The sequence below is a fragment of the Eublepharis macularius genome, chromosome 5, assembly GCF_028583425.1.
Source record: "Eublepharis macularius isolate TG4126 chromosome 5, MPM_Emac_v1.0, whole genome shotgun sequence".
Lineage (NCBI taxonomy): Eukaryota > Metazoa > Chordata > Lepidosauria > Squamata > Eublepharidae > Eublepharis > Eublepharis macularius.
This window is the reverse complement of record NC_072794.1, coordinates 19,045,897-19,190,075: the sequence shown is the minus strand read 5'-3', so window position 1 is coordinate 19,190,075 and position 144,179 is coordinate 19,045,897. Positions and strand designations below refer to the sequence as shown.

The 144,179-nt window shown below is 42.9% G+C and overlaps 5 protein-coding genes and 1 pseudogene across 5 annotated transcripts in view; 1 reads left to right on the top strand and 5 right to left on the bottom strand.

Moving 5' to 3' along the window:
* LOC129330277 (vomeronasal type-2 receptor 26-like) overlaps nt 1-5,371 on the bottom strand; it is a 12,038-nt gene extending 6,667 nt beyond the window's left edge. The window contains exons 1-3 of the mRNA XM_054980315.1: nt 5,199-5,371; nt 3,342-3,633; nt 1,418-2,284 (exon numbers count right to left, since the gene is read on the bottom strand). Coding sequence (XP_054836290.1) covers nt 1,418-2,284; nt 3,342-3,633; nt 5,199-5,371 — 1,332 coding nt within the window. The remainder of the gene's footprint in view (nt 1-1,417; nt 2,285-3,341; nt 3,634-5,198) is intronic.
* Nucleotides 5,372-19,075: 13,704 nt separating this feature from the next.
* Nucleotides 19,076-35,769, bottom strand: LOC129330276 (vomeronasal type-2 receptor 26-like). Its single transcript, XM_054980314.1, has 6 exons — nt 35,561-35,769; nt 33,992-34,283; nt 32,849-33,715; nt 23,215-23,442; nt 21,207-21,333; nt 19,076-19,977 (listed from the first exon to the last, which is right to left on the bottom strand). The coding sequence occupies exons 1-6, from the start codon at nt 35,767-35,769 to the stop codon at nt 19,076-19,078; spliced, it is 2,625 nt and encodes an 874-aa protein (XP_054836289.1).
* A 4,007-nt stretch (nt 35,770-39,776) lies between these two features.
* On the bottom strand, nt 39,777-57,224 carry LOC129330275 (vomeronasal type-2 receptor 26-like). The gene is made up of 7 exons (XM_054980313.1): nt 57,152-57,224; nt 54,849-55,005; nt 53,189-53,480; nt 52,025-52,891; nt 51,331-51,558; nt 48,424-48,547; nt 39,777-40,678 (listed from the first exon to the last, which is right to left on the bottom strand). The coding sequence occupies exons 1-7, from the start codon at nt 57,222-57,224 to the stop codon at nt 39,777-39,779; spliced, it is 2,643 nt and encodes an 880-aa protein (XP_054836288.1).
* A 5,729-nt stretch (nt 57,225-62,953) lies between these two features.
* LOC129330274 (vomeronasal type-2 receptor 26-like) lies at nt 62,954-94,289 on the bottom strand (annotated as a pseudogene).
* Nucleotides 94,290-101,305: 7,016 nt separating this feature from the next.
* On the bottom strand, nt 101,306-111,174 carry LOC129330273 (vomeronasal type-2 receptor 26-like). Its single transcript, XM_054980311.1, has 6 exons — nt 110,894-111,174; nt 108,657-108,948; nt 107,548-108,411; nt 104,466-104,669; nt 103,144-103,270; nt 101,306-102,207 (listed from the first exon to the last, which is right to left on the bottom strand). The coding sequence occupies exons 1-6, from the start codon at nt 111,172-111,174 to the stop codon at nt 101,306-101,308; spliced, it is 2,670 nt and encodes an 889-aa protein (XP_054836286.1).
* Nucleotides 111,175-118,380: 7,206 nt separating this feature from the next.
* Nucleotides 118,381-134,870, top strand: LOC129330272 (vomeronasal type-2 receptor 26-like). The gene is made up of 8 exons (XM_054980310.1): nt 118,381-118,595; nt 119,845-120,136; nt 121,028-121,093; nt 125,082-125,900; nt 128,501-128,728; nt 130,244-130,370; nt 131,328-132,188; nt 134,731-134,870. The coding sequence occupies exons 1-8, from the start codon at nt 118,381-118,383 to the stop codon at nt 134,868-134,870; spliced, it is 2,748 nt and encodes a 915-aa protein (XP_054836285.1).
* The last annotated feature ends 9,309 nt before the right edge of the window (nt 134,871-144,179 follow it).

The following is a 144,179-nucleotide window of genomic DNA, read 5'->3' as shown; positions in this document are numbered from 1 at the left end:
TGTCTGTGTAAATTAGTGCTGGCTTTCACACTTAAGTATTTTAACTAAAAGTCTTCTTTAAACATAAAGCTGTCCCAGTTACAGCAAACTTTTCCTTCTTTCCTCACAGAGAGGTTTATTAGTCTGACCCTCTTTGTCAGATTCTAGACTGCAGTTCCTCTAACAATTCTGTCAGCACCAATCGTTACCTTCTCACTGTCCAATCATGGGGTGGGGGTGGGGGAGCAACCTGCCATTCATTCTCCCTTCATGCAGTTTTATAAATCCTTTGCCTTCCACTCACTGGGTGCTGCACTTAGTAAACCTTTCATTTAAAAGTTCATTCCGTCACATAGTGGTACACACAAAGCTGACATATATGGAATCAGATCACTGTTCCATCAAGGTCAATGTTATCTGCTCAGACTAGTAGCAGCTCTCCCATGTATCAAGCAGAGTTCTTTCACATCATCTACTATGTATGTATATAGCATTAAGTGATGACCCACTTATGGCAATCCCAACAAGGGGCTTTCCTCAAAGCAAGTGAGAATCAGAGGTGGTTTGCCCTTGCCTTTCTCTGCAGAATCTTCCTTGGTTGGCCCCCCCATCCAAGTACCGATTCTGCTTAGCTTCCAAGATCTGATGAGATCTGGCTATATCTGATGACATTTGGCCATACCATCCCTCCTTCCCTCCCACATCACATACTATGTCATCCTTCCAATAAGTGGTGCTGGTGATCTTCTGTGTGCCAAAGAGATGTTGCCAGCAGCACAAATGCAAAAACAGCATGTAAAATATCAGTACTTTTAAAAGAGAGAACTCAAAGAGGTTCAGGGCTTAGTAATCAATCAACTTATCCAAGGAGTTCAGGGTGACATACATGATTGTCCTCTACCCCTCACAAAAATAGGTTAGGTTGACAGTGAGTGACTGTCCCAAGTTCAGGCAGAAAGCTTCATGGCTCAGGCAGAATTTACACCCAGGTCTCCATAGCACTCCCTTAATCTAACACCTAGGTATTCAAACGTGTGTCGAATAGACAGCAGGTCAGTTGCCATGCTGAATGATGCTACTACACAAATGCAAAATTCCTCACAATATTTCAGCCTTTGTATTGCAAGTAAAATTTTGATATAATCAAACAAGACACTTGATTGTTTTAAAGAAATTGGATATTTATTGCAAGCCAAATCTATATTAAAAGAGGATTGCATTTTGTGAAGTTCTCAGCACCGCCCGTTTCTAAGTTAGAAACTGGCTTAGAAAAATGAGCCAAGAAAGGTTTGGATTGGTGATAAGTTGAGACTACAATTTTTTTTCAAAGAATAATGTGTACATAATAACGTGTCCAGAGCTGGAGAAAATTGGAGACACTCTCACTTTGTCCTGACATGTTCATAGCAATACAGCCATTTTATTGAGGACATGTTACCTGCCAAGGATGGAGATCATTAAGGTCATCTCTTTTGCCAACACCCATCATTGATCTGCGGTTGGAGCAGGAGAGGTACATGGCGTGCAGAGCATGTGCTATGGCGTAGACAGCATTGTAGATGCTGTAGCTGTGGCCAGTCATGTGCATTTCAAAAACAGGCCCAGGGAGGCTATCCAACTTTTCCTCTCCAGTACATGTTTCATCAACCTCAAATGTTTCCTGGGAATTTGGAAGTGTGCAGTCAAATGCTAGCTCCCAGAAATTCTTGAGAAATCGATCTCCTTGTGCCCGATAAGGCTTTATGTTTCTAAGAAAAGTCTGGAACCCTAGAAGCTTCTGTGAGCGAGCTGAGAAGAAAATGGCACCCTGGAAGAATTCTAGACCCCAGTACCTTTGAAGGCCTCCTAATACAAAAGCAACCTGGGCCGTCATAACCCACACCCATCTAAATGAAGTATTTCCCAGTAATTCATGATTACCACAATATAGAAATGTAGTCAGTGAAATAATGGTCATAGATTCTCCATAGAGGATAAAAGCATTTGCTTTGCTATCTATTACAGCTGCATAAACATTGGAAAATAAATCTATAGTATTCCCAATGGTATCCCAGCGGGGTTGGTTTATAATCATTTCTTTGAATGCTGTACAAATGCCATGTTGGAAAAGCAATGGTTCCATTTCCTGTATGAAATGTTCTCCACTGTCATTATTCACAGCAAAGAGCCCAATCCATGTCCATCCAAAATGCTGAAGTAACCGGATAATCCCTACATACTGATGGGCTTCATTGGGAACCATCCGGTAAAAGGAAGCGGACTTTGAGTTCTCCCTGTCCACTGGGGAAAATGACCCATAGGTGAGCTAAAAGGAGAGAGAGAGAGAGAGAGAGAGAGAGAGAGAGAGAGAGAGAGAGATGCTTGAAATGTGTTATCATATGCACCAGTGCCTGTTTATGGCAGAATGTTCTGAAATAATTGGAATACTGAGCATTTTCTGAGTTTGTCCACCAGAACCCCATAAGCCACTTTTGAGTAGAGATGGGCACGAACAGAAAAAAACCCGAATATAATGTTTGTTCTTCATTGCCATCCACGAACAGGGACTCACAAACAACCACGAACATGGCCCTGTTCATGAACATGTTCATGGTTGTCTGTTCGTGGGGGCCAGCAGGCTCTCCTCCAGCCATCATCCAAGTCAAGATTCCTACTGCACCACTCCCAGAAACCTGACCTGAGCAGGCAGCAGGAAAGGTACCAATAATAAATAATAGCTTGGCTCAGAGTCTGGCAGCAGCCCTGGAACTTGAAGGGGTAGATCCCTATCCCACCACACACAAAGAGAATTCAAGCTCCAATGCACTCTCTCTATCAAAATGCCAACAGCAACTGTCTCTCTCCCTCTCCACTGTCTGCAAAGTCAGAGCTGGGAGCCCCCCTCCCCCCTGGTCTTCGCTCCCTTGTTGTAACAAATTTGGAGCTCAACTCTTGAAAGGAAGACCTGCCTATCAAGCTAAATTGGGCTTAGATTGGGGTTTCCACAGCAACAGCAGGAGTCCAGACAGAGTTCAGACAATCCCTGCTTAAGTTGCCAAGGTAATTTATTGCAGGTGCCAGACTGTCTGGCTTGATGAACAGCAAGATGAACATCAACGAACGAGGCTTGCAACAACCACCCGTTCATTTAGAATGGGTCTCATGAACAGCTTGTTCGCAAACAGCACATTGGCCTGTTTGTGGGATTTTTTTGTTCGTATTGCTGTTCGTGCCCATCTCTACTTTTGAGCAAGTCTGTATTTTACTTTATTTCTTTGTGCACCAGACAAAATTTCTCTCAGATAAGTCTCTCCCTCCTTCTGAGCCATTCCCAGAAAAGAAGGCTTTCCCAAATTTCTCATTCCTATATGCACAGTATCTACCTGTGGAATCTTGTAGAGACCTAGGAGCTTTGCCATGTGGAAGGAGGTGTCAGAGCCAAGTCCCCCAACGACAGCCATTAGCTTTTTCTGGGTGTCACATTCATAATTGGGATAATATCTATGCAATTTACAGAGCAGATCCAGAGTAGTCCGGTAGGTCATCTTATCATCATTGTAGGTGTCATAGATGTGGAACCCGAGAGTGACGTTAGGCAAAATCTTGGGATTCCTGTTGATCTCGTCTACAGCAAATGCCAACGCCAGGGGGTGCTGGTAAAAATTTGTTGCCATTCTTCAAAAAAGAAATAAATGCATTTTGGCACCAAATCATTTAATGACATTTTAATATATTCTGCTACAAAGTGAGTGGAATGAGGAAGAGAGGAAGACCAAAAACCCACTGGCTGGATACCATCATGAAAGACACTGGACTGAACATGAAGGAATTGAAAGAAGCAGTCAGAGACAGAAAGGCCTGGAGGGATACGATCTACAGAGTAGCCAAGGATCGGACACGATTAAATGGCTAGGATTGGATTGGGCTACAAAGTTAATTATATTATTATAAGTATACACTTTCAGGTTACTGATTTCTCTGAGGTAAAACAAGGAACTTCCCTTTCTTCAACCTGTTTTAGGGATACTACATGTTTTATACTATGGTTAGTACCTGTTTTATACTATTTTCTATAGTAAATTAATGTACCAATTTCCCTCCATTTTTTCTCTTCTGATTCTGGTATTTTCCAACCATCATTTACATGTTATTTGGTGTTATGGTTGTCTTTTTCAGGACTGAGCTCCCTTCCCAAATTCAGATGTTAAATTCTGGCATTTGTAGGAGATATATCTTTATTTTAGCAGACAGTTATATCAATGCAGGCACAAATACACCAAGACACCTTTCAGCCCATTTCAGTTTGGCTTCACTCCTGGCTTTGGTACAGAAAAATCAACTGGTAACTCAGTTGGGTGAAGGAGAAAATAATGTGACTGAAATGTAGATGGGAAAAGCAGAAAAATTTGAAAGGAGGCAGGAGAGAATAAAATGGGCTAGTGCAACTCTGCACTGGGGTATGGAGGAAGTATGTTGAAAGTTGATGGAAAAATACACGTTTAAAAAGGAGATAAAAGGGCACAACAAGAACCACTTTGTGCAACCCAATACCCAAACATATTATGGGAATGCCAAATTGTATTCCTGGCAAGTCATGTTTTTCTTTGCCTGATGTGCAACAAGCACACAAGCTAATATATGTTCCATATCTTTCATTTCCAGCCCTAGGAAATCTGTACAGAACATTTTTAGTACTACATTTGTGATGTTCACAACTTCCCCAACTCTTTGTTCCTCAGTCTTCCTCAGAATCCACAATTATTAATGTTAACTATATTTTTGGATTTTCCATTTAAAAATCCGAGGACATTATTTTGCAATATCATACATGTTAGACTGTTGAAGGATATTTTATCAGTTATCCTGGTTTCCATTTTTATACTCTCATGAGCTAAAATATTATTATTATTAAAGTTCAGTATAAATGATACAAAAGATAAAAGCATTTAAATACATTAAAAAATCAAAGCTGCCAATATACATACATTCCAGATGGCAGCCACCTCCCCTAAAAATTAACTTATCTCACTATATGAAAATCTAGTCAATTAAAAATGCAGACACTCGTGAGAGAAGATAGCTCATATATGTTACAAATAGAAAATATGAATAAGATTCAGAAAGGAATTGAAATGGTGTGTGCTAGAGTGGGTCAATTTTCCCAGTTCTTTGCCATTTCTGTGAACAGTTATTAGGATTTAGGATCATGACAGGCATGCAAAAATATATAATTTCTTTACCCTGTGACTTCAAATAGTTCTTGAGAAATATATTTGTCAAACTTTAGTTTATGTACATGGTAACTGAACTGAGAGGCCATCCCACCAATGATGAGGTCCCCTGTTTGGTACCATTCATGTGGAATAGGAATCTCCTTTATGGTGCACGCCTTCTCATCTATTTTGCATGCCATGCAGGACAGAAGCAGCAGCAACACCCATAGCTCCAACATCTGGCCAGCAGCCCCTGTTTCTGGATCCAAAATCTCCTCTCTCTGTCTATAGTATCAAATTGTCTCAGTCAAGGTCCCTTGGTCAGTGACTCAGTCTTCCCATGTATGTCTCAGGCTTAGTTTCAGATTGTCTGTGGCAGTTCCAACACTCTGATTTCAAGGCTGGGTTTTAACCAAGTATAGCATCAGAGATCCAAATACAGAGACCAGCTTTCAATTGCACATGGGTGTCGTAGCAATTATTATTATACTTGTTTTTTTAAAATTGTTTTCGCACTTTCTGAAACACTACTGCAACTTGGGCCAGATTGATAAATGGTAGTAATCTGGGCAATTCCAGCGGGAAATAATTATGTCTTCTGAGACTGGGCTCTCAGGGGCAAATTTTGTAGCAAACATGTTTTTTCCTCTGCATCTGACTACACAAGTTTCCTCTGCTCCTAAGTGGCTCAAACTTGCCTCTGGCTTTCGGATTTCCACAGTGGGGAAACACCTACAGGACTTGTAGAGCTCAAGAAAAAACCCTTACTTTGATTATCTGATAGACGATGCCCCATTTCTTTTCTGGGGAGTCCATTTCTAAGCATGTTTACTCAGAAGTAAGTCTAGTGGAATTCAGTGGAACTAACTTGTTTGTCAGTGTGCTTAGGACTGGCACTCTTTTTATCCAAATATTTTAATCTCAGTTGCTCAGTGTGACACAAAACATCATTCCTGAGAGAAAGTTCTCTTTTTTGTCCCAATTTTATCAAGGACAGAATTGTTTTTCAGGCTGTTCAAACAACAACAATTCATTGAAAGCTGGAGGACTAATTTACTGATTACCAACTACTTATTCAGTTCCGATGGCTGAGTGGTGAAGGTGTTGGACATGAAAGCCAATGGAGATTCTATGTGTAGGTTTGAATCCTGCTCATAGTGCATTAAGCAGTCTAAGTAACCCAAGTGAACCTGGTCTTGTCAGAGTTCAGAAGCTAAGCACAGCCAGACAGGGTTAGTTAGTGCTTGGATGGGAGGCGAAGATGGGAATTGGTACATGGAGGAAGGCAATGGCAAACCACCTCTGCTTTCAAACCACCTCTGCTTCTCTCTATCCTTATGAGGGAGTCCTGTGAGGGAGTCTCCATAAGTTAGCTGCAACTTGACTGCACTCCTCCCCCTTCTTTCTACCCTATGACCTATCCTAGCAGGCAAAAATGTTAGTGAGTGAGGAACTTAAGACATTTCCTCTCACATAAGCAAATACAATGGCAAAGGGCACTTCATTCTCAAAAAATGAGAATTGGAAGGGGGCGGGATAATCAGTGACAGAAGATCCATCCAATTGTGTGTCCTTATGGATGTCAGTCACTCAATCCAAGTAGATGATGAGAACATGTGACTAGTAATAATGGTCAATGGTCTGCTAAAGCCTCACTTGCAGGAGGGGCTGTGAGAGCCCTTTACCTTGGTTTTGGGCTTATTGGGCAGAGAGCAGAGCTCTTCACCCAAATTCAAAAAGTTGTTCCAGGGCTTTAAAAAAAAATTAGTTCTAAGGCAGCAGAGTATTCTGGAGTGCTTTGCAAATTCAGTGCTTTGAAAATCGGCCAGCTGGAGAAGGATCCATCCCAGGTTGTTCAAATATTGCCCCAGAAGTCACAGTGAGGACCTCCCTAACTTGTTACAAAAGCCTTAGGCTCATTCATTCCTCAAAAACATGATGATATTTTATAATGATTTGGATCACTGATGGTGGAATTGGAACCCAGGCAAAATGGTGGACACAATTAATTCATTCACTGTATTAGCTATTCTGTTTCATTCAACTCAGGCCTCAGTGAGGCAGCACCAGGGAGAAAACATAGAGCACAATATTCCACCACTGGAGACCAAGATAGAAAAGATCTCCACGTCTATGATGTATTTCCCTTAGAAACATGATGATGTTTTCTAATGATCTGGATCACTGGTTCTCCAAGTCAGTGCTAAATTCACTACAGCTGGAAGTAACTCTTCAAGCTCTGAGTGGATTTTGTATCATCCAGCCTTGTAACTGGAGGATCTGAGGTTTCGGCCTGGGGCCTTCTTCATACAATGTAGATGCAATCCTGCTGAGCCATGTCACCTCCCTTAATCCATTTAAATGCATTTATCCCATGTGTCGCTTTCCCCATAGGACAGCTTCCATGTTCTTCCTTCCAGAGAGATGGGGAAGTCTCTGAAGGTAAACCCAAGGACAGTTGATTTTATTTCTCTACTTCATTCACAGTTAAGAACCCAGGTGAAACACAAGGGCTTGGGAAAAGGCCCTGAGCCTCACACCCCACCCACAATGATGGCGGGCTGAAGATATGGCCAGAGAAAATGGAGGCACTGCTGAGTTCATCATTGCTAGACATGCTAGGCCTAGGCCAGCACACAATGTAGCTGAGCACTGCCAACTTGACTTACCAAATGCACTGTTCTTGGGCTGGCAGGGCAAAGCCAGGTGTCACTGTAGCCACGTTCCTTCTCAATGGCCACACTGTGTGGGCAGGGTAGGAGCTCAAGGGAGCAGCCCACCAGGATTTCCCCTGGTAAAGTAAATGGCCAGTATTCCCAGAGAGATAAAGCCATCTGCCTTGACAGTAACCAAAGTGAATGATTATACATCTTAGAGTGCTAATTAATTTCAATGTGTACTTCAAAGATTTGAAAGTGCACTCTGCCTTCCCATGAACAGATGGGTAGTAGTGATTCAGGCCCTTCTCACCCACTTTTAGACCAATCCCTGTGGGATCAGGGCCAAGCTATAAGTGACGAATGACACTTGAACGGCAAGTGGATTGAGTGGAGAGCAAGTGAACAGGGAGGAATACACTTGCCGTTCAAGTGTCATTCGTCACTTGTAGTTTGGCCCTGAGTCAGTTGATAAGGAGGGGCATCTGGAGAACCCCCAGAGGTACCTAATGATGGGACAAGGTTTCCAAACCATCTTTTCATGGCTGGCCAATCTAGAGATGCTGGGCAAAGATCTCCTCCCTCCAGTGCTGCACCCTAAGATGTGCAGCAAAGATAGAGAGGACAATGGGGGCTCTTTTTCCCATGCTTTTTGGTGATCATGCTAGGCAAAGCATAGTGTAGCATCAAGTTTGGTGGGCTGAGCTTTGAAGTGGGATTGGATTGCTCATAAGAAGTACTCCCTTCCAACTGATAGGGTACATGATGAGATCATTTGAGCGCAGAACATTTGTTGGTGAATAAACCCAGTTTAACCCAAATTCAACACTTTAGGGTGATCTGCTTTAATTGGCATAAACATTTCAGCCGGACTGAATCAAATCAACCAGAAGTAAACTGCAGTAATTCAATTTCTGTGTGATCAGATCACAGTGGACTAATCCTGCCAATCTAGGAATGCCAATCAAAGCCCCTTCTTGCCACAGAGGAGATCCAAATCTATAGTGCAATGAAGGGCATAATGGCACCTTCAGGCTGCAATCCTATTCTCAGGAGAATTGAAATCCTAACCACGTCTAGCTGCCACTTCATTACTTAGTTGCCAGTATGATTCACTGAGAGTATCTAATGTTTTTCTTGACTGATTTTCAAATAACCTAATCAAAATGTTCCAAGATCTGACTCTTAATAGAATCTCTGGATTTTTCTTAGTTACAACATAAAATGAATGCAGTTGGCCTACACTTACATCCTTAACCAATTAATAGCAATGGAAAATGAGAGGATTCAAAGAATACTTCCTTTATATAAACAGGTGAGCAAGAGGCGTGAAACCTTCTGTAAAGTAGTCTTGACTACATTCTACAAGATAAAGACAATGGCCATTTCCACACACATTGAATAATGCACTTTCAATGCACTTTAGTTATCCTTTAAGAAGTGGATTTTTTGTTCCACACATGGAAAATCTGTTACAAATGTGCACTAAAGCGTATTGAAAGTGGATTATTTAATGTGTGTGGAAACGGCCAATATGCTTCTGATGAATATATGTGTGATCATTAATTTAATTCTCCATTTGTCATTCACATGCATTTATCATGTATCACATAACGGACCTGTGAGAAGAATGGTATCCCAAGATAACTTTAAGACTCCTAACCCATCCATTCTATGGGCAAAATTCATGCTCTGTTACTACACCATTTTTTAAACACAGAACACAGAAATCTTTTGTAGAATTTGGGGGAAAGATACAGACCAGTAACCCAGCTGACCAATTATCTCAGTGGCTACCATGCATTTCCCTTTGGTGGTCATATAGGTTGGAACAAAAGACTCAATGGGACAAAAGCACTTAGAGGAGAAACTTAAACAGCAGGATGTGGATTACAATTGCCCGATACCCCCTCTGGAGGATGTATGTGGAGCGCATCCGAGCAATGGAGGGGACTCTCCAGATGTGCATGCTATGAGAGGGGAGGTGAACGAACTCAGGAGAGACATGATGAACTTAGTACAAGGGGTGCAGGAGATGATGCAGGGCTTGCCATTGGTAGGAGTCTCATCTGGCATAGCACCCAACGGAGGAGGGAAATCAGTGAAACCGTCAATGTTACAACCTGAGCAAATCCCTCCTCCCCCTCCTCTTCAGAGGGGGAGCCTGTTTCCACCATGGGATAGACAGTCATGGGGGCCCCTTTCCCAGGTTGCCCCCTCAATGTAGCTGCTGCAGGGAATAGTGCTCTGATTACAAATGAAAGAGGGGCAAGTGGACAATCTCCCATACAGTGGGCGCCACTTGGATCTCCTCCTCAAGGGACCACCATGACGGTGTCGCAATCAAGAAGAGAAGGGGGAACAGAGAGCACACCAGCCTGCAAGCACAACCAGGAAGGCTGGCCAGGGCACCAAGTATACCAGCCTGGAGCAGCATTCAAGGAACACCTACAGAAGAACCCATAGAGCAGCCGCCAAGCGTACTCAGGGGATCACCAGTGCTGGCCTACGTAGCAGGCCTGTTACCTTATATGAGTCCCCTGCCCCAGTTAAGAGGGGTGGGTCAACCTCACCAACCTCCCCCTGTGGCCCAATTGCCATGGATATATGGCGCACCATTAGGAGGGCTCCCAGCGATGGGGCCCCACAGGGTTGGCACAAATTAGACACATGGTTTGATGGGAACCCAGAGGAATTGAGATTTTTTACTGCGCAAGCACTACAATTTTTCAGAGAATGGGGGCACATTTTTCTCAATGAACAGAGCCGGGTGAGCCATCTGGGATCACGATTAGGGGGGCCTGCGGCTAAATGGTGTGTGACCCAATATGAAGCAGGAGCCCCCAAGCTATGGACACTAGAGGCATTCGTACGAGCTCTGAAAGCCCAATTTGAGGATCCCCTTGAGGGGGAAAGGGCAAAGTCCAAGCTGAAAATGATGCAGCAAGGGCATTGACCCGTAAGGGAATATGCAGCCGAATTCCAGCAATATGCAGCCGAGGTGCGTGACTGGACTGAAGGAATTAAAAAAAGAGTTCTTTCGAGCCGGGTTGAGTCCTGACCTAGTGGCAAAAGCCTTAGTACAAGATGACCCCAGAACCCTGCTGGGATGAATCCAGCTTGCGTGTGAGGTCGAAAACCGTGACCAAGTGGTGAAACTCCTGAGGATGCAGCATCAGGTGGGAGCCAGGAAACCACACTCAGAAACTGGAGGAAAAGAGAGGAGGATTCCCAAGACCTACTCCCTGGAGACAGAGAATGCCATGCGGTGGAAAACGGGCTACTGTCTACAGCGTGGAGGAGTGGGGCACTTCGCCTCCGAATGTCCTGGAAGGAGGGAACCCACGGAGTGGAGCCATGCCGCGAGGAAAGTTATGGTGCCAGTGAAAGCAGCACCCAAGAAAGCAACTAGAAAGAGGAGCGGGACAAAGTCCGGCCTCAAAGTTGCAGAAGCCCCGGACGAAGAGTATGAGAACTCCTCGGAGGAAGAGGAAGATCAGGCCCCCCAGCCACCGGAAAATGCTGGTGGTCTGCCGTGATGAGGCCCTGACTGCAGGTCCCGAAGGAGTCAGCACCCACTTCACATGCCAGTGACTTTAGTTAACCCCAAGAGGGGAACTTACATGAGAGTGCGTTCTCTAATTGACTCAGGATGCACTCGCAAATTAATAGCCCCAGCTCTAGTCACAGGGTTAAGATTGAATGTAAGCAAATTAGAACACCCCATCATGTTCAAGCAAATGGATAGGTCCCAAATGAAAGGGGAGCCCGCTATTCATCAAACTGAACTGGTCCCAACGGGCATAGGAAATCACTGGGAGTCCAGAACTTTTGTGATTAGTGTAGCTACTAAATTCCCTTTGGTGCTGGGAGTCAGGTGGTATCATGACCCGTATATAAAATGGAAAATGGGAAAACTGTGTTTCACTGGGGGGGATGCCGAGAGCATGTATGGAAACAAGAGGGGCCGGAATGCACCCCCCCTCCTAGAGACTGCTCTGTTAACTTAAGAGGAGTTGGAACAAATCCCCCCTGATTATCATGATCTGAAGCAAGTGTTTGTTGAGAAGGAAGCTGACAAGCTTCCCCCACATAGGGCCACAAACTGTGCGATTGAATTGATCCCAGGGCAGAAGCTGCCAAAAAGAAAATTATATTCCATGAGCCCTGGGGAATGAGAGGAACTGAGAGAGCACATTGATAAACATCTGGTGCGAGGGTTCATCCACCCAGCCAACTCTCCCCATGCTGCACCAGTATTGTTTTGTAAGAAGAAAGATGGGAGGCTAAGACTGTGTACTGATTACAGGGGAATAAATGCTGTTTTGATGTCCAATGCCTATCCCCTCCCTCTCATTAAAGATCTGCAGCACCCAGATGAAAACTGCAAATTTATTGTGCAGGTGGACACCAGTGACATTGCAATGGGGGTGGGGTCCTTTTGCAAGCTGATGATGAGGGGAAATTACACCCCTGTGCATATGTGTCAAAGAAATTCTCAGACATGGAACAGCACTGTTCCGTCTGGAATAAAGAGGCTTCGGCTGTTAAAATGGTGTTATCTACCTGGAGACACTGGTTAGAGGGGGCTGCCATTTGAAATGTGGACTGATCATAAAAATCTAGAGGCACTGCATACCCCCCGCAAATTGGGTGCCAAGCACCTCCGATGGGTGGAGTTCTTTTCTAAGTTTAACTTTACTCTGAAGCACCTCCCAAGACTTATATGCAAGTTTCACAGACTCTACCCTGACTAACCAGGCCCAATGTGAGGGGGGCTGTTCTAGGGGGAGGCAGTATGTCATGTATGTATGCCTGCATACCTGCCATTAATGTGTTTTGCATCTTGTGCGAATTATAAATGATTGCTGAAGTTGATCACTTGAGAGTGTGTGAACTGCTAACATGAAATGTACTGAGCCAAGGGGGGTTGTCTGCCAGTGGGGTTGTTATCTGTTAAAGTATTTACTTTCACTTTTACCGTAAGTGTCCTTAGATGCCAGCTGCGAACTGCGAGTGATGTATCTTTTCTCAGAGACTGAGATGATTTCATTCTGTATTGTGTCTAGTCTAAACTACAGATGGGCACGAACAGCAATATGAACTAAAAAAAGCCAGGAACAGCCCAATCAGTTGTTTGCGAACAAGCTGTTCGGGAGGCTCATTCTAAATGAACTCTAAACGAATAGGTGGTCATTGCAAGCCTCGTTCATTGCTGTTTGGCAAGCCAGACAGTCTGGCACCTGCAATCAATTCCCTTAGCAACTGGAGGCAAGGACTGCCTGAACTCTGTCTGAACTCCTGCTGTTGCAATTTAACTTGATAGGCAGGTCTTCCTTTCAAGTGTGGAGCTCCAAATTTGTTGCAAAGAAGCAAACAGCAGGGGGGAGGGGGTTTCCCAGCTCTGCTTTTGCAGACAGTGCTCCCAGCTCTGCTTTTGCAGACAGTGAGGGACAGACAGTTGCTGTTGTCATTTTGAGAGAGAGACAGGGAGAGTGCATTGGAGCTTGAATTTTCTTTGTGTGTGGTGGGATAGGGATCTACCTCTTCAGGTTCCAGGGCTGCTGCCAGGCTCTGGGGTCAAGCTATTATTTATTATTGGTACATTTCCTGTTGCTTGCTCAGGTAGGGTTTCTGGGAGTGGTGTGGTAGGGATCTTGATGGCTGGAGGAGAGCCTGCTGGCCCCCATGAACAACGAACATGTTTGGGAACAGGTCATGTCCATCAATGTTCATTGTTCGTTGTTCGTGGATGGCAACAAACAATGAACACCATGTTCAGGTTGTTTTTTCTGTTTGTGCCAATGCCTAGTCTAAATTAATCAGTTCCCATGTAACTCTTGGGGGTTTCATGCCAGAATGTAAACGGACCCAAAAGGCAGGAAGTTGACCTATAATAAGCACTGCTTTTTTTTGAATAGCCACTTCTGCCAATGGATTTGTATGGTTAACTTGGACGTATAGATCTCTAATAAAAGTTTCTTCAACCAATGCACCTGAGTGCTTGTTGTGAGGGAAGTGGGAATCTACCTGCCAGGGACTGCCAAAAACTGACAGCCCCACCAGTGGCTAGTGGCTACTTAAATCCAGAAACTGTTGTCATGAACAGAAAAGACAGCTCTGTCTGTAAAACTGAGAAAAGCCAGGTTTGCAGAAAAATCTGAAATCTAAAAAATTCATGGAGGATTTGAAAATGAGTTTTGGGGAGAATTTTATAAAATGGGTGAAATCAGTTTACATTACACAGACTGCTAAAATTATTGTTAATGAACTAAACCAGGTGAGGTTCAAAAAGGACCACGTCAAGGATGACCATTATCACTGCTTCTTTTTATTTTGGTGTTGGAGGTTTGGAACAGAGACAAGACGAAAAGATTAGAGGTGCAAAAATTTTAAAAGACTCATATAAATCAAGAGCCTTCACAGATGATTTCGTTTTAGTTTTGGAGGATCCATTAGAGGGAATGGAAACATTGATGGGGAACTTTAAAGAGTTTGGTACCCTAGGTGGGCAGGTTTGAACAGAAAATAAAAAACAAAAATTATGGATACTAAAAACCAGGAAGAATTGATGAAAATAACAGGTATTATGGTTGAAAAAATGTAAAATGTTTAGGTATCACGTTGTCGGGGATAAATTGTATGCTATCTCAAAATAACTATGTTAAGACATGGAATTTTTTAAAAATATGTTAAGTTGGGATAAAGTTCAATTGTCCTTGTTAGAGAGGATATCAGTTATTAAGATGAATGTTTTACCTAGGATGCTGTTATTGTTCCAGATGATACCTGTTTTAACTTCAGAGGCACTATTTAAACAGTGGCAAAAGGATATTTCAAAATTTATATGACTAGGGGAAAAAACAAGAGTTAAATACAAAATTTTCCAAGATGAAAAGGAAGTGGCTTAGGTTTATTGGACTTGAAATAGTATTTCGTTGTCACATGTCTAATGTGGATGAAGGAATGGCAGCTTCTGAGAAATGACAGGCTCTTGACTTTGGAAGAACGTTACCTGAGATTTGGATGGCATGCTCAAAAGAAAATCCAGTGGAATTCAGTGGAACCAGGCCTTTTTTTTCCCAGGAAAAGAGGTGGTGGAACTCACTGGTACCATATGTATGTGTGCAAAGAGTACGCACTCTCCCGGGACCACATGATTACATCGCTTCTGGGAAGTGAACTCATCACACAGGGTGGAGCCCCCTCTTGAGGATACAGAAACAAAAGATAAGGAGGCCAGGCTTAGCTCTAAAGAATTAGAAGCAAACTGGCTGGGTTTAAATGCCCTTTTCCATGCCGTTAAACAGCAGCACGGAAAGGGGTATTTAAACCCCAGCATCAGCTGCCTGATGGGGATTTCCCTGGCAGGCACCTGAAGCCAGCTGGCAGGGTTTAAATGGTAGCAGAGAGGAAAAAAGACTGAAGGGGCGGAGGGAGGAGACAAGAGGAGGGGCATAATGGGGGAAAGAGACTGAACGGGCTGGGAGCAGGGAGGTAAAGAGATGGAGAATGGACGGGGGGAGGTTAAGGGGGAAGGAGTGAGAGGAGGTGGCGGAGAGGGGAAATGAGTGAAGAGGTTGAGAGAAGAGGGGAAGGGGACAAGGTAGAGTTAATGGGGAAAGGAGACAAAATAGACTGGGAGCAGGGTAAAGAGATGGAGAATGAGTGTGGGGGTTAAGAGGGAAAGAGTGAGAGGAGGTGGCAGAGAGGGGGAAAGAGTGAAGGGGTGGTGGGAAGAGACAATGCTAGGGGATGTAATGGGGGAAAGACTGAATGGGCTGGGAGCAGGCAGATCAAAAATGGAGAATGGGTGGGTGGTTTAAGAGGCGACATATGACAGGAGGTGGAGGAAAGGGAGAAAGAGTGAAAGGGGGAAGGAAAGAGACAAGGGGGAAGGAGACAGAATGGATTGAGGAGAGGAAGAAAAAGAGATGGAGAACGGGTGGGTGGATTAAGAAGGAGGTGGCGGAGAGGGGGAAGAGTGAAGGGGCAGAAAGAAAATGGGAAGGGGACAAGGGAGGCTTAATGGGAGAAAGAGACAGAATGGACTGGGAGCAGGGAGGTAAAGGGATGGCAAATAGGTGCGTGGAATAAGAGAGAGAGAGTGAGAGGAGGTGGCAGAGAGGGGGAGACAAAGGAGGGTTAATGGGGAAAGAGACTGAATGGACTGGGAATAGAGAGGTAAATATATGGAGAATAGGTGTGTGGGTTACAAAGGTAAGAGTGACAGGAGGAGGTGGACAGGGGGAAAGAGTAAAGAGATAAAGGGGTTTAAAGGAATTAAGAGACAATGGGTTCGGGGCAGGGAGGTACAGAGATGGAGAATGAGGGAGGAAAGAGAGGGGGAAAGAGTGGTGAAGTGGAGGAGAAAGATTCCCTCCTCCCAACCCTTTCTGTTTTTTTCCCCTTTAACATCCATTCTCTTTCCTCCACCCCTCCACTCTTTCCCCCTCTCCACCCCTCCTGTCACTCTTTCCTTCTTGATCAATCCACCCACCCTTTCTGATTCCTTACCCGCTCTTTGTCTCCTTGCACTAAATCCATACTGTCTCTTTTCCCCGTTACCCTCTTTCACTCTTCCCCCATTCTCCATCTTTTTACTTCCTTGTTCCCAGTTCATTCTCTCTCATTCCCCCTCCTATCACTCTTCACATTTTTAATCCACACACTCATACTCCATCTTTTTTCCTCCCTCTCCTCAATCCATTCTGTATCCTAATCCCTTGTCTCTTCCCTCCACCCTTTCCATCTTTCTCCCTTTCCTCCACCTCCTTTCACTCTTTCCATGTTAACACACCCACCCATTCTTTTCCTCCCTACTCCCAGCCCATTCAGTCTCTTTCTCCCATTACATCCCCTCGCCTTGTCTTTCCTCTTCACCCCGTCAGTCTTTCACCCTTTTCTTCACCTTCTCTCATTACCTCTTCACCCCCTCACCCATTCTGAACCTCTTTTCCTCCCTCTACTCAATCCATTCTGTCTCCTTACCCCTTGTATCTTTCCTCCACTCCTTCATTCTTTCTCCCTTTCCTCTACCTCTTGTCACACTCGTTCCTTCTTAACCCACTCACCCATTCTCCATCTTTTTTCCTCCCTGATCTCAGCCCATTCAGTCTCCCCCCCCATTATGTCCCCCCCCTTCAATCTTCTACTGGTCAGGCAGCAGAAGAGCTGGCTGGGTTAAAATGCCCCTTTCCGTGCTGATGCTCAGTGGCTTGGAAAGGGGCATTTAAACCCCAAGGTCAGCTGGAGTGTGTGTATTTTAAACTTTAAACTCTAAACTCCCTCCCTTGCTTCAGCTGACTGTCGGTAGTCAGTTGTAGCAAGGCGGGCATTTTGAAGTATAAATCGCACTCAGCACCCGCACCAAGGGCAATCTAAACTCCCTGTCAAGGAGTTCCAGACCCCTGGGGCCCAGCCCAGCTCAGGGGAAGGGACACAGGCTGCCTGGAAGGTCCTGTTGCAAATAGCAAACCAAGTAAGCTGCCACCAGCTCCCCAGTCTATCCCTAGGCTAAGGAGTTAGGGAGCAAAGCTCCAGAACCTATTAGGGAATTTAGCCAAAGCAAAGTCTACCTTGCAAGGATAAACTTACAGGCAGAGTTCACAGCAAAAGAATAGTTGTTTGGTAGGTGGATCTCAAGCACACATAGGGTGAGTTCAACAAAGGTTTTATAGCAGTGAGGCTTCAGAGTCTTAATAACCCACACAAGATAAAAATATAAAGGTTTATTAATTCCAGGTGCAGGGTCATCACACACAAGACAAAAAGTGAGTACAAACAAAAAAAAACCTACAGCAGTAAGCTCTACATACCACAGTAAATTCTTAGGAGGCAAAGCAAGTTGGTTTCTCAGTTGTAGCAAGCAAAAATTCCACAAAACAGCAAGGCAAAAGATGGAGCTTCAGTCCTTCTCAACAAATAGAGCCAGAAACAAAGCAAAAGGGCATAAGCAGAGGTCTAAGGTAGACACTCGACATAAGCTTCTCCATGTTGGTTAACAGCCAGTTTATATTGGTTCAAGCTGGAACCAAAGTCAGGCAGGCCTGACCACACCCACTCCCAGCCTGACCACATCACCTGACAAGTGCGCAAAGGGACGTGTGGAAGGTCTGCAGCTCTTGGCACACGGGCCCCAAACTACAGGTGTGAAGTTAATTACCAATTAGCTAGTAAGAACAGCTTATCTTGACTCAAGGACAGAGCATACATAACTTACTGCTAGCAAAAGTGAAAAGCCTCTCCAAAAGGGGGGAGGGAATTTCTCCAGCCAAGGAAGCCTCCAACCTAGCTCTCAAAAGGGCTTCCTATACTCTTAAACATTTTTTCTTTACACTCCCTCCCTTGTTCCAACTGACTATCAGCAGTCAGATGGATCAAGAGGAGGATTTTAAAGTTTAATGGTCTCATGGCCATTTTCTAGAGGAGCCGAAATGGCATTCTGTTGTGTTCCAGGCCAAAAAAAAGCTCTGAGTGGAAATAACTTGTTCGTCAGTGTGTTTAGGACTGCAGTCATTTTGTGAGTCAAATGTTTTTATTCAGATTCTATTCAGGCCTCCCTTTTAATCAAGCAGAGAAATTTTTTTCAGATTGTCCAGTTACCAGAACAGCATTGAGGGCTGGAATACTAATTTATTGATTACTAATTCTTTATACACTGTGGCTTACCTTGAGTGTGTGTAAAGTGCCTTCAAGTCACTCACAACTGATTTATTGTGACCCTAGCAAGGGGCTTCCAAGGCAACTGAGAAGCAGTGGTGGTTTCTCAGTGCCTTCCTCTGCAGAGTCTTCCTCAGTGGTCTCCCATCCTACCCTGCCTAGCTTCCGAGATCTGATGAGATTGGGCTATACCATGCCACCTTCCCGCCAGTGTGACGTATCTTAACAGGCTAAAAAAAGGTGTGGAATTATATGCCAGACCCATTTCCTCCCATGTAAGCAAATGCAATTGCAAAGGGCACTTTGTTCTCACAAAAAACAAATGTAATTGCAAAAGGCACTTTGTTCTCACATAATGAGAACTGGAAGGAGGGAGGGGTAATCAGTGACAGAGGGTCTGTCCAACTACTGCCCTTATGGAGCTGAGTCATTCTCTCAAAGCAGGAGACCAGAAAGTGAGAATGGAGAGATTCTGCCAAAGCCTCTATGGGTGTCTACTCAAGGGAGGAGGAGGGGAGAAACTACCTTTTCCCCTTTGCTCATTAGGAAGAGAGTCAGTGAGCAAAGGTTAGCTTCATTAATTCATTACTTCATTCTTCGTATCATCTGTTCCCTTTTGTTCAACTCAGGCCTTAAAATAATAAGGTAACACTTGGGGGAAAAGATACAACCCAGTAGCCCAGCACTGGAAGCCAAGATGGAGAAGATCTCCACGGCTACCATGTATTTCCCTTTGGTGCTCAGGTAGGTTGGAACAAAACACAACCAAACACTGCAAAAGATCAACATGCTGAAGGTGATGAACTTGGCTTCGTTGAAACTGTCGGGCAACTTCCTGGCTTGGAAAGCCACAGTCAAGCTGATGAGAGACAGAAGTCCTAAGTAGCCCAAAACACTGTAAAACATGATGGCAGACCCTTCATTACATTCTGCTACCATCTCTCTCTTCTGGGACTGCATGTCTAAATCTGGGAATGGGGGAGAGGCTGCTAACCAAACAGTACAAATGCTTGCTTGAATCAGGGTGCAAAGAAGGATAATGGAGTTGGTCAGTCTTTTCCCCACCCACTTCTTCATGCTGGACCCTGGTTTGGTGGCCATGAAAGCCACAACCACTGTGATAGTTTTGGCAAGGATACAAGAAACAGCCACTGAGAAGACAATGCCAAAAGCAGATTGTCGGAGGAAACAGATCACTGTTGTAGGTTGTCCGAGGAACAACAAAGAAGAAACAAAGCAGAGCAACAGAGAGATTAGTAGGGTGTAGGTGATATCCCTGTTGTTGGCTTTGACTATGGGTGTCTCTCTGTACCTGACAAAAATTCCCAGCACCACCATTGTGATTATGGAAAAAGAAGCTGTAAATGAGACTAAACCAATCCCAAGGTGCTCTTCATGAGACAGAAAACTGATTGTTTTGAGGATACATTCAACTTGGTCCTTGCTTGGATAGTGATCTTCTGGACATTTAATACAATCCTCCATATCTAAAAGGAAAAAGAGAGAAAAGAGCTCTTTCAGTGCTAACACATAGCTGATTTATTTCCAAATGAAGTTGTTCTTGTTGTACAAATCTGTACATGCTATTTATCTGTTGCATTTAAAGTAGAAGTAATTATTTATATTTAATCATTTACACAATGTAAAGTATGTTTACTTGAATTTTTCATTTCCATATGTAATCTGATTAGAATTCGTTCCTCCCCCTTCTGTTCCTTCTCCCTCATACAATTGACTTCCCCTGCTGTTTTTGGGGAGGGGTGGGGCTGGAGCAATGGAAACTGAGATATTTTTGTCAATTCCCTCTGCCTTCATCTCCAAGACCACTTTTGAAGCTGTTGACGTATTTCAGGCACCAACAGAGCAATCCTAAGAAGAATCGCTCCAGTCTAAGCCCACTGATTTCAATGGGCTTAGACTGGAGTAACTCTTTTTAGGATTGCATAGTAAGGCATTTTTATTGATGGTGTTCCCATTCATTTCTTTTTTATGGTTTTCCTGCTATATAATGAAATTTATACTCGCATTTAGGCACTGACTCGATTTGAACTGCAGTTTTGGACATTTTTATGCAACTGACCCCAAACCAATCTGTAGTTTAACCTGTGCTGGTGTGGATCCTTAGTCTTACTTTCTCTGGTGCTTTTGAGGTTGTTGTGGAGGCAGCCCTCATGTTCCTCCTATGCTTGATACTTCCTCTGACACCAGACCAATGTGATTCTATGAGCTCAAAAGCCCTCCCCCTTCAGAGGAATGCACTCACAGCAGAGTAATATCCCTGCCACAAAGTGCAAACTGAAGTAAGGCTTATGATCCCAGCCAACATTTCTATGATTTTTTAAAAAAATACGATCAGCAAAAATGATGACTAGAAGAGCCACCACTCTCCTGGCTTTTCGTGAACGATGCAAAACCGAATTATTCAAAAAAGCTTTTTACTCAAATGGAAGGGCTGTACTGTAGGGATAGGTTCTCAGGTGCTTTGCTAATGAGTTCAGGACCATAGACTTTATCACTATATTGCCTTACATATTATCTGCAGCTTTAAATATGTACTCCTATGTACAACCTGTGCTCCATAGTCTGGAAGAGCAAGATTCAGGTCCAATAGCACCTTAAAGACTAACTAGATTTCCAGGGAATGAACTTTCAAGAGTCAAAGCCCCTTTATTAGAGAATTAACTTCATGTGCTGAAGTGTACATGCCATCACTTACCTTTCTGATTTGAAATCTTTCCTTCTGGGCAAGGAACACAATCGTAGCAGCAAAATTTCTCCCCTTCCTTTTTTTGCCTCTGAGAACCACGCTGACAGTAGTCATTGCACACTGAAACGGGCACCACCTGTCGAAAAACATGAAAGGACTTTAGGATGGAAGACATGAGACTTTTTTTAAAAAACTGATCATCATGGCTAGTGTTGTTAAGAAGAGTGGATTTCTTTTTCCAAAATCCCCTTGGATATAGCCAGTGATTCCTCTTGTTCTCCTTTTCTCTTTAACGAGACAAATTTCTCATTATCTGTTTGATTTCTCTTTCTAGTTTTCTGTTACCACTGGATGCACTGTGTAGTAATTTCAGCCTTTTCAGGGTTTTTTTTAACACACCATAGGGTACTTAGCAGAATATTAGGATGCTTAGGGTAGGAAGGGTAGGGTAGAAACTGCCTGCCTCTGAGCATCTGCAGAATGAAAATCTGAGATTTTGTTGAACCTCCATTCCTGCTCCTCCTCTTTTCAAATTTCTCTTTCAATCAGAGCAGAACTTATTTGAAACATACTCCAAATTTCTAAAAAAGAAAAGAATGAATTGGATTTCATGGAAAAGCAATGCTAATCATGGCAGATGCTCTTTCTGGTGTCTGATCTTTGGAATTGAAATTGACCTTCTTGCCTAGCATCCTATAGAAACAATAAAGTCTATAGATACCTAGGCATATAAATGATGGTCCCCCCCCCCCCAATGATGGCTGGTTAAGAAGAATGGAATTTCCTTTTCCAAGATCTCCTTTTTTAGATATAGACAGTGATTCCTCGTTGGCCTTTTCTCCTTAAGAAAATGAATGTCTCATTATCTATTTAATTTCTCTTTCTAGTTCTCTGTTACTTAGCTATGCACTGTGTAGTAATTTCAGCCTTTCAATCTTTTTTTAAAAATGCACCACAGGATGCTTAGCAGAATGGTTAGAAGGTTGGGGTAGACATCTGAAGAACATTGAGCGTCTGAAGAACGAAAATTTGAGATTTTGTAGAACTTTCCTGCTCCTCCTCTTTTCAAATTTCTCTTTTAATCAGAGCAGAACTGATTGTAACATACTCCAAATTCTTAAAAAGAAAAGAAATGAAGTGACACTGAGAGATCTCTGTCTTTTGGTGCTACACCTCTGAAGATGCCAGCCACAGCTGCTGGTGAAACGTCAGGAACTACAATGCCAAGACCACGGCCGTACAGCCCGGAAAACCCACAACAACCATCGTTCTCCAGCCGTGAAAGCCTTCGACAATACAAAGAAATGAATTGTTGCATTTCAGGGAGAAGCAATGCTAATCCTGGCAGATGCTCTTTCTGGTGTCTGATCTTTGAAAATGAGATTGGCTCTCTCGCCTAGCATCTTATAGAACCAATCAAAGCCTTTCTATACCTAGGCATATAAATGATGCACGCCCCCCCCCCCCCACACACACACCATTGGAAACTCACATATGTTATAGGGAAAAAATAATAAAAGAAAAAAACAAATATATGACACTAAACCAAGGGGGAGGGGGGGGAGATCCAAGAACCATTGAGTAGACAACTTAAAGCCAGAGGCTTGCATCCAAGGACGCTTAAGCTCTTGCCCTTCAGCTAGCAGCAAAAGACTTGCACTTCCAGACATGCAGGCAGCTGTGGACATGAAGGGAAAGAGAAGCTCTGAGTGAATGTTTTACCACTGGGAGAGATATTCTGAAATATATCTGATTCTCTCATAAAACTACTAGTTTTTTGAGAAATATTTGAAATATAACTAAGAACGTGTACAGATATAGAGCTTTTAAATAGTTAGGAGTGGAGATACTTGACAGATTATTGCACTGTTGTTTTTGTAGGTGAAACGTATCCCTGAATTCATCATAATCAAACCTTCCATGATAGGAATCCTGGTACACAGAAAAGGAAACCCCTAACATTGGATAACCCAGTCCAGCAATGGATGAGCCTCTGAGAACATTCCAGAGTACGCACCTGGTTAAAACGACTTGGCCACAGAATTCTTTCATCATCAATGATCAGTTCCTTTCCTTCCAAAGCATCAAGATCCACCTTTCCAATTTTCACTCTACTGTAGGACTTGTTGGGGAATACCATGAAATTCATAACATCAAATCCACTTCCTATTTCCTTATTATCATTAAAAGACACGGTTTCTCCTGCTGAGTTGTTAAATGAAACACGTTGAAGAAATGGGTGGAGCTAGAGAGAACAGATGAAAAAATAACATCATGTTAGAGATTTATCCAGACTTACAAAGCTTTCTTTGCTGATAAAGTTTCATTTAGACCCATCTTGACAAAGCAGAGGCTTTTCTGTTGTAGAAAAAACATACACTACAGACCTGTTTTTAAAACTAGAAACCACTTCCAGCCCATACAAACTCATCTAATTACGTCTACTCTGCTTTGTTTAGACCTCATCTAGAGTATTGTATTCAGTTTTGGGTACCACAATTTAGGAAGGATATAGACAAGTTGGAATGTGTCCAGAGGAGAGCAACAAAGATGATGAGCTGTGAATTTTCCGGGCTGTATAGCCGTGGTCTTGACACGGCTTGCCAAGACCATGGCTATACATCCCGGAAAATCCACAACAACCATTGTTCTCCAGCTGTGAAAGCCTTCGACAATATATCGAAGATGATGAGGTTCTGGAGACCAAGACCTATGAGGAAAGGTTGAAGGGGCTCAGTGTTGCCCTCTGGCCAGGGTGCGCATGCTGGGGGGTCAGCTGGGCAGGTTAGCTCACTGGTGGGCCAGACCAGCAAGGCAGTTGGTTACAGCAGGAGTCAGTGGTCCAGGTCCAGTCCAAAGCAATCAGTCCACATGAGGGTAGGCAGGTGACAGGTCCAATGCAAGCCGAAGTCAAAATCCAGGAGATCAGCCCAAAAGGGGAGCAGGGAGTGGAGTGAGGTGACAGGCTTCCAGACTCAAGTCACAAGAGGTAGCAAACTAAGTTGCTTTTATTGCTCCCTTTTATTGCTGCTCTAATGAGGTGCAGGTGTTGCTTCTTCCTCTGATAGTCTTTCCTCGTTCTCAGAAAGCCTCACCCTGTGCTGTGTCTGCAAGTGAGCACTCTCCCTCTCTCCCACACAGCTGCCTTTGCTTTACTTTTCCTCTTCTCAACTGGCCCGGGCAGCTTAGTTTTCTCTCTGATTCTGTGGGAGTCTTCGTTTCCAACAGCCTCCACAGAGATTCCTGGCTGCTCCTCCTGGGTTTCTTCTGGTGCTACAGCCATCATGGCTGGCTCTAGAGTAGACTATGCTGGCTCTTCCAGCTCCTTGTCCTCTGAGGAGGACTCTGGGGCAAGGTAGCCATTCCAGGCTGATGCACGTGAGGTTGAGGCTGGCTCATGACACCCAGTATGTTTAACCTGGAGAGGACTGTGATATGATAACCATCTTCAAGTACTTGGAGGGCTGTCATATAGAGGACGGCATGGACTTGTTTTCCATTGTCCCAGAAGGTTGGACCAGAACCAGTGGGTTGAAATTAAATCAAAAGAGTTTTCAACTAAACATTAGGAAGAACATCCTGACAGTTAGAGCAGTCCCTCAGAGGAACAAGCTTCCTCGGGCTCTCCTTCTTTGGAGTTGTTTAAGCAGAGGCTAGATGGCCATGTGACAGCAACGCTTATTCTGTGAATCAAGGCAGATCATGAGATGGAGGGCAGGAAGGGTTACTTCAGTGATGAGTTCTCGTGGCCCCTTCTTATATGCCCAGGGTAATGCCGATCACTAATTTGGGGCCAGGTAGCCATTTTCCTTAGGCCAGTTTGGCTAGGGATCCTGACGAGACATGGGCATGAACAGCATTACGAACAGAAAAAACCAATGAACAGCCTAATCTGCTGTTCTTGAACAAGCTGTTCATGAGGACCTATCCTAAATGAACAGGTGGTCATTGCAAGCATTGTTTGTTGCCTTCGACAGCCGTTCAGCAAGCCAGACAGTCTGGCACCTGCTGCAATCAATCCTGTTGGCAACCGGAGGCTGGGAGGGACTGAATTCTGTCTGAACTCCTTCTGGCTTTCCTTCTGGCTCTAACACTTCAAAGTACTTCCAGCAGAGAGTCCTGTTTTGCCCCTGTGAAGAGAAAATGACAGCCAAGGGGGAGACCCGTGGATCATGCCTTTCCTGGGGGGAATCTCTCTGAAACTTGGGAGGTCTTCAGAGGACAGTGAGGACTATGATCCCTGCAAATTTGGTAGATATTGGACATTGGGAAGGTCAGTTTGTGGGATGTTTAAATGGCCCTGCCCCTTACACATGGCAGGAAAGGGCCCTTTAAAATATCAGCTGGCAAGTGGCAGGGGGAAATCCCCCCTGCTGCCTGCCAGCTGATAGTTTAAAGGGCTCTTTAAAGGGCCAGGTAAGTGGGTTTGAGGAGAGGGGGAGCTCAGTGAGGGGTTTGGGGTGGGGGTGGGGGTTCTGGCCCCCACGAACAACAAACATGTCCGGGAACAGTTCATGTTCGTCCATGTTCGTCGTTCGTTGTTTGTGGATGGTACCGAATGATGAACAGGGTGTTTGGGTTTTCCCCCCGTTCGTGCCCATGTCTAATCCTGACATTGTTTTGCATTCTTCTGGGCATGGAGCAGGGGTCGTTATATGTGGGGGGTAGTTGCGAATTTCCTGCAGTGTGCAGGGGGTTGTACTGGATGACCCTGGAAGTCCTTTCCAACCCTATGATTCTATGATCCGCAGGGCATCTTATGCATGAAGTAAAGCAGAGACCATAGCATCATGGCCTGAAACATCTCTCCTCGCCCATGTTTTCTTTTTGTTTGTTCTTTGACATTGAATCAGGAGAGTTCTGGTGAACTGGAATGCTTCTACAGCATTTTGTGACATTTCTTTTACTCTTAATAGAAGGCATTTCATCATGTTTGAATTAAGACTCACTAGCGCTTAGCCAAATGAAGTAAGAATGGAAGTCATTAAGAGTATTCAAATCAAAAGCAAAAGCAAATTTGTTGTTTGACAGAAGGAGATTATAGGCTAGTTCCCACCAATGAATTGGCTTGGCATGAAATAAATTACTGCAGAGAATTTGAACAATCATTCAGTTAGCAAAACACTAGAAAATCACATGAAGCAATTTTAAGCCCTACTTGTACGGTCCTTTTCAAAGGTGACAAACTTTCCCTAAGAATGCTCACTTAACCTATTCATATCAGAGTTTTTCTATCAAGTTCAGCACTTCTGAAATATCAATAAAAAATCAGCATTTTGGTATTCAACAAGCCCAGTATGGGTTCAGTACGTATTAGGACACTATGGCTGTCCTCTTCTTCGAAACAATTTTTGCACCCAAGAGCTTACAATAAAGCCAGGAAACATTTTTACAGCTAGAAATCTAATTTGGTGGTGATTCTATGTTTCTAAAGGGTTTGCAGGTAAGAAAACGGGAGTCAGTTTCCATTCAGGTTGTTAGAAGTTGTATTGTTCATAGAATCATAGAGTTGGAAGGGGCCATACAGACCATCTAGTCCAGCCCCCTGCCCAGTGAAGGATCAGCCTAAAGCATTTCTGACAAGTATTCACCCGGCCTCTTCTTGAAAACTGCCAGTGAGGGGGAGCTCACCACCTCCTTAGGCAGCTGATTCCACTTTTGAGCTACTCTGACCACGACAAAGTTCTTCCTAATATCCAGCCGGTACCTTTGTGCATGTAATTTAAGCCCATTGCTTCGTGTCCTACCCTCTGCTGCCAACTGGAACAGCTCCTTGCCCTCCTCCAAATGACAGCCTTTCAAATATTTAAAGAGAGCAATTATGTCCCCCCTCAACCTCCTCTTCTCCAAACTAAACATTCCCAAGGCCCTCAGCCTTTCCTCATAGGGCTCAGTCTCCAGACCCCTGATCATCCTCATCACTCTCCTCTGCACCCCCTCGATTTTGGTCACATCCTTTTTGAAGTGAGGCCTCCAGAACTGCACACAATACTCCAGGTGTGGCCTGACCAAGGCAGTATAGAGAGGTGCTTTGACCTCCTGTGATTTCGATGCTATGGCCCCTTTGATACAACCCAGGATTGAATTAGCCTTTTTTGCCACCGCATCACACTGACTGCTCATATTTAGTTTACAGTCCACTCTTACCCCAAGATCCCTTTCACATATACTACTGCCCAGAAGTGTATCCCCCATCCAGTATTTGTGCTTCCCATTTTTGTGGCCCAGATGTAATACTGTGCACTTGTCTTTGTTGAATTGCATCCTATTCACAGCTGCCCACTTCTCCAGAGTATTCAGGTCTTGTTGAATTTTAATTCTATCTTCTTGGGTGTTTGCTACCGCTCCCAATATTGTATCATCAGCAAATTTAATGAGCAGCCTTTCCACTCCTTCATCCAGATCATTGATAAAAATATTGAAAAGTACTGGGCCCAAAACCGAGCCCTGTGGCAGCCCACTGGACACCTCCCTCCAATCTGATGAAACACCATTGACCACCACTCTTTGAGTGCGGTCCTCCAACCAGTTTCCTATCCACCGAACTGTCCTATAGTCCACTCCACAGTCTTCCAGTTTGCCCATCAGAATGTCATGGGGGACCTTATCAAAAGCTTTACTGAAATCTAGATAAATCACGTCAACAGAGTTCCACTGATCCAGTAAGCTGGTCACTCGATCAAAGAAGGAAACCAGGTTGGTCTGGCAAGATCTGTTAGGAACAAAACCATGCTGACTTCCCCGGATCACTGAGCGGTCCTTCAGATGCTTACGGATTGATCCCTTTAAAATCTGTTCTAATATCTTCCCAGCAACAGAAGTCAGACTGACTGGCCTGTAGTTTCCCGGGTCATCCTTTTTCCCTTTCGTAAAGATTGGGATAACATTTGCTCTTCTCCAATCTTGTGGCACATCCCCAGTCCTCCAGGAGGCCTTGAAGATGATGGACAAGGGTTCTGCAAGTTCTCTAGAAAGTTCTTTCAGCATTCTTGGGTGCACCCCATCCAGCTCAGGGGATTTGTATTCATCCAATGCAGCCAGATGCCTCTTCACAACCTCTCTGTCAATGTCAATTAGCCACTCAGATGTCCTGCCACATTTTCTGCTATCTCTAGATGTGCCTGAGTTCTTCAGGGAGAAAACAGAGGCAAAAAAATCATTAAGCCTGTCTGCTTTTTCTCTGTCCTGCATCAGAGTTTCTCCATCTACTCCCAACAGCAGTCCAATTGCCTCTTTTACCTTGCGTTTGCTGCTCACATATCTGTAGAAGTTTTTCTTATTGTAGTGATCCCTCCTGGCCAGACCCAGCTCATCTAGTATGGCCGAGCCTCTTGTAGCTTCCTCCACCTTTTGAAAAAGGAAGTTATTGGACAGGCAGGTCAGGAAATTGTGTGATTCATGACACTTTGCTGAGCCTGTCTCCCAGCACACATCGGGGAAGTTGAAGTCACCCATAATTACAAGGTTCTGATGTCTGGATACTCTACCAATCTGTTCAAAGAGGGCAGCATCCGTTTCTTCTCGCTGGTCAGGTGGTCTGTAGCAGACTCCAACAATAATACCCTTTGTCTTTCCTCCCCTTATTTCTACCCATATGCTTTACGCTGGGCTGTCCGCCCCATTCTCCATAACTTCTTGACAATCAAGCCCTCTCCTCACATATAACGCCACTCCACCTCCTCTTCTACCCTTCTGGTTTTTCTTGAACAACTCATACCCATCCACTAGCACATTCCAATCTTGGGAATCATCCCACCAAGTCTCAGTAATTCCTACTATATCGTAGCCCTCTGTTTGTAATAGAAGCTAAAGCTCTTCTTTCTTATTGCCCATACTTTGGGCATTGGTATATAGACACTTGTAGCCTTGTACCTTTGTTTGACCTTTCCTATCCAGGTGGATCCCCACTGTTTTCACTTCGTCATTGAAATCACCATGTCGATTGTCCCCTTCCCCTTGCGGCATCAGTTTAAAGCTCTCCTGATGAAGTTCTCCAGGTTCTTTCCAAACGTTTTCTTCCCTGCCCTTGAGAGGTGAAGCCCATCATGTGCTAGAAGGCCTTCTCTAAGAAAAGCTATCCCATGGTCCCAGAACCCAAAGCACTCCTGCCAGCACCACCAACTCAGCCAACGATTCACCTCAAGTATGGTCTGCTCCCTGCGTGTTCCTCTTCCTGTGACTGGAAGGATAGAAGAGAATACCACCTGAGCCCCCAATGTCTTCAACTGCGTTCCAAGAGCTTCATAATCCTCTTTAATTCTTGCAACAGTATTTGCAGCCGTGTCGTTCATTCCCACATGAATCAGCACAAACGGGTACTTATCAACAGGCTTGATGAGTTTTGGCAGCCGGTCAGTAATATCCTGAATTCTGGCCCCCAGCAAGCAACACATCTCTCAGAATAGGGGATCTGGCCCAGAGACATGGCGTTCCATCCCTTGAGCAAAGAGTCTCCGACGACTACCACCTTCCATTTTTTTCCATTTCCATGCGGCCCCATATCTTCTGCACACCCTCTTCCAGATCTTTGCAGTTCTCCTTCCACTCTCATCTCCATCACCATCTCTAGCACTTCAAAACGATTCTTGAGCTCAAGTGGACCAGAGCATCTTCTTCATTGACGTCTTTGGGTTTGTACCATAGATCTGAGAGGAGGCTCAGAAGGGAGATAGACTCTTTCTTCTCCTCCTTGACTTTCCTCCTCTTGGCTGTGCAGAGCCCCCAGGCTGTTGTCAATAAAATCCTCTCCCTCCTTGATCTCCTGAAAGGTGGTGATCCTCTTCTCCAGGCTCTGAACCTTTTCTTCCAAAAGTCTGACCAGCTTACACTTCTGGCAAGTGAACTCTGTCTTCTCTTCTGGGAGGAAAACAAACATGGCACACTCCATGCAGGTGACTGCGAAGGGGGCGTCAGTAGACATGATTGCCTTCCAGATATATACCTAGAGTACCAGCAGAACCAGTATACCAGCAGAGTTTCAGGTCCCTCAGGCAGATCCCCAGGCTAAGAGCCACAGGCCAAGAGCCCTTTAGCTCTCGCCCTCTGGCAAGGAGGAGCCTTTTGTTTCAAAAGGTCACTTCCTGCTTAGCCCAGCAGGCCCCCAGGACACTAGGGGGCAGGGCTTGTAACCAAGAGCAACAGCAACCAGCAGTAAACAACAGCAATTCACTCAGCCCCCAACAGCCTTACACAGAACTTAACTAGAACTACTCTCTAGCAAGCTACACAGAACCCACTCACCCTCAGCTTCTCACACAGTAGCTAGGAAAGGCAAAGGGCAAAGGCAAATTAATGTTGTAAGAACATACATAGAAGACAAAATTGCTTATGAGTTTTTTACATGCTGTAAAAGCTTTGGTCAATTTTATCTTCAATCAAGTGGAAGAGTACATTGAATTTAAAATAGTATCAGCCAAGGCTTTGTTAACTATGGAGATACAAACCTTAGAGAAATACATTTTTTTTTTAGAAATGTAAAAGAAAAATGCTCCTGGCTGTTGAGCACAACAGGGCAAGAGAAGTGAGGGGAATGTTGACAGTTTTTACAAGAGTCAACTTGGAGTGTATTATGGAAGCGCCACTCTCTCCCCCACTGTGAGGAGAGTTCCCCTCCAAAAGGGTCAAGATTGCTTGCTGGGGCTGGGCAGCCTCTGATAACAGCTCTCTGGGTATAATTTAAGTTCCTTTTGTCCCACACTTTAAAACAAAGATAATTTTGGCTAATATCCCAGCCCAATTACATGGAAGGGTAGAAACAGGAACCCACATCTTCTTAAAATGAAATGGCACTAGAGGCTGAGTAAAGTTCAAAAGGAAGCAGGTTTGTTAAACAGTGAAGGTTGGTATATAGATAGGCAGGGAAAGATCAGCTGAGGTAAATTTTGATTGTAGAACAGAATACTTTGCAAGGATTAGGCACAATAATCTTCTTAAAGCTTAGTTTCAATCATTACAGATCTTAAAAGTGAGAGGGTGGTTGTTTCAAACATTAACCACCTTTTTCTGAAGCATGTTGGGATTTTATGTATAACCAGTAAGCTAAAACTCCTTTGACGTTATTGTAGTTTATTCTATCTTCAATTTTAATTTCTTCTAGCACACTAATATTTTTGATTACTATATTGTATTGTTATTCTTGTAAATTGAATTTTCTATTGTAATTGCCTCAATATGCTCATTTTAAAGAACAACAATAAAGGAATTTTAAAAACTGAAAAACAGGTTACATTAACAAGGTTCTTTCATACAGTTCCCTACACAGCTTAGGTGTTCTGAATTCAATACACCACTCTTCTCTTTACACTAGACCCAAGGTCCTCCTCAGAGCCAAAAACCCCTTTATGGACACTGGCAGGAATTATTCTTCTCCAAAACACATAACCCTGATACTTGGCTAAAGGGGAGTCTCCTTTCACTACCCACTTCCTCTGCCAACAACTCCTTCTTCCCAGTTCTGTCTTGTCTGTGTAAATTACTGCTAGCTTTAACTAAAAGTACTTTAACTAAAAGTCTTCTTTAAGCCTAAAGCTGTTCCAGTTAGGGCAAACTTTTCCTTTTTTACTCACACAGAGAATTATTAGTCTAATATTCTAACTGTCTTGGACAGATTCCAAACTTCAACTCCTCTAACAATTTTGTCAGCACCAGTTGTTACCTTCTCAAGGGCCAATCACAGAGAGGGAAGAACAGCCTGTCAATCATTCTCCCTTCAGGCAGTTTTTTTTAACCCTATCCCATTCTCTGGGTGCTGCACTTAAAGCTTTCATTTAAAAGCCCATTCCATCACATAGTGGTACACACAAAACTGTCATATACGGAATCAGATCACTGTTGCATCAAGGTCAATGTTATCTACCCAGACTGGCAGCAGCTCTCCAGTGTATCAAGCAGAGTTCTTTCACATCAGCTACTATGTATGTACATACCGTCAAGTCACTACTCGCTTATGGCAATCCCAACAAGGGGCTTTCCTCAAGGCAAGTGAGAAACAGAGGTAGTTTGTCATTGCCTTTCTCTACAGAATCTTCTTTGGTTCCCTCCCCCCCCCCCCAATACCAAAACTGATTCTGCTTAGCTTCCAAGATCTGATGAGATCTGGCTATACCGTGCTGCCTACCCTCCCACATCATGATCCTTCCTACATGTAATGCTGGTGATCTGTGTGTCAAAAGATGTCACCAGCAGCACGCACAATATAAGAGCTGCTTTTAAAAAAGAGAACTCAAAGTGGCTCAGGGCTTAGTAGTCAATCAACTTCTCACAATTCTTTTTCAAGGAGTTCAGAGTTATATACATGGTTGTTCCCTCCTGTATCTTACCTTCACCAAAAAACCTTTGAGACATGTAAGGTTCAGAGTGGGTGAAAGTCCCAAGTTCTGGCAGCAAGCTTCATGGCGCAAGCAGAATTTGAACCCTTGTCTCCATAGTACTCTCTTAGTACAACAGCTAGATACTCAAATATGTGTGTTGTATAGAGAGTAGGTCAGTTGCTATGCTGAATGATGTTACTGCACAAATGCAAAATTCCTCACAATACTTCAGGCTTTGGATGGCGAGTGAAATTTTGAGATGCTGCACTTTTTTTTGTAAAGAATAATATGTATATAATAACATGTACATTGTTGGAGGAAATTGGAGACACTCTGTGTTACCTGCCAAGGGTGGAGACCATGAAGTCCATCTCTTTTGCCAACACTCATCTTTGATCTCCGGTTGGATTGGGATAGGTACATGGCATGTAGAGCATGTGCTATGGTGTAGACAGCATTATAGATGCTGTAGCTGTGGCCAGTCATGTGCATTTCAAAAACAGGCCCAGGGAGGCTATCCAGCTTCTCCTCTCCTGTACATATTCCGTCAACTTCAAATGTTTCCTGGGAATTTGAAAGCATGCAATCAAATGCTATCTCCCAGAAATCCTTGAGAAATTCATCTCCCTGTGTCCAATTTGGCTTTATGTTTGTAAGAAAAGTCTGGAACCCTAGAAGATCTTGTGAGTGAACTGAGAAGGAAATGGCACCCTGGAAGAATTCCAGACTCCAGAACCTTTGAATGGCTCCTAATGCAAAATCAACCTGGGCTGTCATAACCCACACCCATCTAAATGAAGTATTTTCTAGTAATTCATGATTACCAAGATATAGAAATGAGGTCAGTGAAATAACGGTCATAGATTCTCCGTAGAGGACAAATGCATTTACTTTGCTATCTATTAAAGCTGCATAAACATTGGAAAGTAAATTTATTAAATTCTCCCGGGTATTCCAGCGCCCTTGGTTTACAATCATTTCTTTGAAGGCCGTGCACATGCCATGTTGGAAAAGCAATGGTTCCATTTCCTGCATGAAATGTTCTCCACTATTGTTATTCTCAGCAAAGAGCCCAATCCATGTCCACCCAAAATGCCGAAGTAACCGGATAATCCCTACATACTGATGGGCTTCATTGGGAACCATCCGGTAAAAGGAAGGGGGCTTTGAGTTGTCCTTGTCCTCTGAGGAAAATGACCCATAGGTGAGCTAAAAGAAAAGAGAGAGAGAGAGAGATGCTTGGAATGTGTTATCATATGCACCAGTGCCTGTTTGTGGCAGAATGTTTTGAAAATTTTGGATTACTGTGTAGTTTCTGAGCATGTCCACCAGAACCCCATCTTCCAGTTTGGAGCAAGTCTCTATTTTATTTCTTTGTGCACTAGATAAATTTCCCTTTTCTCTTAGAAATATCTCTCCCTCCTGAGCCATTCCCAGTAAAGAAGACTTTCCCAAATCTCTCTTTCTTCTATACACAGAACCTACCTGTGGAATCTTGTAGCGACCTAGGAGCTTTGCCATGTGGAAGGAGGTGTCAGAGCCAAGTCCCCCTATGACAGCCATTAAGTTTTTCTTGGTGTCACATTCATAATTGGGATAATATCTATGCAATTTACAGAGCAAATCCAGAGTAGTCCGGTAGGTCATCTTATCATCATTGTAGGTGTCATAGATATGGAACCCAAGAGTGACATTAGGCAAAATCTTGGGATTCCTGTTAATCTCGTCTACAGCAAATGCCAAAGTTAGCGGGTGCTGGTAAAACTTTGCTACCATTCTTCAAAAAAGAAATAAATGTATTTTGGCAACAAATCATTCAATGACATTTTAATATATTCTGCTTCAAAGTAAATTATGTTATTATAAGTATACACTTTCAAGTTACTGATTTCTCCGAGGTAAAACAAGCAACGTCCCTTTCTTCAGCCTGTTTTAAGGATACTATGTGTTTTATACTATGGTTAGTACCTGTGTTATACTACTTCCTATAGTAAATTATAGTAAATTAATGTCCCAAGTTCCCTCCATTTTTTCTCTTCTGATTCTGCTAAGTTACAATCAGCATTTAAATAGATGTATCTGTTCTTGACCTTAGCAGACAGTCATATCAATACATATAAAAAAACACCAAGATACCTCTCAGCTCATTTCAGTTTGGTATCGCTCCTGGCTTTGGTACAGAGAAATCAACTGGTCACTTAGTTGGGTGAAGAAGAAAGCAATGTGACTGAGATGTAGAGAAAGGAAGCAGAAAAAAATTGAAAGGAGGCAGGAGAGAATAAAATGGGCTGGTGCAACTCTGCACTGGGGTATGGAGGAAGTATGTTGAAAGTCAACGGAAAAATACACATTTAACAAGGAGATAAAAGGGCACAACAAGAACCTCTTTGTGCAAATCAAACATATTCTGGGAATGCCAATTTGTATTCCTAGGGTAAGCATATATCCTGGCAAGATATATTTTCTTTGCCCAATATGCAATAAGCATGGGGTCAAGATTTACACTAATATATATTTCCAGATCATTAACTTGCAACCCTAGGAAATCTGTACAGCAGCTTCCTATTGTCCAAGAACACTTTTAGTATTATATTTGTGATGTTCACAACTTCTCCCTACTCTTTGTGCCTCAGCCTTTCTCAGAATTCACAGTTAGTGCAAACTATATTTTGGATTTTCCTTCTAAAAATCTGTAGACATTATTTTGTGATGTCATACACAGTAGAACATTGAAGGATATTTTTCACATCCCCTAATTTCCATTTTTATACTCTCATGAACTAAAACATTTACTTATCTCACTATATGAAAATCTAGTCAATTAAAAACGCACACATTCGTTCTTTCTCATTGCTCCCTGCTCACCAAAATGTAGAAAGGGGAGAAGACAGCTCATATGTGCTACAAATACAAAATAGGAATAAGATTCAGAAAGGAATTGAAATGGTGTGTGCTAGAGTGGATCGATTTTCCCAGCTCTTTGCTATTTCTGTGAACAGTTATTAGGATTTAGGATCATCATGACATGCATGCAAAAATACATAATTTCTTTACCCTGTGAATTCAAACATTTCATGAGAAATATATTTTTCAAACGTTTGTTCATGTACTTGGTAATTGAACTGCGAAGCGATCCCACCAATGATGAGGTCCCCTGGCTGGTACCATTCATGTGGAATAGGAATCTCCTTTATGGTGCACTCCTTATCTATCTTCCGTGCAATGCAGGACAGAAGCAGCAGCAACACCCATAGCTCCAACATCTGGCCAGCAGCCCCTGTTTCTGGATCCAAAATCTCCTCTCTCTGTCTATAGTATCAAATTGTCTCAGTCAAGGTCCCTTGGTCAGTGACTCAGTCTTCCCATGTATGTCTCAGGCTTAGTTTCAGATTGTCTGTGGCAGTTCCAACACTCTGATTTCAAGGCTGGGTTTTAACCAAGTATAGCGTCAGAGATCCAAATACAGAGACCAGCTTTCAATTGCACATGGGTGTCGTAGCAATTATTATTATACTTGTTTTTTTAATTGTTTTCGCACTTTCTGAAACACTACTGCAACTTGGGCCAGATTGATAAATGGTAGTAATCTGGGCAATTCCAGCGGGAAATAATTATGTCTTCTGAGTCTGGGCTCTCAGGGGCAAATTTTGTAGCAAACATGTTTTTTCCTCTGCATCTGACTCCCCAAATTTCCTCTGCTCCTAAGTGGCTCAAACTTGCCTCTGGCTTTCGGATTTCCACAGTGGGGAAACACCTACAGGACTTGTAGAGCTCAAGAAAAAACCCTTACTTTGATTATCTGATAGACGATGCCCCATTTCTTTTCTGGGGAGTCCATTTCTAAGCATGTTTACTCAGAAGTAAGTCTAGTGGAATTCAGTGGAACTAACTTGTTTGTCAGTGTGCTTAGGACTGGCACTCTTTTTATTCAAATATTTTAATCTCAGCTGCTCAGTGTGACACAAAACATCATTCCTGAGAGAAAGTTCTCTTTTTTGTCCCAATTTTATCAAGGACAGAATTGTTTTTCAGGCTGCTCAAACAATAACAATTCATTGAAAGCTGGAGGACTAATTTACTGATTACTAATTACTTCTTCAGCTCTGATGGCTGAGTGGTGAAGGTGTTGGATGTGAAAGCCAATGGAGATTCTATGTGTAGGTTTGAATCCTGCTCATAGTGTATTAAGCAGCCCATGTAGCCCTGGCTAGCCTGGTCTTGTCAGAGTTCAGAAGCTAGGCACAGTCAGACATAGTTAGTGCTTGGATGGAAGGAGAAAATGGGAATTGGTACATGGAGGAAGGCAATGGCAAACCACCTCTTCTATCAAACCACCTCTGCTTCTCTCTATCCTTGTGAGGGAGTCCTGTGAGGGAGTCTCCATAAGTTAGCTGCAACTTGACTGCACTCCTCCCCTTTTCTTTCTCCCCTATGACCTATCTTAGCAGGCAAAAATGTTAGTGAGTGATGAACTGAAGACATTTTCTCTCATAAGCAAATAGAATGGCAAAGGGCACTTCATTCTCACAGAATGAGAACTGGAAGGGGGTGTGGAGATCAGTGACAGAAGGTCCATCCAATTGTGTGTCCTTATGGATGTCAGTCACTCAATCCAAGTAGATGATGAGAACATGTGACTAGCAATAATGGTCAATGGTCTGCTAAAGCCTCACTGGCAGGAGGGGCTGTGACAGCCCTTTACCCTGGTTTGGGCTTATTGGGCAGTAAGCCAGTAAGCAGAGCTCTTCAGCCAAATTCAAAATGTTGTTCCAGGGCTTTTTTTAAATATATATATATATATATATATATATTTAATTCTAAGGTAGCAGAGTATTCGTTGCAAATTCAGTGCTTTGAAAATAGGCACAGATGGAGGAGAGACCGTCCCAGGTTCTTCAAATATTGCCCCAGAAGTCACGAGGGCCTCCCTAATGTATTACAAAACCTAAGGCTCATTCATTCCTCAAAAACATGATGATGTTTTATAATGAATTGGATCACTGGTGGTGGAATTGGAACCGAAGCCTCTTTGGACTGCCAAAGCCTCTTTGGCTGTTCACACTGGCAGGAAGGGCTGTGAGAGCCCTTTACCCTGGTTTGGGCTTATTGGGCAGTGAGCCAGTAAGCAGAGCTCTTCAGCCAAATTCAAAATGTTGTTCCAGGGCTTTTTTTAAAAAAATATTCTAAGGTAGCAGAGTATTTGTTGCAAATTCAGTGCTTTGAAAATAGGCACAGACAGAGAAGGAACCATCCCAGGTTGTTTAAATATTGCCCCAGAAGTCACAAGGAGGGCCTCCTTAACTTGTTACAAAACCTTAGGCTCATTAATTCCTCAAAAACATGATGTTTTATAATGATTTGGGTTACTGATGGTGGAATTGGAACCCAGGCAAAATGGTGGACACAATTCATTCATTCACTGTAGTAACTATTCTCTTTCATTCAACTCAGGCCTCAGTGATGTAGCACTGGGGAGAAAACATCTAGCACAGTAAGCCACCATTAGAGACTAAGATAGAGAAGATCTCCACGTCTATGATGTATTTCCCTTTTATATTGTCAAAGGCTTTCATGGCTGGAGAACGATGGTTGTTTTGGATTTTCCGGGCTGTATACCCATGGTCTTGGCATTGTAGTTGCTGACATTTTGCCAGCAGCGGTGACTGGCATCTTCAGAGGTGTAGCACCAAAAGACAGAGATCTCTCAGTGTCACAGTGTGGAGAAAATATTGGCAGGTAATTTATATCTACTCAGGAAGGTGGGTTTGGGCTGAGTCATCCTGTAAGAGTTTTTATTTTCAGGCCTGAGTTCTCCTCAATTCCTAATTCTCCCTCTTCCTAATTGGTTCAAACATGCCTCTTGCTTTAAGACTTCTGTGGTGAGCAGCAAATAACCCCCACAAAAATCACATGGTAAGAAGAAACCTTAAAGTTGATGACTAGTAGGTACACAGGGTCATATTTTCTTCTTGTGGACTCCATTCATAAGCATATTTACCCAGATGTAAGTCTAGAATTCAGTGGAACTAACTTGTTTGCCAGTGTGCTTAGGACTAAAGCCCTTTTGTGACTTTAAACATTTTTATCCAGATTATCCACAATGGCTCAATAGGATACAAAACATCATTCCTGAGAGAAAGTCCACGGTTCAGGCATCCTTTTTAATCAAGCGGAGACATTATTTTCAGATGGTTCAGAAAGCAGAACAGCATTGAGGGCTGGATTTACTCGTTGCTAATTCTTTCTACCCTGTGGCCTAACTTGTGTGTGCCTTCAAGTAACAAATGACTTATGGTGACCCTAAGCAAGGGGCTTCCAAGGCAACTGAGAGGCAGTGGTGGTTTCTCAGTGCCTTTCTGTCAGGCTCTGCCAGTTAGATCCCCAGTTACTTCACTGAAGACACTTCCAGAATCCAGTTAAAGTTTCTTTATTAGAGATCCATCAGTATCGGTGCACTCAGAATGCAGCACTGGCAGAAGTTATGTAAAGGGGAAAAGCAATGTTAGTTATAGGGCAAGGTTCCCGCCCTGGGATAAGGACTGTTAGAATTTAGGCACGCAGGGCCTAGAAGGATGGATGGGGTAGGGGGGAGGGGAAGAGGAGGATGAGCTCATTCCATGCTTCAAGGAGATATGGCTCCGACTGGCACTTCAAGGACACTTTCCCATGCCAGCCGAGAAAGTGAAAGTAGCCACCTGCAAGATAAGCGATTCACAGCTACACAGTTACTCAGCTACACAAATATTTCTTCATACATTCTTAGAGGCTCAGAGTACAACACAGAGTATAATAGGCATACATAGCAGATAAGTAGGGCACATCTGACACTTTCTCTACAGAGTCTTCCTCAGAGGTCTCCCATCCCGCCCTGCTTAGCTTCCAAGATCTGATGAGAATGGGGTATACCGTGCCATCTTCCCATGAGTGTGACATACGTTAACAGCCCTCTCCTAAGAGTTGTGGAAGTATATACCTGACCCATTTCCCTTCACATAAGTAAATAAGATTGCAAAGGGCACTTTGTTCGCACATAATGATAACTGTAAGGAGAGAGGGGTAAGCAGTGATGGAGTGTCTGTCCAATTGCTGCCCTTATTGTGCTGAGTCATTCGCTCAAAGCAGGAGACCAAAAAGGCAGAGTGACTAGGGGTAAATGGAGAGATTCTGCCAAAGCTGTTATGGATGTCTACTCAAGGGAGGAGGAGGGGAGAAACTGCCCTTTGCTCATTAGGAAGAGAGTCAGTGAGTAAAGGTTAGCTTCATTAATTCATTACTTCATTCTTCGTATCATCTGTTCCCTTTTGTTCAACTGAGGTCTTAAAATAATAAGGTAACACTTGGGGAAAAAGATACAACCCAGTAGTCCAGCACTGGAAGCCAAGATAGAGAAGATCTCCACGGCTACCATGTATTTCCCTTTGGTGCTCAGGTAGGTTGGAACAAAACACAACCAAACACTGCAAAAGATCAGCATGCTGAAGGTGATGAACTTGGCTTCGTTGAAACTGTCGGGCAACTTCCTGGCCAGGAAAGCCACAGTCAAGCTGATGAGGGACAGAAGTCCCAAGTAGCCCAAAACACTGTAAAACATGATGGCAGACCCTTCATTACATTCTGCTACCATCTCTCTCTTCAGGGACTGCATGTCTAAATCTGGGAATGGGGGAGAGGTTGCTAACCACAAGGTACAAATGCCTGCTTGAATCAGGGTGCAAAGAAGGATAATGGTATTGGCCAGTCTTTTCCCCACCCACTTCTTAATGCTGGACCCTGGTTTGGTGGCCATGAAAGCTACAACCACCATTATAGTTTTGGCTAGCACACAAGAAACAGCCACTGAGAAGACTATGCCAAAAGTAGATTGTCGGAGCAAACAGGTCACAGTTATAGGTTGTCTGAGGAACAGCAAAGAAGAGACAAAGCAGAGCAACAGAGAGATTAGTAGGGTGTAGGTGATATCCCTGTTATTGGCTTTGACTATGGGTGTGTCTCTGTACTTAACAAAAATTGCCAGCACCAGCACTGTGATTAGGGAAAAAGAAGTTGTAACTGAGGCTAAACTGACCCCTAGGGGTTCTGCATAAGACAGAAAACTAATTGTCTTGAGAACGCATTCATCTTGGTCCTTGCTTGGATAGTGATCTTCTCGGCATCTGATACAGTCCTCTATATCTAAAAGAAAGGAAGAAATAGAGCTCTTTCATTGCCAATGCATGTCTGATTTATTTCCATATGATGTTGATGTCATAGAATCCTCTCAGACTTTTTGGACCTTGACTTCTTACTCCTGGTTCTAGTGCTGGAAAGCATCATAAAAAAAGGCATTTTGAATTATTGTTGTTATTGTTTCCTTCTTTATATATATATATGCTAGTGTGATGGACTGCACTTAACAGTACTGAAGCAAAATCAGAAAGCTGGGAGGGGAAGGGTTGACTATTCCCCAGAATGGAGAGCTTTGGTGACAAGCTGCTCCCTGTTCTCTGATTGCTCAGCATCAGCTGAAAAAAAACTATATGATCAACCAAATGCAGAATGCCGAGGAGTAGAGTTTATTTCATTACTCTATACCAGAGTTTCTGTTCATTGCAATCAGTCTGAAGGCAGTCAGTTGGTTTCTGACAGAATTTGGAATCAGGGAGTCTGACAAGAAGAGTCAGACAGGTTCACATTTAGAGTGAAGGGAGAAGACTCCTTTGCCTTAAATGTATTACTGTCATAAGGAAGACATCTATCTAAGAATTCCAAGTCTAAGCATTAGCATAAGCTGAAGTATGCTTTACACAAACACCAGAGAACTGGGAGTATGTTTTGGATGAAAGTGACTGGGTAGTGTGCTGAGATGCCCTTGCAAGCCAAAAAGAAAAGGAGTTCTATCTTCTGAGGAGAAGAAGATTAATTCCTGCCCAGTTTTCAAGGGGGGTTGGCTCTGAGGAGAACTCCGGGTCTGTTGTGAAGGGGGAACGTTTTTAGACAACCTGGGAGATAGAAACAGATAGGAAAGGAGTGAGTTAGGTGCACAAAGAAAATGACTACCTCCAGATAACCTGAGCTGTCATAGGAAACTTCCTGAAGAAACATTGTTGCTGTAACTAAATTCCTAAGTAAATCACCTCTCACTGTTAAGAACCAAGAATATGTGTAAATAAGCTTCAAGGATACTATTTTGCCTGTTACACAGTGTATTCTGTAATACCAACAAAATTTTACCTCCATGCTTCCATCCCCTGACTAAATTTATTCAATCCCTGCCATTAAATAAAGTTATTTCTTTTTGAATGTTAAACAGTCTCTAGTGCCATTTCCAAGCACAAAAGGAAGAGGGCTCCCTCCTTTTCCCCATCAAGTTCCTGGGCTGAGCGAAAAGCCAAAATTATATCTGCATGTCAGAGTGAAACAAACAGACTTTCTAACCCTCAAATATTAACATGCTACTTGGGGCCACTCAGTCAAAGCGGGGAAACTAAATTTTGGTGGGAAAATCTACCTCACAGTGGGAAGAGCGAAGGGGGGGGGGTCTATCATATCTAGTTATTAGTTGTGTTTAAAGCATTATTAATCATTTCTATTTCAACATGTACAAATATAAAATATATTTGCTTGAATTTTTTAATTTCTACATGCCAAATACTTGAAAAGCAAATTAGATTCTTTTCTTTAAATTAATAATGACCCTGATTTCTGAATTTGTTAGCTATGCACAACATTGAAACTGCAAAGAAAATCAAATACATAATGATAACTACGAAGAGTGTACCCTGAGGCTCACTTCATGAATTTTGGATGGTCTTTCTCTCCTAAAGAGAGCCTCTCCTAAAGTGAGTTCTTGCCAAATGGCTCCCTCGTTTTTCTCTTTAAGTTATTTGAAAAGTCTGAAAAGTAATGACATACTTCTGCATGCTCCCCCTTTTTCACTTACTTAAGTTTTTATAAGAACGTTTCAAAAAGAAGAATAACCTTCTTTCTAAAGTTCCAGACTTCTTTCATACAGCATAGGCTTTTTAAAGTTCTAACTTACACTGTCGAAAATCATAGTCAAACGATCTATTTTTCACTGGTGTTCCATAAATTCTATATGTCATAATTGACATTGCTAAAGCAGAAGAGAAAAGGCCAACAAATTAATCTAAATTTTTGTGGTAGAGTTTTCTATACTATCAGACTGAATTATAGAAGTTTGTGATGCTTTAGCTTCTTTGGTCCCCCATATTCTCTGGCAGTCTCTAGCCACCTGAGAATTCCATTTTTTATGAATTGTAACAGTTGTGATTTTATTTTCTTTACATTTATAGGTGAAACCAGAAAAAAGAGAGCTGAAGTGGATGATGATCACTAGCAAGCCGATGCTCGATCACAAGTTTCCTTACCAGATCTATATTATGTTTTGAAATCATAACATAATCTATTACGTTCACTCCTTCATTTGAACAACATGTTACCTCTCTGTCCGAGTCGACTAGAGGATCACCATTTTGAATTTTTAGGGACTAAATTAGTCACAAAATTTGACATCCAAAATTTTGACATCCTCATCCCTGAATAATGTGTATATTAGAGTACGGGTGTGCAGCAAAAAATTTTCAGTTTTCCCGCTTTGTTGGAAATAAACTATTTCTGAAGCACCTAGCCACTTCGGAAACTGCTTATCAGCCCGCATTGGTATGCTCTGTAAAGATTCAGAGCACATCGAAGCTTCCCTGCCCCTGCACCTTCCTCTTTACCCAATGCTGGGGAAATGGGGGAATTCCCCTGTCTCCCCGGCATCGGGACAGTGAGCAGTGGTGTGGAAAGTTTAAACTGCCTCCTAAACTGCCACTGGAAAGTTTAAACTGCTTCCTCCTAAACTGCCACTGCCTCCTCTTCACCCAATGCCAGGGCAATGGGAAGATCCCCCTATCTAGCTGGCATCAGGTGAATGAGCAGCAGTGTGGCAAGTTTAAACTTGCTGCGGCCACCACTACCTCCTTCACCCAATGGAGGGGAGACGGGGGGAAGTCCTGCATCTCCCCAGCATCGGGTGAATGAGTGGTGGCATGGCAAGTTTAAACTTGCCAGGCTGCCTTTGCCTCCCTCACCTGATGGAGGGGAGATGTGGGAATTCCTTCATCTCCCCTCCATTGGGGGAAGGAGGCAGAGGCAGCCCGGCAAGTTTAAACTTGCTGCATGGCCGCTCATTCACCTGATGCTGGGAAGATGGAGGAATTCCCCATTTCTCCTCCATCGAGTGAAGGAGGCAGCAGCAGTCTGACAAGTTTATACTGGCTGCGGCTGCGGCTGCCTCCTTCACCCAATGGAAGGGAGACAGGGGAATTCCTCAATCTCCCCAGCATCTTGTGAATGAGTGGCGGGGTGGTAGGGAAACCTACACTTTTCTAGCCGCTTGCCATCAGCAAGAAAGTGTAGGAGTATTGTCGAAGGCTTTCACGGCCGGAGAACAATGGTTGTTGTGGGTTTTCTGGGCTGTATTGCCATGGTCTTGGCATTGTAGTTCCTGACGTTTCGCCAGCAGCTGTGGCTGGCATCTTCAGAGGTGTAGCACCAAAAGACAGAGATCTCTGTCTTTTGGTGCTACACCTCTGAAGATGCCAGCCACAGCTGCTGGCGAAACGTCAGGAACTACAATGCCAAGACCACGGCAATACAGCCCGGAAAACCCACAACAACCAAAGTGTAGGAGGTTTAACTTCCCATGCAGCTGCTTATTTACCCTATTGGAGGGGGAGGCGGGGATTCCTTCCTCCCCCTCCCATCAGGTGAAATAAGTGGCAGGGGAGTAGTTTAAACCCCAAGACAGCTTTCTTCACTTGCTTGGTAGGGAAGTCCCCACCAAACAGCTGAAGCTGGGGTTTAAATGCCCCTTTCCATGCTGCTGTGCAGTGGCACAGAATGAGCATTTAAACCCCACTGGCTTGGCTCAACTGTGCAGCAGCATGGAAAGGGGCATTTGAACTCCTTGACCCAAAGCGAGGCTTTGATCCGGGATTTCCGAAATGAGCCCAACATACTGGGGCCGATTCAGAAATCCTGAATCTTTGCGAATCAAGTCCGATTTGGGTATTTTTCCCAAATCAGAAACCCGAAATACACACCCCTACTTTAGAGATATGATGAATAATGTATACTTTATATACTGAATAACGTATACTTTAGAGATGTGATGACAGGAAAGTTCTAATAAATTGAATGCTTTAAGAGCCCACACATCAAGTTTACAGGTGACACTACTGTTGTTGTCAATCCTTGCACTGAAATCACCGGCAAGTATAAATATTGCATTGGGGTGATTAGATTGCAAATTTAATATATAATATTCTAATATATCCCATTGATTGTTACTTCTTGTGAAGCTCAGGGAGGGATGTATATGTTAATCAAGATTATCAGTTCATCTGAATTGCAATAGCAATATGATCGGAAGCTAAAGAAATTAGCTTTTGTTTGGTAAATTTTTGAGAGGCATATGTGGTTATGCTTCTACTAGGATGACCTTTAGTTCTCAGAGCAGTTACAGAATAGAAGTTGAAACCTGTTAGAGGGATATCTTCTAGGGCCCATGTCTCAAACAAAAAAATTTCTGGAGATAAGGTAGATTTTCCAGATCCGAAAGGGCTCTCTTAAGTCTGGAAATATTTCGGCAAAACACTAGACATGGGCATGAAACCGAAAAAGCCTGAAATGAGAGTTTTATGTTTCAGCGTGATCCACGAATCGCGAATCTCAAAACTTCACGAAAATGACATATTTGCCAAAATGATTCGTTAGTTTCATTGTTCGTCAGAATCTGGAGCATTTCAACACCCCCTTCATACTTGGAGATGCCAAACTTGCAGGGAGAATTCAGCAGGTTCGCCTCCACCCACCCTCCCAGTGTTTGATACATTGATCAGGAAGGGTGGCAAGGGAAGTGCTGTGAGAGTGAATGACTGAAACGGGGACCAGGAGTTGCTGGATAAGAGGAGGAAGAAGGACCGGCCATGGTGGAGCTGGCCCGGGAAGACAGATTGAGGGGTTGGGTGGGGTGGAGGAAAAAAGGCCCCCTCACCCAAAGACCTTCCCACAGCAAGGCCAAGAGCTAGAAATAAGAGGCTTCTTTCAGTCTCTTTAAAGCAGCAGCAGCCAAAAGCACAATCCGAAATCCTTCCACACACTCTCCCGCTCCAATCCCAGCAAATCACTGACATAGATCAGAACAGGATGTCTGTGGTTGGCTGACAGACCTGCCTAACAGGGTTTGGAGGGGTGAGATTGGTGTGTCCATGGCTACAGAAGGCCCACCTCCTTGGTTGCCTAGGGGATTGACCCTCAGTTCCTGGCTGTATAGAATAGAATGGAAGCTCTCCAGGGTTTCTCTAATTGATTAGTTCTAAAAAAAAACTTCTCTTGCAACTGAAACATTTGCATATCTAGCTTTAGTGATTAATGGAACTGGCTGTTTTAGTTTAAATGAAATCATTTTTTGATTTCACTGGAAGTTTGCTAGGGACATGGAGGATTGAGTATGAATTGTCAATGGTACTTCTAAGATATTAGCTGAGGAGTCCACTATTTGATTTTCTGAACAACACAACCTCTCTTTGTTGTGTTCATTTTCCCCAGCCTTGATAGTTGTTGAGGAATTACTAAAAAATACTTGTTTGTCCCTGTTTGCTTGACCCAACTGTGATAATGTGGTTTTGAGTAACCCTAGTGTTGATACCAGAAAATATTGCCCCACCTGTAGATGTAGATTGGTGGATCCTAATGTATCTCCCTCTGTATCAATTAAATTTGAGGTTGTAGATAATTTTGGAAGAGTGGAACTATTATCTTTTATCGAACACTAGTCTGAACTTTTCTGCTGAGAGTGTTTTCCTGGAACTGGTGTGCTATGGGGATAATTTAAATTAAGAGGCTTCATTTGATTATTTTTAAAGACATGGGAAGGGGAAATTCCATACTTGGCAAGAAGCTCTTTAGTATGTAAGATTTGCCTAGAAAAATTGGCAAAATTAAAACTAAGAATAACCCTTTCATGTTTTGGGGAACTAGTTGGAATAAGTTGAAACAAGATCAATTGACCTTATTGGAAAGTCTAATGAATAGCTTAAATGGTTCCAGCTCTCCACTTGGCTGTCCAAGAGACATATTGATTATTGTATGAAAATATATGAACTAAGATTTTGGGGGGTTCCAAAGAAAGATCCATTACAGACTGGAAAGCATTTAAAATTTCTGAGTTTCTAAAATAGATGAAGCTGTTTTAGTTAAAACATAAGGTTTCATAACTATATTTGAATATACTGATTGTAAAGTATTCAGGTTCTTACTCATTATCTTTAATATTTTGAAGAGTTTTTTCAGCTAACAGCAAATGGGAAGGTAGTATATTATAATCAGCTGATACGTTGCATTCATTTAACCAGAAGGCATTATCTAAACAAAAACTAACTTGTGTTCCTTGCAATTTAGTATTACGCTCGAGAGATAATTTTTTGCTGAAAGCTATGATAGATAAGCATCAGATAAATCAGTTTGTATTGCCTGTGTTTTAAACTTTAAGGTAGGTTATGGTTCCTCCATCATATTTTCAATAGTATAATTAATAAAAGAGTCTAAAGTTTTCCTCCCCTGTTGCAAATCAATATTTGACTTTTCTCGAGTGCAAGCTTCACTGATGGTTTCAGGATCAGAGAGGTCAGAATTCAATATATCAAATTTATCAGAGTGGAGAGGAAACATAAATTCAAGTCTTCTTTGCTTTCGTGCTGTTGTCTCAGCTGGAGTCTCCCTACTTGGTCTCTTATGGCTAATTTTGGCTTATTTTAAGTTAAAATTTAGTCAGTTGACACTTAAAATATCCATTTTAGATAAGTTATAAACAAAATGAAATTAAAATTAGTATAAAAGCTCAACCAGCTGAATTCACTCCTCACCAGAGGACAATAAAATTCAATAAAACCTATAAACTCACTGCTTAAAGAGCTTCTAAGCTTTTAAACCTTTAAGCTTAGCTCCTAAAGTTCATCTGGTATCAAATACAAAAATTCTGCTTTTTCCTCTCTCCTGCAGAGGCCAATGCCCTTTCTGGAGGTTGGTATGCTCTGAAATGGTTAATTAAAGCTGCAACAACACGGCCACAAGAAACCGTAAACAATAAAATAAGTTTATACTGAGATTGTCCGTGTTATAAGTTCAACAAAGTTAAAACTTAATTATATATATAGTTTTATCAGATCCAGAGGAGTTAGTCATGTTAGTCTGTAGTTGAAAAGAGTCTAGTAGCAACTTTAAGACTAACCAACTTTATTGTAGCATAAGCTTTCGAGAACCACAACTCTCTTCATCAGAGGTATCTGAAGCAGGAGATAATAGACTGCCAAAGCTAAAGGAGTATCCTAATTAAAGGGGATTAAGTTCAAATCAGAGTACTTCCTCATAGACGCCACTTTAACTCCTTTCTAGTAAATATGATCAAATAAAAGAAAAATTAAATAAACGGCAGAGTGAAGCACAGCTGCTATGCCACACCCAGCTCAACCAGAACTGGAACTTCCTCTATGCAAACTGAAGTAAGGCTTAGGATCCCAGCCAGTATTTCTATGATTTAAAAAAAAATGGCCAGGAAAAAGAATGATGATCATTTTACGAGAAACGGGAACTCTCAAAATGAGATTGCGTTCATGAAGTTTATTTTTTTTACCGATTGCCAGCTCAAGTGTGATTTGCACATGCATTCATTTCACTTTATTTCTCATTACTTATGATCTTCAACTGAATGGCTGAATTGACAGCTCTGAAGGACATGGAGTTTCCCAGATATTTGACCATGTTCACCTAATCTTTGGGCAGAATCAATTGGCTTTTGCACACATTTATCAGTTACCATTTGAGAATTAGCTTCATGTACTGAAAAAAATGTAGTGCATGATGTCACCTACTTTTCTGGTTTGAAATCTTTCCTTCTGGGCAAGGAACACAATCGTAGCAGCAAAATTTCTCTCCATCCTTCTTTTGCTTGTGAGAACCAGGATAGCAGTTGTCATTGCACACTGAAACGGGCACCTGTCCAAAAGCATGAAAGCATTGCACACCTGCCCAAAAGCATGAAAGGATTTTAGGATGGAAGTCATTTGATTTTTGTTTAACAAAATGATTGGGCAAGTACCCTTGAAGACTTATAAAGATGGGAAAGATTAATTCATGTCTAGGATGAATTTCTATAGTCAAAATTAATATATTACTAAAATTGACTTTTTTGTTCCAAATGTTACCAATTCATATAGATGAAAAGATTTATAGTTTTGTATTGAGAGGAAAGAAGCCAAGAATAAGATTTAAAGTATTACTTGATGAAAAAAAGAGGAAGCTTAGCCGTAGCAATTTAACCTCTTTTACACATAATACACTGAATTTAGAATTTCAAGATAAATGGAAAGCTTTTTAAAATTATATAGCTAAAATCTAAGAACAAAATTAATCTAACAAAGAGAATGATAGAAAGAGTTAGGTAATATATGTTTATAATAAAATGTTATTTGTTGATAGAAATCTGAAGACAGATGGTAATGATAGCATAAGAAGGTAAAGATAGAATAAGAAGGTAAGATTTTTAATTAGAATTGAAATATTAAAGGTAGATTTAAGTAAGCTCTGTTTAAATGTATGTATGTAGTTTTTATTTTATATTTAAAAGATTATAGTGTATATTTTATGTAGGTATGTTTGTATGTTTGGAAAATGAAATAAAGTATATAATATTTTTTAAAAAAAAGAATTTCTCTTTTAATGATAGTAGAACTGATTTGAGACATACTCTGGTTCCTAAAAAAGCAAAAGAAATAAATTGTTGAATTGCAGGGGAAAACTGAGTAAAGAAAAATTTGGGGGATTCCTCTTAACAAGGCTAATCGTGGCAGATGCTATTTCTGGAGTCTGATCTTTGAAAAAGAGATTATCTTGCCTAGCACCTCATCCCATTGAACAAATAAAAGCATTTATATATGTCTTCAAATTTCACTTTTAATCAAAACAGCATTGATTTGACACATACTCTAAATTTGTAAAAATTGGAAAAGAAATGAACTTTGATTTCAAGGAGAATCTGGGTAAAGAGGAATTTTGCATTGCTAGTCATGGCAGATGTTCATTCTGGTGTCTAATCTCTGAAACTGAGATTGACCATCCTGCCGAGCATCCCATAGAACAAATCAAAGCCTTTATATACCTAGGCATATAGATGACCCCCCCATACACACAAACATGATGAAAACTCAACATAGGGTATAAGAAAAAAATAATAAAAGAGAAAGTAAGTATACAACACGAAACCCGGGGCGGGGGGTTCCAAGAACGATTGGGCAGATGACTCATAGCCACAGGCTTGCAGCCAAGGGCCTTTAAGCTCTTGCCCTTCAGATCACAACAGAAGACTTGCATTTCCAGCCTTGCTGGTAGCTACAAACAGGAAGGGAAAGAGAAGCTCAGCATGAATGTTTTATCATTGGCAGAGACAGTCTGAAATATATCTGATTCTCTCATAAACCTACCAAATTTGTAGACAAATATGAAATACTAGCTTGATACCCATGCTTTGCTACAGTATTTAACTACTTTCAATTCAGTTATAATACTTATGGGTATGTAACATTTTTTAGTTTGTGTTTTTTTGTTTGAGTTGTTTTTGTAGTATAATAGCATAGTACCTGAGCTTCACAAAGGTGTTTGAATAAAGTGAAGCATGTTGATGCCAAAAACCAATGAAGTGAATTTCAAAATGTATCATTTATTGAAGAGATTTTAAAAGGAAAAAAATTGTAGTGAAATAAATAAAGTGTTAAATATGTACAACTGGGTTTTTTTCTACTGAAGGACCTCTTTGTAAAGGTGGTTTCCCCTTCAGGTGCTAGGATCACCAAGCTACTGGGTGAGCTCACTCTGAAGCAGGTCATGTAGAACTGCCCATGTGAGAAGCAGTCCTCCCTCAAGTCAAGTCCTGTCACCTTCAGTGTCTGACCCTGGGACCCTAATGAAATTTAACGGGAAGACTGGGAGATGCATTTTTCTTCAGGACACATTCAGTGATTCCCAACATCAATGGCATACTGTTTAGAATGTTGGGGGTGAAGACCAATGAGGCGGCATACGCAAATGATCTCTGTGTTCCAACTATCTCTAGGGGAGATGAGGTGTGGAATGTTGTGAGCCCCAATCAGCCCACATATGCAAATGACCTTGAAAGGCTGGCCCAATCAGGGAAGAGAGGCCAAGCTGGCAGTGGGTGCGGGTGCAAGCAGGCAGCAGCCTGCCAGCCACACAGGGAAGCTTTATCCTTTTGGGAAAGGACATTTTACCACTTGACAGATCGAAGGACATTTTACCACTTGACAGACCGAATTTCTTAAAATCCCTTCTCAGTGGGTGTTTATATTATGAAAGGAATGTTACCCCCAAATTTTATGTTTCTAGGTTCAGGGATTTGGGCTGGATGTTCGGACACTTGTCTTTATTGGTGCGATCCTAAGCAGAGTTACGCCAGTCTAAGCCCTTTGATTTCAATGGGTTTAGACCAGTGTAGTTCTGCTTAGGATTGCTCTGTATGTATGTAGAAGATAACTAACAATGTATACAGATAAAAAAATATACAATTGCTTTTAAATACTTAGGACATGAGATTCTTGTTGACACATTATTGCAACATCACTTTTGTAGTTTAAACAGAGCACTGAATTCCTCTTTATCAAATCATCTATGACAGGAGTCCTGGTATGCAGAAAAGGACATTCACCAACCTTGGATAACCGAGCTCGGTAATAGAGAAGCTTCTGAGAACATCCCAGAACACACACCTGGTTGAAACGGCTTGGCCACACAATTCTTTCTTCATCAATGATCAATTCGTTTCCTTCAAAAGCATCAGGATCCATCTTCCCAATTTTCATTCTACCGTAGGACTTGTTTGGGAATATGACCAAGTTCATGACATCAAATACACCTCCCATTTCCTTATTATCATTAAAAGACACAATTTCCCCTGCTGAGTTGTTAAATGAAATGTGTTGAAGAAATGGGTGGAGCTAGAGAAAACAAAGGAGAAGATTTTGCCCCCAGATCTATCTTACCCTCACAACAACCCTCTGAGGTAGGTTAGGATGAGAGCAGGTGACTGGCCCAAGTTCATGTAACAAGCTTCATAGGTCTGGCAGAATTTGAAGTCAGTTGTCTCTAACACTCCTTTAGTCCAGCACCTACGTACAACAAACGTGTGTTTAATACAGAGCATGTCGGTTGCCATGCTGCATAATGCAACTGTGCAAATGCAAATTCATCACAATATATTGGACTTTGAATTGCAAAGAAAGCATTGAAATAATCAAACAATAGGCTCAATTAATGTGAAAACAACTGGATATTTTGGACCAAAGGGAAATTCAAATGTTGATTGCATATTTCAGCATCTATTTCTATTGGAGAAAGTTGGAGACACTCTCACTTTATCCTGACATTCATAGCAATACAGCCATTTCATTGCGAACATGTTACCTGCCAAGGGTGGAGATCATGAAGGCCATCTCTTTTGCCAACATTAGTCACTGATCTGTGGTTGCAGCGGGAGAGGTACATGGCATGCAGAGCACATGCAATGGCATAGACAGCATTATAGATGCTGTAGCTGTGGCCAGTCATGTGCATTTCAAAAACAGGCCCAGGGAGGCTATCCAGCTTCTCCTTCCCGGTACATGTTCCATCAACCATGGACATTTCCTGGGAATTTGGAAGTGTGCAGTCAAATGCTAGCTCCCAGAAATCCTTGAGAAATCCATCCCCTTTTGTCCGATAAGGCTTTATGTTTCTAAGGAATGTCTGGAATCCTAGAAGATCCTGTGAGTGAACTGAGAAGAAAATGGCACCCTGGAAGAATTCCAGACCCCAGAACCTTTGCAGGCCTCCCAATACAAAATCAACCTGGGCCGTCATAACCCACACCCATCTAAATGAAGTATTTCCCAGTAATTCGTGATTACCAAGATATAGAAATGTGGTCGTTGATATAATGGTCATAGATTCTCCATAGAAGATAAATGCATTTGCTTTACTATCTATTAAAGCTGTATAAACATTAGAAAATAAATCTATAGTATTCCCTGGGGTATTCCAGCGGCCTTGGTTTATAATCATTTCTTTGAAGGCCGTGCAAATGCCATGTTGGGAAAGCAATGGTTCCATTTCCTGCATAAAATGTTCTCCACTATCATTATTCACAGCAAAGAGCCCAATCCATGTCCATCCAAAATGCTGAAGTAACCGGATAATTCCTACATACTGATGCGCTTCATTGGGAACCATCCAGTAAAAGGAAGTGGACTTTGAGTTCTCCCTGTCCAGTGGGGAAAATGACCCATAGGTGAGCTAAAAGGAAAGAGAGAGAGAGAGAGAGAGAGAGAGAGAGAGATGTTTGAAATATGTCATCATGTGCACCAGTGACTGTTTATGGCAAAATGTTCTGAAAACATTGGCATATGGGGCAGGTTCTGAGTATTTCCACCACCACCACCACCTCTGCCACTTTTCAGCAAGTCTCCATTTGACTTTATTTCTTTTTGCACAAGACAATTTTTCCCTTTTCTCCAGATACATCTCTCTATCCCTCTAAGCCATTCCCATATACTTTTCCAAATCTCTCATTCTTCTATGCACAGAGCCTACCTGTGGAATCTTGTAGAGACCTAGAAGCTCTGCCATGTGAACGGAGGTGTCAGAGCCAAGTCCCCCTATGACAGCCATTAGGTTTTTCTGGGTGTCACATTCATAATTGGGATAATATCTATGCAATTTACAGAGCAGATCCAGAGTGGCCCGGTAGGTCATCTTATCATCATTGTAGGTGTCATAGACGTGGAACCCGAGAGTGACGTTAGGCAAAATCTTGGGATTCCTGTTGATGTTGTCTACAGCAAATGCCAACGCCAGGGAGTGCTGGTAAAACTTTGTTGTCATGCTTCAAAAAGAAATGAATGCTTTTGGGGCAAAATTCATTCAATGGCATTTTAAAAATATATTCTGCTTTTAAATTATCATACCATTAATACAATACACTTTCATGTTACTGAATTGTCTGAGGTAAAACTTTCCTTTCTTCAACCCAAACAATTCTAGTTATACATTAGAACATTCTTTGTAGTGTACTTTGAAATACTGCGGGAGTCACCTAGGCATGTCTACTCAACTCAGAAGTAATCTGCAAGTTATTCAATTATTTTTCAATTATCTCATATAAGTTAGTGTCCCAATTTCTTCAATTCATCTCTTCTGGTTATAGAAATGTACAATAATTATTTAAATGTTAGTTTTTGCTATGGCTGTCTTTTTCAGGGTCAAGCTTCATCCTCATATTCAGTTGATAAATTCTTGAGTTGGTGCAGATGTATACCTTAGTGTCAGCACACAGTCATATAAATGCAAGCATAAAATATGAAGATGCCTCTCTCTCTAAATCTATTTCAGATTGGCTTTACACCTGGCTTTGGTACAGAGAAATCAATTGGTTGCTTAGGTGGGTGATCTCCAACCTTAAAGGAATAAGATCAGTACAGCTGATTGATTTGCGGCGCTGGAAAATCTGTAGAACATCTTTGTATTGTTTGATAACATTTTTAGTGCTAACTAACATAATCAAATAATTGGGTCTTTGAATATGTTTGATTTAATATCCAGATAAATGAACTTGAGATAAATAAAGTTTAGTGACCACTATTTACGTTGCAGTTGTGGATGTAGAACATAAAACTACTGCATATATAGATAAATGAAAAGGGATAGAAAAATTTTAAAAATCTCAGTGAATGAGCCTGTAAGAGAAAATATTCTCTAAGCATAGTACTATTGCTTTTTGATATCAGATAGAGTATGGAAAACACTGCCTTCAGTTTCTGACATATATTCGAGATGGAGAAGACATACTGGTTCTTTTATACAACCATGGTATTGTCAAATCAAAATGTTATTTAAATTAGTGAATGAAATTCTGCAAATGTATCTATTACAAGATCTTAAATTCTGCCTTTCAAATATTGTATCACACAGATTACAAGCTAAAACGTGACTTTAAATTTTTTCACAGTTGCCAAAAATGTTGGCAAGAGAAAGCCCAGTTATTGAAGAATGGCTAAGGAAAAATATATAAAGCTGTCCCTGTGGGAGAAGCAAGCCTTTGTGTGCTGCTAACAGAGAAGATTAGTAAGATTCAGAAAGGAATTGAAAGGGTTGTGTGCTGGAATGGATCAATTCTACAGGTTCTTTGATAAGTCAGTCGACAATTATGAGGTTTTAGGATCATAATAAGTAAAAAAATAAATAATTTCATTACTCTGTGACTTCAAACATCTCTTGAGCAATATATTGATCAAATTTTAGTTCATGTAGATGATAACTGAACTGAGAGGCCATGCCACCAATGATGAGGGCCCCTGGCTGGTACCATTCATGTGGAATAGGAATCTCCTTTATGGTGCACACCTTCTCATCTGTTTTGCATGCAGTGCAGGACAGAAGCAGCAGCAGCACCCATAGCTTCAACATCTGGCCAGCAACCCTTGTTTCTGGATCCAACATCTCTCTGTCTATAGTATCAAATTGTCTCAGTCAAGGTCCACTGGAGAGTAGATGAGTCTTCCCATGTATGTCTCAGTCCTTGTTTCAGAATGTCTTCCAACACATTGATTTCAAGGCCAGGTTTTAATAAAGAAAAATGCCAGAGATCCAACTGAGAGATTCCTTTTGGCCAGCATTCAGTTGCACATGGGTGTGGTAGTAATCGCTATTAAACTTGCTTCTTTATTGTTTTCTCACTTTCTGAAACTCCACAGCAACTTGGGCCAGATTGATAAATTACAGCAATTTTCGTAATTCCAGTGGGACATAAATTATGTATACAGAGTTTGGGCTCTAAGGGGCAAATTTCATAGCAAACATGTTTTTTCCTTTGCATCTGACCACACAATTCTTCTCTGCTCCTAAGTGGCTCAAACTTGCCTCTGGCTTTTGGACTTCCACAGTGACCAAAAACTAACAGGACTTGTAGAGGCCAAAAAAGGCCTGTAGTTTGATGTTTAAATACATGATGCTGTATTATTATTCTATGGAATGCATTCCTAAGCATGTTTTCTCAGGGCCAAGCTACAAGTGACGAATGACACTTGAACAGCAAGTGTATTTCTCCCTGTTCACTTGCCCTCCACTCAATCCACTTGCCGTTCAAGTGTCATTCGTCACTTGTAGCTTGGCCCTCAGATGGAAGTCTAGTGGAATTCAGTGGAACTAACATGGTTCCAGAGAGCTTAGGACCGCAGCCCATTTTATCGACTAGCAATAATTGATAAGATTTGCCAGAGCCTCTGGTTGTTCACACAGATCAAATGGGGGGCTAAGGGCCAAGCTATACATGACAAAAGACACTTGCCTGGCAAGTGGATTGAGTGGAGGGCAAGTGAACAGGGAGAAATACACTTGCCATTCAAGTGTCATTTGTCACTTGTAGCTTGGCCCTAAGAGAGCCCTTTGCTCTGATGTAGGGTTACTGGGCAGGGAGCAGAGCACTTCAGCCCAATTCACAACATGGGACCTGTTTTTAAAAATCCCAGCCAAGGTAGCAGAGCATATTAGAGACTTCTACCTTTGTAGGCAACCATTTGGTTGTTTGGCAGAGAAAGAAACATTTTAGGTACCAAATCCTTGCCAAACAAGCTCTATGAAGGCCTCGGCTTCCTGTGTTCCCAGAGATGCTGACCTTGTAGTTCCTCTCAGACAGTGCTGAGTCTCTTCGCTTAGTAACTCATTGTGATATCATAACTATGTAAAATGTTTTTGCACACTGAGCACCGAAGTAATGTAAACATTCAAAGGGGAGGAAGGGGAGTAATAAGAGGGGCAAAAGGAAACGTTTGTTCTCCTGGGGCCATTCCTGTCAACTTTCATCCATGCTGCTTGGACGTCTGTCTTGCTTCTGAGTAGGAACCCCTCAACTGTATACTATATATATCAAAATTTAATTAACTATCATGATCCAAATACAAAGATATACACAATTTCATACAATGTTACAATATTACAAAGACTCATTCCATAAATACAATCACATATTATACATTTCCAAGGTGCTGTAATAGACAGGAGCCAATTCTGTTACACAGTTAAATCCTTTCCTATGCCAATGGCTTGAAAGGAAACAAATCACTATAGTCAAAAGAGGTGTGAATTCCAAATAGCTGCAAATTTCATAGTAGAAAATCTAGATGGCAAATTCCGGAGTACACCATCCGGGTCCCTCCCCGGTTCTCCTGGTTGTTGGCAACGAGCCCGCCAGCTAAAACTGCTCGTTTCGGATTCCCTTCTTCTCAGCCTCCTTTCTGCCATAAAAATGTCACAAATTACCAGCTACACTTAATACAAACATTTAAACAGTACAGTTAACTTCTTTAACTTACATATACATAACTTCCGAAGTCACAGTCTCCAAATTAATGTGCTCACAGCAAGGCTTTCTCCTTCCAATCAGTGATAATACACAGCAGGTGCCTGTCTACAGTTCCGTGCCTCTTTATTCTTTCCTCTTTCCTTTTTCTCATTCCTCTTAAAGGCACAGTACTCTCTGTCCTCCAGGATGTGACATACCTTTGAAGGTCGGGTTCAGACGAACTCGCAGTTTGCGTGACGTTTTGGTACATTCAGACTTCAGGGAGGACATCGTTCCGTCTTTATTGCCAATTGGCCATCATACTTGTGGCCACTGTAATGTATGTGCCCTAAGTATACCTTTAACATCGATTAAACATCCTGGGACGGGAAGGCCACTTTATTCCAAGTCCTTTTCGACATGTTCTACGTCACAAGTGGTATATATTATTCAATGTCCATGTCCCCTGTTTTATGTGGGCAGTACGAAACGACCAGTTAGAGTAAGAATAAGGGAACATCTTTCTAAAATTCGTACAAGAAACCTAGAAGCCCCATTAGTGGATCATTTCACTCAGTGTCATGATAACGAAACAGAACTTAGATATTCAGTACTTGAGGTAGTGCAATCTAATAACAGCAACAACAACAAGTTACTGCAATTGGAGACTCAATGGATCTATAGAATGAATTGTCTGGTACCCCATGGGTTAAACAATGAAATTAACTTTGCAGTATTCCTGTGAGTAGTGTTGGATCTGCAGCAATGAGGTATGGAGGACAGAGAGTACTGTGCCTTTAAGAGGAACGAGAAAAAGGAAAGAGGAAAGAATAAAGAGGCACGGAACTGTAGACAGGCACCTGCTGTGTATTATCACTGATTGGAAGGAGAAAGCCTTGCTGTGAGCACATTAATTTGGAGACTGTGACTTCGGAAGTTATGTATATGTAAGTTAAAGAAGTTAACTGTACTGTTTAAATGTTTGTATTAAGTGTAGCTGGTAATTTGTGACATTTTTATGGCAGAAAGGAGGCTGAGAAGAAGGGAATCCGAAACGAGCAGTTTTAGCTGGCGGGCTCGTTGCCAACAACCAGGAGAACCGGGGAGGGACCCGGATGGTGTACTCCGGAATTTGCCATCTAGATTTTCTACTATGAAATTTGCAGCTATTTGGAATTCACACCTCTTTTGACTATAGAGATTTGTTTCCTTTCAAGCCATTGGCATAGGAAAGGATTTAACTGTGTAACAGAATTGGCTCCTGTCTATTACAGCACCTTGGAAATGTATAATATGTGATTGTATTTATGGAATGAGTCTTTGTAATATTGTAACATTGTATGAAATTGTGTATATCTTTGTATTTGGATCATGATAGTGTAATTAAATTTTGATATATATAGTATACAGTTGAGGGGTTCCTGGGAGTTTTCCCTCTGTATCTTGGTGTTTTGGAATAAATCCCATTTAGTATTGTTGTTGCTTCTGAGTAGACCTATGGACCTGTATATGGAAATGATTTGATCTTTGAATAAAATCCATTTGACTAAGTGCTGGAGTCTTACTGCAAATGGGCCAGAGATCTGTCTGCTGTATCCTTTCATCCATAACCTGACACCAACAACCAGATTTCCCTGCAGTGTGCGTGCTCGGGTGCACTCGTGCAGGAATTCTCCTATCTCGGTGCAAGGCATTTCTTCTGGGGTGCAGAAGGGCAGCCCTGTCTTCCTGCTCAGCCAGTGCCTGAGGAGCTTTGAGTTCAGCCCCATCAGCGGGGACATTTCTCTCTCTGCCTTCCCCCCCACCCATCCCTCTCAATGTAAGCCTTGGGCGAAGCTTCTGGGAGCAAGAGACACTCTAGCTGGCTGGGGAGCAGCGAGCTCCCATCTGATCTTTTGTCCTCCTTGCTCCCTCCTTTCTTGCTTGCTTCCTGCCCCCCCTATGTACTAAAAGGAATGACAGGAGGATTGCCCATTGGAAATAATAGGAGAGGCTTGAAGGCCCATTGGAGATAATGGGAGCCAGGGATGCCAATTTGTTTGCCTGGGCTCCATTGAAATGCATCACAACACAAAAAAAGTTGCAAAGAAAATGTGGAATAGATTTTCCATAAAAGTCTCTGGGACGGATGGAATACTCTGGGAGTGGAATGACAACCCCCTAGAGTGCAATAACAGTCCCTAGCTGTAGAGTTTGTGCTCCAGGACCAGAAGGACAGGTTTCAGAGTGGAATGACAGTTCTTGGAATAGGCTCAGTGCTCTGGGACTGGAAGGGCAGCCCCCAGAGTGCAGTGCAATGACAGCCCCTGGGAGTAGAAGAAGCGTTCTGGGACTGGAATGACAGGCACCAGACTGGAATGACAGACCCTGGGAGGAGCAGAAGTGTTCTGGGACTGGAATGACAACTCCCAGAGTGCAATGACAGCCCCTCAGAGCAGAATCTGTGCTCTTGGAAGGAATGACAGGTTGCACAGTGGAATGACAGCCCCTGGTAGTAGAGAAGCATTCTTGGAGTGGAATTACAGGCACCACAATGGAATGACAGCCCCGGGAGTAGCAGAAGTTTTCTTGGACTGGAATGACAGCCCCAGAGTGGAATGACAGCCCCTAGGAATAGAACCTGTGCTCAGGGACTGGAATGACAGGTCAAAGAGTGGAACAACTGCTTCTGGGAATAGGGTCAGGGCGCTGGGACTGGAATGACACCCCCTGTCATTCCACACCCACTGCCATTCCAGTCCCAGTCCACTGATTCTTCTCCCAGGGACTGTCATTCCACTCTGGGGCCTGTGTTGATAGATCAAGATGGGTAGCTGTGTTTGTCTGCAGCAGTAGAAAAAAGCAAGAGTCCAGTAGTACCTATAAGACTAACAAAATTCGTGGTAGGGTGTGAGCTTTCATGAGCCACAGCTTCACTATTGGACTCTTGCACTTTTTTTTGTGTTGTCATGCATTTCAATGGAGCCCTTCACTGTTCCTTCTCTCATTCCCTAGTTTACATATATCACCCCACCACCACCCTCTCCCCCAATAGTTTATTTCAATATTTACACACCACATGCTTCACTGTCAGCTGCCATTCACTTCAAACCCAAGTGGGGGAGAGAAGGATGAGCATGGAGGGTAGTTCTCGAAAGGGATCTCTGACAAAGATGATCAATATTTTAAGGCTTGGAGAGGGTCGGAGAGAAACAGAAGGCTTCAGCTCAGTCTCCCCCTTCCAAACATCTCTCTCCTCCAAGCAGGCCCTGTAAGAGAAGCCCTCCGTCTACTGCCAAGAGTCTCTGGGTTCAGAGAGAGGTGGGCAGAAAGAGAGAGGGGAACTTTTTTACACACACGCAGAAAAGGAGGTGTGCTCAAAGCTTCAATGCAAGTTGTTGTTTCTGCTCACAAAACAGATTTTTGGATCACAATAAGAAAAACAAAGATTGTTGTTATTCTCACACTTATTTAAAAAATTAAAATTTAAAATTTAAATTAAGAAATAAAAATTAAATTTAAAATGTAAAAAGTAAAAAGTTTCAAGTTTTGTGCTTTTCATTTTTCCTACATTTCTTCGGGGGGGGGGGGGGCACAAGTAGGTATCTCACCTCAGGCGCCAGAAATCCTGGCACTGGCCCTGCTCTCTCTCTCACACACACTATTTGCAAAGGAATCTAAAGTGCTCTGAGGCAGGCACAAATCACCCCAAAATAAAGCTAGGTCTCTGAAATTGTTCAGTTCCTTCAGGATGATTGTGAGTCACAGTGCCAGACATGAACATCCTGCTACGGGCCAGTTTTAAGGGTCCTAGTTTTATTTTTTAGGTGTGTTATGCCTGCCACAGGCAACCTGAGCTTTTCACTGCCAAGAGAATGAGGCAAGGGTGTCTGGAATTAACCTGTCCAGGATGTTCCAATTCGCTTAGTTTTGGACCCAACAATTCCCACCATCATTTAGAAGCTAGCGAGCATTTCTGAGGGTCTTCGCTTATTTTCAGAAATGTTGGCTGGGGGCCAATTTTGAGGCACCTAGATTTATTTTCTGTTGAGTTATGGTTGCCCAAGGCAACCATAGCTCCTGATGTACGCAACAAGTGGTCAGGGCTTTCTGGAGATTTTTTGCACCAGGATTTTTCAATACCCTTCATGCTCAATATGGCAAATTCCACAATCATCCTGAAGTGGATGGCCAATTTTGAGTCTCCAAACCTGAGTTTTGGGGGAATTATACCTGCCCCAGAGAACAATTGCTTCCACAATAAAAAACAAGGGGGTGTGAAGGTTTCTGGGGATTGTGCAGACCAGGACATTTTGATGCCTTCCTGTTTGGCACTGCAACACCCATGATCATCTTGGGAGGCACCAAGCTTTTATTTTCTGAGCATTTAACCTTACCGTATCTGAACACAGAGGATGGAAAGATAGATGTATAGGTCTTTTTATTATTATAGACTAGAGATGGGCCTGCTCAGTTCTCTTGCCAACCCCCTTACCTATCTGCATTCAGAATAATTAACGATAGTACAAATATTCAGGGGTCATTTCATAGAAAAAGAGCTGCAGGAACTCATTAGCATAACTTAGCATACCCCACACCCCTTGATCAGGCCGAAATGGCCAGGATTTGGCTGCTGCCAGATGGGGGAGTGCTGCCTCACCTGGCAGTGGCCTGATGAGGGCCCTTTTGACCCAATCCAGAATGAAACGGGCCCAAAATGGCCAGTTGAAGCACATTTTGGCCTGGATTGGGCCCAAAACAGCCCAGATCTTATCCGTGCTCAGCAGGGGAGGGGGCCCCACCAGGCATCGAACCAATCCTGGCCAGTTTTGGTCCTGATCTCGGCCAAAACATGCCCCAAATGGCCAAAAATGGTGCTGGGAGAGGGAGGCTTCCCCCACCCATCACCAACCAAATCCTGGCCGTTTCAGCCACAATCCGATCAGAAAATGGCCAAAAATGGCCAAAAGTGGCCATTTTGGGCCTTTCAGGCCCAGATCATGGCTTAAAGAACCCAGATCAGGTCAGAGCTGGGCAGGGGAACCCTTCCCTGCCCGGCACTGATCCGGTCCAGACTGTTTGGACCGTGATCCGGGCTCAAAAGGGTCCAAAAGGGCTGAAAATGTCCCTTTGCGGCCCTTTTGGGCCAGAATCAGAGCTGAAATGACTGGGACTTCCCCCACCCAGCATTGACCCGATTCGGGCCATTTCGGCCCCGATTCGAGCACCTTCAGCCCCGAAATGGGCCCATTTGTACCCATTTCAGCACAGATTGGGCCCAAAATGGCTGGCACCGTGTTGGTGCCAAGCAGGGGAGGCTTCCCCCACCCAGCACCAACCCAATCCATTTTGGCCCCAATCTTGGCTGTTTCAGCCCCTATTTAGGCCGAAATGGGCCCCAAATGGCCAAAAATGGCTGTTTTGGTCCTGTTTCATCCCAGATCGTGGATGAAATGGCCGAGATCGGGTTGGTGCCAGCAATGGAAGGTTTCCCCACCTGGCAATGACCTGATCCCATACATTTTGGCCCAGATTCGGGCCATTTTATCCCCAATCAATGCCTAAACAGCCCTAACGTCAGGTGGGTGGGGCCACTTGACTTGGGGGAACTGTCGGAACACCATTCTGGTGCGTTCCCCCTCAAAATCAGCCCTGCAAATACTGAATAAGTAACAGGAGAAATAATGGCAGGCTTAGGGCCAAAAAACTGGCCATCAAAAGTTGTGGAATTCTATGCCTGACGCATTTCCTCTCACATAAGCAAATGCAATTGTAAAGGGCAGTTAATTCTCACATAATGAGAACTGGAAGGAGGGAGGGGTAAGGAGTGACAGAGGGTCTGTCCAACTACTGCCCTTCTGGAGCTGAGTCATTCTCTCAAAGCAGGAGACCAGAAAGTGAGAATGACTAGGGGTAAATGGAGAGATTCTGTCAAAGCCTCTATGGGTGTCTACTCAAGGGAGGAGGAGGGGAGAAACTGCCCTTTCCCCTTTGCTCATTAGGAAGAGAGACAGTGAGCAAAGGTTAGCTTCATTAATTCCTTACTTCATTCTTCGTATCATCTGTTCCCTTTTGTTCAACTCAGGCCTTAAAATAATAAGGTACCACTTGGGGAAAAAGATACAACCCAGTAGCCCAGCACTGGAAGCCAAGATAGAGAAGATCTCCACAGCTACCATGTACTTCCCTTTTGTGCTCAGGTAGGTTGGAACAAAACACAACCAAACACTGCAAAAGATCAGCATGCTGAAGGTGATGAACTTGGCTTCGTTGAAACTGTCGGGCAACTTCCTGGCTAGGAAAGCCACAGTCAAGCTGATGAGGGACAGAAGTCCTAAGTAGCCCAAAACACTGTAAAACATGATGGCAGACCCTTCATTACATTCTGCTACCATCTCTCTCTTCAGGGACTGCATGTCTAAATCTGGGAATGGGGGAGAGGTCGCTAACCACAAGGTACAAATGCCTGCTTGAATCAGGGTGCAAAGAAGGATAATGGAGTTGGCCAGTCTTTTCCCCACCCACTTCCTCATGCTGGACCCTGGTTTGGTGGCCATGAAAGCTACAACCACCGTTATAGTTTTGGCCAGCACACAAGAAACAGCCACTGAGAAGACTATGCCAAAAGTAGATTGTCGGAGCAAACAAATCACCGTTGTAGGTTGTCCAAGGAACAGCAAAGAAGAAACAAAGCAGAGCAACAGAGAGATTAGTAAGGTATAAGTGATATCCCTGTTATTGGCTTTTACTATGGGCGTATCTCTGTACTTCACAAAAATTCCCAGCACCAGCACCGTGATTAGGGAAAAAGAAGTTGTAACTGAGGCTAAACTGACCCCTAGGGGCTCTGTATGACAGAAAACTGATATTCTTGAGAATGCATTCATCTTGGTCCTTGCTTGGATAGTGATCTTCTGGGCATCTGATACAGTCCTCCATATCTAAAAGAAAGAAAGAAATAGAGCTCTTTCATTTTTAACACATCTGGTTAATTTCCAAGTGAAGTTGATGCCATAGAAACCTTCCAGACTTTTTTGGACCTTGACTTCTTACTCCTGGTTCTTGTGCTGGAGGGCATCATATAAAAGGCATTTTGAATTATTGTTGTTGTTACTGTTGCCTTCTTTATATATATGTTAGAGACAAGCACAACGCAAAATATGAACCAAAGTTCGTGATGAACCAGGCTGGTTCGTGGTTCATGAACCAGTGATTCTTCAGAGCCCATTTCTGACGAACTACCATGAACTTTAGGCTGGTTCATTTGGTTTGTTTTTTGGTTTGTCACTGCAGACAGCTTGGCGTCGATCAATCAGTTTCCTCAGCAACAGGGGATGGACTTCATGCAAACCTGCTGACCTGGAAGTGGCCTTCTGCTGGCCTGGAAGTGACTTTCTGCTGACCTGGAAGTGATGATTTGCTGACCTGGATGTGACATTTTTACGAACCAAATGAACCAGTTTGTGAACCGGGGCAGGTTTGTGAAAGTTTGTGGTTTGTGGTTCATGAAAGGAGACAAACCGCAAACTGCATGGTTCTTTCCCCCCCCGGTTCGTACCCATATATATTATGGGGGGGAAGGGTTGACTATTCCCCAGAATGGAGAGCTTGAGTGACAAGCTGCTTCTTCTTCTCTGATTGGTCAGCACGAGCTGAAAAAAAACTATATGATCAACCGAATGTGGAATGCCAGGGCTTGGATTTTTGTATTACTCTATACCAGAGTTTCTGTTCATTACAACCAGTCTGAAGCCAGTCAGTTCATTTCTAATAGAATTTGGAGTCAGGGAATCTGACAAGAAGAGTCAGACCGGTTCACATTTAGAGTGAAGGGAGAAGACTCCTTTGCCTTAAATGTATTACTGTCATGAGGAAGTCTTCTATTTAAGAATTCCAAGCTTAAGCATCAGCATAAACTGAAGTATGCTTTACACAGACACCAGAGAACTGGGAGTGTGTTTTGGATGAGAGTGATTGGGTAGTGTGTTGAGATGTCCTTTCAACCAAAAAAGAAGAGAGTTTATATATCTTCTGAGGTGAAGAAGATAGTTCCTGCTCAGTTTTGAGGGGGGGGTTGCTCTGAGGAGAACTCCAGGTCTGTTGTGAAGGGAAAATAGTTTTAGACAACTTGGGAGACAAAAATTTGCTCTAGTTTCAGGGTAGGAGTGAGTTAGGTGCACAAAGAAAGTGACTAACTCCAGAAAACCTGAACTGTCATAGGAAACTTCCTGAAGAAATGTTGCTGTAACTAAATTCCTAAGTAAACCACCCCTCACTGTTAAGAACCAAGAATATATGTAAATAAGCTTGCCTGTTACATACATTGCCTGTTACATAGTGTATTCAGTAATACCAACAAAATTTTACTCCCATGCTTCCATCTAGGGGTGTGTGCTTCGGGAATCTGATTCGGGTTAAAAACCTGAATCGGGCCCAATTTGGAAAGATTCAGTATTTCTGAATTGATTCGGAAATACCAAAACAAAGCTTTCCGAAGCAATTTGGATTGCTTTGGAAAGCTTTGGGGCAGCTGGGAGCAGTAGTTTACCGTCTGTTTGCATTTGCAAACAGCCAGCAAAGTTCTGTAGCAATTTCAAGCCTCCAGCGCTTTTTTAGGAGAGCGGAGGGGGGAGAAGAAGTGAGTGACTCGCTCCAACCTCCTCCTAACCCCTCCCATCTTGTAAAAAAAGGCAGGAATCTTGAATAAGCTTCAGAATTTTGCTGGCTGTTTGCAATGCAATGCAATGCAATGCAAGCAGTCAGCAAAGTCTGCTGAGATTCCCGCCTAATTTATAGGTTAGGAGGGGTGAGGAGGGTTGAGTGAGTGCAAGGGTGAGGAGGGAGGGGATGAAGGAAGGAAAGGGGGAGTTAGGAGTGTCCAATCCCGCTGCTGCATTCTCCTTCCAGGAGATTCTCCTTCCAGGAGATGTAGCAGGGGATTTAAATTAGAGGCTGGCCTTTGGGCCAGCTCCATTCAGTTCCCGATGGCCTAGTGAGACTGAACGACTCCCACTGTTGTTGGTAGAGGCTCTCTGTCTTCAATTTGGCTGCCCTGCTGGAGGACTTCACCTGGAGGATTCCTGCCTGCCTGCCTGACCATTGCTGGACTGCAGCAGTGGTGAAAGAGTCAGTGACTCTCAGGGTTTTCTCTGGGGGGGATTTTTTTGGTTGTCTGCATGGGTGGCAGGGGGAAGGGGAGGGATTGTTTTTAAAAAGTTGATTTAAATTAATCTTTCTTTTGGGGGGGATTTTTGCATCTTTGTGTGGTGCGTAAGCAGCTTCTGGCTGGGGCATTTGTTTGAGGGGGAGGCTGGTATTGTGTTAAAGGTTTAAACTTTATAGTTTATAGTTGGGGCTTTTATTTTCCAGTTGTTAAAGGTGTAAAGGGTTAGGGGCTTGACTGTTCTTGTTGTTTCAGAAGTTCACTGTTGGGAGTTTGAAGTTTCATTTCTGCTTTTGGTGAGGGTGGGGGGAATTGTTTCTGTTTAGATTGTTAGAAAAGTTTGTTGTGTTGGGAGTTTGAGTTTTTTTCACTGTTTTTGGTGAGGGGGGGGACTGTTCCTTGTTTGAATTGGTTTTAAAGTTTATTGTTGGGTGTTTGAGTTCTGTTCCAGCTGTTTTGGGGGGGAGGGAACTGGTATTGTTTTTAAATGTGTCTCTGTGTGTGTGTGTCAGTTGTAGGTAGGGTTCAGGTCGGGGCTTGCTTGTGGGTTCTGATTTTATTTGCGGTGTGTTTAAAGGGTTGGGCCTGAGTTTTTAATTTCAATTAAACTTGCTGATTGCTTCTTTGCTCTCTCTCTCTCTCTTTCTCTCTCTCTCTGTGTGTGTGTGTGTGTGTGTGTGTGTGTAGGGGAGTTGGGGTTCAGAGGGGGCTGGCTTGGGGGTGTAGATGGCTTTAACTGTTGTTAGTTGTTATATTGCAAATTTTACAGTTGTTATTTGAGTTGATGTTCCTCATAGTTTGAGTTACAGTTAAGCTTTGTTGTTTGCTAATTGCTACTGTTGTTCTGCTTGTTGGGTTGTTGCTTGTGTTAGAAGTTATAGCAGTGTTTGTTAACTTTGGTTTACTTGGATAAATTACTTTATATTTAAATAGTGGAGTTAGATAGGTAGGCTAGTGGTAGGCTGCTGCTGTCATTGACTACTATTGCCCTCTAAAATAAATTGTTAGGGGACGAAGATTAGTTTCCCCCAATAAGTAGGCTTCAGTAGGAAAAGATCTAGGTACACTTACATTCTGTTCAAATTATATATATACACACACACACACACACAGAGGCTGCCCATTAGTAGTTGGGTTTCTCTGTCCATCTCTGGGACCCTTGGAGCCAGGCAGGGCATAGTAGTTGTGTGATGGGTCTTTCTTTATACTGGGGTTTAGGATCAGCTTGATTCCTGAAGAGGAATTTAGCTGTTTGGTAGGTTTAGGTTCCCTGCTGCTGAGGCTCCCCCTCCTCCAGTGGTTGAGACACAGCCGCTGGAAGAGGGGCAGCATGTGGTGTCTCCTGGGATGGACGTGGGACACATGACTTTTCCTGCATTCCTGCTCACCCCAGAGACCCGGCAGATGTTGGAGGAACTCCAGGAGGAACCCCCTGCTGGGTGGTCCTCTCCTGTTTTCTCTGAGGCCAGCAGCAGGCCGCTCATGGCTGTGCAGGAGGAGAGGATGTTGGAGGAAGAGGAAGAGACTGTGGTGGAAGAGCCCACATCTCAGCTGCTTCATCCTCAGCCCTCTCCAACTGCCCAGCCAAGAGTAAGACACGGTGTGTCTGGCCCGAGCACCTCACTGGAGGTGTCTGCTGGGGGGCCCATAAGCACCTCACCTGTGTAGCATGGGCCCCGTTACCGCTGATATCTAGAATCACTTCCAAAGAATGAAGGACCCCTGGTTTGCCCAGTGCTGGCATTGTAGGCAATGTATTAGTCGTGGCAGGGATGTGAACAATCTCTCCACATCTGGAATGAAGAACCACCTGAAGAGGCAACATCAGGCAGTGCTTCTTTGAGGGGAGAGTTCAAGTGGCACCACGTGAATGCCAGCTAGGCAGAAGGAGGCAGGCTCCGCTGGTGCTCTCCCCGCATGGGTTCCTGTAGAGAAGGGACACCAAGCCTCTCTGATGGAGATGCTTGGTATGCAGGGAACTAGTGTGCCCAGAGAGGGGATCCAGAGGAAACAGGCACATCACGCACCGTATCATCAAAATGATTGCTCATGATGGCCAGCCATTTGCCCTAGTTGATCAACTGAGCTTCCAGGAGCTGCTCCAGGATCTTGCTCCCTGCTATGCTATCCCTGTTTGCACGACATTGAGCAGGGCCATGGTAGCCTCGTTTCACAGGGCTGCCAGGGACCACGTGAAGGCACAGTTGTCCCACACTGCCAGGAGAACTGTGCACTTCACGTCCAATATCTGGACCTGCTCTAGTGTGCAGCATTCGTACCTCTCACTTACTCCACACTGGTGGCAACACGAGGACCTTCAGGGTAGGGGTGGGGTGCCCAGCGTTAGGCAAGGACAGATGGGAGATTGTTCGGCTGGCTACCACAAGGCCTTGCTCAATGCCAAGGTTCTTGACGTGTCACACATGGCAGAGAACATTGCGGCCACCTTGAGGAGGGAATTGGACAACTGGATAGACGAGGGCACTGTCACTATGGAATGCATGGTGATGGATGGTGGCCAGAACATGAGGACAGTAGCATACCAGGTGAGCTACAAGCAAGTTTACTGTGCGGCTCACAAACTTCACCTAGTGGTGAAAGATGCTCCTGGGGTGGGCTCCTCCCCAGAACCCCAGGACCCCATGACTTGTGCCTAGGGGTATGTGCTTTGGGTGTCCGATTCAGGTAAAATACCCAAATTGGACCCTATTTGTAAAGATTTGGGATTCCTGAATTGGGGTCAGCATGATGGCTCCAATTTGGGAATCCTGAATCAAAGATTTCACAAAGCATTTGGGTTGCTTCGGAAGCTTTGGGGCAACTTTAAAGGGTGCTTTGCAAGCAGCAGTTCCCTTTAAAGTATCAGCTGTTAGGCAGCTGGGGGAGTCCCCCCTCCACCATTTAACAGCTGATAGTATAAAGGGACCTGCCCTTGCAAGCTGGCAGGGCAACTTAATCTATCAGCTGTCAGGCAGCAGGGGGGGATCCCCCGAGTTGCCTGACAGCTGATAGTTTCAAGGGACTTGCCGCTTGTAAGCAGCAGGGCCCTTTAAACAGCCCAACCCCCACCTCCATAGCCCTAGCCCCCACCCCACCCCAGCCCCTCACCAGCTCCAGCCCCCCACTTATCTCTGATGTTGGGGGCGGGTGGTGAAGGCCTCCTCCACTGCCTTGCAGACCTGCAGCAGAGGAGAAGGGAAAAATGCCCTTTCTGCCATTTGAGGGGCAGAAAGGGCCCTTTTAGGCTTCACTGCCCATGTGGCAGCTGAGGAAGCCTAAAAGGGCCCTCCCACCCCTCAAATGACAGCTGTGGCAGTCATTTGAGGGGCAGGAGGGCCCTTTGCAGCCTCCTCTGCTGTCCTATGGGCCTGCGGGGCAGTGGAGGAAGCCTAAAAGGGCCCTCCTGCCCCTCAAATGACAGCCGCGGCAGTCATTTAAGGGACGGGACGGCCCTTTGCAACCTCCTCCACTGTCCTGTGGGCCTGCAAGGCAGCAAAGGAAGCCTAAAGGGGCCGTTTTTTGCCCCTCAAATGACAGCTGTGGCTGTCATTTGAGGGGCAGGAGGGCCCTTTGCAGGCTTCCGCCCTGCCCTGCGGGCCTACAGGGCAGCAGAGGAACCCAAAGAGAGCACTTTCCACCCCTCAAATGGCAGCTGTGGCTGCTATTTGAGGGGTGGAAAAGGCGTTTTTTTCCTTCTCCTTTGCTGCAGGTCTGCAAGGCAGTGGAGGAGGCCTTCACCACCCGCCCCCAACATCAGAGGTAAGGTAAGTGGGGGGCTGGGACTGGGGAGGGGCTGTGGTGGGGCTGGTTGCTGGGGCTATGGGGGTGAGGGTTGGGCTGTTTAAAGGGCCCTGCTGCTTGCAAGCAGCAAGTCCCTTTAAACTATCAGCTGGCAGGCGGCTGGGGGAGATCCCCCCTGCCACCTGCCAGCTGATTGTTTAAAGGTACCTGTGCTTAAACATGCAGGGGGGTGATGGGTGGGGGGTGGGGGTGCTGGGAGAAAACCCAGCCTCCTGAGTCACTTTGGAATGTTCCAAATATTTATGGAGCATTCTAAAGCGATGCAAACACCCAAATCCAAAGTTGCTTGCTGCTTCGGGTTTTGGGTGTTCCCGAATATTTGCCTGAATATTTTCAGGATGCATACCCCTTCTCATGACTTCCAGCATCTCCTGCAGAAATGTTGGAGGCTCACGAGTCATTTCTCATTCAGTGTGAAACCCACTCATGAACTGCGCCATAAGCAGGTCAGGACAGGGATGCTGGAACATGTCCTGATCTCTGACGTAGTCACTTGCTGGAACTCCACCTGTGCCATGCTGGTGCGCTTGGTGGAGCAGCAGGCCACAGTCCAGGCGTGGCTCTCAGGGAGCAATGCTGTGAGTCAGGTGGGTGAATTAAGCCAGGAGGATTGCCTCACCATCACCCAGACTGTGGAGGTCCTGAAGCCCTTCAAGGACTTCACTGTAGCAGTCTCGTCTGACATGGCAACCCTGGGTCTGGTCATTCCTCTGGTGCACATGCTACAGAGTTCACTGGCCTCCTTTGTAGACCCAGATGCACCATGTGCAAAAAGTGTTCCAGCAGTGTGCACGCTCATGAGAAGGCTGTAGCAGGGCATAGCTGCCAGGCTAACAACTCTCACACAGAAGAGGTTGTACATGTTGGCAACCATGTGCGACCTACGCATTAAGGGCACTTTCGCCGAGTGGGACAGGAACCTCACCCAAACCAGAGGTACCCTCTGGGCATTGGTGAGGCACAGACAGGCCAAGAGGAGATGCCTGTCATCAGAGGGGATGGGATAGGGGCCCAGCACTGTGGGTCCCTCTTGCGCCCCTTCTGAGCAGGCTCCCCCCATGGCCACCACTGGAATGTCCATGGAGATGGAGATGCTCGGGCAGGCCCTCGGCCCCTTTGGGATCATGAGTCGCGTGAGACAGGATTCGGTGGAGGCAGTGGTCAGAGACTACCTTGCAGAGCCCTGCGAGTTGCTGTCCACCAGCTACTAGGCTAAGAAGGAGGTGTTCTGGCCAGCACTCTCCCTTGAAGCGCAGTGGCTCCTCTCATGCACTCCAACGAGCATGGAGAGTGAGCGTGACTTTTCCTATGTGGGCAACATTGTCAGCCCACATTGCTCTTGCCTTCTCCCATGGAGAGATGAGCAGTTGGTCTTCCTTGAAGGTCAACTCTCGGCTCTTCGATTTCTCCGGAGTGGACTTCTAGAGTGACTGAGGTGAGCCCTCATTGTGGCCTGCATCCTCTGCAAGTCTGGGGCCTGGAGAATCACGCTCTTCCCTATATTAAACTTGTAGAAGTATATAAAAAAATCCAGCAGAAGGAGGGTGGGACTCAGTAGCAAAGGGAATGCACCGTGCAATTTGGCCTCCCCCCAACCCAAACAAGGAATTAAAAAAATGATCCAAAACTGTCACAGACTCCATGGGCACAAATTTATTGTGATAATTAATAACATGCCCCAGAAATGCTGATTGCCACTGGAGGGAGAGAGAGGTTAGATAGGAACTGGTTAGGTTAGGGAGACTTACAGCACACTAGCTATGCTGCTGTTTAATGTTGTTTAATGTTGTTTGATGTTATTGCATGTTGTTAAACTGTTCATGTTGAAGGGGTGGGGAAGGAGTGGGGCAGGTAGGGATGGTGCAGGTGGGGGCCAGCTGATGATGAAGGCTATGTCTCTGCCTCACAGGTGGTTTCCAGTTCATCCTGAAGCTGGAAGGGGGGGATGACGACCTCTGCAACTGTGCTCCACAAATGCCATTGTGTTGTGTGTGTGGCTAGGTACTGTTCTGCTTTGTGGTGTTTCCCCGCTGGCTGAACTGAAAGCCCAGCTGCAGGAAATGACAATGCTTCTGCTGGACTGAGAGCAGAACCACAAGTGACAAAAGGCACAGATTGGACACTTGTCTGCTTCCCTCAAGTTTTGATGGGAAATGTAGGCAGCTTGGCGGAATGTTGGACAAGTGACAGTTGAAAAGTCCATTGGACAGCAGTCAGAGAGCCAAGCTGAAAGACCAGGATGCCTACATTTCCCATCAAAACTTGAGGGAAGCAGACAAGTGTCCAATCTGTGCCTTTTGTCACTTGTGGTTCTGCTCTGAGTTGCAAGAATGTCCCCCCTGTCATTTTGGTTTGGGAGGAATGGATGCTTGCCTTCATTCTGTGCCAAGAAATAAAGTGTTTTTGCAAGTAATTGTGTTTTTGTGATTCTCTGGTTTGAAGTAAGCTGAGGTACTGTTGTGTGGGAGACTGTTGTGATGTCTTGTGTTGTGCCTTCATGCTGTGTAACGTAAAGCCAAGAAATAAATAAAGTGTTTTTGCAAGTAATTGTGATTTTGTGATTCTCTAGTTTGAAGTAAGCTGTGGTACTATTGTGTGGGAGACTGTTGTGCTGTCTTGTGTTGTGCCTTCATGCTGTGTAATGTAAAGCCAAGAAATAAATAAAGTGTTTTTGCAAGTAATTGTGTTTTTGTGATTCTCTGGTTTGAAGTAAGCTGTGGTACTATTGTGTGGGAGACTGTTGTGATGTATCAGATTAGTGTGCCTTTAAAGCTGTAACTGAAAGTTAAAAAAATATTTTTAACTTTATTCAATGTGTGTTTGTGTGTTGTTCTCTGGTGTGCAGATGAGTTCCCATCATAGGGAACAATGGGGGTGGCTGCAGGCCTGCTCTGGGGGTGGTAGGGAACTTTGGGGAGCATGTCTTTGGGTCTGTGGGGATGTTGGGGGGTGGATTTAGAGGGGGATTAGGCCTGTGGCTGTATATGCCACATTCCATGTGTTCCTGCTCTGGGAGTCTGGATTTTCCCATAACAGGAACCAATGGAGAGTGGCTGGCCAGTTACTGCAGGGGTGGTTAGGTTTGGGCGGGGGAGTGGTTCTGATGGGTTGCTTGGGGTGTGTGGTGTAGCCGGACGGTGGCTGTGGCCATTGGCAGCTCCATTTCATGTGTTTCTGCTGTGTGGAAGTCTTCCCCACAGTAGAAAGAAATTAAATGGTGTGGAGAACCACCTTTAGGGGGCCATGACATCCCCCCCCCCAAGTGCAATCTCCCTGAAACATGGGGAGGGCATGGTAGGACAGGTAGGAGTAGGTCCTCAGAGAATTGGGTGCATTTTGCCTGCAAAAGGCCTTTGTTTATTCCCCATAGGCCTTTGTTTTTTCCCATAGGGAATAAAGGAGAGTGGGGGAGGATAGGGGCACCTTCTTTGGGGGGCCATAACATGGCCCCCAAGGTCCAATATCCCTGAAACTTGGGGAGGGCATGGTAGGACAGGTAGGAGTAGGTCGTCAGAGAATTGGGTGCATTTTGCCTGCAAAATGCCGCCCCAAGCCACCTAGGAAAAAAGCCTTTGTTTTTTCCCCATAGGGAATAGAGGAGAGTGGGGGAGGATAGGGACACTTTTTTTGGGAGGCCATAACATGGCCCCCCAAAGTGCAATCTCCTTGAAACTTGGGGGAGAGTGGGAGGAGAGGTAGGAGAGGGGGTCCTGAAAATTTGGGTGCATTTTGCTTCCAAAATGCTACCCCAAGCCACCTAGAAAGATTGTTTGTTTTTCCCCTTAGGGAATAATGGAGAGTTGAGGAGGATGGGGGTACCTTTTCTGAAACTTGGGGGGTCATTAGAGAAGAGTTAGGAGAAGGTCTGCACCAAGTTTGGTTTGCAAGAAAATGCCCCCGCCCCCAGGCTCCTAGAAACACGGGAACATTTTCCCCATTGAAAATAACAGCCAAATCTTTACGAAGCAAACCCAAATCTTTCCGAATCAGAATTCCCTTTATTTCGGATCTTTTTCCCGATTTGGGTACTCCAAATCAGGAAACCCGAATCACACTGGCCCTGCACATCCCTACTTCCATCCCCTGAATAAACTTATTCTATCCCTGCCATCAAATAAAGTTCTTTCTTTTTGAATGTTTAACAGTCTCTAGTGCCATTTCCAAGCACAAAAGGAAGAGGGCTCCTGCTTTTCCCCATCAAGTTCCTGGGCTGGGTAAAAAGCCAAAATTATATCTGCATGTCAGAGTGGGACAGACTTTCTAAACCACAAATATTAACATGCTACTTGGGGCTGCTCGGTCAAAGCGGGAAAACTGAATTTTGGTGGGAAAATCTACCTCACAGTGGGGAGAGTGAAGGGACTGTCTGTCACATCTAGTTATTAGTTGTATTTAAAGCATTATTAAACATTTCTATTTAAACAAGTACAAATATAAAGTACGCTTGCTTGAATTTTTTAATGTCTATATGGCAAATACTTGAACAGCAAATGAGATTCTTTTCTTTAAATTAATAAACAAAGACCCAGGCAGGTTGCACTAATAAGATTCTGAATTTGTTAGCTATGCACGACATTGAAACTGCAAGAAAATTTCCAATACATAATGATAACTATGAAGAGGCTGTATAACTATGAAGAGTACTATGAAGAGAGAACTATGAAGAGTACTATGAAGAGAGAACTATGAAGAGTAACCTGAGGCTCACTTCATGAATTTTGGATGGTCTTTCTCTCCTAAAGTGAGCCTCTCCTAAAGGGAGTTCTTGCCAAGTAGCTTCCTCTTTTTTCTCTTTAAGTTATTTGAAAAGTCTGGAATGACATACTTCTGCATGCTCCTCCTTTTTCACTTAATTAAGTTTTTATAACAATGTTTAAAGAGGAAGAATAACCTTCTTCTTTCTAAAGTTCCAGACTTCCTTTATACAGCACAGGGTTTTTAAAGTTCTAACTTACATTGTCGAAAATCATAGTCAAACCATCTATTTTTCACTGGTGTTCCATAAGTTCCATAAGTTCCAAAGTCATAATTGACATTGCTAAAGCAGAAGAGAAAAGGCCAACCAATTAATCTAAATTTTTGTGGTCGAGTTTTCTATGCTATCAGACTGAATTATAGAAGTTTGTAATGCTTTAGCTTCTTTGGTCCCCCATATTCTCTGGCAGTCTCTAGCCACCTGAGAATTCCATTTTTTATGAATTGTAACAGTTGTGAGTTTCTTATCTTTACATTTATAGGTGAAACCAGAAAAAAGAGAGCTGAAGTGGATGATAATCACTAGCAAGCAGATGCTCGATCACAAGTTACCAGATCTACATTGTTTTGAAATAATAAAATAATCTATTATGTTCACCCCTTTATTTGAACAACATGTTACCTCTCTGTCCGAGTCGACTAGAGGGTCACCATTGAGAATTTTAAGGACTAAATTAGCCACAAAATTTGACATCCAAAATTTTGACATCCTCATCCCTGAATAATGAATATTTTAGAGGAGGGGTGTGCAGTAAAAAAAAGATTAGGTTTTCCCACGTCATAATTTACAAAGCAGGAAAAAGCGTCGGAAGTAAGCAATTTCCAAAGCGGCCAGCTACTTTGGAAATTCCTGATCGGCCCACTTTGATATGCTTTGTAAGGATTCGGAGCACATCGAAGCTTCCCTGCCCCTTCAGCTTCCTATTCACCCAATGCTGGGGAGAGGAGGGAATTCCCCCATCTCCCAGGCATTGAGCCAGTGAGAGGCGGTGTGAGAAGTTTAAACTTGCCCCACCGCCTCTGCCTCCTCTTGACCCGATGCCAGGGAGACCGGGGATATCCCCCTGTCTAGTCAGCATCAGGTGAATGAGCAACGGCTCAGCAAGTTCACCCAATGGAGGGGAGATGAGGGAATATCTCCATCTTCCCAGCATCAGGTGAATGAGCAGCGGCGTGGCAGGTATAAACTTGCTGCAGCTGCCACTGCCTCCTTCACCCGATGGAGGGGAGACAGAAGAATTCCTCCATCTCCCCAGCATCAGGTGAATGAGTGGTGGCGCAGCAATTTAAACTTGCTGGACCACTGCTGCCTCCTTCACCTGATGGAGGGGAGACATGGGAATTCCTCCATTTCCCCAGCACTGGGTGAATGACTTACACTTCTATAGCTGCTTGCCATCGGTAAGAAATGTGTAGAAGGTTTAAATTCCCACCCAGCTGCTTATTTCACCCATTGGAGGGGAAGGAGGAGGTTTTCTCCTCCCCCTTCCATCAGGTGAAAAACACAGTGGGGGTAGTTTAAGCCCCCTGCCAGCTTGCTTCAGCTGTGTGGCAGGGAAGTCCCCACCAAGCAGCTGAAGCCAGTGTTTAAATCCCCTTTTCCGTGACACTGCGCAGCAGTACAGAAAGGGGCATTTAAACCCTGCCGACTTGGCTCAGCTGCCTTGCAGAGAAGTCCCCAACAAGCAGCTGAATCTGGAGTTTAAATGCCCTTTCCCTGTGGCATGGAGAGGGACATTTGAACTCCTTGACCCGAAGATTATCGGTTTATCTGAACTGCAATAGTAATATAATCGAAAGCTAAAGAAATTAGCTTTTGTTGCATAAATTTTTGAGAGGTGTTTGTGGTTATGCCTCCACTAGGATGTCCTTTAGTTCTCAGAGCATTTACAGAATAGAAGTTGAAACCTGTTAGAGGGATATCTTCTAGGGCCCGTGTCTCCTGAATCATCAAACAAACAAATTTTTGGAGATAAGGTAGAGTTTCCGGATGCGGTAGGGTTCTCTTAAGTCTGGAAATGTTTCAGCTCAGCTCTGGACCAAGTTCAAAGTGTTTCTCTAATTTATTAGTTCTAAAAAAATCTTCTCTTGCAACTGAAACATTTGAAAATCTGACTTTAGGGGTTAATGGAAATTGCTGCACCATTTTAAATGGAATTGTCTTTTGATTTGGTTGGAAGGTTGCTAGTGACATGGAGGATTGAGTATGAATTGTCAATGATACTTCTAAGGTATCAGCTGAGGAGTCCACTATTTGATTTTCTGAAGACGAATACCTCTCTTTGATATATTGCATTCATTTAACCAGAAGTCATTATTTAAACAAAAACCAACTGGCATTCCTTGCAATTTAGTATTACACTCGAGAGAGAATTTCTTACTGAATGCTTTGATATATAAGCATCAAATAGATCAGTTTGTGTTGCCTGTGTTTTAAACTTTAAGGTAGGTTGTGGTTCCTCCGTCATATTTTCAATAGTATAATTAATAAAAGAATCTAAAGTTTTCCTCCCCCGTTTTAATAAATCAATATTTGACTTTTCTTGATTAAAAGCTTCACTGATGGTTTCAGAATCAGAGAGGTCAGAATTCAATATATCAAATTTATCAGAGTCTGGAGGAAACATAGATTCAAGTCTTCTTTGCTTCGGTGCTGTTGTCTCAGCTGGAGTCTCTCTACTTGGTCCTTTACGGCTCATTTTGGCTTATTTCAAGTTAAAATCTAGTCACTTGTCATCTACCTAAAATATCAATTAGGGATAAGTTATATACAAAACGAAATTAAAATTAATATAAAAGCTCAATCAGCTGAATTCACTCCTCACCAGGGAGGACCATAAGATTCAATAAAACCCAATACAATAATAAAAAATCTAAACGTACTGCTTAAGGAACTTCTACGCTTTTAAACTTTTAAGCTTAGCTCCTAAAGTTCATCTGGTATCAAATACAAAAATTCTGCATTTCCTCTCTCCTGCAGAGGCCAATGCCCTTTCTGGAGGTTGGTATGCTCTGAAATGGTTAATTAAAGCTGCAACAACACAGCCACAAGAAACTGTAAACAATAAAATAAGTTTATACTGAGATTGTCCGTGTTATAAGTGCAACAAAGTTAAAACTTAATTATATATATAGTTTTATCAGATCCAGAGGAGTTAGTCGTGTTAGTCTGTAGTTGAAAAGAGTCCAGTAGCACCTTTAAGACTAACCAACTTTATTGTAGCATAAGCTTTCGAGAACCACAACTCTTTTCATCAGAGGTATCTGAAGCAGGAGATAATAGTCTGCCAAAGCTAAAGGAGTATCCTAATTAAAGGGTTTAAGTTCAAATCAGAGTACTCCCTCATTGACTTCTCTTTAACTCCTTTCTAGTAAATATGATCAAATAAAAGAAAAATTAAATAAACAGGGCAGAGTGAAGCACAGCTGCTATGCCACACCCAGCTCAACCAGAACTGGAACTTCCACTATGCAAACTGAAGTAAGGCTTAGGATCCCAGCCAGTATTTCTATGATTTTTTTAAAAAAAATGGCCAGGAAAAATAATTATTATCATTTTACGAGAAACTGGAACTCTCAAAATGAGACTGCATTCATGAAGTTTGTTTACATTTTTACTGATTGTCAGCTCAAGTGTGATTTGCACATGCATGCATTTCACTTTATTTCTCATTACTTATGATTAGAGATGGGCACAAACAAAATTCATGATGAACCAAGCCAGTTTGTGGTTTGTGAACCAGTGGTTCGTCAGATCCCATTTCTGATGAACTGCCATGAACTTTAGACTGGTTCATTGGGTTCATTTTTTGGTTAGTCACTGCAGACAGCCTGGTGCCGATCAATCAGTTTCCTAGGCAACAGAGGATGGACTTCCTGCAGACCTTCTGCTGACCCAGAAGTGACCTTCTGCTGGCACGGAAATTTTCTGACCTGGATGTGATGTTTTCAAGAACTGAATGAACCAGATCATGAACCAGGGGCAGGTTCGTGAAAGTTTGTAGTTCATGGTTTGTGAAATTTGATGAACCATGAACCACATGGTTATTTTTTTTCCAGTTCGTGCCCATCTCTACTTACGATCTTCAACTGAATGGATGAATTGATGGCTCTGAAGAACATGGAGTTTCCCTAATCTTTGGGCAGAATCAGTTGGTTTTTGCACACATTTATCAGTTACCATTAGCTTCATGTACTGAAAAAAATGTAGTGCATGATGTCACCTACATTTCTGGTTTGAAATCTTTCTTTCCGGGCAAGGAACACAATCGTAGCAGCAAAATTTCTCCCCTTCCTTCTTTTGCTTGTGAGAACCAGGATAGCAGTTGTCATTGCACACTGAAACAGGCACCACCTGTCCAAATGCATGAAAGGATTTTAGGATGGGAGTAATTTGATTTCTGTTTAACTAATCATGACAAGTATTGTTAAGAACAGTGGATTTCTTTTTCCTAAATCTATTTTTTACATATATCCAGTGATTCCTCTCACCGTGTTTTTTTCTTTGAAAAGAAAAATTTCACATTAATCTCTGATTTCTCTTTATAATTTTCTGTTACTTCTGTTTGCAGTCTGTTGTAATTTAAGACTTTACTGGTTTTTACAACTACTATGGCCAAGAGATTAAGAAAGTGTATTCCAAAATTAATCAATGAAGCTCAAATGCTATTTGTTCCAAAAAGATATATAAAAGATAATATCAGATATTTGTTGAATACAATTGAATATTCAAGGGAAAAAATGGCATTTATGTTTTTGAATACAGAGACAAGCTTTTGACAATATATCTTGGTTGTTTTTAAAGAAAGTTCTACAAATTATGAACTGTAGAACAGAATTTTTAAACTGAAGAATCTAGAAAAGGTTGTCGAATATCACAACTATTCTTTATTTTGGCAATGGAAATATTGGCTATAAAAATTAGACAAGATAAAAGGATTTGTGGAATTAAAAAAGGTAAAGAAGAATATAAGATGAAAAGACATGCAGACAATGTTTTTATAACTGTAGTAAAACCAAATAGTTCCCTAAAATATGCAATGGAGCAAATAATTATATTTGGAATCCAATCAGACTATAAACTGAATAAAAAGAAGACAAAGGTAATGTTATTAGTAGCAACTAAAGCAGTAGACAAAGAAATAGAAAAAATAACAGAGTATGTTGGGAATATCTGTAACAGGACCAAATGATAATCTCTGTAAAGACATCTCTATAAAGACAATTATCAAAATGATTGGGCAAGTACCCTTGAAGACTTATAAAGAAGGAAACATTAATTCATGTCTAGGACGAACTTCTATAGTCAAAATTAATATAGTATTAAAATTGACTTTTTTGTTCCAAATGTTACCAATTCATATAGATGAAAAGATTTTTTTAAAATAGCAAAAAATGATTAATAGTTTTGTGTTGGGAGGAAAGAAGCCAAGAACAAGATTTAAAGTATCACATGATGGCAAAAAGGAAGTTTGGCTGTAGCAAATATCATATTATATTGTCGAATTGCTGCACTAGTCTGAGTTTCTGACTGGAATTTAAATTCAAATCAAGGAAGTGTTAAAGTGGAGACAATCGATATTAAAGAAGGAATATGTAACTATTTATGGATTAAGAAATCATTAAAACAATTCAAAAACAAGATAGTAATCATATACTGAGAGATGGTCTATTAAAAATACAGTTTCAGTGTAGAAACAGGATAAGTCCACCAACCTCACCACTGACATTCTCAGTTGATGTTTACTGTGACAATAGCAAAAGAAAGAAATATGACCATATTACTTATGAGTACATGATGGACAAACAAGGAAAAATAAAATCTTGGCAAGTGGTTCAATAAGAAGGAAAAAATATTTCATGGTTGTTATATCCTCAAATGGAGTCTAGATCGAAAGAAGAAATAGCTAAAGAATTACTAGAGATTTAAGACACATTAGAAAAAAATTATAAAATGTTATTGCAATATGACACTGAAACAGAACAAGTAAAAACTCTATGATAAAATGGATGCAAAACTTTGGAGAAAGCATACACATGAGTTAGTGGAAAATTATGAGTTTACTGAATGTCAAATATTAAGGGAGAACTGGTATAAACTGTTTTTAATGTCGTATATTACTACTAAGATATAGCAAAAACAAATAAAGACTATAATGAAAAGTGTTAGCAATGTCAGAATACAGATAGAACATTTTATCACATGTGGTGGACATGCAAGGAAGCAAGAAAATATTGGATAGAGATATATGAAGAAATGCAAAAGATATTAAAATGCTAGTTGCTGATGGATCCGAAAAATATGCCATTAAATATTGTACCAAGTAAAATTGCAAAAATTCACAGTGAACTATTCAAGTATATGAAGTATAGAGTAATATTTGCAGAAAAATGTCCATACCTGAAGGAATGGAAGAATAAATCAAATGAATATGTGATGATGGCAAAATTAACCTCTTTTATATATAATAGACTGACTTTAGAATTTCAAGATAAATGGAAAGCTTTCTTAAATCACATACAGTCGTCTTCTGACGTTATATGCTGACTGCATTGCCGAACTCCCGACCTCAAGCGATCCGCCGGCCTCAGCCTCCCGTGCTTAGACTGGGATTACAGGCGCGCGCCACCGCGCCCAGCTTTAACTACAATCTATCATGGAAACCACATATTCAGGCTGCTCTGAAGGCCGCAAACATTTCATCAATGGTAATTAAAAAATTCTTTTACTCCAAAGGAGCAAAACATATACCAGCAGCCATTAGGATTTTTAATGCTAAGGTTATCCCACAGATACTTTATGGGTGTGGAGTGTGGATTGAAGGTGTATCCGACAACCTTGACACCCCTCTACACACATTTTTGAGGGAGATAGCGGCAGTCCCGAGATGCATAGCAGGTACTGCACTTAGGGTGGAATTCGCCCAACTCTCAATTGAGAAGAGAGCATGGATTACAGCCTTTAAGTTGTTCTTGAACAAGGAAATTTACAAGGACAATTCAGAGAAAGTAGGTTTTGCACATTTGATCTCGCAGGATACCTATAAGAGTAGCCGAACTAATTTAATTAACCAGAAACTAAAAATTCTGGATATTGATATAACATCTTTACAGACAAATGAGGCCCTAAGAGTTATAAAATTAAAACTAAAGGATCTCGATTACAGCAGTACTCTCCAGAGAGCCAGACGTACATGTTCAGGCTTATCCCTGGGACTTTCACCTCCAGAGGCTATTCCATCTTATTGCTATTCTTTAAAGATTCCAGCTCAACGCAGAGCCTTCACATTGGCCAGACTTAACTCCTTCCCCTCTAAAGTGCTTTCTGGTCATTTCTCTGGACTCCCTTATTCTGAACGAGTTTGTGACTGTGGACAAGGAAAGTTAGAGACCTTGGATCATATAATAGTTTTTTGCCCTAAGTGGAGTAAGGAAAGAGAGAGATTTATTATTCCTATTATGTTAAAAGAAAAGCTTCCCTTCCTTCCTTGGGCAATCTCAGTGTTATTGTCTGATAACTTTCCTGACAATCAAACCTCTGCTATAGTGGATTCCTTTTTAGCCACGGTGATAAAGAAACAAAATCTTCATGAGCTTAGATAGTTTAAAGTGATAATGACGAGTTATGTCTGTGTGAATTGGGTATGTTCAAGTGTACAGTTCATATTTTGTTGGTGTTTGTGTGGCTTATGGCTTCGGCCGGAAAAGCAATAAACATATTATTATTAAATCACATAGCTAAAATTGAAGAACAAAATTAATCTAACAAAGAGAATGATAGAAAAAAAGAGTTAGGTAATATGTGTTTATAATAAAAATGTTATTTGTTGATAGAAATTAGATCTGAAGACAGATGGTAATGATAGCATAAGAAGGTAAAGATAGAATAAGGTACAATTTTTAATTAGAATTGAAATATTAAAGGTAGCTTTAAGTAAGCTCCATTTAAATGTATGTATGTAGTTTTTATTTTATATTTAAAGGATTATAGTGCATATTTTATGTACGCATGTTTGTCTGTTTGGGAAATTAAATAAGATATATAATATTTTTTTAAAAAAAGAATTTCTCTTTTAATGATAGTAGAGCTGAACTGAGATACCCCGGTTCCTAGAAAAGCAAAAAAAATAAACTGTTGAATTGCAGGGACAAACTGAGTAAAGAAAATTTTTGAGAACTCCTCTTAACAAGGCTAATCATGGCAGATGCTATTTCTCGAGTCTGATCTTTGAAAAAGAGATTATCTTGCTTAGCACCTCATCCCATTGAACAAATAAAAGCATTTATATATGTCTTCAAATTTCACTTTTAATCAAAACAGAATTGATTTGAGACACTCTAAATCTCTAAAAAAAGGAAAAGAAATGAACTTTGATTTCAAGGAGAATCTGGGTAAAGAGGAACTTAACAATGCTAATCATAGCAGATTTTCATTTTGGTGTGTGATCTCTGAAAATGAGATTGACTATCCTGCCGAGCATCCCATAGAACAAATCAAAGCTTTTATAAACCTAGGTAAATAAATGACCTAGGTATATAAATTACCCCCCCCCACACACACACACATGATGAAAACCCATGGGCTATAAGAAAAAATAAGAGAGAAAGCAAATATACAACACGAAACTCAGAGGGAGAAGCAAGAACCATTGGGCAGATGACTCATAGCCACAGGCTTGCAGCCACAGGCCTTTAAGCTCTTGCCCTTCAGATCACAACAGAAGACTTGCATTTCCAGCCTTGCCAGTAACTAAAAACAGGAAGGGAAGAGAAGCTCAGCATGAATGTTTTACCATTGGCAGAGACAGTCTGAAATATATCTGATTCTCTCATAAACCCACCAAATTTGGAGACAAATATGAAATACTAGCTTGATACCCATGCTTCACTACAGTATTAAACTACTTTCAATCCAGTTATAGTACTTATGGGTATGTAATGTTTTTTGGTTTGTGTATTGTTGTTTTTTAAAAAATTGGTTTTGTAGTACCTGGGCTTCACAAAGGTGTTTGAATAAAGTGAAGCGTGTTGATGCCAAAAACTGATGAATGTATCATTTATTGAAGAGATTTTACAAGGAAAAAATTGTAGTGGAATAAATAAAGTGTAAAATATGTACAGCCGGGTTTTTTTTCTACTGAAGGACTTCTTTGTAGAGGTGGTTTTCCCCTCAGGTGCTAGGATCACTAAGCTGCTGGGTGAGCTCACTCTGGAGCAGGCCACGTAGAACTGCCCATGTGAGAAGCAGTTCTCCCTCAAGTCAAGTCCTGTCACCTTCAGTGTCTGACCCTGGGACCCTAATGAACTTTAACGGGAAGACTGGGAGATACATTTTTCTTCAGGACACATTCAGTGATTCCCAACATCAATGGCATACTGTTTAGAATGTTGGGGGTGAAGACCAATGAGGCGGCATATGCAAATGATCTCTGTGTTCCAACTATCTCTAGGGGAGATGAGGTGTGGAATGTTGTGAGCCCCAATCAGCCCACATATGCAAATGACCTTGAAAGGCTGGCCCAATCAGGGAAGAGAGGCCAAGCTGGCAGTGGGTGCGAGTGCAAGCAAGCAGCAGTCTGCCAGCCACACAGGGAAGCTGTATCCTTTTGGGAAAGGACATTTTATCCCTTTTTACCCCCTTAGGGGGTGAATTTCTTAAAATCCCTTCTTAGTGGGTGTTTATATCATGAAAGGAATGTTCTCCCCAAATTTCATGTTTCTAGGTTCAGGGATTCGGGCTGGGCATTCATGAATCAGTCAGGACACTTGTCTTTATATATAGAGAAGATAGCTAACAATTTATACAGATAAAAAACTTATACAATTGCTTTTAAATAGTTAGGAGAGGAGATACTTGACACATTATTGCAACATCACTTTTGTAGTTGAAACAGAGCACTGAATTCTTCATAATCAAACCATCTAAGAAAAGAGTCCTGACTTCTGGGATGAAGCAGTGAATTTACGGCAGCTGAGTTTTATGAGCTCTCTGCCGTGACTTTCCTGGTTCCTTGGGACTCGAGAATTTGGGCCCCCAAGTCCCCCCCCAAGGCAGGCTGGAACAAGGTGAAAGAGCTCAAGGGGTCTGGCAACCCAGAGAAGCCCCGACACCGGTTCTGAAAGCAAGGACCAACGAAGGAGCCAATATGGCTATGAAGCTGCCAAAACCAAAAGTCTGACAAGCCAAAATGAACTACAGCGAATAAACCAGATTCCTAACAACACAGATAAAAACAACTCGAAGACAGCTCAAGAGATTCCACAACGCTTTCCATCAAGTAAGGAGATTGTTTTATGGTTTTATGAGGGCTAACCAGCCTGATTGCGGGACAGCTGCCGGGGCAAAGCTGGGAGGAGGGAGAGACGGAGAGAGATTGTAAAGAGATTCTCTCAGCAGACGGCTTGAAAGCAATAAATCTTTGAACATAATTAACAAAACAAAGCATTTTACCACTTTGATAAGTTTGAACATAACACCTATAATATAATTTGAAATAGCTTCCTGGGAAGAAGAAGTCTTTTCTAAATTGCAAGAAATTTCTAAATTAATGACTGAACTATTAATTAAAGCAGACAGGACATTTTGAGTAGAAATGGATAAAAGTAAGACAAAAAATGACAATACAGAAGAAATCTCTAAAGAGACAGATCTAATTGAAAGAATAATAGAGCGAAATGAGAAAAAATATAATCTACAAAATGGATGACTGTACCAGTACGTCTTCTTGAAGATACAAGGCAGTAGAAAGAAAGGGGCAGAGCCACGAAGCAGACCTGCGAAGAGAGAACCTAGCATTCTACTACTGAAAGGGGGGGGGAAGAGTGCAGTGGATTTTAAAACAGAAAAATAAACAGAGAAGTGACAACATTTTTATTGACCCTCGTCAGAATTGGCTGGAAGATAAGGAAATCCACCTTCGGTAGCGCAGATGGAATAAGGACTGGATGTACCATTTGACAGGAAGAAAGAAGAAAAAACAAGGATAAGACTCAGATTAGGAAGGAGAAACACGGATTATGACCTAGATTTCCTCTATATGTTTAATGATACGCAATACAGATTGAAGGAAAGTTTTAGAGGCTCTATATTATAAAAGATTTTGAATATCTACTGTCAAAGGGATAGTGATAATGTGATAACTGGGCCCTTGGAGCTTTGTAACTATTCTTAAATGATAGCCCTTCTCTCCAGAATATAAATGAGTGGTTAAGCTAAACGACTATCTGCTCTTCTCAACCTCACGATTATGAGAACCCAAGTAAATAAGTGCAGATGGTTAAGGCAAAACAAATGAAGGAGCTACTCTTTCTAAAATGTAAAACTGTGTTTTATCCATATAGTTATGTGGCCATTCCAGCCTCATCAATATGAAAACACAAGTAAATAAGTTTGGCTGGAACAAAATAGAGGAAACAGATATTTCCTATAGAATATAAAATTGTCTTTAAACCAAATTTGATTTGGCCTCCCCACCCTTATTACTATGAAAATCCAAGTACACAACTTTGGAAGGCTTGGCCAGAACACATGTAAGAAAGAGGGAAAATTAGCACAAAAATGCTCCCTTTATATACCATTGTTTTGCTGATATATTTTGTTCTACTATTTCCATCTCCTACTCCTGGAATGACTAAGAGTAGGGATGTGCGTTTCGGCATTCAGAATGCCGAAAGAATGCCGGCATTCTTTCGGGGAATGCCGAAACGTTTCGGGGAATGCCAAAACGTTTCGGGTAGCCGAAAGAAAAAAGCCGAAACGTTTCGGGATTCTTTCGGCTTTCTTTCGGCTTTTCAATGGGAAAATGCCTCCGTCTTCCCGGACGTCTGGGGAGGCATTTTCCCACCGAATAAGCCCAAAATTGGTGGGGACCTTCCTCTAACCCTTCTCTAACAACCACCCAAGTTTCAGACAGATTGGGCTTTGGGGGGCCATGTTATGGCCCCCCAAAGCAGGTCCCCCATCCTCCCATAAGAAAGCAAAGGAGCAGCATATTGTTAGCATGCTGCTACTCATCTTCTTCATTATTTCCTATGGGGAAAAAATGAAGAAGCAGGCTTCCTTTGCCAGGGGTGGCATTTTGCATGCAAAATGCCCCCTCACCCTCAGGGGCCCTTCTCCCACCCCTCCTCCCACCCCCCACCAAGGCTCAGCCTGCTCCCACTTGGGGGGGGCATTTCATGGCCTCCCCAAGTAGGTGCTCTAATCTCTACCACTGACAGCTGGGGGAGGCTTGTGTTGCCAGGGGTGGCATTTTGCATGCAAAATGCCCCCCAGCCCTCAGGGGCCCTTCTCCCACCCTTCCCCCCACCCCCCACCCAGGCTCAGACTGCTCCCACTTGGGGGGGCATTTCATGGCCTCCCCAAGTAGGTCCTCTCAGCCCCTAAAGTCCACCCCTTACAGCCCCACACAAACCCAATTCCCCCCCAGCTGCCACACACAGACCCAAATCCCCACATTAGCCCCTCACAGACCCAAATCCACCCCCACCTGCCCCACACCCATAACCCCAGGAACAGGCTGGCAAAGGCCAGCCCTCTCCCTTTGTTCCCTATGCTGGGAACTTCTAAACTCTCTTTCCCTGGGCAATTCTGCACAGCCCAGGGGTGCCACAATGGTGGGCACACTTCTGAGTGCCAGCTGGTCCCTGTGAAAGAGCACCTGAACCACAGACACCCTCCCTCAAATTCCCCCACCACCTACAGAGATGGCTGGCCAGCCAGCCCCATTGTTCCCTATGATGGGAACCAACTGCACAACAAAGAATAAAACAAGAACAACACAAAATAAAGTTTAAAAAAAATTATTTTCTCCCTTCCAAAGTACAAGTAGGCAAAGCATTATGACACATTACACCAGCAGTCCCCCACACAGAAAAATAACACAACTCACTTAATATCAGAGAATCACAAAGCATGATTCCTGTCAAAAACACTTTATTTCTTGAACAGCTTTAGGTTACACAGCAGGGGGGAACACCAAAGGGCATGGCAGCACTATCTTACACAAAAATAACACAACTCACTTAACATCAGAGAATCACAAAGCACAATTCCTGTCAAAAACACTTTATTTCTTGAACAGCTTTAGGTTACACAGCAGGGGGGAACACCAAAGGGCATGGCAGCACTATCTTACACAAAAATAATACAACTCACTTAACATCAGAGAATCACAAAAACACAATTCCTGGCAAAAACACTTTATTTCTTGAACAGCTTTAGGTTACACAGTAGGAGGGCACAACAGGGCATGATAGCAATGTACTACAAAAAATAATACAACCCACTTCACCGTTTTTGACAGCAATTGTGTTTGTGTGATTCTCTGATGTGAAGTGAGTTGTGTTATTTTTGTGTAGTACACTGCTTTCCTGCTCTGTGGTGCCTTCCTACTGTGTAACCTAAAGCAGTTACAGAAATAAAGTGCTTTTGACAGCAATTTTTTGGGGTGATTCTTTAATGTGAAGTGAGTTGTGTTATTTTTGTGTAAGATACTGCTTCCATGCCCTTTGGTGTTCCTCCCCTGCTGTGTAGCCTAAAGCTGTTCAAGAAATAAAGTGTTTTTGACAGGAATTGTGCTTTTGTGATTCTCTGATGTTAAGTGAGTTGTGTTATTTTTGTGTAAGATAGTGCTGCCATGCCCTTTGGTGTTCCCCCCTGCTGTGTAACCTAAAGCTGTTCAAGAAATAAAGTGTTTTTGACAGGAATCGTGTTTTGTGATTCTCTGATGTTAAGTGAGTTTTGTTTTAATTTTTCTGTGTGGGGGACTGCTGGTGTAATGTGTCATAATGCTTTGCCTACTTGTACTTTGGAAGGGAGAAAATAATTTTTTTTAAACTTTATTTTGTGTTGTTCTTGTTTTATTCTTTGTTGTGCAGTTGGTTCCCATCATAGGGAACAATGGGGCTGGCTGGCCAGCCATCTCTGTAGGTGGTGGGGGAATTTGAGGGAGGGTGTCTGTGGTTCAGGTGCTCTTTCACAGGGACCAGCTGGCACTCAGAAGTGTGCGCACCATTGTGGCACCCCTGGGCTGTGCAGAATTGCCCAGGGAAAGAGAGTTTAGAAGTTCCCAGCATAGGGAACAAAGGGAGAGGGCTGGCCTTTGCCAGCCTGTTCCTGGGGTTATGGGTGTGGGGCAGGTGGGGGTGGATTTGGGTCTGTGAGGGGCTAATGTGGGGATTTGGGTCTGTGTGTGGCAGCTGGGGGGGAATTGGGTTTGTGTGGGGCTGTAAGGGGTGGACTTTAGGGGCTGAGAGGACCTACTTGGGGAGGCCATGAAATGCCCCCCCAAGTGGGAGCAGTCTGAGCCTGGGTGGGGGGTGGGGGGAAGGGTGGGAGAAGGGCCCCAGAGGGTTGGGGGGCATTTTGCATGCAAAATGCCACCCCTGGCAACACAAGCCTCCCCCAGCTGTCAGTGGTAGAGATTAGAGCACCTACTTGGGGAGGTCATGAAATGGCCCCCCCAAGTGGGAGCAGGCTGAGCCTTGGTGGGGGGTGGGAGGAGGGGTGGGAGAAGGGCCCCAGAGGGTTGGGGGGCATTTTGCATGCAAAATGCCACCCCTGGCAACACAAGCCTCTCCCAGCTGTCAGTGGTAGAGATTAGAGCACCTACTTGGGGAGGCCATGAAATGGCCCCCCCAAGTGGGAGCAGGCTGAGCCTTGGTGGGGGGTGGGAGGAGGGGTGGGAGAAGGGCCCCTGAGGGTAAGGGGGCATTTTGCATGGAAAAAGCCACCCCTGGCAAAGGAAGCCTGCCTCTTCATTTTTTCCCCATAGGAAATAATGAAGAAAGATGAGCAGCAGCATGCTAACAATATGCTGCTCCTTCGCTTTCTTATGGGAGGATGGGGGGACCTGCTTTGGGGGGCCATAACATGGCCCCCCAAAGTCCAATCTGTCTGAAACTTGGGTGGTCGTTAGAGAAGCGTTAGAGGACGGTCCCCACCAATTTTGGGCTTATTCGGTGGGAAAATGCCTCCTCCAGGCGTCCTGGAAGACGGAGGCATTTTCCCATAGAAAAAAGCCGAAATAATGCCGAAAGAATCCCGAAAGCCGAAAGCCGAAAGAGATTCTTGTTTCGGCTTTCGGCTTTAACGATAGAGAATCTTCTTTCGGCTTTCTACTTTCGGCTATAGCCGAAAATTTTTGGCTTGCACACCCCTAACTAAGAGATTAATATCTCTGGCTAAAATGCAAAAGATGGGAAAGGTGATCTATCTATAATATACACAAAAGAAAAGATTATTAGAAATGACGTAAGGAATAGAGTAAGTGGTTTAAAAAGCATAGAATTTAAATAATGAATATAGAAAATAAAAGGGAAACTTGAAGGTATATGGGGCGTTAATTACTTATTTAGTGGCTTTTTGTATTTGGATTGATGGATATGTGTCTTGTATATGAATCTGCTAAATGTTTGTGTTTTGTTGTAACCCTTCTCTGTTTACTAAAAACGCAATAAAACCTGATATAAAAAAGAAAGAAAGAAAAGAGTCCTGGTATGCAGAAAAGGACATTCACCAACCTTGGATAACCGAGCTCAGTAAAAGAGGAGCTTCTGAGAACGTCCCAGAACACACACCTGGTTAAACCGACTTGGCCACACAATTCTTTCTTCATCAATGATCAATTCGTTTCTTTCAAAAGCATCAGGATCCATCTTCCCAATTTTCATTCTACCGTAGGACTTGTTTGGGAATATGACCAAGTTCATGACATCAAATCCACCTCCCATTTCCTTATTATCATTAAAAGATACAGTTTCCCCTGCTGAGTTGTTAAATGAAATGTGTTGAAGAAATGGGTGGAGCTAGAGAAAACAAAGGAAAAGATTTTGCCCCCAGATCTATCTTACCCTCATAACAACCCTCTGAGGTAGGTTAGGATGAGAGCAGGTGACTGCCCCAAGTTCATGCAACAAGCTTCATAGGTCTGGCAGAATTTGAAGTCAGGTGTCTCTAACACTCCTTTAGTCCCGCACCTACGTACTACAAACATGTGTGTTTAATACAGAGCATGTCGGTTGCCATGCTGCATAATGCAACTGTGAAATGCAAATTCATCACAATATATTGGACTTTGAATTGCAAAGAAAGCATTGAAATAATCAAACAAGAGGCTTAATTAATGTGAAAACAACTGGATATTTTGGACCAAAGGAAAATTCAAATGTTGATTGCATATTTCAGCATCTATTTCTATTGGAGAAAGTTGGAGACACTCTCACTTTATCCTGACATTCATAGCAATACAGCCATTTCATTGCGAACATGTTACCTGCCAAGGGTGGAGATCATGAAGGCCATCTCTTCTGCCAACATTAGTCACTGATCTGCGGTTGCAGCGGGAGAGGTACATGGTATGCAGAGCACATGCAATGGCATAGACAGCATTATAGATGCTGTAGCTGTGGCCAGTCATGTGCATTTCAAAAACAGGCCCAGGGAGGCTATCCAGCTTCTCCTCCCCGGTACATGTTCCATCAACTATGGACATTTCCTGGGAATTTGGAAGTGTGCAGTCAAATGCTAGCTCCCAGAAATCCTTGAGAAATCCATCTCCTTTTGTCCGATAAGGTTTTATGTTTCTAAGGAATGTCTGGAACCCTAGAAGCTCTTGTGAGTGAACTGAGAAGAAAATGGCACCCTGGAAGAATTCCAGACCCCAGAACCTTTGCAGGCCTCCCAATACAAAATCAACCTGGGCTGTCATAACCCACACCCATCTAAATGAAGTATTTCCCAATAATTCATGATTACCAAGATACAGAAATGTGGTCAGTGACATAACGGTCATAGATTCTCCATAGAGGATAAACACATTTACTTTGCTATCTATTAAAGCTGCATAAACATTTGAAAATAAATCTATAGTATTCCCTATGGTATTCCAGCAGGCTTGGTTTATAATCATTTCTTTGAAGGCCGTGCAAATGCCATGTTGGGAAAGCAATGGTTCCATTTCCTGCATGAAATTTTCTCCACTATCGTTATTCACAGCAAAGAGCCCAATCCATGTCCATCCAAAATGCTGAAGTAACCGGATAATCCCTACATACTGATGGGCTTCATTGGGAACCATCTGGTAAAAGGAAGTGGACTTTGAGTTCTCCCTGTCCAGTGGGGAAAATGACCCATAGGTGAGCTAAAAGGAAAGAGAGAGAGAGAGAGAGAGAGAGAGAGAGAGAGATGTTTGAAATATGTCATCATGTGCACCAGTGACTGTTTATGGCAAACTGGTTCTGAAAACATTGGCATTTGGGGCGGGTTCTGAGTATTTCCACCACCACCACCACCACCTCTGCCACTTTTCAGCAAGTCTCCATTTGACTTTATTTCTTTTTGCACAAGACAATTTTTCCCTTTTCTCCAGATACATCTCTCTATCCCTCTAAGCCATTCCCATATACTTTTCCAAATCTCTCATTCTTCTATGCACAGAGCCTACCTGTGGAATCTTGTAGAGACCTAGAAGCTCTGCCATGTGAACGGAGGTGTCAGAGCCAAGTCCCCCTATGACAGCCATTAGGTTTTTCTGGGTGTCACATTCATAATTGGGATAATATCTATGCAATGTACAGAGCAGATCCAGAGTGGCCCGGTAGGTCATCTTATCATCATTGTAGGTGTCATAGATGTGGAACCCGAGAGTGACATTAGGCAAAATTTTGGGATTCCTGTTGATTTCATCCACAGCGAATGCCAACGCCAGGGAGTGCTGGTAAAACTTTGTTGCCATGCTTCAAAAAGAAATAAATGTTTTTCGGCACAAAATCATTCAATGGCATTTTTAAAAATATTCTGCTTTGAAGTTAATCATAGCATTAATACAATACACTTTCATGTTACTGATTTGTCTGAGGTAAAACCCTTTCTTCAGCCCCAGTTATTCTAGTTATACATTAGAACACTATTTGTAACTAACTAACTCAATCAAATAATTTGGTCTTTGAATATGTTTGATTTAATATTATTACACCCAGATAAATGAACTTCAGATAAATGAAGTTTAGGGGCCACTATTTAGGTTGCAGTTGCAGATGTAGAACATAAAACTACTGCATATATAGATAAATGAAAAGGGATAGAAATATTTTAAAACTCTCAATGAATGAGCCTGTAAAAGAAAATATTATCTAAGCATAGTACTATTGCTTTTTGATGCCAGATAGGGTAAGGAATACATTGCTGTCAGTTTCTGACATATGTTGGAGATGAAGAAGACATACTGGTTCTTTTATACATGTATGGTGGTTTTGACCAATCATATTTGCTGATTCCACACACCTTGGATAATGCACTTTCAATGCACTTTATCAGTCGTTTGAGGTGGATTTTTTGTTCCGCACACAAAAAAATCTGTTCCAAATGATCTGTAAAGAGGATTGGAAGTGCATTATCCAACGTGTGCAAAATCACTCATTATTTAAATTAGTGAATGAAATTCTGCAAACACATCTATTACCCGAATCTAAATTCTCCCTTTCAAACATCGTATCACATGGATTACAAGCTAAAAAGTAGCTTTTAACTGGTAATTTTTTCACAGTTGCCAAAAAATGTTAATAGTGCTGACATGGAAACAAGAGAAAGCCCCAGTTATTGAAGAACAGCTTAAGAAATTTTGGTTTATGATGGTTATATGAAAAATGTCTGCATATAAAAGATTCTGGGAGGGGGTAAGTTGTTCACGAAGTCAACTTATCCAAATGTGATCCCCATTTATTACATACCAGAAAAAAAATTAAACCAAAGAAATTAGTTAAAATTAATATTGAACATTGTTTAAATAGGCAAGTGTGACTAACAGAGAGTGGATCTAGTGAGTATCTAGTTAATTCTAGTAGAGTTTTTGTGAATTATTTTGTTGATACATGTTTCATTCTGTTTGGTTGCTCTGTTGCATGGTTTAATAATGATGAAATAATAAAAAATAGTACTAACTTTGGTTATTTTCATAACTCCTTCCATTCTTCATGTAGCAGCCTACTCGGAACACACCATTATCACTGTTAACAGTATTTTTTTTTTATTTTCTATTCAAAACTGTGAGAATATTGTTTTCAATTTGTCATTCATAATTACTTAGCAATATCATATACATTACAATGCTGAAGGGTTTTATTTTTTTTTAGTTTCCCCGATTTCCATTTTATACCCTTATGGGTTAAATCATGTACTCATCTCACAGTATCAAATCTAGCCAATTAACAATAGACAATCAATACTCCATCTAATTACTTGCTCCCTGCTCACCAAAATATATAAAGCTGTCACTGTGGGAGAAGAAAGCCAGTGTGTGCTGCTAACAGAGAAGATTAGTAAGATTCAGAAAGGAATTGAAAGGGTTATGTGCTGGAATAGATCGATTCTATAGTTTCTTTGATAAGTCTGTCAACAATTATGAGGTTTTAGGATCACAATAAGTATGAGAAAAAATATAATTTCATTACTCTGCAACTTCAAACATCTCTTGAGCAATATATTGATCAAATTTTAGTTCATGTACATGGTAATTGAACTGAGAGGCCATGCCACCAATGATGAGGGCCCCTGGCTGGTACCATTCATGTGGGATAGGAATCTCCTTTATGGTGCACTCCTTATCCATCTTCTGTGCAATGCAGGACAGAAGCAGCAGCGACACCCAAAACTCCAACATCTGGGCAGCAACACTTGTTTCTGGATCCAATCTCTCCTTTATCTATAGTATCAAAATGTCTCACTCAAGGTCCCTTGGAGAGTGGGTGAATCTGCCCATGTACGTCTCAGTCTTCATTTCCCAATGTCCACGGCAGTGGCAACACTCTGATTTCAAGGCTGGTTTTTAACAAGTCAAGATACCAGAGATCCAGCTCAGAGATTCCCTTTGGCCAGCATTCAGTTGCACATGGGTGTTGTAGCAATCACTGTTAAACTTGCTTCTTGTTTTCTCACTTTCTGAAACACCACAACAACTTGGGCCAGATTGATAAATTACAGCAATTTTGGTAATTCCAGTGGGAAATAAATTATGTATACAATGTTTGGGCTCTAAGGGGTGAATATTGTAACAAACATTTTTTTTTCTTCACACCTGACCACACAGTTCTCCTCTGCTCCTAAGTGGCTCAAACTTGCCTCTGGCTTTTGGACTTTCACAGTGAGCAAAAACGAACAGGACTTGTAGAGCTCAAAAAAAGGCCCTTAGCTTGATGTTTACACTCATGATGCTGCATTATTTTTCTATGGAGTGCATTCCTAAGCATGTTTTCTCAGATAGAAGTCTAGTGGAATTCATTGGAACTATCATGTTTTCCAGAGAGCTTAGGGCTGCAGCCCTTTTTATCAACTTGCAATAATTGGCCAATGTTCCCTCTAAGCTGTGCAGTGATGTGAGTCAAAAATCTACTTCATTAGCTGAAACAATAACTTGCATTAAAGTTGTGAGTGTGCCTCTCTTTTTAAAAAAAATTATTTCAATCTACAAACATACAAACGAACAAACTACAAACTAATTTATATTGTTTCTTAGAAACAACAGTCATCCATACATGGTTACTAAATATCAAACTGGATGAGGCAGGAACAGTTTGCAAGGTGACCCAAATCCAGAATATCCAGGTGCTGCCAGAAATGGACAGGCACTTTGGTATCCCTAGGTGAAACCCTAGGGTTACCTCCCTCAAGGTGTGTCCTGGAGTTGTCCTGGATAGCCATGGGCACGAATGGGGGGGGGGACAAACATGCTGTTCGTTGTTTGTTGCCATCCATGAACAACGAACAACGAACATTTAACGAACATGTTTGTTGTTCATTGTTCATGGGGGCCAGAACAGCCCCCATGGGACTCACAGAGCCCATATTCACAGAAAGTGTTCATCAGGCTTTCCTCCAGCCATCACCCAAGTTTGGTCAAGATTGTAATACAGATCTTGGAGTTATACATTCCTAAATTCGACGGCCCCAAGAAACTCCCATTGGATACAATTGGAGCCATCAGTTGACTTTGATCCCTTTTACAAGTCGAGGACTACCATGGCGTGCCACTTCCTGTTCTTAGGGGTGGGGGGTTTGGCCGCTTGCTGGAGGCATCCCCCATGTGCCTGCCCACCAGACCACAGAGAGGCCGCCTTTCAGAAGCCATTAACGTGAGTCATGTTGGCGGCCACCGGGCCTGGCAGCCTTGAGGAGCCGATGGTGGGTAGCCTCCCTTTCTTGGGGGTGGGGGGTTGTGGGCATGTGCCTGCCCACAAGGCCTCACAGAAGCCGCCTTCCGGAAGCCATTAAGTTGGGTTATGTCAGCGGCAACCCGGCCTGGCAGGCTCAGGGAGGCGGTAGCAGGCTGCCTCCCATTCTTAGGGGCGGGGTGTTTGGCCACCCACTGGCTGCACCCCCCATCTGTCCGCCTGCAAAGTCTCAGAGAGGCTACATTCTGGAATCCATTAAGGTGGGAAATATCAGTGGCCACAAGGCCTGGCAGGCTTGGGGAGGCAGTGGTGGACTGCCTCCCATTCTTGGGGGTGGGGGTTTGGCTGCTTGCCAGCTGCACCCCTCTATGTGTCCACCTGCCAGGTCTCAGAGAGGCCACGTTCCGAAAGCCATTAAGTCTGGTAATGTTGGTGGCCACCTGGCCTGTTGGGCTTGTGGATGTGGTGGCAGGCAGCCTCCCTTTCTTGGGGTGGGGGGTTTGGCCGCTCACTGGTAGCACCCCCATGTGTCCACCCACCAGGCCTCAGAGAGGCCACCTTCTGGAAGCCATTAAAGTGGGTCTTGTCAGCAGCTGCTGGGCCTGGTGGGCTCAGGGAGGTGATGGCGGGCAGCCTCCCTTTTTGGGGGGAGGGGATGTGGCCACTCGCTTGCAGCAGCCCCCATGTGCCTGCCTGCCAGGCCTCACAGAGGCCACCTTCAGGAAGCCATTAAGGTGGGTCATGTCCGCGGCTGCCACATAACCAAATAACCCAGTAACAGTCTGCAAAGAAAACCCTCCAGCAAGACATGGTGGCATACGTGGAGGCCTTGCACACACAAACACACACGCTGGTGGGTCAGAGACACCAACATACATCCACCAGATGGGGACATCATGGCATCAGGGCTGATGCTGTTGTCCGCACCTCGCGTGGTGCAGAGGCTGTTGCTGCCAAAACGTACCGGCTGGACAGAGTATTGGATGGTTAGGTACATGGGATAGTTTTCAAGACAGATATTGGGGGGAAAGGTGGATTGCATAAATATCTTGGTTGTCCTGGCATTAGACAGTTGGAAGGAAAGAACCAAGGGTGGGAGGTGGGGCCCACACCTAACGTGTTGAAGCAGACGCTCATGTGCTGGCCATTGAGGCAGTGGAGGATGCCTTCCCCCTGGTGGTGGAGGAGGCATCATTTCCCCTAGGAAAGGGGATTGTGGGCAGACAGGTAGGTGCCCATATGGGGAGCTGTGGGCTGCACCCAGCATCACCCACCATCTTGTCGTTGTAGACATGGCAGACGATTCAGCACCCTACAGAAGACAGCATTGCAGTAAAGGCCAATGAAGGAATGCACAGACTGCTGCTGGAAAAACATTTTTGCCTGCTGACCTCACCCACTTTCCTGCCTTTGCAAAAAGGACGTGAGGCGTGGGACTCATTCCCCCCTGCTCAGAGGGGACAGCTGGTACGGTTGACAGGGGCCACCGTACTGTACAATTGCAAGTGCAACAGCAGCTGAGCTGTCCCTCGTGTCCAAAAGTGGCGGCAGCTGATATCACCCACCTTCCTGCCTTCGTGGAAAGGATGTGAGTTGTGGAACCCATTCCCCCCTGCTCAGAGGGGACAGCCAGTGCCATTGACAGGGGTCACCATACCAGACAATTACATGTGCAACAGCTCCTGAGGTAACCTTTGTTGCCAAAAGCGGTGGCTGCAGACATGACCCACCTTCCTGCCTTCACGGAAGGGGCTGGATGGGTAGGACAGGAGAGGTTGGGAGGTGTCTGAGTGGTTCCGGAGAGGGAGAGGTTGAAAGAGGGACCGGGAACTTGTCAGGGAGAGGAGGACAAAAGGTTACCGGCTGCATTGTGGAGCTGGACCGGGAAGACCCCTTCATTTGTGAACCATGAGCTGAGAAATCCACTGAGTTGCTGCAGCTGATATGACCCACCTTCTTACCTTCACGGAAAGAACAGGATGGACAGCAGCAGCAGCAGACATCACCCACCTTCCTGCCTTTGCAGAAAGGACGGGATGGACAGGAGAGGTCATTGGGAGGCATCTGAGCAGTTCCGGAGAGGTTGAGGTTGAAAGAGGGACTGGATACTTGTCAGGGAGAGGAGGATACCTGCCTTTGCGGAAAGGATAGGATGGACAAGAGAGGTCATTGGGAAGGGTCAGAGTGGTTCTGGAGAGGGAGAGGTTGAAAGAGGGATTGGGTACTTGTCAGGGAGAGGAGGACAATGGGTTACCGGACGCATTGAGGAGCAGGACCGGGAAGACCCCTTCATTTGCGAACCATGAGCTGAGAAACCCACAGAGCTTGGCACCGGACCTTGGAAGCGGTCACGAGAACTGAGGAAGGCTAAAGCAGTACCCCACCACTCAGAGACACCTGACCAGATCTGGTAGGACAGGCACTAATAAAAACTGGTGTGAGCCCTCATCCGAGATACCCACTGAGCTTGGCTCTGGACATTGGAAGCTGAGAACTGAGGAGGATTATAGCATGACACCACCTCTCACAAAAACCTGATCTGAGCAGCCACGGGACAGGTAATATCAGTAAGTAGCTTTGGCCCCGGAGCCAGGCAGTGGGCCAGAGATCTTGAGCCTGCTGCATAGGGGCTTGCAAAAAGGAATGATCACTCTTGCTGTTGCTTCCTCCAATAGTGGTGCAGCTCTGTGACATGAGGCAGAACTGCTCCTTTGGTATTCAAACTACCCTTAAATTTTCCAAGCACAGGGTAGCGGGTGGGTAGTGGCATTATAAACACTAGTTAGTGAAGGGATTATATATTTATATATTGGTTTAGTTTAGTAACTTAGCAGAGTAACATAGCAGAGCAATTTAGTCAGAAGCTTTTAAACCCTTACAAACGTGCATTAATTAATCCTCAGACAAAATTCATAGAAAGATAGAACTTACAGTTTATTGTAGCAGATTTCTTCCATAGCAATATCATCTGGTAATAAGAAGGGAAAGATCCTAATCTAAAGAGTTACATTTCCTAGTCTAATGTCACAGCCTGAAACTAGGCAGCGAGGTTGGAAGTGGGTCTGTGGACAAAAAAAGAAGGGCTCCATAAGGAGCATGGTGGCTTTACATCTTTTCTCTTTGCAAGACCACGAGGGAAGGTGTGAAATTTCCCAAGAGGCACAGAGGCAAGAGAGGAGTCAGTAGGCGTTCCCACCTTAGACAAGAGAGTGGCAGATTGCTAGACTTATACATTACATTCAAAGAGACATGCAGCACCCCCCAGTGTCCAAAGGCAGGCTGAGTCGCCTATTCCAACAGACAGTAATAAATGTATCCTCCCATCCATTGCTACATCCTTCTGCCAACTATACTTCTCTGAAATTGAAGCTAGAAGTGTGAAACATAAAGGGAAGCCAAACATCCTGCCTTGCATAATCTTCAACAATGCCACCCACTGCCCCCATCACTTCTAGCATTGGAAGCTGTGGTTGACTCTGGGAGGCACAATTCATCACAAAATGAAGCTAGGAGTTTCAAAAGATCCCATCAGCTTCAGGAGGATGGTGGGAATTGCAGTGCCAAAAATAAAAAGGATTGGCCTGGATTAGAGATGGGCACGAACAGCAATATGAACAAAAAAAAAACGCGAACAGCCCAATCTGCTGTTCGCGAACAAGCTGTTCGTGAGGCCTCATTCTAAACGAACAAGTGGTCATTGCAAGTCTCGTTCGTTGCTGTTCGTCAAGCCAGACAGTCTGGCACCTGCAATCAATTCCCTTGGTGACTTAGACAGCAATTGTCTGAACTCTGTCTGAACTCCTGTTGTTGTCCTGGAAACCCCAATCTAAGCCCAATTTAGCTTGATAGGCAGGTCTTCCTTTCAAGTGTGGAGCTCCAAATTTGTTACAAGGGAGGCTCTGTTACAGTGGAGAGGGAGAGACAGTTGCTGTTGGTATTTTGATAGAGAGAGTGCATTTGAGCTTGAATTTTCTTTGTGTGGCAGGAGAGGGATCTACCCTTTCAAGTTCCAGGGCTGCTGCCAGGCTCTGGGCCAAGCTATTATTTATTATTGGTTCCTTTCCTGCTGCCTGCTCAGGTAAGGTTTCTGGGAGTGGTGCGGTAGGGATTTACCCCTTCAAGTTCCAGGGCTGCTGCCAAGCTCTGGGGCCAAGCTATTATTTATTATTGGTACCTTTCCTGCTGCCTGCTCAGGTAAGGTTTCTGGGAGTGGTGCAGTAGGGATCTTGACTTGGATGATGGCTGGAGGAGAGCCTGCTGGCCCCCACGAACAAGGTAACAGAAAAGTAACAGCCTTTGCTCAACTCAGCACCGGACGTTATGTTACTGAGGGCTTCAGTGCAAGTCAAAAGTGGATGAAGGATACATAGGAGTGCACATGTACCATCTTTGAGAAAGGGATTCCAGAAACGGGACTCTGCACCGGTTTCCTGTCAGATGGATAATTCTATAGTGCTTTCCTGGCCATCTATATTGTTGCATTGAATTGCATTGGACTGAGTTATTCTGTTTATGGATTTATGTATATAGCTATATAGCTGTGGTTATGGACTATTTGCTATACCAGCACTGAGCACTTTATGGGTCTTGTCACGATGACTGTATGTATTAATATAACTTTGCATTGTGAATGGATTTTGAATATTGTATGAACTGCATGTAATCTGGCAAATTGTAATTGTATTATATATATGAGTGTTCACTTTTGAAGTGCGTGTCGTTAGGTGGTCCTGAATTCTTCTGTTAGCTGGCCCCCACAAACAGCCAACCACGAACATGATTGTGAACAGGACCATGTTCGTGGTTGTTTGTGAGTCCCTGTTCATGGATGGCAATGAACAATGAACATCATGTTCAGTTTTTTTTTCTGTTCATGCCCATCTCTAGCCCTGATTGCATGCAGAAGCCCCCTCAACCTCACACACACTATTTGCAAAGGAATCTAAAGTGCTCTGAGGCAGGCACAAATCAACTGAAAATAAAGCTAGGTCTCTGAAATTGTTCAGTTCCTTCAGGATGATTGTGAGTCACAGGGCCAGACATGAACATCCTGAATCTATGAGCCAGTTTTAAGGCTCCTAGTTTCATTTTTTGGGTGAGTTATGCCTGCCACAGGCAACCTGAGCTTTCACTGCAAAGGGAATGAGGCGAGAGTGTCTGGAATTAACCTGGCCAGGATATTCCAATTCCTTTTGTTTTGGGCCCAACAATTCCCATCATCATTTAAAAGCTAGTGGCCATTTTTGAGGCTCCTAGCTTATTTTCTGAAACACTGGCTGGGGGCTCGTTTTGAGGCACCAAGCTTTATTTTCTGAGCAGTTATCCTTGCTAAATCTGGACACAGAGGATGGAAAGATAGATGAACAGGTCCTTTTATTATTATAGATAGACTAGAGATGAGCCTGCTCACTCCTCTTGCCAACGCTCTTAGCTTGCTGTGTCCACAATAATTAATGTTAGTACAAATACTGAACATGTAACAGGAGAAATAATGGGAGGGTTAGGGAAATTACTTCATTCTTCCTATTGTCTGTTCCCTTTTGTTCAACTCAGGCCTGAAAACAATAATGTAGCACTTAGGGGAAAAGATACAACCCAGTAGCCCAGCACTGGAAGCCAAGATAGAGAAGATCTCCACAGCTACCATGTATTTCCCTTTGGTGCTCAGATAGGTTGGAACAAAACACAACCAAACACTGCAAAAGATCAACATGCTGAAGGTGATGAACTTGGCTTCGTTAAAACTGTCGGGCAATTTCCTGGCTAGGAAAGCCACAGTCAAGCTGATGAAAGACAGAAGTCCCAAGTAGCCCAAAACACTGTAAAACATGATGGAAGACCCTTCATTACATTCTGCTACTATCTCTCTCTTCAGGGACTGCATGTCTAAATTTGGGAATGGGGGAGAGGCTGCTAACCACACGGTACAAATGCTTGCTTGAATCAGGGAGAAAAGAAGGATAATGGAGTTGGCTGGTCTTTTCCCCACCCATTTCCTCATGCTGGACCCTGGTTTGACGGCCATGAAAGCTACAACCACAGTGACAGTTTTGGCCAACACAGAAGAAACAGCCACTGAAAAAATGATTCCAAATGCAGATTGTCGGACAAAGCAGATCACCTTCCTAGGTTGTCCGAGGAAGAGTAAAGAAGAAACAAAGCATAGCAAGAGGGAGAGAAGAAGAACATAGGTTATATCACTGTTGTTGGCTTTGACTATGGGAGTATCTCTGTGCTTAATAAAAATTCCCAGCACCAACACAGTGATTAGGGAAAATGAAACTGCAACTGTCATTAATGTGGTCCCTAAGGGTTCTCTATAGGATAGAAAACTGATTGTCTTCAGAAGACATTGGTCTTGATTCTTGCTTGGATACTGATCTTCTGGGCATTTGATACAGTCCTCCATATCTTCAAAAAAGGAAAAAAGAGAGTAAAGAATTTCAGTGCCACCATGTATCTGATTTAGATCCAGTTACATTTCATGTTACAGTTACTTTGAGACGTGATTTGCGGGTCCAATGCTGAGGATGAGTGAAGGTGGCACAAAGACACAGAGACGACTTGTTGGAATTAATAGTCCACAACATTATTGGGTTAAAGCTTTTGGAGCCTTGGGACAACATAGAGCGCAGATCCCAGCATCGTCCAACCCACTTGCCACCCTCACCTCTTCAGCCCACTGCTTAAGGAGGAAACTTTGGGATGACAGGCCATGTGATTCTACATGGGAGCAAACATCTATGTAGACCCTCCTCCTACCTGGCATTAAGCATGTCCTGACATTCCCCAAGTGGGCTTGTCTGTGCTATGCATCAACCCCAAGATCCCTCAAGGAGATGCCCAGGTATGGGGAAACTGGGCTCACAGGCTCTGTTTCCTCCTAAAATGATCCATGTCCAATGCTAAAACTGCCACTTCCCAAAGTTGTGACTGAAACAGAATAATCTAGAGCAGGGCTTTATTTCTGGGAAAAGAGGTGGTGGAACTCCGTGGGTTGCCCTCGGAAAAAATGGTCACATGGCTCGTGGCCCTGGCCCCTGATCTCCAGACAGAGGGGTGTTGAGATTGCCCTCTGTGCCACTGAGCAGCACGGAGGTCAATCTAAACTCCCCTCTGTCTGGATATCAGGGGGCGGGCCCCCCAGCCATGTGACCATTTTCAAGAGGTTCCGGAACTCCATTCCCCCGTGTTCCCCCTGAAAAATAGCAGTGATCTAGAGTACCATAAAAAACAACCATCCAGAAGGAAATATCGAAACCCATGACCCATGGGCCATTATAAATGCCCAACAACTCCTGGAATTAACTTTGTATGCTGCAAAATGAAGTGCAATACATTTCTTACCCGTGCAATTTGCAATCTTCCCTGCTGGGCATGGAGTACAATCGTAGCAGCAAAATTTCTCCCCTTCTTTCTTTTTCTTCTGATAACCAGGCTGGCAGTAGTCATTGCACACAGAAATGGGCAGTACCTATTCAGGAACATAATGTGGGTTTATATAAAAAAATTCAGATTTTTACTGTTACATAGGTGATACATAAAGGGGTGCAGTCGAAACATTAGAATAAAAACAGCAAGCCTGCAACAATCTAATATTATTTTGTTGTTGTCCATGGCAGATGTTCTTTTCCAGTCTGGTTTTTGAAAGAGAGATCCAATTTTCAGGAGGGGCCATGGCTCAATGGTAGACCATACGTTTTGAGTCCAGATGGGCCCAAAGTTTAATCCTTGGCAACTCAACTTAAAAGGAACACACAATAGGAAATATGAAGAGCTCTACCTGAGAACTGCTGCCAGTTGGATTAGAAAATACTGACCTTGATAGACTAATGATCTGACTCATGTCATAGAACAAATATAATCTGACTCTCATTAACCCACCAAATATTAACAGATATATTTTTAAAAAATCATATTTGGAATGATAGATAGATAGATAGATAGATAGATAGATAGATAGATAGATAGATAGATAGATAGATAGATAGATAGATAGATAGATAGATAGATAGATAGATAGATAGATAGATAGATAGATAGATCTTTATTGCTCCTATATGAGAAATGCATTCACAACATAATCACATGTATTTATTCATTTAGTATATTTATATGCCACTTTTCTCCTGAAACACAGGGCTCAAAGCAGCTTACAAATAACAGAGGCACAGAAAATTCAAGATGAGCACAATCACTCAAAACTCTAATCCATCAGAACACATCCCGCTCACACCCGTCGACCAGAAAATTCAAGACCAGGATGAAAAAAATACACCACCAGGAATCATCCACAAAGAAAAAAAAATCAGCTATGAAACACAAAAGTTAAAAACAAAATCGGGGACATAGACAACACGACAATCTGCAGGCCGAGGTGATAAGCAGCCTCTCCCTTCCCAGTCTCAGGGCCTTAAAGCATCTCCAGGAAGGAGCAGGGCTGCAGCTCTGGAAGTGGAAGAAGGAGCTGACAATCCACAGGCTAGGAATCCCATTCCCCCAGTGGGGGCAGGGGATCCCCCACTCCCACCTTTCACCCTCCCCCACTGCTTACCTGGCTGGTGGGGGGAAAGGTGGGGAATGGGCCTCCCAAGCATGCTTCTGGGCCCAGCGCAATGATGTCATTGATCCTCCAGAATACAGACCTGATTAAAACATTGCTGCCATACTATCATATCCTCATAGATGATCATTTTTTTTCCTTCCGAAGCATCAGGGTCCACCTTTCCAACTTTCAGCCTATGGAAGGACTTGTTTGGGAATGTGACCAAGTTCATGACATCAAATCCACCTCCCATTTCCATATTATCATTAAAATACACTGTTTCTCTGACTGAATTGTTAAATGAAATGCCTTGAAGAACAGGGTGGAGCTATGGGGAAAACAGGAAAATATATCAAGATGGAGAATCATGCTGAGAGTAACAAACAGCTTTATTTTCTAATAAAATTCTTGGCTATTTCATTGCCACAGAGCTTATCAATGCTGACATTTTGTTTTAGTAGGAGAAATGTACCTCAAACCTTCTTTTTGTAAGGCTACAAGTATTTACAGAATTCATTTTGGGTTCAAACTCCTGCCCTGTACTCTCAAGACTCTTCTGGATCCTCCCCATTAGGGGCCATTTCCACACATGTTGGATAATGCACTTTCAATGCACTTTAGCAATCCTTTAGAAGTGGATCTTGAAAGAGTTATTATTGGGAGATAATAATAAAGCAATATCTAAAATGTATAAGTTGTTATTGAAGTGGTTTACAGAAGATGAAACAGTAAAGGTTCAAATGGTAAAGTGGGCTATAAATTGTAATAAAGAAATAACTATGGAAGCATGGGAACAATTATGGAAAAATACCCTAAAAATATCAACTTGTATTAGTATTAAAGAGAATGGATATAAAATGTTGTATAGATGGTACTTAACACCGAAAAAACTAGCCATAGCTAAAAAACAGTTATCAAACAAATGTCGGAAATGTAAGGAGCATGAAGGTTCTTTGTTTCATATGTGGTGGACGTGCCAAAAGGCTAGAGACTTCTGGTCTAAAATATGTACTGAAATATCTTTGATATTACAATATAATGTTGCTAAAAATCCTGAAATGTTATTATTATCTTTACACTTAGAAGAGGTTAATAGAAAGGATAAGACATTGTTATATTATATGTTAGTAGCAGCAAGAATTCTATATGCTCAATATTGGAAAAAAGAAGAAATACCGAATGTTGAAGAATGGACAGGGAAGCTGTTGTACATGGCCGAAATGGATAAAATAACTAGAAATTTGAAGGAGCAAGATCCAGAAACTTTTTTAGAGGATTGGAAGAAACTTAAGAAATATTTGGAAAAGAAATGCAATGTTAAAGGACAATTGTGGTCTCTAGAGGGATTTTAAAATTTATATAAAAAGACTTTAATGAAAGAAAAACATATCAAGATCTTTACCATGGTAAAAATTACAGCAATATAGTGTAATAATAATAGCTATGAATAAACAAGGGGTTCGAGTGTTGTTGGAAGTCAACAAAGAAAAGGGGGAGGGGAGGGAGTGGGGTATATATCTAAGTAGAAGGGTTAATTTGGATAAGTTTAATGTATTAATCAATTATTGTATATTGCCTCATCCAATAAAAATTATTTTTTTTAAAAAAGTGGATCTTTTGTTTCACACACAAAAATCCAGTTCCAAATGATCACTAAAGAGCACTGAAAGTGCATTATCCAATGTGTGTGGAAGCAGCCAGGGTCAGACCTGTAAAAACTATAGAAAATAGACACCTTCTGGATTTCAAGATTCCAAAATACCTTGATGTGGGAATGGGCTTTGGCTCAAGGGGAGAATTCTACATCCAGATACAGAAGAAGAACCCTCATTCAATCCCTGTCATATCTAGTCAAAGGATATTAGGTAACAGAAGCTGGCGAAGACCTTGCATTTTGCTCCCTAGAAATATCCTAGAGATCCACTGCTGGCATAGTTGACTTCCACTTTTGTTACCTTCTGAAATATTTGGGCCAATTTTCTCCTTGCATGATGGTGGACACCAGGCCAGTGACCTTGAAGTGAAATTCACCCAGGTTGCCTTGGCCATGGTGATGCACATCTTTCTAGAGCTCTTGCTACACACTTATGGCCATGTGGATGGAATGGAGAGGGGTGAAGTTGCTCCTTCCCCCCCCCCCTTACATCAGCAGAGCTCCACTCACACAAGTAGCAAAAAGGCAATCTTTTCCTCTTCACTCAATGGGAGGTTTTCCCAGATAAGCAGGAACTCCCTGCCTGACTCTTATATTTTGTTAAGTGTGGGCCAAGGCAGGTGGCTTTTTGTGAGTTGAGAGGCCAAATAACTCCCATTTCAGAAAACAAATGTCTTATCTTGAAGAACAGAGGATAGGGCTGATACTACACACCTGCACACACAAAGAGAACATTGAGTGGAATGGCATAAGACTATAATATAAGAGCAAAGGAAGAAATCAAATAGGGATAAGTGTATCCTTTCCCCCTTTAACTCTACAATTTATAGCTATGCCATTAAAGAGACAGACAAATATAATTTCATGGGTCCAGGATTGCTATTCACACTAGGTAAACTTCTGTCCTACCTTCTTCTTCATCTGGTTGGTCATCTCTCTTTAGTAAATGTGGCTGCGTGTGATTGCTTTCAAAAACTTGTCTCTCTTCAAAGGCTGCTTCTGAATGCCCGCACAAACAATGGCTGATCCTCTCTTAAAGGGCCATGTCCCCCCCCCCCAATATTCCAAGTCAGAAAAGGTTTCTTCATTGCCTAGACGGCCAGGCCAGAGTGTTGTTTCTTCTTCACCTTCTTGGGTTGCCTCATTACCATACTAATTGCGATATCTCTCATTTTTCCCAAGATAAGAAATTAGATCTCCCTTTTGATCAGACTACCTGTTAGGGTAGATTGAGCTTAACCTCTGAGCATTCAGAGGGTGCAAAACCCAACATTCACAAAGCAGGGTGGACAATTCTTACATGGATGCCATTTTAGCATATGCTGGTAACATTTTTGTGCTGTTACAAGCGTCCATCCACAGGGTTAGGCAGCTCATACAATTTAGTTAAGAAAGGCTGGGCTTTGGGATGAGCAGGAAATGAGAATTCACACAAATAATGTGTACAATACAATCATTTTGACAACTGTACATGTTAGAGAAAGATGGACAAATGCTCTTTTTGTATTTACATGTTCATGGCAATGCAAATAATTTACTATAGAGACATTACCTGCCATGGCTGGAGACTTTGAATGCTATTTCTTTTGCTACCTGCCATGGTTCTAAGGATAAATTTAGATGAGTACATAACATGCAGGGCGTGTCCTATGGCATAGGCAGCATTGTAGATGCTGTAGCTGTGGCCAGTCATGTGCATTTCAAAAACAGGCCCAGGGAGGCTATCCAGCTTCTCCTCCCCTGTACATGCTCCTTCAACCATGGACATTTCTTGGGAATTTGGAAATGTGCAGTCAAATGCTTGCTCCCAGAAATCCTTGAGAAATCCATCTCCTTGTGTCCTATAAGGCTTTATGTTTCTAAGGAATGTCTGGAACTGTAGAAGCTCTTGTGAATGAATTGAGAAGAAAATGGCACCCTGGAAGAATTCCAGACCCCAGGTCTTTTGGAAGCCTGTTAATGCAAAATCAGCCTGGGCTGTCATAATCCACACCCTTCTCAATGAAGTATTTTCATTTAATTTGAGATTACCTAGAAACATAAAAGTTATCAGTGCTACAACAGTCCTAGATTCTCCATAGAGGATAAATGTAGTGGCTTTGCTATTTAGAAAAGGTCGGTAACTATCTGAAACGAAAGTAACAATGTCAAATAAGTCCTGCCAGTGGGCTCGGTTTAGGATTCTTTCCACGAAGGCCAAACAAATCCCATATTGGGAAAGCAGTGGCTCCATTGCCTGCATGAAATGTTCTCCGCTATCATCGCTCACAATGAACAGCCCAACCCATGTCCATCTGAAATGCTGAAGTATCCAGACAAGCCCCGAGTACTGGTAGGTTTCATTGGGAACCATGTGGTAAAAGAAAGAGGACTTTGTTTTGTCTCCATCCGCTGGGGAAAATGACCCATATGTGAGCTAAAGGCAACAGAGAGAGAAGTTAGAAATGAGTTAGCTGGAGTGTCTTTGTCTATAAGTGAGTGTTCTCGAGCTGTCCTCTCCTCCCCCAGCCCCGCTGCCAGTTTGGAGCAACTTCAGTTTGGTGCTTTTTTCCTTTGGTGCATCCGACATCATTTTCTCTCTCAGATAAATCTCTCCCTCCTTTGAGGCACACCCAGGTATGTAATTGTTGAACACTCTCATTTTCTATGCTCACAGCCTACCTGTGGAATCTTGTAGTGACCTAGAATGGCTGCCATGTGGAAAGAGATATCAGAACTAAGTCCCCCTATGACGGCCATTAGGTTTTTCTGGGTGTCGCATTCATAATTGGGAACATATCTATGTGATTTAAAGAGCAGATCCAGAGTGGTACGGTAGGTCATCTTATCATCATAGTAGCTGTCATAGATGTGGAAACCAAGAGTGACATTGCGCAAGATTGTGGGATCCGTGTTGATCTCATTGACAGCAAATGCCAAGGCCAGGGAGTGCTGATAAAACTTTGTCACCATGCTTTAAAAAAAAAAAGAGTTAGTTAATCGTGGTCAACAGCCCATTTTACGCCCCAGTTCATGACTACCTCTTTGTTCTGTTATTGAACAACTTTCTACTTTAGATCTCAATGGTATTTTCTTTAGGATCTGAGTAATTAGTGTCACGCAATACTAAAGAAAAGGCTAAATTGACGAAACTGAATTGGTTTCTAATTTTCTCATTGCAAACTCTGTCGCATAACTCATGATCCAAAAATCCTTTTGGAATACTTTCATAAAGATATTTCCATTCTACTGCACACCCCTTTTACTACTAGTAGCTCCTATAAGATTTTTTAAAAATAAATACTTTTGAAAGCAAACTGTAGAAGGAAAGACTTTTCATATTCTAAAACCAAGGATATATAAGATTCCCCCCCCCCTATCAAGTCGCAGCCAACATGGTGACCCAATAAGGTTTTCAAGGCAAGATATGTTCAAAGACGGTTTGCCTTTAACCTGATTCTGCATAGCAACCCTAGACTTCTTGATGGTGTCCCATTCAAGTATTAACCATGGATGAATCCACAGATGTGATAGGATCAGCCCACCCTGGGTTATCCAGGTAAGGGTAAAGATAAAATACTTATCATGGGTTTATGACATTTATTAATTTTTAAAGATTAAATAATATCATGTAAGTTTGATGCAGAACCTCACAAACACCCTGAACTATCATGGCTGTTAAAATAAAGAAGGAAACAATGTGATGAAGTTGTAGATTGAACAACAGAAGAAGTACAGGAAAGGAGCAGGAGAGCACAAAATGGGTCATGATAACAATGCACAGAGGTCTGGCAAGAAAGTAATTAGAGGAACAATCTGGAAAAAAAGGAATATTAGAATATCTAGAACACAATATTTCATAGAAAAAAATCAATGTTGATTTTAAATGACCTAAATTTTATTGTAGGAGCCCGATATTGAATTCATTGTGCATGGTTACATTGTCTCTCTCAACTTATTTTGCTTGCATTATGCTCAACAAGCACAGGAACTTGTCTTGACTTCATCTCTGTTTCTGGGTTATTGTTCTGAAACTTAGAAATCTGAAAGGCAGATATCATCACTTTAAACATGATTATTTTCACAACTCATTCAATCAGCTGGCCTATCCCAACTCCAACTTTTATCAGTCTTTATAAATTATCTTAATGGATTTGTTATAATCTGATCATCCCTTCTCTCAATTCTGTTTATACATGATTACCAAACTAAATATGTCCATCTCTCTCTCTCTCTCTCACTCACACACAACATACACTGCAAATCTCTTTTTTAAATGTTAAAGAAAATGATGCAGAAATGATACAGAAAGAAAAAAATTGGTTAACTTAAGTGTATAATATATATACAACAGGATATATGAACTACAAAATATATCTTCCCTCTGTCTGAATACTTATTCTTATTAAAATACATTATATTCAGTATTTTATGTTCAACATATTACATTACTTATTTGATAATTAATCCATTTTACTGGTAATTAATCCATTTTACTGGTAGTCTAAGTTTTTCTTAATTATTCAGTTACATAATTTCAAAAAGCCTTCCATTTTTTCTGAAATTCTAAAATTGGCATATTATGTATATAAGATGTTAGTTTGCCCATGACACATATTCATATAATTTATTCATCCCTTCTGTCAAATCTGGACAGGATTTTGCCTTCCACTTTGATGCATATGCTACTCTAGCCACTGTCACAATATATTTAAAACGTTCACAGAAAGCAAATCTCTACTTGCTGATTGCCCACCCAAAGAGAACAAGAGAGAGAGAGCTGACACCATGGGAGAAGAAAATCCACATGCAGGAGAAGACAACATTCAGAAAGTTATGGAAAATGAAGGTTGCTAGATGGGACCATGTCTGGTTAGGTTTTAAGGTCACGAGCAAAGAAGGAAAAACAATTTCCTTACTGTGGAACATCAAACAACTCCTGAGAAAAATCTTCAAAGGACAGTTCATGAAAATGATATATGACCTGAGAAGTAATCCCACCAATGAGGATGTCCCCTGGCTGGTACCATTCATGTGGAATAGGAACCTCCTCCATTGTGCACTTCATTGTATCTGCTTTGTGGGCAATGCATGGCAGAAGCAGCAGCAACACCAGCAGCCTCAACATCTGGACTGCAACCGTTGCCTCTGAATGCAACTTCTCCTTTGTAGCATCAGCCTGTCTTGAATCCAGCTTCATTGGATCGTAGCTGAGTCTGTCGATACACTTTCTGAAGGGGAAATGCAGACTGCAGCCTTGTTCTCTTTAGTTTCCATGGAATTGAAATGGAGAGCTTAGAAAGCCATTTGGTAATGCTAACAACGATTTCAAGAACGGTTTTTAGCAAAGCAAAATGTCAGAGATTAGACTGACAGAGTCCTGAGTATGCCATGCCCCATATCCCAGCTTTCAGTAGCACAAGGGGGCTTTAATAACCCCTTTTCAAACTGGCTTATTGGCTGTTTGAAGCATTTTTTGTAAACTGGTGGATCAAGAGGATAAATCACAGCAATTTGGATAATTTCAGTGGGAAATAATTTTGTTTACAGAGTTGGCGCTCTAAGTGGCAAAGTTCATAGCAAGCATGTTTTTCCTCCACATCTGACCACCCAAGTCTCCTCTGCTCCTAAGTGGCTCAAACTCACTCCTGACTTTCAGACTTCCATGGTGAGCAAACACCAGCATGAAAGTCAGAGCCCAAGAAGGAGGCCTTAGTTTGATTAGATGCATGATGCCATACTATCTATCTATTGATCGATCAATCGATCTTATTCAGCTTATATACTGCCTCTCTGCTATGTCTGATGCTCGAGGCAGTTTATACCATACATATAAAATACAAACATCAAAATCAATAATATAATATTAAAATGAAATACGGACATTCATTTCTGTGGAGTGCATTCCTAAGCATATTTACTCAAAAGTAAGTCCAATGGAATTCAGTGAGACTAAGGGCCAAGCTACACATGACAAATGACACTTGAACAGCAAGTGTATTTCTCCCTGTTCACTTGCCCTCCACTCAATCCACTTGCCGTTCAAGTGTCATTCGTCATGTGTAGCTTGGCCCTAAAGGAGCTATACTAAGCAGGTCTACTCAGCACCATACTAGAGTCTATTAATTGGAGTTTACTTCTGGGAACTGTTTTTAGGATTCCAGTGTAACATGCTTGCCATGTGCTTAGGACTACAGCAATTTTAATTCAAATATTTATATCCAGCATGTTCACAATGGCTCAATACCACTCACAGCATAATTTCAGAGAGGAAGCCTACTGTCCAGATCTCATTTTCTTGTGTAAAGACATTAATTTCAATCTGTTCATGCTATATTTTATTTTATTTTATCCATCCATCCATATCCAGCCAGCCAGCCCGTCAGTCCCTGCCTTTCTCCCCAGTGGGGATCCTAAGCCATTTACACCATCCTACCCTATACCATTTAATCCACAAAACGGCCCTGCATGGTAGATTAGGCCAAGATTAGGCTTGCCCAAGGTCACCTGTGCCTTCCATGGCACAGAGGGGATTTGAACCTGAGTCTCTCAGATCCTAGTCCAACACTCCAACCACTTTACCACTGGCTCTTTTGGGGGATATCTTTGTGGGCAGGAGGCTTAATGGACGTATCGCTAATTCCTTCTCTCCTGTGACTTTGTTTTTTAAAATGCTCTTGCACGTTCTGTGTGTTCCTGTGTTCGTCCCTTGCGAGTGGCGCTCACACTGAATCTGGTCCCATCCATTCCAGCTTCCACATCAGAGCTCTGTTCACTTGGAAAGACAACCAAACCTTCTTTAATTGTGAACAGAAGAAATGAGTTGAAATCAGCAAACCTTAATACAGACATTTGGGGGCCATTCCATCCTGGCATTCATCTTGACTGCTGTTACTGCTGGCATTTATCTTAGCTTGTACATAAAACAATGAGCAAGAGCGGTGAAAACGCATCCTGCCTCCATGAGCTGCTATAACAACTAAGAGTGAGATTGATGCTCCTTAGTACCAAGGGAGTCCTGGGCCAGACTGTGCTAGTGACCTTAAGAAAAATGTTTTATCTTTAGATGGTTCTGGTGGCTTGCCAATTAGACCTTCCTATGTTCTAGCCACCTGCGCAATTCATGCAAACCTGAGCTATGGCATCAGAACTAGAGATGGGCACGATCGGCATTACGATAGAAAAATACCCACGATAATGGCGTTCGCGCGATCAGGACCCGGCGGATCGATGCCGTCCACGGCGACCGATCCAGCATTTGGGGGGGGGGGCTTCATCGGGGCTTGATTGGGTCGATCGGTATCTGATTGGAGATCCAGTCACTCCGGCGCCAGTAATCTATTCCCCTGGCAATGGAGCCAGGGGAATGCCTGAGCTGAGTTTGCCCTCCTTCTGTCACCCTGGAAATCCGAATGGAAGCCCAGCTTGCCTTGATCAGCAGGGCTTCCTTCCAACCACGGAGCAGCAATGCACTCACCAGTTGGAAGACAGCCAGGGGAGGGAGGGGGAAGGGGGTATTCTGTAGCCATGGGTACTCCAAACGTTTGATGCTTTTTAAAAAACCGGGGCTTTGTAGGAGGAATGGCTGTTTTTCTGTCTGTCACTGTGTTTGTAACCTGCTTTTAAAACACTGTATTTTGTGGGAAAACCTCATTCACTGCTCTGTGTGTGTGTTTAAAATATGCTTTTGGAAGACTGGCTGCTTGCTTTTAAAATTGGGTGGAGAGGAATGGAGGATTCTGTCCCTGCTTTTTAAAAAAAGTTGGCCGAAACATGTTGATGGGGTCTCTCTCTCTCTCTCTATTTGGAGAGGCAGGGACGGGTTAAAAACTCCCCCCCCTCTGTTCTAAGTGTGTGTGTGTGTGTGTGTGAACATCCCCTCCCTGAGAGGAGGTGGCTCGTCGCCAGGTTAAAAACTTCCCCCCTGCTCTAAGTGTGTGTCTCTGTGTGTGCGTGTGTGTGAACATCCCCTCCCCGAGGGGAGGTGGCTCGTCGCTGGGGTAAAAACTCCCCCCCTGCTATTTGTGTGAACGTCCCCTCCCTGAGGGGAGGTGGCTCATCACTGGGTTAACAACTCCCCCCCTACTCTAAGTGTGTGTGTGTGTGTGTGTGTGTGTGTGTGTGTGTGTGTGTGAATGTCCCCTACCCAAGCCCGCCGGACCCGGCGGTCGCTGCCACCACCCACCTTCCCACATAGCTGGGAACAGTGGGGCGTCCCTCCGCTTTGGCCTCCTCGATCCCCGATCTATGGATCGGAAATGGGAGATGACTGGTGTGGATCGGTGATTTGGGGTTGTCGCTGGTGCCGATCCCCGATCAGCTTGATCGGTAATTTTTTTTGTATTGTGCCCACCTCTAGTCAGAACCCACCAAGACCAGGCCATATGAGCCCCAATTCTTATGAACAAAGTGGAATGGGGAAATAAGAGTTCTTCTTCCATCCAATCTGAAGCCCCCTCACCCCCCACAATTGTGCTCAGACCCTGCAAGCTAAACGAACATTCTTCAATAGGGAGGGTAGGTCAGTTCATGGCAAAGTGCCTCCATAAAGGAGGCAGATACATCTCCTAACTGTTCCAATGCCCCTTCCCCATTGATTCTCAATGGGTCACTTACATGATCCCAGAAGAGCCTTATTAGGGAGATGGAGCTGATGCAACCACATCACCTTGCTCAAGAAGCAGGAATGGGCAGAAATGAAGTACTTGTGATGTGATATGGCATCCTTGTGATAACAGAGCAAGATTCGATACCCGACCAAGATATCAAATTCAATAACTGACAAAGGGAGCTTGACTCTCAAATGATAGAAAATCTCGTTGATTCTTAAGGTGCTACTGGGCTCAAATCTTGCTCCTCTGCTGCAGACATGGCTACCCACTGGAAACTTTATGATAGTCATCGCTAATGGTCTGATGGTCAGTTTTCATTCTGAACTCTCTGTCCAGATGTTAGTTTATCTAGAGATATGCTACAATGACAGCACAACCACCAAACATTGATGATTTCTCCTTGGACCCAGCTCCGTTTCCTAGTTAGGCTATTGAGCTTATGTCTGGGATCCTGAGGTTTGCAGCAAGATCATCATGGCTTCTGCCTTTGATGTACCCCAGTGAGTTACCTGAAAGGAACTGGGATCCCTAAAGACCTTCTTCCAAGATGCCGCACTTGAGTGCCTGCTGTTGGCAAACAGTTTGGGGGTTGGTTACAGGATTCCCAGCCTGCAGATGTCCCAGAATTATAACTGATTTCCAGACTACAGAGATCTGCTATCTTGGAGCAAATGGTTGCTTTGGAGGGTGGACTCCATGGCATTATGTCCTCCACTGAGGTCTCTACCCCCCGAAACCTTCCTCTCTTCAGGATCTACCCTCAAATATCCAGAATTTTCCAACCCACAACTGACAACCCTAAGCACAAATCATAGCAGCAAATTTCTCATGTTCTTTTCTTCACATAACCAAAGTGGTAGTTGTCATTACATACAGAAATGGAGCAGTATACGTTAGAAGCAAGAAATAAGTTTTGGATAGAAGAAGCTAAATGTTATTTTAATGTTCAACAGCCAAGGTTTGAAGACAAAAACTGTGTAGCTGAGAAAGAAGAATACTAAAAATGATGACTGTAACAATCTTCTAATATTGTCGAAGGCTTTCACAGCCGGAGAACGATGGTTGTTGTGGGTTTTCCGGGCTATATTGCCGTGGTCTTGTCATTGTAGTTCCTGACGTTTCGCCAGCAGCTGCGGCTGGCATCTTCAGAGGTGTAGCACCAAAAGACAGAGATCTCTCAGTGTCACAGTGTGGAAAAGATGTTGGCAGGTCATTTATATCTACTCAGGAGGGGTGGGGTTGAGCTGAGTCATCCTGTAAGAGTTTATTTATCAAATGTTAATTAACCAATCCATATGCAAAAGAACCTCCTCAGGATACAGTGAAGCCTCCCACCATTAGCATTCCACACCCTGGGAAACTCTTACAGGATGACTCAGCCCAACCCCACCCCTCCTGAGTGGATATAAATTACCTGCCAACATCTTTTCCACACTGTGACACTGAGAGATCTCTGTCTTTTGGTGCTACACCTCTGAAGATGCCAGCCACAGCTGCTGGCGAAACGTCAGGAACTACAATGCCAAGACCACGGCAATACAGCCCGGAAAACCCACAACAACAATCTTCTAATAGTTTCTCAGGCATGCAAAATATTATAATTAATGTTTTGTGTTTGGTTGATGAAAACAGGTAGACCAGAAAACCTGGATACTCCAGTTTTGGAAGGTTTTTTTGTGTCTCTTGCACATATTTATCAAATATTAATTAAGGAATGTTTTACCTATTTGCCCTGAACCTGAATAATTTTTAAAAATGCTTTCCAATATATTGAAGAAAATGATTAGGGCTATGCAAAATGAAACAAATGAGCTGGAAATACACCTGGAAATCACTGCTTCATTTTGTTAAAGCAGCTTCCAGAACAGTGAACCAAACCAAAGAAACCCAATTATAATGACATACTTCCAACAAAAAGTTCAATTGTTTCGTTCTTACCTCCCAGAGGCAGGCAGGCATTGGATCTTCACAGCAGCATCTTGTTTTCTTTAATGGTGTTCAACAATCAGATCCCAAGTGGTCGGGGGGGGGGCTTACATGATTAATTATCTCTGTTGGTGGGAAGGTGGCATGTGCATAATGTACATAAGTGCATCTTTTTGCCTGTCACTACCAGGGTAATTGTATTGTCTCCTTGCCAATTGGGTCCTTGCAGGGGAGAAGTCTCCCCACCTATCAGCTTTGGAAACATGTGGAAGGGGGAATGTGCAGTCTTCAAGCATAGGCTGCAATTCTAAAGACACTTCCCTGAGTATAAGCACTGTTGCATAATATGTGGGGTTGCTGGTCCCCTACAGGGTCAGGGGCTCTTCTGTTCCCAGCCTCTGCCCCCCCCCCATCACTGCTCACCTGGCTGGCAGGGGGAAAAGGTGGGGGAACAGGCCTCCTGGGTGGTCATCGCAGAGCAACATCAGGACTGATGTCATCGCGCTTGCTCCAGGAGTGCGCCTGCACTTTACATTAGACCAAGATGGGCTCAGAATCATCCAAATGGGCTGATTCTTTAACGACTGGCCTGGTGCGATGCATGGGAGCGCTCTCAGGGCCTGCACGATGATGTCATTCCTGGAAGCGCGAGAAGATTAAGGAGGTGAATGTCAGGTCTTTCCCTCCTGCCAGAAAGTAAAGGAACCTAGTAACCTTAATAACATGGGATTTACATATGAATAGACGTGTTTAGGGAGTGCATCTTGGTTTGTTTTGTGACGGAACCCAAGCAATTTATGGGTGTATTTCTAGCTTGTTTGTTCCATTTTGCACACTTCTAGCCAATTTTTACTGTTTGTTTTATCCTGCATTTACTGCATTGTCTTCTTATTTTTTAATTCAGTGTTCTGTGTTGTTCATAATATATCTTGCCTGATGCCTTTTTCTTTTATATTGACCTACTGCCTTTATATTGCAGTTCCATTGCATTGCTCATTGGATGTCTTATGCTGCCTGATTACGTTGTATAAAAATGGACTGTCCAGGGGAAAATAGACACCCAGCAACACTAGAAAGGAGTGGATCACTGTCTGGAGGGTGCAGGGTACAGGGTACACGAACCCCCCTTTTCTCTCTACGTTAAAGCTCATCCAAAGCAGGCTCAAGGATGTTGTAGGGTTCTACAACCCCAGGCTCTGACCCAAAAAAGGAGGAGTCTGACACACTAATGTCTTTCTCCTGTAACACACCGTAGCAAGGAACTCTATCATCAGCAGAGAGAGCCCAACACCGACTTCAAAGTTCAAAAAAGAAAACTTCGGTTTCTGGAAGGATTCCATGGAACTTTATAGACTGTATTTGCCATTTTCCATATTATACGACATCACACAAACGTGTTCTTATGGGACATAACTCTGACCTGCAGGGGGTAGGGGAAGAATTGTAATCCATGGAGCTGCTAACAGTCCAACCTCAGCAGATACAATTATCTACCCGTGCAATTAATCCCATTACTATAATCTGTTCACTTGGCCAAAGCTCCAGTGAATTTGCAGAAGGTTCCAGAACTCATTCAACAAACAGGCAAAAATAGTTTATAAAAAGTTGCCTTTGTTATTGAGTGCTGGAACTGAGGGTGCCTGGATGCTCTGTGTTTGATCTCTTATTTTCCCTTAATAAACCAGACTCGACATGGGACTTGGTGCAACCTCAGCAAACTATCCAAGCATGCTGTTAGAGTAGCAGTGTTGAGGGCTGAGAAAAGGATAATATTTCCCTTTCAGAAGGATATGGGTGCAAGCAGCTGGCATTCAAGGGAATTAACTGTACCAGAGTGTCTGTGTTGAGAGAGAAGTATTTATGCCAGGATGGTTAGACTGGCGTTATTGCTTGTTCTGCTCTCTTCCATGGTGTTTGAAGTAGATATGATGAAGTGCCCTGAGAATGATCCTGTCCCTGTTCCACATGAATGGCATCGGTCAGGGGACCTCCTTGTTGGTGGGATTGTGTCTCAGGTTTCTTATGACCTTCATATGCTTGCTTTCCAAAGACAGCCTTCAAAGGCCTTATTTGAGGTTCCACAGTAAGGATTTTCCCCTTGAATCATGTGAACTTGGCTAGATTAGAAATCATGATACAGGCTTATGGACTGAGGGGATGTGAAGGAAGGAAGGAAGGAAGCCTAGGTCTACCCCGACTTTCCTATTTTGAAACCACTTTCTAAATCTTGTTCTGTTTGCAGTATATATGGGTTTTATTCTCCAATATGATACGCTCCCACTATTTTGGAAGCTAGGAATGTGGGATGGATTTATTTGTTTTGCTTGCACTCAGTTGGCATGCAACTGGATGTAAGCAAATGTACAAGGTTGTAAAAAAACCTTCAGAAAAAAATAAGGTCAGCGGTGAAATTCAGCTATGTAATGCAGTGAAATACACAGGCATAGGGAATATATGGGGGGAAGTTGAAAAAAAAGAAAAGATCTTACAGAGTCATGAATGGGCAACCAGTCTTTAAAGATATGTTTTAAAACACTGTAAATTCCAAGAAAACGGATCTCTAAATGTAATAACTTTAGATTACAAAAGGTGACCTGCTGCGCTCTTTATTTGATATTCTTATTCTTCAAATTGCTTTAATATTTGATTGTTCGCAACCTTGGGTTTCCTAAGTCAGGTGGGAAGGCTCCATTAAAATGTTTTTAATAAATAAATGATTACATGAAGTAGCACTTGATGAATCATTGGCTATGGGTTAACTATGAATAACTAGCAGATGGCTTGACTCAATAAAAGAAGCCACATCCTCCAGTTTGCAGGATCTGAGCAAGTCTGTTAAAGTTTTGGAGGTCTTTCATTCATAGGGTCACCATAGGTCAGAGACAACTTGACGGCACATAACATACACAACCACAACTAGCAGTATATTTAGGAGTTGCTTTCTTCATTCTGTAACAATGCTCTTAAATTTCTGAACAGAGGGTTTGGACAGAACTAACAAGGAATTTGAAATCCCTTTTTAATTCAGTATAATCAGCTGCCTTCCCATTTTAGAAAGACAGACAAAATGAACTGGCATCTTAAAAACGAATTAGCTTTCGTGAATCTGCGTACAGAAGTCAACTTAGTGGGTAGGGAAATGGGGGAAAATACTCTGTATCCAAAAGAGTGTTTTCTTCTTGTATAGAAAGCTCATCCCAAACCATAAAGGGATGCAGAGAGAGCTGTAAGAAGATCAATATTCCATTCAGAACCACAGTTGTTTTCTTTTCCAGCATATGATAGCTGTACAGATGACAGTTCATATAACACAAGCTTTAATTCCTTTCAAGAATGGTGACAAAGTTCTATCAGCACATCCTAGCCTTGGCTTTTGCTGTAAATGAGATCAATGAGAATTCCCTCATCTTGCCCAATGCCACCCTCGGTTTCCACATCTGCGATAGCTATTACAACGCAAGGATGACTTATCATACCACCCTGGAGTTGCTGTTCAAGTCACAGAGATTTGTCCCTAACTACATCTGTGATTCCCAGAAAACTTTAACAGCCGTCATTGGGGGACTTTCCGCTGATACCTCCTTCCATATGGCAGACATCTTAGGTCTGTACAAAATCCTACAGGTAAGATCCGAGTCTGAGTGATTTCCCCAATTACATTATTTTATTTCTCAGAATCATTTTATAGTTAAAAAGAGGGAGAATTATGAGTGATAGAAAAATAATTTGATGTTTAAACAAGAAAGCTAAAAGGAGAGATGTTATATGTAGAAAAAGACACAATGAGGACCGTTTCCTAGAATTTTCACCATATTCCCATGATGCTTTACTCTGCTGCAGAGAGATGCTACTTTGTTTTCTGGCTACAACCAAATGGTTGATTGCTCTTCTTTTTAATTCCCAGGATGTTACCCCAGACAGTTCCAAACTTTGTGACTAGGTTTTCATTCTTGATGCTGCATTCTGTATAGATGCTGAATCCAGCTCCAGATTTTTCCCATGATTCAGAAGGTTCATAACCATGGGATTATGAACCATGGTTCATAATCCCATGGTTTGAATCACAACAGAGTCTCTTATCTTTCTAAAATTACTTTTCATAAACTTATGAATAGTTTCTGCAACCATCCTCTTACAAACAACCATGTTAAAAGGTTGTTACACCCACAAATCTATTGCCCGGTGACTGTCCCTTTCTTTGCAATGTTTTATGCCCTGTGTCCCATAAGCCTAATTCTAAATTTCTTGCAGTAAACTTAGCCAGCCTTGAACCAGGTCTGAGAGTGGAGAAAATTATTTTTCTTCTTGCGGATGTCAACCCGCATGTTAACTGCATGGCTTCGTTGTTTGCATTGGCTGCTATGAAAATTCAAGCTAAAGTCTTGCATGGGGCCTAATTTTTTGCAGACTGATTTGTGTTTCAGGCCAAGTGATCTTTTTTCTCCTTATTAATTTTCATCTACTCTATTTTTATTGTTTTTCTCTTATTAAGCATTGCATTTTATGTCTCTTTAGTTTAATTTAAGGTTTAACAGCCTTTGGCCATATGCAATAAATTTTATAACTACTACACTGTACAAGGTAAGAAACATGTACAACTAAAAGCAAAAGGAACTTCGCAAAACATCCACAAAAAATGAGCAACATGAGGGGGGGGGGAACTCAACCACCAATATGCTGAAAATAGAAAATCTGTTAGAAAATATCTCAAGCAATGTAATCCTACTATAAAAAAAGCTCAGTGTATTCGAAACAACTCATTTGCTACCGTGGTGTGCTTTCAGAGGGTGGTGCTGTGGAGGAAAGCCCAGATGAGGCAGTCAGACCTCCAGTCATGGTGGAGGGAAGCCAAGACCAGGATCAGGCATGGAGCACACGGCAATGCCTGTCCCCTGCCTTCACCCAGCTGGGATCAGGAGTGAAGCAGGTGGCAATGCCTGTCCCCTGCCTTCACCCAGCTGGGATCAGGAGTGAAGCAGGTGGCAATGCCCGTTCCCTGTCTTCACCCAGCTGGGATCAGAAGTGAAGCAGCTGGCTATGCTTGCCCTCAGCCTTCACTCAGCTGGGAACAGGAGGGGAGCAGATGGTAATGGCCACCCACTGCTTTCACCCAGCTGAGATCAGGAGTGGAGCCTGTGGCAATGCCCGCCTGCTGCCTTCACCCAGCTGTGATCAGGAGTGGAGTGGAGTAGGTGGCAATGCCTGTCCCACACCTTCACCCAGATGGGATCAGGAGTGGAGCAGGTGGAAATCTCCACCCCCCCTTCAACCAGCTGGGATCAAGAGTGGAGCAGGTGGCACTGCCCACCTCCCACCTTCACCCAGCCAAGATCAGGCATGAAGCAGGAGGCAATGCCCACCCCCCTTCACCCAGCTGGGATCAGGCAAGGAGCAGGTGACAATGCCCACCCTTTCACCTGGCCAGGATCAGGTGTGGAACAGTAGCAATGCCTGCCCCCCAACTTCACCCAGCAGAGATCAGGAGCAGAGCAGGTGGCAATTCCTACCCCCTGCCTTCACCCAGCCGGAATCAGGCATGGAGCAGGAGGTAATGCACGCCCCCCATTCAATCTGCTGGAATCAGGCATGGAGCAGAAGGCAATGCCCCCCACTTTAACCAGCTAGAATCAGTCGCATAGCAGGAGGCAATGCCCACCCCTGCTTCACCCGGCTGGGATCAGGTGCAGAGCAGGCAGCAATGCCCGCCCCTTCACTTGGCCGGGATCAAGTGCAGAGCAGGTGGCAATGCTCGCCCCTTCACCTGTCCAGAATCAGGCATGGAGCAGGTGGCAATGCCTGCCCCCCCTCCACTCGGCCAGGCTCAGGCTCAGAAGAAGTGGCCATGCCCACCCTCCTACCTTCATCCAGCTGTTATCAGTGACAGAGGAGGAGAGAATGCCCATCTGCCCGCCCTCCCTTTTCTAGAGCCTGTTGTATTTTTTCCCACAACGGGCTTTGTTACTAATTACACAATGATGTCAAACCAGAAATTACACCTTCCTTCGATACAATTTTCTTATTGAAATGCATCACACTTCTAACAGTTCTTCCTTTTTTGTAATGGAAAAACTGCATAGTTTTCAGCATCATTGTAATATTGATTGCATTTTGCTCCAAAGGGAAGCCTTTTAGATATATACTTTGGGCATAATACAGCCTATTGGACTGAGTCACTGGCTGGGTTTATCTTTTTACATATAAATTATCCATATCCCCTTTAAGGTACAACGAGCAATTGTGTTAAACTAGCCATGAGTCAGTGATTGCTTTAGGGCTCTGCCCTTGCACTGAACTAGCTAGAAAAACTGTTCTCAGCTCCGAATCTCAGTAGTAACTTTGTGACAAAGGTGGCAAAAAGAAGAACAAATGAAATGTACTTCACACGTCTGAGGACCAGCGAATTGTCATATCTGAGGAATAAGTAATTGAAACGTTATGCTAGCATTTGTCATCTCTCTTTCTAGCCTTGTAGTTACAGGCTATTAATTTGAAATCTGGCCTTTTGATCTTCTTATCTAGGTCACACATTGTTTCATAGATCCAGAGGAGTTAGCCCTGTTAGTCTGCAGTAGCAAAATAGAAAAGAGTCCAGTTGTTGCACCAATATAGATAAAAGCACATGATAATAATCAATAGTGAGCAATACTAGGCCAAGCACTTGTATTCTAGATGAACAATCAGACTTTGCATGAATCGTCTTTGTGTTTTTTTCTCTGTGTTAGGTAATTCTAACAGGTGTGCTTCAATCTTTTGACAGTTAATTAAAATAGTGGACTCTATCGAGATTAATGTTCCTCTATCGGAGATTCAACCAATGGTGATCTCTCAACTTAACTTTTTCTGACACTTCTCAGAGATTTATAGTTTTGTTTTGCAAGTTTGAGTATAACGTAATTTTTTACTAATTGGAAGGTTATACAATAGAAACTATGAATATTCAATGAAGCATCAGACCAATTATTGTTTGTTTGTGCTATCATGTGAATAGACCTTAGATATTTGCATATGATGATGCAAACTCAGATAGAATGGCAGAGCTCTGATGGAAGAAATCTCTTGAGAGAATTTAGGTGAGAACTTATTTTTACCTATGCATTTCATAGAAACTTTGATTATGTTAAACTTGGAATTTATTAAGAAATGTTAGCAAACATTTCTTATTGCCTTTCTGTGTTCTGTTTTTATAGGATTTATATTAATAGCCGTTTATATTTTGATTACTTGCTTCATTAAAAAACGGGTGTATTTTCAATAAAGTGAAATAAACTCTAGATAGGTGTCTGTGTGTTTGATAAAGAGTTGCAAAGCAATATTGAACCCTATATAACTAAATGTACTGATAAACAGATGGTTCAAAGAACTTATCTGTTTGACAGGTTTGAGAACTAATTGCTGAAAGCTTTCCAGGAGAAAAATACATCTTTCTTTTGGCTAGTAGAAGCTTAGTTTCAGATACGGGCAAAAGCTCATTACGCAGTAGCACCTTTAAGACTAACTAACTTTACTGTAGCATAAGCTTTTGAGAACCACAGTTATCTTCATCAGATGCATTGTTTCATACTTTCTCATAAGAAAATATGTCAAGTGATGTAATTATACAATGATGTCAAACCAGAGATATAAATACAAAAGATTACAGAGGTGTAATCTTTTGTATTTATATCTCTGGTTTGACATCATTGTATAATTACATCACTTGACATATTTTCTAATATATTTTCTGTTTGGGGCATATTGGTGGTTGGGTGTTGTTTTCCTACATGTTGCTCACTTTGGGTAGAAACGTACAAAAGATGAAGTAATTTTCCAAGATTAAAATCTTGGACCTCAGTAATTCAAAGCAGAAAAGAATTCAGCTGATCAGGGATATATTTTGTTCTAGAATCTTATCACCAGCAATTTATCATTGACCTAAGGATTCAGGTGATGGTTTTCATATATTAGACCTGCCATGGACTCCCATCACAGCTTAAATATGCACAATATTCCTCACAAGTCTTGCAAAAACCATTGTTAAAATGTAGACAAACAAAAGTCTCTGATCCATTTGTTTGAGAACAGGTTATTGGACCTAAGAAACAGCAACAGACAAATAACTTGATTCTTCTAGCTATGTTTATTTTTTTATTTTATCTCCTGGAGTTGTTCTTATCTATGTTATTATTTCTAACAAGTCTGCTCAGTCTAAACTAAAATTTATTAAGTAGAAATAGACTTCAGTGTTATTTCAGTTTTATCTGAAAAATATTGGTGGGACCAGCTTCATTTTCCTGAGGTTGCCACTTACTTTGTGACAGGATACAAATGTGATACAAGGAACGAGTGATGTGGGGTAATCCCTGAAGACTGAATTGAGCATTACACCTTAATTATTTTCTTTCTTCCAATAAATTCAATAACCGTGGTGTTGGATCATTTTCTTGGACTTAGTTGCAAAGATTGTAGAGATATGATAGGACGTAGTTGTACCTCAAAAAAACCAGAAAAGGGGGGGGGGGACTGAGAGAAGGGTCAATTAAAGCCATTTTGATCAATATGCATGGAATTAAATCCATACATTTGATTTTAGCTCACATATGGCTCCTTTGCCTCTGAGGAAAGAGACACATCAAAGGTCCCTCTCTTTTTCCATATGGTCCCAAAGGAGGCCTATCAGAATATGGGGATTATCCATTTGCTTCTCCATTTCCAATGGATATGGGTTGGACTTTTTGCTGCAGATGATGATAGTGGAGAACATTTCCTGAAGACTTTGGAGCCATTGTTTTCCCAAAATGGGATCTGTTCAGCCTTCACAGAAAGAATCCCAAACCAATCCAAATGGGATACCTTTGGTGATATTTATAAAATGATCTCTGATATATCTCGACCTTTGACAGACAGCAAAGCCAATACTTTGATTCTCTACGGTGGATCTAAAACCATGGTAACGTTGAATGCTTTGATTTTTTTTGGAACTGTTGGATATAAAGAAAATATACCATTGAGAAAAGTGTGGATTATGACAGCCCAAGTTGATTTTACATTATCAGGCTTTCAAACAAGCTTAAATTTTGACTTCTTTCAAGGTGCCCTTTCCTTCACAATCCATTCTCATGAAGTTCTTGGGTTCCAGACATTTTCTCACATCATAAAACCTGATTGGCGACAAGGAAATGGCTTTCTCAAGGATTTCTGGGAGCAAGTGTTTGACTGTTCATTTCCCAGTTCCCAGGATCCAAAGAAAGATACTGGGATCTGTACCGGGGAAGAGAGGCTGGATAGCCTCCTTGGGCCTGTTTTTGAAATGGACATGACTGGCCACAGCTACAGCATCTATAATGCAGTCCATGCAGTGGCACATGCTTTGCACATCATGTTCACATTTAGAGCTAATCATAGAATGATTGTAAGTGGCAAAAGAATCCAACTTCAATATCTCCATCCTTGGCAGGTAATATTTCCACTGTAAAATGTCTTTATGTAGATGATTATCACAGTGCACAGTGAGGCAAACTTTAACTTCATTGTCCTTGTCAGGATTTGTCCCGGGCGCTGCTGTGCCAGACACCGGGGTGCCTGACTCTGGCTCTGGGGTGTCGTCAGGGATACTGCTTTGTGGAAGAAGGGGAGGTATACCTCACCCTTACTCCCTCTCAGTCCACTTGCAGGCCCGCTCAACCTGACCAGGCCCTACTCCCATCTCCCTTCTTCCACTCCTTCACCAACCTTCCTTTCCCTCCCAGCTTGCTCATACTCCTCCTTGCCAACTAACCTCCAACAACTCCCACTCTGCTCCACCACTCCTCCTACACAACCCACCCTGATCTCTCTCCTAAGCCAGCCTTTATAGGGTTTCCTCCAACTTCCCCTGCCCTTCCTCCCAGGCTCTTTCCCACTCCTGATGCTGTCCAGCTGTGTATGCCCTCAGGTGTTTCTTCCCTCGCCCTAGTTTCTCCTTGCGTTCCTCTCTTCTCTTGCAGGGCTGGGCTGGATGTATCCCAGCTGGGGCTTTCCTCAGGTGTGCCTCCTTTCTCCCCTTCTCTCTTAGTCTTTCCTGAAGGACAGGGCTGGTAGGGCTCTTCCAGGCAATGTGACATGGCCTCCACTGTCTCTGCTCATGAGGTGCCATGCTGGTCTCCTGGGGTCTGGCTAGCTCTCCCCGGTGGCTGTTGCTGCTGGTTCCTCCCTGGGCTCATGCAGGGATTTCCAGTATCTCCATCCAAGTGTTGGCATCTCTGGCAGGCGTGTGTGCCTCTTGCCCTTTGGGGCAGGGTTGGGCAGCATGTACCTGACTGGTTTCTCCCTCTGGCTTCTTTTTCCCTTCCCTCACTGCTGTCTGGAGCTGAACCCTCTCCCTGGGTCTTCCTGTGCCTGCAGTCAGGGTTCCGTTGGCCTTCAGGTAAGGGGTCTGTGGCAAGTCTGGGGTGCTTGGGGAGCTCAACTTTGGACAGTCTTCACGTAACTGGAAAACAGTGGTTTTCCACTATCAAACTAGTTCTTCCTGTGTAATCACCTGGTTAAAGTCTTTTACTCCAATACCAAGAGAGATACTCATCCAGGCCAAGATCCTTTTCTTCTTGCAGTAGCTGTTTCTGATGCATAAGAGGAGGGAATGGTAATTTCAGCTAATTCTTCCCTCTCCCTGTGTCATCCATACTTTGATATCCAAGATGTATCTCAGAATTCACTGACCTATGGTAACACAATTTCAGGAGGCATAGAAGACTGCAAGGAGAGGGAGGAGAGGGGAAAGTAGCCATTTATGCAATACAACTCTCATTGTGCTTTTTAGGATCCAATTAAATCAGTAATGTTCCAAAATACAATTGAAATTATTACCAAATCAACGATCAGTTTCCATGACTTGGGGCAGCTGCTCAGTCCCAGAGCTTCTGGGAGGGCCTGATGCCACAGGCCATGCCCTTCCTCTACTGCTCACCAGCCCTTCCCCACCCTCTTGCTTCCAAGCACTCTGCCATTAATGCTCCCAGCCATATGCACTGCACAGCAATGTCAGGGAATGGGCATGTGAGTGTAATAGAATTACCAGGTCCCCTTATCCTCCCAGCAGGAGGGGGAGGACCGGGCACTTACTGGTGGTTTCTTCATTGCTGACACAGAAAATGTGCATGCTGCCACCTGGCGCAATGACATCACTTAAGGAAGTGAGGTCATTGTGACTGATAGGAGCATGTCCACTGTGCACTGGCCCTGGAGGTTTTTTGCTTCCTGGGTCTGTTCCCCATTCCTTTCCCTCCACTGGCCAGGTAAGTGGCAGTGGGGGGCAGAGACTTGGAGTGGGGATCCCATGCCTCACCAGGGGACCTGGCAGCCCTCAAATGCAGGTGGTGAGAGGGCTTGTAAGAAGGTGGAGGAAGAAGGGAAGGGATTTGGGTCAGTGGACGGGAAGAGAGGCATGAGAGTGGGGCCTGGTGATAGGCAGAGGAGAGGGGGAGCCCTAAGTACTCTCTGCCCAGAGCCCCCCCAAAATCTGGATCTTGCCCTCCTCCCTAGGCTCCACCTCCAAATCTCCAGGAATTCTCCATGCAAGAGTTGGCAACCATAACAATATAGCAGGTGGTCTGGGACAGTGATAGATTGTTTTTTAGAGTATAAATTGTTCACCCTTCTAATTAGAGTAGCCTGTATAGTTGCCATGCTGAGTTTCCCAGATATAACTAGTAAAACAGTGGCTTCAGTTTACACCAAAGTGAAATATATATTGACACAGATATTGTGCCATATTACATACTTGGCTCTTAAAAACATACTATGTAAATGTGTCCTATAATGTATTATACGTAATTTGTCATGACTTTGGACTGGACCACTTTTACACTGCTTCAGATTTAGTTGCAAGCCTGTACAACCCAACATTAACAGCCACTCGAATCAAAAGTGTTTTGCTGTTGTTTTAGGAGATTTGTTCAGCCATATAAGTTTCGTTATCTTTTTCTGTATGTGAATATTGATTTCTTTTTATACCTTGTTTCTTTTTTCAACCAGCTCCATCAATATCTTCAAGACATTTCATTTAACAACTCTGTTGGAGAAACAATATTCTTTAATAAGAACAGGAAAACGGGAGCTATGTTTGATATAACAAATCTCATCACGTTCCCAAATAAATCCATCCACAGGAGGAAAGTTGGAAGGGTGGATGCTGATGCCGTCGATGGAAGAGAATTCATCATTCATCAAGATATGATCGACTGGCATAGAAGTTTCAACCAGGTACAAGGCCGTTTTCACGAGCACCCGTAAGATCATGCGAAACTCATGGAACAAAGCGTCTTCCTAGCATGATTTCCTGGCACAATCCACTTTAATGGTGCAATGACGTCAGAAATTGCGTCATTAAACAGGATTGTACCAGGAAATCGTGCTGGGAAGATGCTTTGTTCCATAATTTTTGCACGATCTTCTGGAGGCTTTGGCCATGTGAAAATGGCCCAAGTTTGAGGGCATTCTCAGAGGCTACTCCATTGTCCAGAGTAGACAGGGATTGGAATATTCTTTTGGTATTTGAGGTGTTTGTGTCATGGAGGCTCATGACTAGAGATGGACATGAACTGAAATATGAACCAAAATTAACCACGAACCACACCAGTTCGTGGTTCGTGAACCAGCGGTTTGTCAGATCCCATTTCTGATGAACCGCCACAAACTTTAGGCTAGTTCATTTGGTTCATTTTTTGGTTCGTCACTGCAGACAGCCTGGTGCCAATCAATCAGTTTCCTAGGCAACAGGGGATGGACTTCCTGCTTACCTTCTGCTGACCTGGAAGTGACCTTCTGCTGGCCCGGAAATGACCTTCTGCTGACCCAAAAGTGATGATTTTCTGACCTGGATGTAACATTTTTACGAACTAAATGAACTGGTTCGTGAACTAGGGCAGGTTCGTGAAAGTTCATGGTTTGTGAAATTTGATGAACCATGAACTACATGGTTTGGTTTTTTCTGGTTCGTGCCTATCTCTACTCATGACTGAAAAATGTGGCACTGAGTGAAGCAGGCATGATCTTTCTGTTGTTCTCAAAGTTTCCTCATCTGCCATGATTCAAAAGTACTAGCAGGCTGATGCGAGGAGAATGTTCTTCATTATTCCTCCAAGAACCTAAGAACATAAGCAGAACCCTGCAGGAGCAGACCCAAGGTCCATCTAGTTCAGCATCTTGTTTCACATAGTGGCCAACCAGTTGCCATGGACAACCAAGTGAATGACATAGAGGCCAAGGCCTTCCCTACTGCTGCCTCCCAGCACTGGTTTCAGAGGTTTGCTGCCTCTCTAGAGGGAGGATTCCTTTGTTGGGAAAAAGAGTTAAAAACAGTATAAATTCAGATTTGCAATGGATCTTGAATCAACTTTATTGATCTCTCGCAATGTAAAACCCAGCTAAGATTGTAGGTAAAAGTAATGCCCAAATATCTTTCTCATCAGGATATATTTTAAGTTAGGAATTATTTTTTTGGTTCTAGTACACATCATTTTACATACTTAAGTTCCAATTCCTGAGTGTGATAGACTTTTCATGCCTCCAGTAATAGTTGACAGGTTTGTGACAGAGGCAGATAAAAAGCATTGAGAGGTCAATTGTCCCTTCCTCTTTCCGTAGAAGGAGTGACCTAGCTGATCTCTTTTGTCTCCAAACTTTCCTCATCCAAGCAGGATTCAGGAAGAAAAGTTCCTCTTCTACTACTCATTTCTTGCATGTTATGAACAATAAATGTTCCATCTTTTTGGATAGGTGGTGCCTGTTTCAGTGTGCAATGGCCACTGCACCCCTGGTTATCAGAAGAAAAAGAAGGAAGGGGAGAAATTCTGTTGCTATGATTGTGCTCCATGCCCAGAAGGGAAGATTTCAAACCAGAAGGGTAGGTGATGTAGAGTACCACTTTCCCCAGGATTTTGTGGTGAACTGAGATGACCATTTTCAAATAAATGTAACCATTTTCTAGTTCAGTAGACTACAGAAATCTATCAAAAGTTAGAAAAAATTCTGAACAGAGAAAGAGATCACTCATTGCTTGTCCCTGTTGAGAGGTCACACATTTGACAGCAAATCATAAGCAAAAAGACATTAAGTTAAAGGCAGACATTTGTGAAATTTTACTTGATACAACAGCAATTATCCCACATGGAATCATCAGATTGGTTTTATTGTATATTGCCATTGGCCTTCACAATATCAAAACACTCTCGAATGTCAGTATTATACATAATCAAAATGATCAGGTAATCAAACACTTCAAAACCACATAAAATGCCCTACTTAAAAAAACTTTAATTTTTTTTAAAAAACCTTCTAAAAGCAGTAACAGCGAATCAATGGTTGATTCCATTGCTCTGATCTTCCCAGCAGCTAAAGCAAAAAATGCCAATCTTAGTGAAATAAAAGAATCCTTGTCGGAGAGCATCGTAACAATCTTATCAGAGACAGACAGGGGATGTAGAGCAAACAAGATCTTAGCCAGGAATTTATTCCTAGGTTCTGTGTATAAAGAGCAAGCCAGGACATGGAATCATGGTTCTTTGGGTTTATTACAGAATCAGGATAAAGAGCTACTATTCACTAGATTTATTTCTAGAATACGGGTTAACAAGGTACCAAGTCCAAACGTAGTATTGTCAGTGGATTCCAGGTGTCACTGTCTGGACAGAAGTGGATGGATGCATTCGATTACCTTATGGATGGTTAGGTAGGTAGCTGTTTCAGTCTGCAGTAGAACAGCAGGATTTTCATCCCGCTGTTTGAAGAAGGGAGCTCCGACTGTTGAAAGCTTACGTTTTGAAAATCCTTTTACATTATGGTTCCCCTTTGTGTTTTGTAGACACAGTGGAATGTATCAAATGCCCAGAAGATCAATATCCAAGCAAGAACCAAGAGAGATGCATCCGTAAAGTTATCAGCTTCCTGTCTTTTGCTGAACCTTTAGGGATCAGTTTAGCCTCAGTGGCTATTTCTTGTTCCTTGGTCACAGCCTTAGTGTTAGGAACTTTTATTAAACACAAAAATACTCCCATAGTCAAAGCCAACAACCAGGATGTCTCCTACATTCTTCTCATCTCTCTCCTGCTGTGTTTCCTCTGTTCTTTGCTCTTTATTGGTCGACCGCAAAAGGCAACTTGCTTCCTCCGACAGTCTGCTTTTGGCATCATCTTCTCTATGGCCGTTTCCTGTATATTGGCCAAAACCACTACTGTAGTTGTAGTTTTCATGGCCACCAAACCAGGGTCCAGTATGAGTAAGTGGGTGGGGAAAAGACTGACCAACTCGATTGTTGCTTCTGGCACTATTATTCAAGGAGTCATCTGTGTGATATGGTTAGGAACCTCACCACCATTCCCATATTTGGACATCCAATCAATAAATGTCAATATAGTGGCCGAATGCAATGAAGGGTCTCACAATATGTTTTATGTTGTCCTTGGCTACATGGGACTTTTGTCCACTATCTGCCTGATTTTGGCTTTCCTAGCCAGAAACTTGCCCAACGATTTTAATGAAGCCAAGTTTATCACTTTCAGTATGTTGATTTTTTGTAGTGTTTGGGTGTCCTTTGTTCCGACCTACCTGAGCACCAAAGGGAAATACATGGTAGCTGTAGAGATCTTCTCTATCTTAGCTTCCAGTGCTGGGTTACTGGTTTGTATCTTTTTTACCAAATGCTACATTATTTTGTTAAGGCCTGATCTGAACCACAGAGGGCATCTCAGAAGGAGAACAAATTAAAGAATGTAATGTTTCTATTATACTTCTTATCCCTTAGAATAGAAACACTGATTTTCTTTTGAGCTTGACGTTCTCAGTACTATGACGGGATACAAATGTTTAATGTGTGTGTGTATGTGTGGTTGAATGACCTAGGAACAAGGGAGTTAGTCATTGAACCCTGGTCATGGTCAGATCATTCACTCCTTCGACTGGACTGCCGTTCAGCTACCCTCCGCTGCAGGGAGGCGGAGCCGACCAGGTGGCTCCACCCCAGGCACCTGATGGACCCGGATAGGTTCCTGACAGAGCTTGGGCCATTACCTGAGGCGCAGGCTCATGCCCCGGCTGAAGAGCTGGTGGCTGCCTGGGATAGGGCAGCCGCTGGAGCTTTCGACCGTGTCGTGCCTTTGTGGCCTCTGACCCGGTGCCGATCCTGAGTGGCCCCCTGGTTCTCTGAGGAGCTGAGGGAGATGAAATGCCAGAAAAGACGCCTAGAGAGTGGTTGGAGGGCCAGCTGTTCCGATTCTGACCGAACACTGGTACGGTCTTAAATCAAGACCTACCTAGGGGCGATAAAGGCAGCGAAATCCAACTATTTTTCTGCTTTGATCGCGTCTGCAGATAATCGCCCGGCCACCCTGTTTAGGGTGACCCGCTCCCTACTTCACCAGGGAACGCGGGAAGACCGTTTGCAGGGCAGGGCTGAGGATTTTGTCCAATATCTGCACGACAAGATCACTCAGATTTGGGAGGGTCTGGACTCTGACTGGGTGGGTATAGATGGGGGGACAGAGGTGGGTCTTGTGAATGTCATCTGGGAAGAGTTTGACCCTGTGACTCCCAAGGACATGGACAGGATACTGGGTAGGCTTAGCGCTGCTACTTGTTTATTGGACCCGTGTCCCTCCTGGCTGGTGGTGGCCTCCCGGGAGGTCACACGAGGCTGGCTCCAGGGAATTATTAATGCTTCTTTGCGAGAGGGTTTCTTTCCAGCGGCCCTAAAAGAGGTATTGGTGAGGCCCCTCCTCAAGAAGCCTTCCCTGGATCCGGCTGTATTAGCGAACTATCATCCAGTCTCCAACCTTCATTTTGTGGTGAAGGTTGTTGAGAGTGTGGTGGCGCAACAACTTCCCCAGCACCTGGAGGAAGATGTCTATCTGGATCTGTATCAGTCGGGCTTCAGGCCTGGGCACAGTACGGAAACGGCATGGGTCGCATTGGTTGATGATCTCTGGAGGGCTCGGGACAGGGGTTGCTCCTCTGTCCTGGTCCTATTAGACCTCTCAGCGGCTTTTGACACCATTGACCATGATATGCTGCAGCGGTTGGAGGGGTTGGGAGTGGGGGGCACTGTGTTGCGATGGTTCTCCTCCTTCCTCTCTGACCGCTCACAGTTTGTGCTGACAGGGTCAGAGGTCGACCCAGAGGCACCTCACTTGTGGGGTGCCGCAGGGGTCGGTCCTCTCGCCCCTTCTGTTTAACATCTATGTGAAGCCGCTGGGTGAGATCATCCATGGTTTGGGGGTAAAGTACCATCAGTATGCTGATGACACTCAATTGTACATCTCTACCCTGGATCACCCCAATGATGCCCTTAACGTGATGTCCCGGTGCCTGGAGGCCGTACAGATCTGGATGGGGAGAAGCAGGCTCAGACTCAACCCTTCCAAGATCGAGTGGCTGTGGTTTCCGGTGCCCCATTATAGCCAGCTGGTTCCATCGCTGACTATTGGGGGTGAGATTTTGGCCCCCACAGAGAGGGCTCGCAACTTGGGTGTCCTCCTGGATGCGCGGCTGTCATTAGAAGATCATGTGTCGGCCGTGGCCAGAGGGGCTTTTTATCAGGTTCGCCTGGTTCACCAGTTGCATCCCTTTCTGGATCAGGACACCTTGCGCACAGTCACCCATGCCCTCGTTTCCCCCCATCTGGACTACTGTAACACTCTCTACATGGGGCTCCCCTTGAGGACCACCCAGAGGCTACAATTAGTTCAGAATGCGGCCGCGCGGGCGATTATGGGAGCGACACGGCGCACCCATGTAACACCTCTCCTGCGCGAGCTGGCTTCTGGTGGTCTTCCGGGTGCGCTTCAAGGTGCTGGTTACCATCTTTAGAGCATTCCATGGCTTAGGGACTAGGTATTTACAAGACCGCCTGCTGCTACCGATAGCCTCCCACAGGCCGGTACGCTCCCACAGAGAGGGCCTCCTCTGGGTGCCGTTGGTCAAACAATGTCGGCTGGTGACCCCCAGGGGGAGAGCCTTCTCTGTCAGGGCACCTGCCCTCTGGAATGAATTGCCCCCGGAGATACGTATGGTCCCTGACCTACACACCTTTCGCCGTGCCCTTAAGATGTTATTATTCCAACAAGCGGGGCTGGCCTAAATGTGTTTTAATTGACTTGTCCTGTTCTGAGTTAAATTATCCAATATGTTTATATTTTATATTCTTACTGTTTTATATTTGTATGTTTTATTTTGGCTGTACACCGCCCCGAGTCCTTCGGGAGATGGGCGGTATAAAAATTCAATTAAAGTTAAAGTTAAAGTGTGTACACACACACATCTATACTTTATGCTTCTCCTTCCTCTACCTTATCCAATGTGCTCTACTGATATATCCAAGCCAACAAAACTAACATGTGACATATTCATATGAAAACACATAGATCTGTCTCAAACCTACGCATCCAATGAGTCTATCAAGGTCAGTAAACTCTTACTGGCAGCAGTCATTGCTTACTAGCTGATGCTTTGAACTGGAGATGCCAGTGCCAAGAACTGATTCTAGGACATTCTGCATACAGAGCAGATGGTCTATTACTTAGTCACAGCTAGAGATGGGCACGGACCAGGAGTCGGCCACGGACCATTGGTTTGTGGTCCGTGGACTTTCACGGACCACGGACCATGAACTTCTAAACAGACCAGCCCAGTTTGAGAACTGGTTCGAGAACTGGTTTGATTCAGTAGGCCTTGTTTTTCCCACAGATTTTCACTTTAGTAGACTTTCCCCCCCAAAGGTTTTCATGTAACACTCTTCAATTATCACTTTTCCAAAGATTTAGACAAACAACAACTTCTCCCCTATTCTGACTGACCCTTACCTGTCCTTGGTGGACAGAGAGAGACTTGTGCTCCTGTCCAGGAGAGGTGGCTGCCCACAAAACCCACCTACATGGGGCTGCATCAACAGCAGATGCCCTCCCTGGGGGCAGGGAGACCAACTCCCCATGATGGGAAATGAATGGATGTACTTGAGGGAAAGCCAACTCTGCAACAGGAGATCATGTAGCAATTCAAAGGCCCCTTGCTGGAATGGAAGGCACGGGAGGGAGGGAAAGGATGTCTTCCACATCTTGAAGGAAGGAAACTCATGCTACCCTGTTCAGAGGGAGCCTCTTTGGGCAGTGGACAACGAGTCCCACCTCAGTGACATGGTGTGTCAGCTTGCTTGCTATCAAGCAAGCTGACCTGGGCCACTGTCCTACTTGTCACCGGACTTTGGGGATTGACCCTGAGAGGGGCCCTTGCACTCACAGGAGCAGGACGATCATCGACGAAACCCACTTCACCGAACGTGATGCGGTCAATAAAGGAAGGTTGTCATGTGCCTTAGACTATTTTGTAAATATACAAATTATAATGGAAGTAGTAGAGTTTATAAAGACTAAGAGGAGGTACTTAGAAGGTGCCAGGGACAGGGCTTGTCATCACGAGGAGGATACCAGGGACAGGACATGTCATCAGGAGGAGGATACCAGGGACAGGGCTTGTCGTCAGGAGGAGGATACCAGGGACAGGGCTTGTCATCACGAGGAGGATACCAGGGACAGGATGTGTCATCAGGAGGAGGATACCAGGGACAGGGCTTGTCATCAGGTGGAGGATACCAGGGACAGGGCTTGTCATCAGGAGGAGGATACCAGGGACAGGGCTTGTGTGTCTGCTTGCTTGGCAGGGCTCTGACCTGGGCCACTGTCCTACTTGTCACCGGACTTTGGGGATTGACCCTCAGAGGGGCCCCTGCGCTTGCAAGAGCAGGATGGTCACCGACTAAACCCACTTCACCGAACGTGAGGCAGTCAATAAAGGAAGCTCATCATGTGCCTTAGACTGTTTTGTTAATATACAAATCATAATGGAAGTAGTAGAGTTTATAAAGAATAAGAGGCGGTACTTAGAAGGTGCCAGGGACAGGGCTTGTCGTCAGGAAGAGGATACCAGGGATAGGACGTGTTGTCAGGAGGAGGATACCAGGGACAGGGCTTGTCGTCAGGAGGATACCAGGGACAGGGCTTGTCATCAGGAGGAGGATACCAGGGACAGGACGTGTCATCACGAGGAGGATACCAGGGACAGGACTTGTCATCATGAGGAGGATACCAGGGACAGGACATGTTGCCGGGCAAGAAAGTAATAATTCAAGAAATTTAATTATTACAAGAGCATTTAAAGACCTTTGCTAATAAAGAACTGGAATGGAAGTTGAGGATGTTACAGCAGAAATCTTTTGAAGGGGCAAATAAGCCAGGGAAATACTTAGCTTGGCAATTGAAAAAGAGGAATGAGAAAAAAATAATTAGCAAAATAATAGAAGATGCAAGAGAATTAGTGGAACATCAAGCCATAAAAAGAGCCTTTTATAAATACTATGCCAAGTTATTTCAAAAAAGGACAATGGAACCAGGAAAAATACATGAATATTTGGAAAAAGTTAAATTACCAAAGATCTCAAAGGAAATGAAAGAGATTTTAAATGCTCAAGTTACAGAACAAGAAATCAAGATTGCCATAGAATCAACCAAAGTGGGGAAGGCGCTGTGTCCAGATAGAATATCAGCTAAGTTTTATAAAATAATGAAAATGTACCTAGTGCACTCCCTACAAAAGGTGATGAATGGGATTTTGAAAAGAAAATGATTTCCAGACACTTGGAATGAAGCAATTATTTCATTGATTCCAAAGGAGTTACAAGATTTAACGGATGTGAAGAATTATAGGCCAATATCCTTATTAAATAACGACTATAAAATTTTTGCAAAGATATTAGCAGAAAGGCTCAAAAAACTACTAATGGACTGGGTGGGAGAGGAGCAAGCTGGGTTTCTACCTAATAGATAAATCAGAGACAATTTGTGAGTGGTTTTAGATGCTGTAGAATACTATGACAAACACCCCGATAAGGAGTGCTTTTTCTTTGCAGATGCGGAAAAAGCCTTTGACAACTTAAACTGGGACTTTTTGTTTGTAACGATGGAAAAGATGGACTTGGGGGAATACTATATAGAGGCAGTGAAGGCAATCTACAAGGACCCAAGAGCGACATTATTTTTAAATAACGATGTAACAGCAAATTTTGAGGTAAGAAAAGGTACTAGACAAGGATGTCCACTTTCACCTTTGCTATTTGTTCTGGTATTAGAAGTTCTATTGAGGCAAATAAGAGAAGATGAAGATATCAAAGTGATAAAGAACAAAGGATCCACATACAAGTTTAGAGCATTCACGGATGACGTGATGTTTTTAGTGGAAGAGCCAATCCAGAGACTACCGATATTATTGGACAAATTTAAAGAATTTGGCGATTTAGCGGGTTTTTTATAAACAAAACTAAATCAAAATTAGACATGAGAAAAGAGAAACAACAGGAGTTGATGAGATTAACAAATTGTGAAGTGGTCCAGAAAACAAAATATCTAGGAATTGATTTGACAGTTAAGAATATAGATCTGTTCAAGAACAACTATGAAAAATTATGGATTCAGATAGAAAAAGATATGGTTAAATGGAACAAACTAAATCTATCTCTGTTAGGTCGTATCTCTGTAGTCAAAATGAATGTATTACCCAGAATTATGTTCTTGCTACAAACGATTCCAGTTGTAAGAGACAAAAAGCAATTTGATAAATGGCAAAGGAAGATTGCAGAATTTGTGTGGGCAGGGAAGAAACTAAGGATAAAAATGAAGGTGTTATGTGATGCAAAAGAAAGGGGGGGCTTGCAATTACCTAATTTGAGACTATACCATGAGGCAGTATGTTTGACTTGGTTAAGAGAGTGGGTTAAATTGTCTAATCATAAACTGTTGGCTCTAGAGGGACATAACAAGCTGTTTGGATGGGATGCATATTTACAAACAAAAAATGGAGTCTATGTTCCAGCATCACTATGTCAGAAAGAATCTCTTTATGGTTTGGCAAAAATATAAGATGTTTATGGGAGATGAAAGACCCTTGTGGATAGTACCAGCTGAAGTTGTGAATCCAAGTTTGAAATATAAAGGAGAAGAATGGATAACCTATAAGGAACTGTTGAAGTGGGATAGAAATGAGTTCAGGATTAAAGACAATATAGTGGGACGTAAAGAGGGAATTATGGCAATTTGAAAATTATTAGAATGGATTTGTTATTAGAAGAGAGAGAGTCTTTACCATATGAAGTGAAGTATTAGCTAATTGTTAGCCCAAATGTAAGTGGACTTAGAGTTAATAGATATTGTTAGAATTACTAAAGTAGATATTTTATCCGACTGTTAGTTTAAATTTAAATATACGTGGAGCTAATATAAAGTAATAGATAATAGATTTTAACTTTATAACAATATTTTTGAAGTTAATAGATAGGGCTTAGTTGAATAAAAGAGTACGTAAACATGAGATAAGGAGTTACAGGAAAAGGGGACAGATTGGGAATAGATTAGGCTATAGGGTTGGAAAGCTGTTGGAAGTCTTGGAAAAGGGGGGGAGGGAAAGGGTGGGGGAAAGGATAATGAGATGCTATTTGAAAGTTGTATATTAATATTCTCACCTAATAAAAACTTTCTAATTTTAAAAAAAAGGATTAAAGACAATATGGAGTTGCCATTTCAATATAGATGGTTGCAATTTAGACAATTTAAAGATTTATTTGAATCTGACAAAAGGAAAAGAGGTTTTAGACAGAAAAATGGAGAATTAGAGGAACTTTTCTTGGGAGATGGACTAAAAATTATTTCTAAGATATATAAACTTTTATTGAAATGGCATACAGAAGATGAAACAGTCAAAATCCAAATGGTAAAATGGGCAGTGAACTTTAATAAAGAAATTACAATGGACACTTGGGAATATTTTTGGAGAAACACATTGAAAATATCAGCATCTACCAGCTTAAAAGAAAATGGATACAAGATGATGTACAGATGGTATTTAACACCAAAAAAGTTAGCAAATGCCAACAGTCAAATGTCAAATAAATGCTGGAAATGTAAAAAACATGAAGGTTCGATGTATCACATTTGGTGGACCTGTGAAAAAGCTAAGATGTCTTGGTCTAAGATTTTTGCTGAAATGTCATCAATTTTGAAAAGCAATGTAGCAAAGAGTCCAGAGTTATTATTATTGGGATTAAATATGGAAAATGTCAATGTTAGAGATAGGGTATTAGTTTATTATATGACAGTAGCTGCAAGATTATTGTACGCACAGTATTGGAAGCAAGAAGAGCTACCAGAAACACAAGATTGGATTCAAAAACTGTTGCACATGGCGGAAATGGACAAATTAACAAGAAAGTTAAGATAACGAAATCCAAGGGAATTTGTGGTGGATTGGGAGAAATTTAAAAATTACCTAGAGAAGAAATGGGATGTGAAAGGTCAATTGTGGTCTCTCGATAGTTATTAAGAGGCAGATTTGATATAGAAGCTATTACTTTGCCTGGAATAGTAGGGACAAATATAACTTAGATTTAGTGATAAGAAGAAAAAGGATCAGAGTGCTTTTGGGAGTCAACTCAGAAAAGGGGAAGGGGGAGGGGTGGGATAGCATATGTCAAGAAAGGGGGAATATTTGTTCTTAAATGTTTTTGGAATATATGTGAACCCATCGAATAATTTTTTTAAAAAAGAAAGAAAGAAGTCAAGCAGAGATCCCCCCAAAGCGTGCTGCCAGTCATCAGAGAGTGGGTGTTTCACAGAGGCCAGTAGCAGCCCGCCCTTGCACCTCAAAAGCCAGTCAGGAAAGCTCCCCCAAAGTCACCCACTATTTAGGGAGTGAAAGGCTTAGAAAGAAGTGAAGCAGGGAGAGCCCCCAAAGCGAGCTGCCAGTCGCCAGAGAGTAGGTGTTTCCCAGAGCCCAATAGCAGTCTCCCCTTGCACCTCAGCAGCCAAGAAAGAAAGTGGGGGAAAGAAGGAAAGAACTCAAGCAGACAGCACCAAAGCTGCCTTGCACCCACTGCGGGTCTGTGAGTGGGTGGGGTCAGAGCACAATAGAACCCACCGGCAACCCAGAAATAAGGAAGAGTTGGGGGGGGGGGAGAATTGAGCCCCAGAACCCAAGGATTTGAAAGCAGAAAGACATCAGAGTAACCCAATAGTACGGTAAAAGGATTTTTTAAAAAGTGCTCTCAAGAAAACCAGAATTGAAAGGTGAAAAAAATTAAACAGGAATGGAGAATAGAATAAGCTGTCTTGCAACCGAAGCCCCGAAGCCCTTCCTAAGGCACAAGCTGCACTCTCGCAAAAAGAAAAACTTCCCCGCAGCAAGCAGTTGCTAAGCTAACTCGCGTCCCCACGCCAGCAAAATGAAGCGGGGGTTCGCGTGCTTTGTCTTTTAAACAGAGACACTAGGCGCTCTCTGTTGGGCTGACAGAGCTGGCAATCATGGTTTCCTGGGCTGAGATTGGTGTGTTCCAAACGGCGAAGGTGGCTCCACACCGTTGCCTAGGAAATTGTTTGAGCGGGGACGGCGGGAATCCTGGCATGACGGGCCAACGGACAGACGGACAGAACGCCCCAAAGTTTGGCGCTTTCATGAAAAGAACATGCACCCACGGCCCGCGTGTTCATGAACTACGAACAAGGTAAATTCGTGGGGAAATTTGGTCCGTTATGCAATCCGTGCCCACCTCTAGTCACAGCCATTACCATCACCCCCAAAATAGAGCTTATAATCTGTTGTTGTGCGATGACTTTTCATTGTTCACCTAAACTCACTGGGGGTTAAAGATTGGTATTTGCCTTCTACAGAAACTTGTGCCTTGAATACATCATTTGAATTAATACATGCATGTTTCAAGGATCAGAGGAGGCTGAAAACTAAAGAGAGATGAAGATGTTGTCCCTAGCCAATCCATGAAATCAAGTTTCCCAACTTCTCATGAAATCAATTTTCCCAGCAGAGTCCAGAGCAGATCTGAGGTTTGTCCTGGGGAATCAGCATAAATCTGAGGGTTTTTTGCCAGTTCCCAGACCCAGTTCGCACACCCTTCAATCATTCTGGTAACAGTACTTATCAAGGATTTGGTTATTAAAGACAATTTCCATAAGACTTTGCTATCTCTTATTTTCTCCAACCATTGACACATCTGATATCGACTTCCCTCTGTGTTCAAAGTGATATTGAATGATCTGTTTAAAATTTGAATCTGTTCATATTTTTAAAATGCTGTATCTTATCTCTTTTTCTGCTCTACTGTCCCTCATCTTCGAAATTGCAAAGTCCTTTCCTGGATAAAATCTTGCAAAGCTGTGTGTGCATGTCTGCCTGCCATCAAGTCACAACTGAAACACGGCAACTCCAGCAAGGGGCTTTCAAGGCAAGTGAGAAGCAGAGGTGGTTTGCCAGTGCCTTCCTCTGCAGAGTCTTCCTTTGTGGTTGGTCACCAATCCAAGTATCAACCCTGCTTAGCTTCTGAGATCAGATGAGATCCAGCTATACCTTTCTGCCTTTTTTCCCGCAAAGCCCTGGTGAAAGGAGTTTTTGTTACAGAATCAGAACTGAAGTCCAAAATACATGGATCAACACTCTCATCCAAAAGGAAGGAATTTGTTGACCACCATCCTTTTCTGCTTGTTCCATGCCACCCACACCCTCCCCTCAGCTGACATTGGGCCAGAACTTGGGATTTTCATTGGTCTCTTTTATGGCAGTAGAAAAGAGCAAGAGTCCAGTAGCACCTATAAAACTAACAAAATTGGTGGTAGGGTATGAGCTTCCATGAGCCACAGCTCACTTCTTCAGATACAGCTATATCTGTAGAAGTGAGCTATGGCTCACAGAACCTCATACCCTACCACAAATTTTGTTAGTCTTATAGGTGCTACTGGACTCTTGCTCTTTTCTACTGCTACAGACAAACAGGGCCACCCATCTTGATCTTTTAGGGCAAACACCACGGCCAGAACATACTGGTAGTACTTTGTCACCATGCTGCAAAGAAAGTTTCATATACTTTCACAAAAACATTTGACATACATGAAGTTATTTCATTTGCCTGTTGGGAAGGTTGTCTTTTTATTTGTGCCTCATGTTTCTGAGGTAATCTAATTACCTCTTCAGATTAAGTGATGTTTATTGAATATCCCAGCCTTTGATCATATTGACTTTCACTGTGTAATCTGCCTTGAGTATCAATGAGAAAGGTGGCTTATATATAATATAAATAAATAAATACATAAATAAATAAAAATTATGATGCATCAACACATCTAGATTGAGAAGGGAGCTAAAGAATATTAGGAAAGGATTTCCTTTAATCCCTCTTTCCAGATTTTCATTCATTTCCCAGCAAAGCTACTGAACTTCATATCAAAATAAACAAAGGCCAGTCTACAGTAGAGGTGAGCACAGGCCAGAAAAACCCCAAGGACTGTCGACCCATGGTCCATCATGTTTCATGGACCACAGACCACAAAATTTTCACGGACCGCCACATTCACGGACTGGTTTGTCGGTCCATGGTCTGTCACTTCCAGGGGCCCTAGGACCACCCCCTTTGCACTCAGAAATGCCAAACTCGCAGTGAGGCTTCAGTAGTCTCTCTTCCAGCTACCTCCAAGTTTGGCCAAGATTGCATTTTGGAGGTCCGAGTTACAGACCCCCAAAGCGGTCACCCCCAGGAAACTTCCAGTAAGTACTAGGAGTCACAAATGCCAATTGACTTGCATTCGCTTGCAGCACCCAAAAATTGCAATGAAGCAAAATAAAACAGAAAAGGGTGGGGGAAGAGCCCTCTCACTCACCACACAGACACCTTCCCAGCCATTGCCTAGGGAATTAATTCTTGCTCCTTGCTCACATAGAGAAGAATGGGAACTCTCTGGTTGGCAGCCAGAGCTGCCTATCAGGTTTTTAAGGGCTAGGAGTGTTAGACTCTTGCCATGAAAACCTCGCCAGGGGTCACTTGAGGACACTCTCCACCACCAGTATTCAAGGGATCCTTACTCCTTCCTCTGCTTCATAGTCCAAATCTATGTCACTAGGCTCTATGCGTCCTTACCTGTCAACCAGCACAGAACCGGATCGATGCTAATGATTAATCAAAATAATAATAATTAATCAAAACAATAATAGAAATAATAATAATTTAATTAATTTAATTAATCATAATAATTTAATTAATTTAATTAATCAAAATAATAATAATAATTGAGTATATAATTAAAGGACTGTCCATCTGTCTGTCTGAATGAATGGATTGTGTTGGATTAACCATATATGACTTTAATAATGCAACTATCGGTCATCATTGGCTGGTCAAGGAAGAAATCTTGGTAAATATGCCATGAAATCCTTCTGACTCTTTCCTATTTGATATTAACCAGGACATTGCAAGCCGTTCTCCATTTGTTCATCAATTTAATTCTTTATTTGAAATATTTATTTCTTGCTTCTCCATATAAATATCAGCACGGCAACTTACAGCAACAAAAATTCTAAAATTTGCAAAACAATGAAAAAATGAGATTCCAAGAATTTTAAAAGCTCATAAAGCAGCACAAATCCACAAATGTCTATTAAAGGAAACGGGATAAAAGAAGAACAACCTGACAAAGCAACCAATACCACAGGGACAACCTAAAAGGCATGGGTAAATCAAAACATTTCATCGGGTGCCTAAAAGCTTGTAAATGTAATGCCAGTTGACCTTCTGCAGAGGGGGTGGAGTTCCAGAGCTTGGGTCCTACCTCAGGAAAAGTCCTGT

Coding starts and splice junctions, on each gene's coding strand:
- LOC129330275 (XM_054980313.1), bottom strand. CDS start 57,224: ATGTCCTCCCTGAAGTCTGAATGTACCAAAACGTCACGCAAACTGCGA. Junction 55,006..57,151: donor TCTGAACCCGACCTTCAAAG/GTATGTCACATC, acceptor CATGCAAAACAG/ATGAGAAGGTGTGCACCATA. Junction 52,892..53,188: donor GTCTCTACAAGATTCCACAG/GTAGGCTCTGTG, acceptor CTTTCCTTTTAG/CTCACCTATGGGTCATTTTC.
- LOC129330276 (XM_054980314.1), bottom strand. CDS start 35,769: ATGTTGGAGCTATGGGTGTTGCTGCTGCTTCTGTCCTGCATTGCACGG. Junction 33,716..33,991: donor GTCGCTACAAGATTCCACAG/GTAGGTTCTGTG, acceptor CTTTTCTTTTAG/CTCACCTATGGGTCATTTTC. Junction 23,443..32,848: donor ATGGTCTCCACCCTTGGCAG/GTAACACAGAGT, acceptor TGTTCTCTCTAG/CTCCACCCATTTCTTCAACG.
- LOC129330272 (XM_054980310.1), top strand. CDS start 118,381: ATGGTTAGACTGGCGTTATTGCTTGTTCTGCTCTCTTCCATGGTGTTT. Junction 125,901..128,500: donor GAGCTAATCATAGAATGATT/GTAAGTGGCAAA, acceptor TTTTTCAACCAG/CTCCATCAATATCTTCAAGA. Junction 132,189..134,730: donor CATTATTTTGTTAAGGCCTG/ATCTGAACCACA, acceptor GAGATGGGCGGT/ATAAAAATTCAATTAAAGTT.
- LOC129330273 (XM_054980311.1), bottom strand. CDS start 111,174: ATGAAGCTGGATTCAAGACAGGCTGATGCTACAAAGGAGAAGTTGCAT. Junction 108,949..110,893: donor GAGTTGTTTGATGTTCCACA/GTAAGGAAATTG, acceptor TTTTTTTTAAAG/CATGGTGACAAAGTTTTATC. Junction 102,208..103,143: donor GAAGATTGCAAATTGCACGG/GTAAGAAATGTA, acceptor CCTTTTTTGAAG/ATATGGAGGACTGTATCAAA.